The 126,583-nt window shown below is 55.7% G+C and overlaps 7 protein-coding genes across 10 annotated transcripts; 4 read left to right on the top strand and 3 right to left on the bottom strand.

Moving 5' to 3' along the window:
* The first annotated feature begins 7,416 nt into the window (after positions 1–7,416).
* Positions 7,417–35,583, top strand: WDTC1 (WD and tetratricopeptide repeats 1). 4 transcript variants are annotated; one of them, XM_075721810.1, is made up of 16 exons: positions 7,417–7,436; positions 15,144–15,291; positions 17,492–17,575; positions 18,527–18,573; positions 19,776–19,887; positions 20,305–20,492; positions 21,168–21,350; positions 21,660–21,754; positions 22,828–22,943; positions 24,085–24,160; positions 25,876–25,972; positions 27,166–27,339; positions 30,587–30,822; positions 31,202–31,370; positions 31,772–31,985; positions 32,133–35,583. In XM_075721810.1, the coding sequence occupies exons 2-16, from the start codon at positions 15,184–15,186 to the stop codon at positions 32,328–32,330; spliced, it is 2,097 nt and encodes a 698-aa protein (XP_075577925.1). In that variant the 5' UTR covers positions 7,417–7,436; positions 15,144–15,183; the 3' UTR covers positions 32,331–35,583. The 4 variants fall into 4 exon arrangements, with proteins under 4 accessions (XP_075577925.1, XP_075577926.1, XP_075577924.1 ...); XM_075721811.1 differs by lacking the exon at positions 7,417–7,436 and adding an exon at positions 7,762–7,809 and having other exon boundaries at positions 31,793–31,985; XM_075721809.1 differs by lacking the exon at positions 7,417–7,436 and adding an exon at positions 7,762–7,809.
* Positions 35,584–40,638: 5,055 nt separating this feature from the next.
* TMEM222 (transmembrane protein 222) lies at positions 40,639–47,835 on the top strand. Its single transcript, XM_075721911.1, has 6 exons — positions 40,639–40,751; positions 43,197–43,281; positions 44,053–44,084; positions 44,762–44,858; positions 45,023–45,153; positions 46,153–47,835. Exons 1-6 carry the CDS (start codon positions 40,639–40,641, stop codon positions 46,238–46,240), a joined length of 546 nt encoding a protein of 181 aa, XP_075578026.1. The 3' UTR covers positions 46,241–47,835.
* A 9,251-nt stretch (positions 47,836–57,086) lies between these two features.
* SYTL1 (synaptotagmin like 1) lies at positions 57,087–61,727 on the top strand. The gene is made up of 14 exons (XM_075722001.1): positions 57,087–57,316; positions 57,662–57,807; positions 57,882–57,990; positions 58,315–58,354; positions 58,670–58,775; positions 58,961–59,055; positions 59,993–60,115; positions 60,219–60,385; positions 60,483–60,585; positions 60,692–60,853; positions 60,934–61,012; positions 61,088–61,187; positions 61,276–61,481; positions 61,588–61,727. The coding sequence occupies exons 1-14, from the start codon at positions 57,087–57,089 to the stop codon at positions 61,725–61,727; spliced, it is 1,806 nt and encodes a 601-aa protein (XP_075578116.1).
* A 308-nt stretch (positions 61,728–62,035) lies between these two features.
* MAP3K6 (mitogen-activated protein kinase kinase kinase 6) lies at positions 62,036–71,275 on the bottom strand. Its single transcript, XM_075721878.1, has 28 exons — positions 70,996–71,275; positions 70,369–70,508; positions 69,659–69,682; positions 69,042–69,229; positions 68,766–68,934; positions 68,455–68,561; positions 68,169–68,339; positions 67,749–67,861; positions 67,437–67,596; positions 67,143–67,293; positions 66,846–66,953; positions 66,726–66,775; positions 66,503–66,597; positions 66,092–66,180; positions 65,874–66,007; positions 65,676–65,803; positions 65,436–65,572; positions 65,148–65,253; positions 64,825–64,982; positions 64,530–64,710; positions 64,284–64,446; positions 63,832–63,997; positions 63,544–63,729; positions 63,254–63,359; positions 62,760–63,006; positions 62,413–62,668; positions 62,223–62,299; positions 62,036–62,111 (listed from the first exon to the last, which is right to left on the bottom strand). Exons 1-28 carry the CDS (start codon positions 71,273–71,275, stop codon positions 62,036–62,038), a joined length of 3,966 nt encoding a protein of 1,321 aa, XP_075577993.1.
* Positions 71,276–76,890: 5,615 nt separating this feature from the next.
* Positions 76,891–80,839, bottom strand: CD164L2 (CD164 molecule like 2). The gene is made up of 5 exons (XM_075722079.1): positions 80,743–80,839; positions 78,872–78,976; positions 78,122–78,199; positions 77,854–77,922; positions 76,891–77,060 (listed from the first exon to the last, which is right to left on the bottom strand). The coding sequence occupies exons 1-5, from the start codon at positions 80,837–80,839 to the stop codon at positions 76,891–76,893; spliced, it is 519 nt and encodes a 172-aa protein (XP_075578194.1).
* Positions 80,840–83,919: 3,080 nt separating this feature from the next.
* Positions 83,920–84,906, top strand: GPR3 (G protein-coupled receptor 3). The gene has a single exon (XM_009492339.2). The coding sequence runs from the start codon at positions 83,920–83,922 to the stop codon at positions 84,904–84,906; it is 987 nt and encodes a 328-aa protein (XP_009490614.2).
* A 10,533-nt stretch (positions 84,907–95,439) lies between these two features.
* WASF2 (WASP family member 2) lies at positions 95,440–125,082 on the bottom strand. The gene is given in 10 exon segments (XM_075721860.1): positions 95,440–96,266; positions 96,759–96,999; positions 97,001–97,280; positions 99,060–99,215; positions 100,766–100,896; positions 102,051–102,168; positions 103,274–103,427; positions 103,954–104,088; positions 108,004–108,157; positions 125,057–125,082. Coding segments are annotated over 9 exon segments (1,500 nt in total). The 5' UTR covers positions 108,134–108,157; positions 125,057–125,082; the 3' UTR covers positions 95,440–96,111.
* Positions 125,083–126,583: the final 1,501 nt, after the last annotated feature.

Here is a 126,583-nt window from a genome sequence, read left to right as displayed (position 1 = left end):
CGAGCGGGAGAGGGGGTGCAGGGCAAAGGGGTGCGGTGCATGAGGGGTGCGGTGCGAAGGGGGAGCGCGGGAGTTGGGGTGCTAGTGGGAGAGGGGGTGCCCTGCAAAGGGGTGCATGCAGGAGGGGTGCGGTGCGAAGGGGGGGCGCGGGAGTTGGGGATGCTAGTGGGAGAGGGGGTGCCCTGCAAAGGGGTGCGTGCAGGAGGGGTGCGGTGCGAAGGGGGGGCGCGGGGCGGGGGTGCGAGCGGGAGAGGGGGTGCAGGGCAAAGGGGTGCGGTGCAGGAGGGGTGCGGTGCGAAGGGGGGGCGCGGGAGTTGGGGTGCGAGCGGGAGAGGGGGTGCCCTGCAAAGGGGTGCGGTGCAGGAGGGGTGTGGTGCGAAGGGGGAGCGCGGGAGTTGGGGGTGCTAGTGGGAGATGGGGTGCCCTGCAAAGGGGTGCGGTGCAGGAGGGGTGCAGTGCGAAGGAGGAGCACGGGAGTTGGGGTGCGAGCGGGAGAGGGGGTGCCCTGCAAAGGGGTGCGTGCAGGAGGGGTGCGGTGCGAAGGGGGGGCGCGGGAGTTGGGGGTGCTAGTGGGAGATGGGGTGCCCTGCAAGGTCGGGTGCTGCTGCGGAGCAGGGTGGGAGCAGGAAAGGGGGAGTGCAGGAGAGGGATGCAAGGCAAAGGGGGTGCGTGGGGGTAGAGGGGTGCGTGGAGGGAGGGGGTGCGGTGCAAGAGGGGTGCGGTGCGAAGGGGGGCGCGGGGCGGGGGTGCAAGCGGGAGAGGGGGTGCCAGTGGGAGACGGGGTGCCCTGCAAAGGGGTGCGGTGCAGGAGGGGTGCGGTGCGAAGGGGGGGCGCGGGAGTTGGGGTGCTAGTGGGAGATGGGGTGCCCTGCAAAGGGGTGCGGTGCAGGAGGGGTGTGGTGCGAAGGGGGGAGCGCGGGAGTTGGGGGTGCTAGTGGGAGATGGGGTGCCCTGCAAAGGGGTGCGGTGCAGGAGGGGTGCAGTGCGAAGGGGGAGCACGGGAGTTGGGGTGCGAGCGGGAGATGGGGTGCAGGGCAAAGGGGTGCGGTGCAGGAGGGGTGCGGTGCGAAGGGGGAGCGCGGGAGTTGGGGGTGCTAGTGGGAGATGGGGTGCCCTGCAAAACTGGGTGCTGCTGCGGAGCAGGGTGGGAGCAGGAAAGGGAGAGTGCAGGAGATGGGGTGCAGGGCAAAAGGGGTGCGCGGGGGTAGAGGGGTGCGTGGAGGAGGGGGTGCGGTGCAAGAGGGGTGCAGTGCAAAGGGGGAGCACGAGTGGAAGATGGGGCGCAGGGCAAAGGGGTACGGTGCAAGAGGGGTGCGGTGCGAAGGGGGAGCGCGGGAGCTGGGGTGCGAGTGGGAGATGGGGTGCCCTGCAAGGTCGGGTGCTGCTGCGGAGCAGGGTGGGAGCAGGAAAGGGGGAGCGTGGGAGCTGGGGTGCGAGTGGGAGATGGGGTGCAGGGCAAAGGGGTGCGGTGCAAAGGGGGAGCATGGGAGCAGGGGTGCGAGTGGAAGAGGGGGTGCCCTGTAAAACTGGGTGCTGCTGCGGAGCAGGGTGGAAGTAGGACAGGGATAGCTGGGTGTGCTGGTGGAAGAGGGGGTGCCCTGCAAAGCTGGGTGCTGCTGCGGAGATGGGTGCAGTGCAAAGGGGGGAGCACAGGAGCGGGGGTGTGAGTGGGAGAGGGGGTGCCCTGCAAAGGGGTGCAGTGCAAAGGGGGGAGTGCAGGAGCAGGGGTGCGAGTGGGAGAGGGGGTGCCCTGCAAAGGGGTGCAGTGCAAGAGGGGTGTGGTGCAAAGGGGGGAGGAAATGGGGAGCTGGGGGTGCTAGTGGAAGAGGGGTGCAGGGCAGAGGGGTGCATGGAGGAGGGGGTGCGGTGCAAGAGGGGTGCGGTGCAAAGCAGGGAGCACAGGAGCCAGGGGTGCTAGTGGAAGATGGGGTGCCTTGCAAAACTGGGTGCTGCTGCGGAGCAGGGTGGGAGCAGGAAAGGGGGAGTGCAGGAGCTGGGGTGCGAGTGGGAGATGGGGTACCCTGTAAAGCCGGGTGCATGGGGCGAGGGGGTGCGATGCAAGAGGAGTGTGGTGCAAGGAGGGGTGCGGTGCAAATGGGGAGCACGGGAGGGTGCTAGTGGAAGATGGGGTGCCCTGCAAAGCCGGGTGCTGCTGCAGAGAGAGGTGGGAGCAGGATAGGGGGAGCAGAGGAGCTGGGGATGTTAGTGGAAGATGGGGTGCCATGGGGTGCATGGCAAAGGGGTGCATGGGGTGAGGGGGTGCGATGCAAGGAGGCGCACAAGGAGTGGGGGAAGGCACAAGGCAAAGCGGGTGTTACTGCAAAGGGGGTGCCTGGAGGTGAGGAGGTGCCGGCACAAAGTGGGGTGCAGGGCAAAGCAGGGCGCAGAGAAGTGGGAAGGCGCTAAGGCAAGGTGGGATCCCACTGGAAAGGGGGTGCACAGAGGAGAGGCAAGCAAGGGGTGAGGGCGCAAGCCTCAGAGGGGGGTGCAATGCAAGGCGGGGTGCAAGGAGACAAGGGGGTGCAATGCAAAGAGGACGTGCATGGAGGCAGAGGGTGCTCATGCAAGGTTGGGCACAAAGAGGCATGGGGGAGGGAATGCAAGGAGGGGTGCACAGAGGCGAGGGGGGTGCAAGGAGTCAAAGGGGCCCTAATGCAAGGGCACGGGGGTGAAAAACAAAGGGAGCAGAATGGGATTTGCGGACCGGCCTGGCGGGTGCCCGCTGCTGGAGGGGTGCAGTGGGGTGACGCAGCACTGCCCCATGTCCAGCAGCATGGGGGTGGCAGGGAGACTGCGGGTGCTCGGCCCAGGCACCCGGCAGGGAGGCAGCCAGGGCTCGCAGGACCGGCAGAGCGCCCTGGGCCATCGGGAAGAGCGGAGCAGCCACTTGCCTCCTCGGGGTTTGCTGCTTGGAGAGGGACAGCCATGGTCTGCTCAGCCTCAGCACGGAGGCACCGCTCTGGGGAGAGCTCCGGGGCAGTGGGATTTGCAGAGCAATGATTTCCAGGGAGATGGGCCTGGGGGGTGTTAGCAGCTACTCGGGACCAACGCGGTGCTGTAACCCTGTCTGTGGTTGTTGGTACCACCGTGCCCTTCGTCCCAGTCACCAGCGTAGTCTGAGTCACCAGGAAATCTGATAAGGCTCCAGTAAAACCACTGGAGTAGCGTTGGGGGGGTTGCTTGGCACCGTGCGACTGGGCTCAGCCACCCTTATTTCTTGGCTCTGCTACTGACTTTCTGAGTGTCACGTGTGTGTGTGACCGGAGCTATCAAAACTGGTGGGAGTTTTCAACTGATTTATTAGCTAAACTTTAGGGGTAAATGAGCCTTTTGGTAAAGGTGCAGTCCCTAATCCTTGGGGGCACTCGGTGTGGGGAAGGCGCAGGCCCTTGACATGATGCGTGGCCTCTAAAACTCAAGCTTTGATGGTTACGCTTGCTGGTTGGCACCGGTTACGTTCTTGTTATAAGATGGCATCAGCTCCCAAAGCACTGGCAGTCGGACGCGCTTGAGGAAGGCTGCAGGAAATGCGCCCGTCACCTTCCCGGCAGACAGGACGGGAGCACTGCAGCCTTGGTGCAGCTCCTTGGTGGAAATCATCAACCACAAATGTGACCCGTCAATTAAAGTGAATCATCGGCCTGGGCAGGAACCAGCTAGGTGTGTCAATTCCTCTCTTCCGCTTGGTTATATCCTGGATAGTCAAATTAATCTGTTTTAGCAATTAAGCAAGGAATCCTGAGTGTTTCTCGTTTTGAAAGGGCTTAATCATATAAAATAAAATAAATAATCTGGGTGAGAAGCCTGATCCTAGATGGTACGCGTTTCGGTTGAAGCAGGACCGTGCGCTGGCAGCACGCAGGCTACTGGAGACTTGTTCAGCAGAAAACGCTGGGGCTGGTTATCTTTCAGAAACTGTTCCGAGAAGCTACAACTAGTACAATGTTCCTGTGAAATAACTGGGACAGATTTTTCCACCTCCTCGTGCCTGGATCAGTCGGCAGCCGTGGCGGGTAGGTCTGAACTCTCTAGTGCCTGGCTATCGTACATTTGTCAGTGGGGGATGCGGCATCAAATTAACTTCTTGCTGCTTTGGTAGCATATGTCCCCAACCTGCTTGGCTGAATGATACTGGCTGGACGAGGGTCTGCTGGACTCTGTGACGGATTTCAGTTGGTGCAAATTCTTGACAAAGTAGAAAGACATTCCAGCTTCCTCCAGATCAGGAGACGAAGACCTGGAGACATCCAATTAAATCTGTGTTCCTGAGTTAATCCATCAGCACTGCAGCGCTCTGACAGTGGCAAATATCCCCATCAGGGCCCTGGGGCTTGAGCTGCCTTGCGGCTTTTTTCAGTTATTTGTGTCTCCTGTGTTAGGAGAGTAGCGCAGTCGCCTCCAGCTTTTCGGGGCCCAGCCGAGATGCTTGCCATGATTCTTGGAACTTGCACCACCCTCACACCAGGAGGGAGTGTAATTAGGATTAAGCTGCTTAGCCGGAAAAGGGAGAGCAATACAACAAAGGGAGAGCATGAACGGGCAGATGGAGCTTTAAAAATGTCCCATCAAGCAAATTACGTAAGTTATAATACATCAGAGCTTATCCTGTTGTGTCCTGGAGAGCAAAATCAGACACGGTAGATATACCTAAGTTCGTAATTGTCTTCCTCGGCCCCTGGAAATACTTTCACACCTCCTGGCTTTGAGCAGCCGTGCAGCCGGGCACCTTCTCTGCCCCAGCCAGCGGCATTCCCCCTGCTCCTCCGGACCCTGCAAGCGCATGGAGCTTCGTAACCCAGCACACGCTAAGACAGCACCCAGCAACTGCCCGGAGTTGTGTTCACACGTAAATCATGCAGAATTCAGCCCTCGTATTGACAGACTCCTCCGCGAAGCTTTGCTATTCCATAATAGCTTTGATCAGAGGGTCTAAATATTTTCCAGCAAATGTTAATCATCAAAAGGTAAACATCGTTTACACTGCACAGGGAGGTAAACCCAGGTAGGCACCAAAAGGGAAGTGTTTTCTGAAGTCATGCAAGGAATCGGCAGCAGATTTGCTCAAAGAAACCAGGGGCACAGACCTTGCTGTACATACTGGCTGCAGCCCACACTGGCTACAACAAGGTTTCTATATGTTTATAGTCCATTTCTGTATCAGCCCAGCTCGCTCTTTCTCATCCCCTGTGCATTTATTTTGATAAAGATGAACTCGGCACCACTGCTTCTCTCTCTCTTTACACTTTGCCCCTGTTCCCCCATCCCCACTTGCAACTCGCAGTTGCCCGAGCAAAGTGGGCGCAGGTCAGGCTTTCTCTCTCAGTCAAATTATTTTCTTTTTCTCTGGTCTGCCCCAATAAACAGCACAGGAAAGTGAAAAGTAAAGGATGCATGACTCTCAATTTTATTTCAACTGCTCCAGTGCTCGCTGGCCGGGTGTCTGCAGGACAAACCATTCTCTCTCACAGATCTACGTCTATGAACCTGTGTCCATGTGTGCTGTGACTTCCTAACTATTGGCACGGGGTGTAAAATTTAACTTTTATGTGCATGTTGTGGGTTTTTTATGCTGAATTCTTTTTTTTTCTGTGCGTAGCATAGATTGAGGACAGAAGAGGAGACGGATATTTACTGAAAGCTTTAAAAAATGCCTTCTGTATGACTTAAATTGTTTTCCCGCAAACATTGTAAGAAGGGCAGGTCCAGCTCCCAGGCAGTTTTATGCCTCGCTCCCTGTACCTTTCTTTGGACCGAAAACTCCACAGCCCTGTTTCACGAGGATACTCTCCAAGGTGGTGTTTATCCTGCAGGAGCTCTGGTGCTGGCAGGAGAGCACCTTGTTTACATTCCCCAAGGTGCCTCCGGTTCCCTTTGAGACTGCAGCGGGAAACTTCAGCTCTGACAGAACCTGCGAGTACCCCCGGTCCTCCTTGGCTTCAGCCACTGTTACTTCTGTCTGTCTGTCTGTCTGTCACCAGCTCAGAAAAAAATCAGGCTCCTGTGCCCCAATTTTCTCTCCGCCAGCAAGTACGTGTCAAGGACATCTGAAGCCTGCCTGATTTCTGTGTAGAGCTTTAGATCCCCATGAGGACGGCATCTGAGAAAAGAAGATAAAACCCTGTTGTAAGGATGATAGTGATGGATCTCAATTATTATTTGTTTAATTAAAAGAGTCTGGACAGATACAGAGGCAACAATTAACAATTATCTTTTGTAAAGAACTTTGACAACAGCTGAATAAGTTAATGGGTTATGAGATGAAGACAAATCGTTACAGCTAATGGTTGGTCTGTTGTTTAGAAGTCTGAAGGTGTATGGGAGAGTCCCCACGCTTGCATGTAACGTCTGATTTAAGGCGCTTTTTGCTCCTTCTGTTAACACAGAATAGGCAAGTAGCAATTTTCTTCTGTTGTGCAGCTGGGATTATCTAGGAGCCGTGGAATTAAGTTCTAAATGAACATTTCAACTATTCATTACACTTTATTAATAGGCTTTGGAATGTTTAATTGTGGGAATAAGTTACAGAGAGAAGAATTCATAACTTTTGATTCATTTTACACCTCCCTGCCTTCGTTAAGATAATTAGGACTAGCAGAGCTCCCAGCCTTGCCTCCTCCCCACGGCCTGGCGGCAGCGTCCCGGGGCCAGCGCCCGGTGTGCGGGGCCGGGGCAGGACGAGGCGAAGGGCAGGTTCTTGCGAACAGTGCCACCCCCTGGCTCTTTCCACAGCGTTACTTTCCCCCCCCAAAAAAACTAACTTTGTGCTGTTTGGGGGAGCCGTGCGCCTCGCTTCTTCGAATCGCTGGTGCAAAACCCAAACGTCGGCGGGCAGGGATTAGTTTTTCCGCTGGGACGCGGCCACGACGCGCTGCCTGCGGGGAGTTCACGCCATGAGCTGCCTGCGGAGGCACCGGCCTGCGGCTGCCCCTGCGCCGGGGCGAGCCGTGCGGGATGGCTCCCGCCTGCACTGAGGGGAAGGCCGCAGGGCGGTGGAAAGCGGCGCCGTGAAGCACAAGCCCCCCCAGTCGAGGCCGCCTTTGAGGGCCGGTGCGGCGCAGCCCGGGCATCCTCTGGGGCGAGTGCCTGAGGCAGCTGGGGCCCAGGCCCCGCTGCGAGCTGAGGGGATGCAGGCCCGGCGAGGCCTGGCGTTAAGCAGCCCCCGGGTTTGGGGAAGGGGAAGGGAGGAAGGGGAGCCGCGGGAGGGGCAGGGGGATCCGGCCGGGCCCTCAGGCCCCAGCGCCGCGGCGGGGGGCCCGTGATGGCGGCCACCGCTCCCTGCGCCGACTACAACTCCCAGCAGCCCCTTCGCGGCGCCGCGCTCCCGCCCCCCCTCCGCGCCGATTGCCCGAGCCCGCACGAAGCGTTCTGCCCTTTCCCGTTGGCTAGGGCAGCTGTCAATCACAGGGTGGCGGCGGCCGGGAGGGCAGGCCGGGGAGGTATTCTGGAAAGCGGTTTACGCCGTTTGCGCGGGCTTGGGGATGCTGCGGCTGCGAGGGGGGTGGTGGCGCAGTTGGCGTGGCGCATGCGCAGAGCTGCGCGGGGAGAGCGGCGGCGGGGGGTGCTGCTGAGCCCCGGACAGCTGGAGGGGGTAAACAGGGGAGGGGGCGGGCGGGCACGGCCGGGGCCTAGGCCGGGCCGCGCCTGAGGGCCCTCCCCGCGCCCCGGGGACGGTGCCCGGCGCCTGCGGGGCCCCTCTGGCTCCCCCCCCCGCCTCCGCTCGGTCCTGCTCCCCCCCCCACCCCCCCCCCGCATGGATGGAGCCTCGCAACTTCCAGTACCCGCTGCGCCCGCACCCGGGAGGCCTGACAGGTAACGGGTCCCCGGGCCGCGCCCGCCCCCACAGCCCCTCCTCCCTGTCAGCTGCCCCCCTGCACCCCCTTTCCTGTCAGCTCCCCCCCCCGGCCCCCCTTTCCTGTCAGCTCCCCCTCGCCCCTTACCTCCCTTTCCTGACAGTTCCCCCCGCGCCCCCCCTGCTGTCCCCCTCTCTCAGTTACCCCCACCCCAGGCCCTGTCAGGTCCCCCCCCCTTATCTCCCTGCCAGGCATTGCCCCTCGCCTCTTTGCCAGGAGCCTGACCCCGTCCCTCTTAAAAAGCCCTCCTTTATCCAGCCCTTCTTCCCCCGTTTTCCCCATCCCTTCTGCCTGCCCTTCCCCCCTAACCAAGCACCTCTTTCCCCCCAGCCCCATCGATACCTGCATCCTCTGGCTGGTACCTGCCCCCCTGCCAGGTTCAGCTCCTGCTTTTTGACTTCTCTTTCCCCCTCCCACAGCTGGCACTGCCCTGTCCTCACTTTCTTCTCCCCTTTCCTAAGGGCTGACTCTGCCCTGCTCCCTCCCCTGCCCACCCTTCCCTTGCTAAAGCCTTCACGTGAAACTTTCCCCTGCCCTGGTGGGTGTCCTGCAGCCCCTTTGCTTGGAGAGATCAGCCTTTCCTCCTTTGCCAGCGTCTGCTGGCTAAACTCCTTCCTGGAGCTACTGGGCCATGTGGGTCTTGGCATCAGGCTGTTACTTGTGCTGGGCTGAGGTGTTGTCTTGCATCTTCCCTTTCTTCCTGCGGATGGCCGTGTCAGCTGGAGGATGAAGGCTAGAGGTAGGATGCCAGCTCAGAGGGCTGCTGCCTGAGCTACAGCCGCCGGGTGGGCCAGCGTCTTTGGGCAAATCAAAGTTTCCCTGCCGCTGCTGTCCCCTTGTGCTGGGTCTGTCAGGTCTCAGATCCTACCTCTTCTATCTGCCCCTGTTGTAGGCAGCTCCTTCCTCTGTTGTTGGCTGGCTCCGTGTTCTGAGCCATCTGTCCTGGGGAGCGACTGCTGCTCCTGGCAACTCCTTCGGCTGTAGCAAACCTTTCTTTTTACAAGGTGTAACCAGGTCATTTCCTCTTGTTTCTCTAGGTTTGTTAAAAAAATCTACCTATCTATATGTATATATTTTAATTTGATCTGTGACCTCTTGGAAAGCCAAGGTAAAGAGGATAGGGGAAATAAGTTGTGAGGCTAAAGAAGCCTGCTGAGTTGGGTCCCGGGTGGTATTTGGATGGGTGAAGTAATTTTCAGATGCTTAAGGGAAGGGTCATAGGAATCTTCCTTTGGGATGAGTCGCGTATCCGCAAGGCTCGTAGTGTGCAGAGTGCTGCTTTTTCCAATGACCTTGAGTTTGGACGCTGAGAAACTTAGGCGCATCCAAACAGTTAGGAACTGGATTGCTTGTTTAAGATTGCTAATTTGCGAATGAGTCCTGCTGCTTTGTGGAGTTTCTTAGTGATGATGGAGCTTTTCTGAAGGGCACTGGTCCCTAGGTTTGAACTTCGAAGCCCACATCTGCAGGGCACTTTGTGTCAGTGCGTTGCTATGTGCAGGTGAGGTCGGAGAGTGTCGGGGGGTGGTTCTGCGAGGGGAAAATACATTCAAGCAAAGGAACAAGCTCCCAAATCCTAGCTGCATTGGGACCGTTCAGTACTAAAATGACTAAATTGTTTGCGTTATCAATGTTGAGGCTTTGTTTCCAGACTTAGAGCAAGTGTTTCAGGAAAATTAGAAAAGCCAGCTGGGGAAAGCCAGAGAATTTTGTTATTCCCCTTCCTCCCCATATCCTGAAGCACCCTTTGAAAGCGTACTTTTCCAGGAGCTTAAGAGGCTCTTAAGTTACTGTCAGTGTAAATACAGCCTAGCAGATTTTGAGCCCACAGCCTGCAGAAATATGTGGCTTGTTAATTTTTGACTGCAGATTTAAAGGCCAAGTGTTGCGAAAGTTCTTTTTCTGCCTCTGGAGCTTTGCGTTGCAGAAGCAGAAGAGTCCAGCGAACGAGCTACAGCTAACTGCAGGTGGGGTGGTCCTCTTCACGCTTCAGGGTGGTGTTTGAGAAGAGGCTGTTGTTACGGATGAGGTGACAGCTTTCACTGGATCCCAGGTTTTTAGTCCTGTCTGGGGTATTCCAGGCAGGTTTGGAATGGTGAGGGACGAGGGAAGGTTGTCCTTGCTTGGAATTTGAGCACAGAGATGCTCTTGAAGGCTGATGGAGAAATGTGCTCCAGTGTCATCTAATAAATGACCAAAAAAGGTCATGATGATCTCATGTAGCCGAAGTGAAGCTGCTTGTGGGGTCATTACTGGTAGCAATAGTGCAGATTTATCCTAAATTCTTCCTTGTCACTGGGACTTAATCCTCTCATTTCATCGCGAGTTGGTTGTGCAGGTTTAGTTAAAAGCCCAGAGAACTGCGTGAATGGTTTAGGAAACAATATATCTAAAAGCGAACAGAATTTGTACGGTGGTTATGCTGAAAGAGGAACATCCTATACCAATTTACGTGCCTTTAGTGGTAACAAATGGACAGGCTCTTTGAAGGGGCTTCATGACTGGAAGCCTTTACGTGTCGGAGAAATCAGAGGTGCAGTTTATTCTTCTCTGATTATTTATATATACTTCCCCCCCCCCCCCCCCCCCCCCCCCGGAGGCCTACAAATCTTAGGTGATTTTATGCTTTATGCCAGTTTCTAGAGTAATTGGAGACTGTTGATCTACATGTACGATGGTGTGGTCAGTATAGTCTTTAGCGTTAAGAGCACTTAATGCTGCTTTTGTAGTAGGAGCTCTACGTGTATTAACTGCTAACACGAGGTAAGTGTCATATTCATAGTGAATGTGAGTCTGGGATTGTGACCGGTTGTGGCTAATGGACAAAGTTTGACCTGGAATGAGAATTTGGGACTTCTTAATTCTTTGTCTGTGACTCCACGATAACTTAAGGTTGCCAAAGCTTTGCAGCTGCGGTTTCTTACTGCTGATTACCTGTTGAACAACAAAAAAAAAATAGCATCATGAAAGCAGGGAAGGCTCTTAGAGTCATCATCTTGGCCAAGCGTATACGTATACTCTGGGAGGCCTTTAAGCATTTTACAACATTCAATTGCCAAACCAAGCCCTGTCTAGGCAAGAGAGACATCTTAGACCCATGCGTTCCTGTTTGACTTTTTTTTCCAAGCCTGTCCTGTTTTTTAATGGTCAAATCCTAAAAAGCATGCATCAGCGTCTCGGGTATACTAGACACTGAACAACTTGTTGGCATAGCCTTGGAAACTGGTATTAGTATGTTTAAAGTCAGTTTTGTGTCAGATGTTTTGTTTTAAAGTCTGGCTTATTCTGCTTTGTTAACCAAAGGGCCGATTTAATGGATGATTTTCTTGACCTGTATCTTTTTAAGAAAGTTAAGATGCGTTGATCTCTTGTTGAGACCTGCTGCACAACGATCTGTTGAGAACACCTCTGAGAGTTACCACAGTGACAATGACCTGTCCAGAGAGTTGGGAAGCTCCGCAACACATCTGTAATCTTAAAAACACTCGCAAAAATAGCAAGCTCCTGTGTATTGCTGCACTCCCCCGGCCAGTGTGCCTTCCAGAGTTCCAGAAGGTGTGAAATGCTGTGGCAGAGGAGACTTTGTTGAAAAGCAGAGGGATTTGAGTTTGTCTTAAGGAGTGGTAAGTTTTGGGGGGTTTGGATGTTCGTTTTCTCTGAACATCCTGTTTGTACAGTCAAAGAGTGGATTTTTAGTGTATTAGTGGTTTTGCAGTAACTTATTTAGCAGTAAACTGGCTTCTCGGTATGTGTTATTTATATCTGTAGAGTATGGGAGATCTGTATCTTTCCATGAACATGCAATTTTCCGTGTGTGTCCTTCAGGTCATTTGGTGCCGTTTCTTGCTAGATTGGAGTTGAATAAAAAGGAGCTGTTTAGAACTAATTAGCCATGACTAGAGGTAGGAAACCTGACAAAAATACTTCCAAGGGTCTTAAGAGAGCAGTGGGGCATTTGTCAGTCGGGAGGTGACTGCCTGCTTGGCTCTGGCATGGTATTAGGCCTCTTTGGGATCCTAAGCTCAAAAGAAAACTAAACTGTTCTTAAAGAGCAAGACAAGCAGTCCCTGCCTGGCAGGGGAGAAGAAGAGTTAGCCAGATGCCGCTTGGAGAGAGGGGGGACTGCGGACAGAGCCTGGGAACATTGTAGGGAAGCAGTAAGAAGAGTGGAAAGCTGCAGACAAGACTGAGATCTGCTGGAATATTGTCCCTTGTGTCTCTTGACGATGTACTTTGGCTTAATGGATCATTCACTTATCTGGAAAAAGTTGTTTAACTGTCATCAGTCGCTTTCCTGCAGAAAAGTGCTGTGTGAGGTCGGCTGGTGTGTTTAATAGAGCTACACGGAAAGGGAGGAGGAGGGGAGCCTTGGCGTATAATCTTAGATGTCAGAAGATCTTGGGTTTTGTACAGCAAGTACCGGGGTCCCTGGCCTGAGGGGTGAGCTGCTGAGGCGTTGCAGGACGATGGAGGCTCTCTCTGCCCTCTTGCAGCTATGGATGGAGAACACGCTTGCGTATCCTGGAGGGTTTGTTTAAGGAGGCCAGTCTGTGGGGATCCAGCCTAGGAGAAGGGCAGGTGGAGGCTTGTTAGCTGGAAAGGGTGTCTGGAGAAACTGGAGGAGAGAGATCACAGATACCATTCATCCCTGCACGTTTTGTCTATCCAAACTTGAAGCTGCCTTTCGAGTTAGCAGTCGTCTTCTCTCGCTTGCAGAACTTAGCAGAAAAGTGTGTTTGGAAACCACGTCCTCATGGCTGTCTCCAGCAATGTAGCTTATTTAGCCCAGCTGGCACGTTTATGGAGAGCTGGCCTTGGGCACAAGTAGCGATGGGTCTGTCCTGGTTTCCCGTGTTTACCTCTGAGCTGCAGAGTCAGCATGATCCACCTGCCCTTGTGCCAAGGCGCTTTGCTGCCGGTGCCTGCTTCCTCTCCCTCCCGTGCCTGTGAGCTGTTCATAAGGGCAGTCGTTGTCGTCCCTTATAGATGCTGTCTCCATAAACAGGCAAAACAATACCTACGCTAAGCTCACGTGGAAAGCCAGAGGATAGGTATCAAAATCTGATAGCTTAATCATCGTACAAGAATTAGTGTGAAATATTGATGATCAAATGCAGTCACAGTGCTGCCTCTTGCTATTAAGCCTGGGAGTGAAGCAACTATTACTTAACATGAGAGTGAGGGAGGCTAAAGATGCTTAAAACGTGAGGTTTCTTCCTGGGCACGCTAGCTAGCTTTTCTGGTGCTACTTCTGCAGTAAAAGGAATGTGGATTAAATATATACATGATGGACATTACATACATACTAGCTCAGTTGCAGGTTGGCCAATGGATTCTAGGGGAGCCCCAATTTATGCACTAAAACAGATGATGGGGTCCAAAAAATCTCAGCTGATTGCTCCAACATCAGGAGGTGTGAGTTGAGCTGCTTCTGCCATGGTGAACTCGAGCTGTGTGGCAGAGGACGTTGGCTGGGTACATCTGCTGCAGAAGCCAGATTTGGGCTGCGGTGAGTTTGGGCTGCTGTGTTTACATCTGGTCCTGGTGAAAGCACGGCCTCGTTAGAACCTCGCTGGGCACGGACCGGGAGCGGGCTTGCTGTGCAAAGTCCTCCCGTCGCCCTGGCTCGCCTTGCGTTCAAGGCCTGCGCTCTTGCTGTGGGAATTTTATCAAATTTGTTCTCATCCTACATAGAAAATAGGACTGGGATACAACCGTGAGGGCTGCTTGTCTTCTGCCGCCCGCAGTAGGGACGTTCGTCTTCAGAGACCTACAAACAGCTGTGCCTTTCCTCTGTGTATTGTACTGGAGAGATCCTATGGCAACCCTAAAAATCCTGCTTAGGAGCCCACTGCAAAAAAAATCCAATTATCAGTTTGTTTGTACGGCTTCTCTTGCTATCTGTAGGACTCATGGCATTTCTGTGTTCACCACAGAGCTGCGTGGAGGAGCCAGCTGTGTTAGGAAAGAGATCCGAACTTCCACTTTGGATGAACTCTGTTTTCTGTGAGGAAACACAAATTCTTGTTACTTCCTACCCATGGGGAAATGCCTCTGTCCGCATGCTAACAGTTTTTTGAAAGCAAATTGAAGCTGAAGCCCAGGGCCTTGGGGATCCTGGGGTGCAGGCGCCTCGTGGGTTTGCTGTGTGGTACGGCTGCATGGCCCTGAAGTTGGTAATGGTGGAAGACCTCACTTTGCAGCAACCTGACAGATGAACTGGTAGAGAATCAGGCAGGGTTTGTCAAAACTTCTGCCTGACCTCAGCGGAATTATTTGTTGCAGCGTTTCTCTGAAATGTTCTTGTCTCAATGAATCAGCATTTCCGCATTCAAAAGAGGATTCATTTGAAAATTTTGGCTTGTTCTTCTTGTGAATGCTTTTAAAGAGAATTTAAAGCTATTGGGTTACACAGGACAAAATGGGTGTTTAATTTTTAATTTTTTTTTTTTTTTTTTAAGAGAACTGTAGAAATATCAAAATGGGGCAGCGTAGGGCCTGTGGTATGTAAATGAGGTGAATTACATCATTTCTCAGAGACTGACTGGTCCTTTGCTAGGCAGCCTGTCTGGGGCAGGGTTGTGACAATCACTCTGCAATTTGAATGTTTTCTAGCAAGTGTAGCTAATTTTATGGCATTTAAATTATTTAGGTTAGTGCATTAAATATGGGACTCGATTAAGAGTGTGGAAAACTAATTTCTCCTGGAAATACAACTTTAAATGATCGCCCCTTTTCTATTGCTAGTGTAATTGGGTGTTCAGATGATAGTGTCACCTGATGGTTGGCTGTTGTGATTTCTAAGGAACGCTTCTGCTCTTCTGTTTTGGTTTTTTTTGGCTGATAATCAAATGTAGTAAATGAGAGAGAAGAGGTGGCCAAAAATATTGGTGCCTTGTTTATTCACAATGTAATAAGTCTTGTTGGTTGTAGAGTTTGGGAAAAGTGAAACTGGACGTGAGTGGACATGTAACGGTGGAGGCAAGCTGTGAAACAGGGTGCTACCCTGGCCTTGCAGGGTCTTTGCTGGCATAGAAACGTGGCCTTTCTAGGCTGATGTAGTCCTGGAGTTCTGCTTGTTGTGAATTTCTCTGCAAACTGGGGATGGCCTCTTACGTTAGGTGTTCTCCGTTGTTCCTTCCCATCCTTGAGTTTCTTCAAAGAGCCTTTATACAAAACTTTTCAGTTCTTAGTCACTGCTATTTTTAAGGGAAAAAATGACTTAATATTGTATATGAATGGCCTAATATGTTTGTATGCCTGCCTTTGTTCCCTCCCTGTTCTGTCCTGCAGGTAATTAAATGCCCCTAGTGTGGATCTTTGCTCTGTTGGCATGCTTGGATGCACAGCAGCTCTTCCGATAGCTTCTTTTCGTCTGCCCCATTGCAAGAAGATGGCAAAAGCAAACATTACCAGAGACATCATCCACAGACAGATCAAGGTATGTGTTAGCCAAGTGTTCGCTTGTGCTGGATGGAGAGCAGATGGAGAATCAGTGCTCACACTGGATTGTGAAACGCTCACGTTGTTGCCTTTACTTCTGAAAAGATCTCTGCTAGTTATGTATTGATAGGCTGTATAAGAAGCTTAAGAGAACAAACACATAGGACCTGTCACTGTCCTTAATGAAGCGCTAGGATGAAGTATGGCATAACAGGAATAGAGTTCTTCTCCCTGGCAGGAGCGCACCATGCTAGTTTGACATCAGCAAACCTTTTGAGTTCCTTTTGAGTACGACGTTGAAGAGAGAAATCTGGCTACTTGTGTTTGGGCACCATAAAGGACCCTTAGCTAGCTTCCCTCATGAGTTTTCTGTCTGCTTCTTTATGTGTTCTCTTCGTGTGATCTTGCCATCAAAGGTATTTTCTGACTGTAGTAAAGCTAATGATCTCTGTCTCAGTCTCTTTCTGTCTCTTTTTCTTTAAAGAGTGGTGTGTTGCTTCCTTTGTGTAGGGAAAAACTTCTACGGTGGTCGGATCAGTCATCTGACAGCTGCGTTTGTGAAATATCTCTTAACGTGAAAGGACTAGCTACAGCAGACACAATAGGCAATTATTGCTTGGACTCAGAGGCCTTAAATCGTTTGCAGCTTTGCTGGTAATCAGCATTCATGAAAATGGCCTGTTAGTGGCCAGAATAAGGAACTAGGAGCTCGAATGCTCACTTCACTTTGCAGTTTGGTACCAAACTTTGCATTATGAGCTTGTAATTTAATCCATGTGCAAAGATTTATTTTGCTGCTCTAACAAGGAAGGGCTGGTTCTGTGGTTAGAGCGTTCGCCTGGGACTTTTTCACAGTCTGCTCTGTTAGACTTTCATGTGTGACCTTGGGAAGGTTGCTAAGTCTGACAGTTTCTTGTAGGAAAAGCAATATCCTACTGCACAGACCTCACAAAGCCACTGAGGTTGCAATAGTAAGGCAATTATAACTGCAGCACCTTGCACTGGGCCTAGCAGCGTTTTGGGAATGCTGTCCATAAAAATATGTCAAGGGGTTTGAAGTTTGTAATGAAAGTTACCACAAAAAGCCTGTTTTGTTTTTGTTTTTCCTTCAGCCCCCTTATATATGTCTCCATTTTGTTTTCAAATAGCTTTTGTTGTCTGGAGTTCATTACTTAACATCAGTCTGCAGAGCTGTAACGTACACTAGTTCTTCGTGTCCGCTCTGTGACTACCAACATGTTCCTAGTACCATAAGTATAATTTTTGATATTAGTGTTCTCATCTATAAATAGTGATAACGAAAGGCTTAAGTTGTCTTCGCCTGACTGTAGTGTGGCATGGGATGTGACTGAGGCTGGATCAGGTCCTAGGAAGGAATCTCCTCGGATATTAGATGTTCCATCCAAAATATGACTTGCGTTCCCTTTTCTTCATGCCTGCCTCTGCAGTTGGCCTTCTTTCATCGAAGCCATCTGCTAATGCATCTGTGAACCCTGTGAGATCACAGGGGAAACAACTGTCCTGCTTTTCTTCACCTTCATTTGTACTGACGCAGTTCTGTGGCAGCTGTTCTCTTCCCTGTGGTACTGCAGCTACATGCTCCTACTCCATTTCTGATGAAATAAGCCATCTCTAAAGGATGCTGTCCAGTTATATTCCCAAATACTTTGCCCCTTGGTGGTGGTGCTTCAGGACAGATTCATAGAATCATACAATCGTTTAGGTTGGAAAAGACCTATAAGATCATCGAGTCCAACCGATTCTGTGTCATGGCAGACTTCTGAGTAGCTGTGGTCTGGTACTGCAGTCCTCAGGAGTGAGTTGCTTCTGAAATCCTTGCCAAGGGATAATGGCAGGCATTCCCAGGCTCTTCTGTATCTTCTGTTTCTGGCCCAAAGTAGGCAACTTATTCTGTCTTAGTGTGGGCCTCAAACTTTGTCTTGGCTACCCACCTGGAGCCTGGCAATTAGATAAACATCGTTTTAAACCAATTCAGGGGCAAGGATTACTAACTGCCTACCTGGAGATGAAGCAAACGATGTCTCCCTTCTCACAGGACAGGTACCTGATGGTATGGACACACCAATGCCTGGCAAGGTCCCTGTTTGATTTTTTTAAAGTTCTTGAATCTTCTCTTAAAGGGAGAAAGGAGTGTGTTGTTTGCTGTGCTCAGTGTGGCGCTTGTTTGCTTCATGCAGGAGAGGGGTGCGCTGGGCTTTGAACGACACTATCACGTCACCGATCCATTCATTCGACGCCTGGGCCTAGAAGCAGAATTGCAGGTAAATGGGCAGTGTTCAAAGAGCAAACTGAGCTGCTTGTTGTGCAACTTACTGCAGAAAGGACAGCCTGCAGCAGTGTATGGCATTCTCTCTCTGGTGCGGGTTAGATAGTGATTACTTAGTCCCCTAAACTGCATTAGAGCCAGGAATAGCTCAGTGAGATCTTGTGTGAGCTTTCTGCATTACCTAATGCACCTACAAGAGAGCCTTTAACGGGTATGCATCAGCTAATCCTAACAGTGGTGCCTGAAGAAGGCAACTGTCAACCATTCGAGATATTCAGCTCTAATGCTGAAGAGTGTAATGTGTTGCCTAAAAAATAGGTGGTAACTATATTGCAGTCTGACACAGCATAAAAGATCTTAAGATTGTCCTGGTTTGGGGGAGGAAAGGATTCTTTTGTCCCCCTTTTCAGTCGCATCTCCCATATCAAACGCTACTCGATGCTCTCTTAGTCTTTCCTGGTACAGTTGTTGGTTAATTTGGGTGAATATGTATGACAGAAGCACCTTGCTGCTGGGTGACTATAAAAGAGTTATCCAAAGTGCGTTTTCCCTGCGTTCCCAGAGAATCCGTACATGTAATTTGTCAGTGTAGCCAAGAGCTTTTCAAGCAAAGTCACCTTTCCATGTGCACGGCAGGATTTCAACTGTAGCCTCTGAGACTAAACTGCCATTTTATTCAATGCTACTTTTATTTTTTTTAAAATTTGTTTCATTTTGCCTTTTCTACCCAACTGCTATAGCATGCCTGTCTTTTCTAGAGGTGCTTATCTGCCATGTGGGTGGTTTTTTGCAGGGTTGGAATAAAAAAAAAAAAATGCTTGTATTGGAACAAGTTGTTATGTGTGGGGAGCTCACTGTGTCCTTGTCTCAGAACAGCTCTGTTTGATAAGTCTGAAGTTTGTGTAATACCGTCTTCCCTTTTTTTTTTTTTTTTTTTTTTCCTCAGGGTCACTCTGGGTGTGTCAACTGTCTAGAATGGAATGAAAAAGGAGAGTAAGTATGTGGCTTGATTCAAGGGATCAACAAAGTGATAACCCCAGGCTCTCCCAAGAGTAGGATGTAGGTCATCTTATCATAAGCAGCTGCTTCCCATTCCTAGTAAAGTGGAGCTCAAGCTCAAAGTTTTGAACTGTAGTAGAGCTCACGCTTCAAAAGAAGCTTTATTTTGTTAAATATATCTGGAAATTCTTAGAAATGCCCCTTTAGTGAGTTCAGAAGGGAAATGGTTGGACTAAGAAGTAGAGATTGAAGGCTGCTTCTCTTCTCTTAAGTGGTATTATGGATTATAATGGATCTTTAGGATTTGCCCAGCTGGTAGTGACGTTTCCCCACCCCCTTCACCATGCTGTTAAAAGCTTCTGCTGGGGGACAGATATATAAGGGAGGGAGGTAGAGCATTTACCCCTCTCTGCAATTTTAGAGGGAAACTAAACATAAGAGCATTTCTGTTAACCAAGTGGAATAAAGAGTATCTGCATGAGAAATGACTGGGTGGAAGGAAGAGTGTGTATTTCTTGACGTGCCTCTTGCAAGATCCAAAGTCTGCTGTCTGATACTCTTCAGAATTATTTACCAGTGAAAATTTCATGTATTTGAAAGAGATCTGGCTACAAGGAAATAAGTTTAAAACAGCAGATGGTTGCAGATGTCAAATTCTTTTGCTTCAAATGAAGATAGACAAGGCAAACAGCGCCTTGCAATACCGCTGCCACACCCTGCACTTAAAAAGCAGTCTGTGAATCACTAAATGAACCCTGGCTTGGGACTGCTTGGGCACATCCGAAGTCCAGGAACGAATGCCTTGGCTTGGGTTCGGGGATGATGTGGAGCAGTTAAGGCAGCCAGGCTAATAAGGAAAATGGAGGCCCTGCATTTTGTTGTTGACCAAATGCTGCTATTGTTTCCCCCTGTGCCATCTGAATCTGTGGTGAGCTGGTTCAATGAGTTAAACCAACGAAAAACACTCGCTTTATTTTGTATGGAGTTGATATTTGGCTGGTTTAGCTCCCTGAACTGGCTGAATGGATTGGCACATGGGGAGCAACAAGAACACATAGCTGAGAAAAGAGGGAGGAAGTGGGCTTCTTAGAGCTGAATTAATTTAATGGCTGTCTGTGGTCAAACCATTCTAAGAAATTGGTCACAGCTTAGAACAGACGAATACATGATGCATACTTCTCTTCTGTTTCTTTTAGCTTGTTGGCCTCTGGCTCTGATGACCAGCATACCATTGTCTGGGATCCTCTGCACCACAAGAAACTCCTTTCTATGCACACAGGACATACTGCAAACATCTTTTCTGTCAAGGTATGTGGTTGGAAGGAATAAACGGCTAACAAAATCAGCAACCTAAGCAGCAAGAGAATAGATTCTTGCTGGGAAACATTTCCCTGCAAGCAATTCCCCCCCTGCCCCAAGTACTATTTGTAATGTTAGGAAGAAATTGCATTAAATCTAATACCTGCACTTCTTAGTTTATGCAGCTCCCAGGCTTATCTCATTCTCTCTGTAAATTCAAAGGAAATGGTTGTAGCAAATCGGGATGTGTGATGAAGAGACTATTTTTGTGCTGCTGTAGCTGGTGACTCTTGAGTGTGCACACTGGCACATGTGTAATGGAGGTAGTAACATGGGTCATCCTGTGTTCCTAAAGCAAGCTGCTCTCTGACCTGCCAGGACAGCTCAGCGCTGCTCAGGTTTGAACGTCAAATCTGTCTCCCACAGTTCTTGCCACATTCAGGGGATCGCATCCTCATCACGGGAGCTGCAGATTCCAAGGTGCATGTCCATGACTTGACTGTCAAGGAGACCATCCACATGTTTGGAGATCACACCAACAGGGTTAAGCGGATTGCCACGGCTCCCATGTGGCCTAACACCTTCTGGAGTGCAGCAGAAGACGGGCTAATCAGGTACAGAACTCTAGTTGTTCTACCCCAAAATTAATCGGGTTGGGATCCGTTGCAGTATGTACTATGCACAGATCTGAAGAGAGACTGTCTCTATACTGAAGAGCTTTAGCTAATCTCTCCTTTTGCTTAAACTGGAAAGGATTCATCTTGAAACATAGACTCCCCTGATAAATGCTCTCCTCAGCTCCTCTGTTTTCCTCCACTGAAAAGGGAGGCCAAGAAAGCAATAGCCATTTCAAGTAGAAGGGAGATACAACACTGAGTAACATTTCCCTCCAGAGTCACTGAGACTCTTAAATGAGTAATGTTGCTACGAGAGTACGTTCCACTTTTCATACAAGCTACTGTTTGTGAGGTCATGACTTGGAGTTTAATTTGGAACTTGACTAATTCTGTGCACGTTACAGAGTTGGTTTTAATGGTTATCCTGATACTGAGGCCTAGATATTGAACCGCAATGCTTCCAGTAACCTGTGGCACAAATGACTGTTAATGTTGTTAGTGTCATCCCTTCATGCACAAGCCAGATAATTAAGTGTAGGTCACCACTGAGCAGTATAAATGTGCTGCTTTGAGTGGTCTTCGGTTTGGTCACCATGGAAAGCTAACCTCTCTCTTATTGCCGCTTCTGTTCTCTAGTGACACGGGTTGCCTGACTCTCTCTTCCCTTTGCAGACAGTACGATCTGCGAGAGAACAGCAAACGTTCAGAAGTCCTCATAGATCTGACAGAGTACTGCGGGCAGCTGGTGGAGGCCAAATGCCTGACGGTTAACCCCCAAGATAACAACTACTTAGCAGTAGGGGCAAGTGGACCCTTTGTGCGGCTCTACGACATACGCATGATCCACAACCACAGGTAATAGCAACTGGCTTTTCTGGGCAGACGTGAGTGGTACAGAAATCTGTTCAAGGCTCTGGTGGGAAGGGGAGTTGCAATGATTTGGCACTTGCCTGTCTCACCGTGCAGTTTTACCCAGTCTTTTCTGTCACCCACAGAGTCTTTTTGGTCTGTGTGAGTGCGTTGGGGTGCTGTGAGGCAGGCTTGTGACTGCACAGCATACAGGCATGAGGCCTTGCCCTTGTGTGTGAACAAGAAGTGTCAGCATAGATCAGGCTTCCAGCAGTTGAATGCTGTAGTTATAAGACTACTCTTCTTTCTGGCTAGGAAAAGCATGAAGCAGAGTCCTTCAGCTGGAGTGCACACGTTCTGCGACCGACAGAAACCCCTCCCGGACGGTGCGGCACAGTACTACGTGGCAGGTATTGGGACCTGTGCTGGGGGTGACTGACAGGACTTTAAGTTAATGCCTGAAGAAGTGGAGTTCTACCCATCACACAAGAAACCACTGCTTGGAAGAGCTCTCTTCTAATACAGGGATGTTCCATGGGATTGCAGATTATTTCACTTCTGTGCTGTGAATTCTTGCCTGTGTTACCTGCCCACTTTCCCTGATCTGGCAGTGGTGTGGGTTGGTGAGCTGGCCTTACTTCTTCTTGTCTAGCGTAAATGTCTTTTTGTCGCTTTTATTGGAAAACCAAGGATTGGATAACCTGAGCACTATAGGCTTTCTCCTGAAATTGGTCCCAGCAAGGCTGCTGTTCAAAATCTTTTTGGCACAGAAGTGGCTTGTCTTCATCCTGCAGATGAAGAATCAGCGATGCAGTATCTGGGCAATCTAGATGACATTCTTCTCCAGTGCTCATTATTTACTGTCTTTTTTTCCCCCCCCAAATGTTGGGGTTTTTTTTTAATGTATCCTAGACCAGCATGTTCAGCAGACCAGTTTTGACAGTCTTGCTTCTGATGAGTCCCGCTAGAGGATTTCTTAGGTCCCCTGAATTGGTCATGCAACACATCTGCTGTCTGAAGCAAAAGAATCTGTGTGTGAGCTGAATATTTAGGAGCCTTGGTTTGGTTGTGCTAAGGGCTTTACTGAGGAAACCTGATTAGAGGGTTGAAGATGGAGGTATTTGTTTGCAGATGGCCACAAATCACAGAAGCCAAATCCGTAGTGAATCCCTAAAACTCAGATTTGCTGGGTTCTGCAGACTGCATTGTTAGCAAGCTAGTTACAATCCAGTCTTCTCATACGGAGATGGCCTTGCAAAATTGATACCTAGAACTTGTGAAAAGGCAGCTATGCACATCTGTGTGTTTTGGTGGCTGATGGAAGGATTCAATAAACAGCAGTAGGAAATGGAAAAATCACTTAGGTACATGCGCTTCATGACGTTGCTTTCCTAACAGCCTCTGGTGAAAGGGAGCAGCTGGGGTAGGGCAAAGACAATGGTTACTAGTTACGCTAATGTGTACGGACCTGTTCTCTCTGCAGGGCACCTTCCAGTGAAGCTTCCGGACTACAACAACCGGCTGAGAGTTCTGGTGGCCACATACGTCACCTTCAGTCCTGATGGCACTGAGCTCTTAGTCAACATGGGAGGGGAGCAGGTAAGAAGACAGCTGAATTTGGCGGGAGGCTTCACATTCAGTTGTGTTTGGGTCACCGTACGTTGTTGTGCATTCTTGAAAACGAGTATGGCAACTTCTCTGTGGGTAATATGATTGATTTTAAACTGCCTTCTGATTCATTCAGACTAAATGCTTGGTATTAGGGATTTATTTGTTATGCTACCACTTGAATGGCATTCTGTTCTGGTTTTCCAATTCACATTTCACTCTCTGGAAGAGGAAAAAAGACAGAGTTCTGGAACTGACCTTTGCTGACCTAGAAAAGATTTCATAACTCATTCTTGAAACATCAAACTGCTTCTGTAATAGAATCTAGTGAATAAGGAACTTAAAGAAGCTAAGGCCTTCACCTGGAATATTGATTGCTTTAATTTTAAGCACTGGGTGATATTCATGGATCTTTTGTAAAGCCTATCAGTGAAATAAGAAAATCCTCCTGACAGCATTAATCAGCATGGATTAAGCAGGAATTTTGCTTGTGGGCAGGTTACTCTGTGGTTGTCCTCTACAGATCTGTCTCACACGGGCACTCATTCCCTTTAAGAGAAGGTGCTGAGTTAGATGAATTGTAGGTCTGATCTGAGCTGTCAATTCCTGTACCAGTACGATTTTAAATTAGGGTTTCGCAGGGCTGCTTTCAAAGTTTCTCAGGAAATCCTGGTTTCATGTTAGAGAGGCTTTTGCCTTGGTTTAGTGTACTGCCTCTTTTCTGTCAATAAATGTTTGATTTCTTCATGATGACTGTGTTAATTAAACAGTTCAAATATCTTACTGGAGTTGAAGCTTTTTTGAACAGGTTGGTTTGTGGTCAGGTCATCTTTTAAGTTCTGTAGGTGTGGAGAGGGCTTTCTTACCTCTTGAGTAAGACAAGGCTCCTATTTCTCAGCATTATTCTTTCTGAACCCAGTGCTGGAATGGAACATGCCACTGGTACTGCTGTCATCCTGTGTGTACATGTCTATAAACAAGATTCCCAGTTAGAAAATTGGAAATAGCAGAACACAAGTGTAGCACCATATACCCGCCTAGCCCTGTTTTATTTCTGTGACTTGACCATCTATGTTTCACTGAATTTTTTTTTTTTTTTTTTGTGGTCTCATTCTCTTTCTTCATTCCTTAGGTCTATTTGTTCGATTTAACATACAAACAGCGACCATACACTTTTCTCCTCCCAAAGAAGTGCCATACTTCAGGGGGTAAGTATGATGCTGTCACGAAAGTGAGTGGAAGGCAGAGTGAAATCACGTACTACACAACTCTTTTTCAGGGTGCGGCCCAATCTGGGCAGGAACGAGGAAAATGAAGTAGGCCATGGCTGTTGCTGGGCTGTTTCTGCAGTGCAGTTCATACCCTGAGTTTTAAAACCCTTCTACAGAGTGACAAAATGTGTGGCTTGAGGGGAGAAGTGAGCTGTTGAGCTTGTGTGAGCTAAGGAGAATGCTTAAAGCTGTACATAAAGGATAAAGCAGACTTTGTAGAGTGGTTGAGGTCCTGGTATCCTGCCTTCAACTAAGGGGGAAAACTTTGTGGACAGGGATGGAAACAGTATATTGTTTTTATTTTTTAAAATGTACTAATAAAATGTAGAATACATGTTATCCACTTATACACCCATTAGGAAGGAGACAGAACAATCTCTTCCCTAGTCTAAGAATCTGGTGTGTCACTAATATCCCTCCTGGTGAGATAGTTGAATCAAAAAGTCAGTTATTTGATGAATAAGTAAATCCAAAAGCCTTTTTGTTCCTGGCCCTGTTTCTTACAGGGCCCGTTTGCACACAGATACTGTAGGCAGCACGCAGTGAATGGCTACAGCGTTATTCCCCGAGCAGAGGCTGACTCTTATCAGGGAGTGTTCCCTGCTCAGCCCCTTCCCCGTTCTCAAAGCACTCTGGCAGAGTTCGATCTGTGTACTCAGCTCACCTTAGGCCTTAATCTAACACTCACATCCTGGTAGCAAATACATGCCCTGCCTGCCTTTCTCTTCTGTCTTGAATGCATGTGGGTGATCTGTGCTGTGGTATCTGGTGAGGTCATGCTTTAAACGGCAGGACAGCGTTTGCACAGGCTCGCAGTGGTGCGGTTGCAGCAAACGCTCCACCCTGTTGGGCACAGAAAGTTCAGGCAAAGGCTGTGAAAAGGCGGTATCAGTACAAAGGCTGAGCTTTATGCGCATGCATGTCTCTGCACACTGAAATCTCTGAGCAGTTCGGTAGACTGGTTGGGCAGTGTCCCCAGTTTCCCAACCTGTGAAATGGCCGCAGGAGCGCTCCCAGCTGCAACATAAATGCAGTTTGTAAAGCTTGAAGCTGAGTATTTTCTATAGAAATGGCAGATGATGTGGCTGCATGACCTTCAGAGGATTAGTTCAGCTTGTAACTGCTCCTCAAGCAGTAGGGTAAGAAAAGAAAGAAAGGAAAAAAGCATCTGGAATTCCTTTACTGGATTCCTCCAGTGGTTCCCCTCATCCTCCTTGTTCTGTAGTCTATGATTCTTTATCTGACTGAATCTGAAATACAAAGTTACTAATGTTACTAAATGCTTCTGCAGTTTTAAATGTCAGGCTTCTGGTGGTCAGTCAGGTCCTCTGATTATGGCCTAGAGTCGGTCTGAAGGCAGTTCAGTTCAAGCTGCCCTCTCTTTGTGTGTGTATACTTAATTCTAGGTGTGTCTAGTTTTCTGTTCTAGAGTTGTATTGTGAAGGATACTGCAGCGATTTTGTAGTAAATGTAAGAAGGCAAATCAAATCCAGGTGCCTGGAGGAATCACAGAAGTTTTATTTCTGCTCTGAATGGGGCTATGGCATAGGCTTGGCTCTGCTGTAAAATAAACCCCTGAAGCTTCAAATATTAGTTTGTGTAATCTAAATTGATACTTAGCATGGCTCTATTTTTTTTTTCCTAACCTTCAGAAGTGCAGAATGGAAAAACCTCTACCAATGGAGTGTCAAATGGCATCCATCTCCACAGCAATGGCTTCCGCTTGTCTGAAGGAAGAGCGCATGTGAGGTAAGGGAGCAGATCTACCTACATGAAAGCCCTACGGCTTTGTTCGTGTCCTCTTCCTCTTGCCAGGGTTAGGTGCTGCTAAACAAGGTGTGAAGTGCGAATCCACTTGGCGTGTTGACTTGATTGTCAAGTGGCCTCTGTCCTAGGAGCTGTATTTGCTTCTGATGCGTGGGCTACGAACAAGAGTCAGATCAGGCAAGAGTGTCTTGGGAGAAATGTTATCCATGAGGATTTTTCCCCTCTTACGATGAATTACTGCAGACAAAACTAAGAAATGACTTTTCAGGCCTGGAAGCCAGGTGTTCTTAGTTGTCCTGAGTGGTTGTTACTTCCTGGCCTTCACGAACTGTGTCTTGGTAAATGGGAGAGGCTGTCAGGTCGAAAGAGCCTTGCTTCTCTTTGTCATTTGGTTTTTTCTGCAAACTGAACTGAAGTGACCAAAATTGCTTTACAACAATGACGCTGGAGTTATTACTCCTGCCGTCTGCATGTGAGCTAGGAACGGATGGAGAGCCCTCTTCCATTGTTCCTGCTGCTCTCTTTCTTTAAGAGCAAAATGCAGTTGGGGCAAAGCAGAAGCAGACTTGAAGCACATCTTGCTGACTGTTTTTCCTCCAGCTGATGAGACATGGTTAGAAGTCAAGACACAGTTGCTTAATACCATATATGGGTAGTCTAGGTTCCACCAAAGTCACTTTGCTGAATGCTTTCAGCTTGTTACCTCTAGATGGCCCCTCCACCACGGCAGCAGAGATGTGGCTGGAGTTTTGGGTTGCTGAGCATGGGCCTTGTGCAGCCCAGTGAGCTCGGATGCTTGGTTTCCATCTGAATTTGCATTCTGTTACACATTGCTAAAAGAGGATTGGAAATGTTGTTTATGCAGTCAACGGAAAGATGTATTGGTGAAGTCTGAGGGATTAGATGCTTAAAATACACACTGTTCAATTTTGAGTGGATGCCTGTATATAAAGAAAAAAATGGAAATGGTCAAATGATAGTCAAAAAGAAACCTTCCTCTTAAATTCAGGTTATTTGGGTACAGGGTCTCTTCTGCCTTTTTCTGAAACTTTTGATATTAGCTAGTGCTTGCTGGGACTTGCTAAGCTAGAACAAAACACTGCAGACATTTAACTGGAGTTAACAGAGCACTAGCATGTGAGACTTACCTGTGCTCCTTCCTTCTTTCCCTTCAGTCCCCAAGTGGAGTTACCTCCATATCTGGAGAGAATCAAGCAGCAAGCCAACGAGGCCTTTGCTTGCCAGCTGTGGACTCAAGCCATCCAGCTATACAGCAAAGCAGTCCAGAAAGCCCCCAACAACGCCATGCTGTATGGAAACAGAGCTGCTGCCTACATGAAGCGCAAGTGGTAAGGAAGCAGAGAATATCAGAGTTTAATGTCACAGGCAGCGCTGGTGCCTGACTTCTGAGTACCATGGATGCCTTGTTGTCCACTGCGAAGCACCTGGCTTCCCTACCTGTGGAACAGGGTTGGGGTTGTTGGATCGTGCCATAAGTGGGTCACCTCTGGCACGGAACAAGGGGATCGCACAGCAGCATGTGTTGGAGAAATTACAGCCACAGATAACTGCACAGGCAAGCACAGCTGGTAGTAGCTCATCATTTTGCCTACTGGCATGCTGAGTAATGTTCTGTTCCTTTCCTGTTTAAAAAGAAACCAGAAATCCACTTCTGAGTAACAGCATTATGAGTGTCTCCAAGGGTGTTTGTGTTTCTTTGGATAGTTCTGATCTGCATTAGAGTATGGCTCTAAATCTGCTGCCAACAGATGAGGTAATGGTTACTATGCTTTATAACTTCCTATCTCATGATATAAGATTTGTTGTAGGACTGCCTGGAGTTGCTTTGGTTGCTGCTTTATCCAAGTAACTAGTACTGCAGCTAGTCAGACGTGACCTGGTGGTTCCTGTGCTACCCCAGCTAACCCCCACTCCCCTCCACTGGAAACAAACCTCTCTGAGGGATCTGGGGAGGTGGCCACTGGTGCCTCAGAGTCTGGGGGAGGTTCCGTCTTGATTGTTGCAAAACAGGCTGTAGCCTCTGCAGTAGGTAATGTCTTCTGTGACCAATAGCCAGAGCTGCATCTGCAAGATACAGCTGAGTTATTTTAGTATCTGTCCCCTTGAGCAGAGTAAGACTGAGTAGCATGACTTGCCATTAACATATTTAAAATAGCTGTGGTCCTGCATCTACATTTGCTTTGTGAGGATATCCTTCTCCTCTCCCTGCTGAAATCCCCAGTATGCATTCTCCCATCTTCTTGCCAAGATAAAGAGCAGCCAGCAGTTGTTGTGACTGTTGGTAACTGGCCTACTGGCTGTTTTGCAATAGGAGAGATTTGGGAGCTGCCTCAAAAAGACCTCAGTGTTCAGAGGGAGAAGAACAATAGGTTGGGATTAAGGAATGGAAGACAGAAGCTGAGTGCTGATCTCATGAATGACATTTTTCTTATAGGAATCGTTTTTCCCGAAGGATGTTGGCAGATCTGAACCTTTCTGTGTGTCAGCTAGTGCTTTGCTACAGTTTTCAGTAGCAGGAAGATGTGAAAAAATATATGCACAATGGGTTTCTGTGGCATGCAACGATTAGAATTTAAATAGTGCTTAGCTGATATCTTCTCAGGTGCAGAAAAGACGGGGCACTTTTCTGCTAGGAACAGCAACTGGTGTATGGCAGGAGGTGGCTGGGATGTCACTGAGGAGGAGGGTGAGGCACTTGGACAGTGACCCACGCTGACCCACCACGTGTCTCCTAAGGTGTCCTTCACATTCGGAGCAGGAACAGCTGTAGGCCACCCTGCAGCGTACTGCAGGTCTTGCTTTGGTCTCCTTCTCTGAATAACAGAGAGATCTAGAAGAAAGGAAGGCCTGTAATTTCCTAACCTCCCCTTGCTCATCTCCCTTAAGATGCTACTTGTAGTCTGCAGCGCTTCTAAGGCTGTCCTTTTAAAATTTGCTCATAAGAGCCAACTGCATCGCTCTCCAGATTGCTTTTAGCAGTCTGCGTTGATGGTACTTAGCTGATTTCTAGTTAGAGCATTTTTGCACAAGCTGAGTCAAACCTGTAACAATGAGAGGACTCGGTGCCTGCTTTACATCTTAACGTGTATGTTTTCACACCAGTCTGTTGGGCTGTCTGACACTGGTAGTTGAGGTTGAAGGATTTCTGAGGGTGGCAAAGCAGCTAATAGCCCAGTCAGCTCTGAAAATGTGAGACACCCGTCTGTCATCATAACAGGTAACTTGCATTCCCTCTTTCTTTGAACAAAAGTGGCCTGATGCTGTGCATCCAGCCTCCTGGATTAACACAGACGCAGTGCTGCAAACACAGCCCTCAAGAACCATGTTTCTTCTGCTCTGCTGCAGATCTCACGGACAAGGCACTCCACCTTCTGTGCTGTGCTAGCAAGCTGTAATATGTGGCCAATATCCACCTAGACGGGAGGGAGCAATAGGATGAAATGTTTTGCAGAACATGCTTGTGGCACTGCATAAGCATTGCTTAGCATGTAACCCAAAGATTTGGAGCTCCCTTTAACGAGTAGAGGCACAGGAGCACCTCTTCCCTGACAAAGGCTCCACGTCATCTAAAATTGTCACCCTGTGGGAGGTACAGGGCAGTTCACCCCCTTTCCCTTGGGACTCTTTCAGACTTCGGTAGGTGCAGTGCACATAGGTTACAGGTGTGAAACATTATTATTATTATTATTAGCCATCATGTGGAGACTTGGCGCTCTCTTAAGGCAGATTGTGGTGCCTCTGAACAGTTTAGGCTCGATGCTGGTACCCCAGGTGTGTCAGCCCTGGCTGACTTCTCAGCCTCTACCTGTCTGAACCGAATACCAGCACGCAAGGTTCGTCAAGTCTCTCCTGCTTCCAGAGCACAAGCAGAGGCATTCTTATTCCCGCAGCCATGGAGCTTAGGGAAATGAAGTGTAGTCTCCAGTAACTGTAAATAGGATATAAATATTTATTATGATACCAGTCTGCTATAACACTTATTTCTAAGACTTGAAGGTTTTTCCCTGTAAAGGTGGGAAGAGACTGCTGCTTTAGGCATGTGTCCATCAGGGCTATGAAGTGTGCTGGTTCTGTAGCTCCTTCCTGAGGGCTACAAGTGGCTGTGACTGTGGGCAGGGAAACATGCTGCCACGCTGTGCGTCCACAAAGGGGCACGCGTGAGCTGCCGTGCTCTGATGAGGCCCTGCTCGCCTTGCAGGAGAGGCCTTGTGTCTGCTTGGCCAGAGGGCTTGTGCATCCTCCATCTTCAAAGGACTTCCCTAAATGTGTTCTATCAGTGAGCTCTGCTCTGTCGGATTTAAAATGGCAGGTCAAGACTTGCTGGGCTTCCCTGTGTGGTCACATTACAGGGCTGCCTGTGTACATGTGGAGGTGCATTCAGGAAGCTGGGCTTGGTCAGATGGTGCCCCTGGGAAATAGCAAATGCTGTTAGTATGTGAGCTTGTGGGGTGTCTGCTTGCATAGAGAGAGCTGGAAACAACAAGCTTTGGAGTGAAACGAGGGCTGGGAAATGGCAGTGGAAAATGTATGCTGTTTCTGTTTGGGCTATCTAATCCACCGCTCCCTCTTCTTCAGGGATGGGGACCATTACGATGCTTTAAGAGACTGCTTGAAGGCCATATCCTTGAATCCGTGCCACCTGAAGGCCCATTTCCGTCTTGCCCGCTGTCTCTTTGAACTCAAGTACGTGGCAGAAGCACTGGAGTGTCTGGATGACTTTAAAGGGAAGTTCCCAGAACAAGCACATAGCAGTGCCTGCGATGCGCTAGACAGAGACATCAATGCAGCCCTCTTCTCCAAGAGCGATAACGGTGAGTGCCAGTGTCCAGAACTGGTTCTTCAAGGTTATACTAAAATCCAATGATTGGACAAGGAATTTTCTCCTTAAACGGCCCCTCTGAAGTAAAGCTCCAACTTCTGAGAGAGATTGCTTGTTACTGTGCACAAAAACTGGCCTGAGCCTGTTCTTTCCTTGCGCCTGGTCCTGGTTTGCTCTTGAGCGAGAGTATGATAAAGGGGGTCTAATGTACCCAGGAGATAATCTGGAAGGAAGCTTGTGCTCTAAGCCCTGCTCCCTGCTGGAATTGTCCTTAACTCTTCTCTAAAGCTGCGGGGGTCTCCCTAGAGTGCTGCTGGCTTAGAACATGTTCCTCCCCAAATTGTGACGAGGGAAATCTGTTGTCTTTCCAGCTGAAGACAAGAAAGGGGGTGGCCCCATCCGGCTGCGAGCCACAGGCCGCAAGGATTCCATCTCAGAGGATGAGATGGTGCTGAGGGAGCGCAGCTACGACTACAAATTCCGATATTGTGGCCACTGTAACACTACTACAGACATCAAAGAGGCCAATTTCTTTGGCAGGTATGTTGGCAGAGCATAATAGGGATGCAGGACAGGAGTGTGAGCAGCAGCAGAATGCTCTCTTCCATCGGATAAAGCCTCATGCGTAGCCCCATGTGACTGTTCATAAAATGACGCTGACACTGGTTTGCAGGGTTGAAAAAGATGACAGAAACCCTCCTCCTTGTGTGGCTGCATGAATAGCTGGTTCAGTAGCAGATCCACAGAGGACCCAGCTGGGCTAGCGTTTCAGAAAAGCCATTTGGGATTGAAAACATGAATCCTGGGGATGGAGGGAACCAACACAGAAAGCTTTATCTGGATCCATAAGCGTGAGGGGTGGCAGCCTGCTGATTATAGAAGCCAACTGAGATTCTCATGTCTGCTAGAGACTAGCTTTGGCTCTGAGCTGTGATCTCCAGTCTCTGCTCCTCTCACCCTAGCAATGCACAGTACATAGTCAGTGGGTCAGATGACGGCTCCTTCTTCATCTGGGAGAAAGAAACCACCAACCTTGTTAGAGTGCTGCAGGGAGACGAGTCGATTGTGAATTGTCTCCAGCCTCATCCCAGTTACTGCTTCCTGGCCACCAGCGGCATTGACCCAGTTGTACGACTGTGGAACCCCAGGCCAGAGGTAAGAGCTGCAGTAAAAGACTCTCGTCTTGTCATGAGATGTAACACGTACCGGTCTTTCCTATTGGGATCTCCTGATAGTTGCAGCAGCAGCCCCTCTTTGGTCCTAGCGCTGCCTTGCTGAGTTCTCTCCCTTCTTGCCTTGCAGAGTGAAACCCTTAATGGCCGTGTGGTAGTAGACATGGAAGGTGCTTCCCAAGCTAACCAGAGACGAATGAATGCAGACCCGCTGGAGGTGATGTTACTGAACATGGGGTACCGGATTACAGGACTGACCAGTGGTGGGGCTGGAGGCTCAGATGATGAAGACAGCTCAGAGGGGCAAGTCCAGTGCCGGCCCAGCTAAAACAGAACTGCCTCTCCTTCCTCTAATTGTTTGGCTGAAAGGGAACCTAGTTTCCTTGGTCCTGAACTTTCTCTGATGAATGACTGCACTGTTTCGCACTATGCACAGAGTAGGACAAGCTGGCAGGGGCAGGAGCGGCCGTCTCTTTAAACCATCGTCACCACCTCCTCCTTCTCCCGTCACGCTACTGAGCAGCATGGCAGTGCAGTTCGGGGTTTGCCTTTAGTGGAATTTAGTCCCAACAGGGGTCTTTGAGTTGTCTGTAAGCAGTGTAAGCTGGTGATTTTCTTTCCAGAGCTGCTGTATGATGTGGTACAGGGGGATGTTGCCTGCATTCATGCATTTGCAGAGGGGATGTTAAATTCCTGAATAAAATACAAATCTAGGGCAGGGGTTATGGAATGAATTTACTGCAGTGATCTTGGTCTTGAAAGCTTTTGTGCTTTTGTGCTACCAGCCTGTCTAGAGGCCCCTGGTTTAGGACTGTTGGCCATGAAATACCTGTTTTGTCCCATAACATCTTTCTTCTGGCTTCCATCTCTTAACACGTTGTCACCAGATGTAGCTGTGTTGTATTAAGGACTGGATATTGCCTGTCGTGTCCCTGGGCATCTGTCTTAGTTGATGAATCAGTGGAGGCACTGAGTATGTGCAGCTCAACAGGGCGGGATGTGCTTGCCCAGCTCTGATACTTTCTTCTGTGGTCTATGAACCCCTGGAGAAAGGTGACGGCAATGGGAGCAGGTTTGATCAGAGGCCTAGGACTCACGTAGCTAAAGCTACCAAGGCAAGGGGCTGGTAACAGCACCCTTCCAGAGCTGCTCTCTCCGTTGCCCAAAATGTATGTAGCTGTGTTCACCTTCTCCTCTCCATGCCGCCTGTGCTGGAGCTGAGAATGTTGCCACCGTGTATATGTTGCAACTAAAGTTTTGAGCTTTTAGACAGCAGCATTTTTGTGCAGCCAGCTGCTCTGCCTTGGCCAAGGTGGGCCTTCTCCACCTCGTTGTTGGTGTAACATCTGATGGATTAGTGGTCCTCTCAGGAACCCTCCTTCCTCTTCCCGCTCTCCACACGCTGACTCTGGCTGCAGAGCCAGGAGTACACCTAGAAATGCGGCACTGTACTTCCATTCCTCCCCCTCTCATGTAACATGCAGCTCCGCTTCCCCCTCTTGCAGTTGCCAAACACTAAATTTCAAGTAGATCTTACCCAGCTGTGCTACAACCGAATCTGAAGAGGTTGTTTTTTCTAGGACTATCAACTAAGACCAAAGAGCCCCTGGAGATCTTAACTGCTCTGCGCTGTCTCGTATCTCTTACTGCTGAAGGTCTGAACATGCTAGCCTTGGTCCCAGGGGTGTGAGATGTGTGTCTGGGAGTGTGTGCGCATGTGTGTGTGCTGCATTAGGGCTGTTCTTCCATGTGGTGCAATCCCTGGTCTTCCTGTTCCTGCTGTGGAAAGATGAGAGGCCTCCCTTTCCTTCTCTGGCTGCTTCTGGCTGCCAGGCATTGATGAGAGAGGCTGCGCAGTGCTGGCTGATCAAGGTAACTGGCTTCCTCTCCCTTCCAGAACAGTCTTTGAGACAAGTGAGCCTTGTGCAGGAGGGAGAGAGGTCAGAGAGGCTTGTAGCTGGCAGCATCTCTCCAAGGACACTGTTCCCTGCACAGAGGGATCCCCCGTGCCCCCCTTGTCATTGCAGTGGAGCTGTCTGGGATCTGATCTCTGCCCCTCAGACAAAGATGTCCATCTGCTCTTTCACGTGTGGGTGAAACCGAGCCTTAGCGAACCCCGGTCTTGTGGGAGCGTGCCCCTCACCACCCATAGACGACTGGCTGTCCTTGTGCTCTGCTGAGCTGAGATGGCAGACTCGCCCTCCGTCTTCTCCTGCTGAAGCAGAGCTCCCCTGGGACAGATTGTCACTTGGCTGCTGAGGGCACGTTTGCTTGTTTTCACGCAGTACCAGCGCGGTAGATGTGACTGCTTGCTCAGTTTACCTGTTTGGTTGTGTACAAGCTCCCCCACCCCAGGTGTACCCCGGCACTCAATGCTCTTCAAAACCCAGAGGCAACAGAAAATTCCTCTCACTTGGGTGGCTTTTTGACATGGTCTGGCCTTTTCTTGCTTCAGGCTTTCCTACTAGATGCATCCTCTTTTTTTCCCCCCTTCTCCTCCCACTCAAACTTTTTTTCTTCAGCTTTCAGTAGACAATGTCTGCAGACTTTGATTTTTTAAAAGATTTCTGAAAAGAACAGACCTCTCCCTCCCCATTCACCTTCTGCTGTGGCAGCTATTTTTTGTTGTTTTTACCCTTGTGAGACAGTGCAGCTCTTTTACCTGCCAGTTGCAGTGTGAAAGCTACAGGATTCCCTGCCTCTGCAGTGGATTGCTTTTTTTAATGGCTGCTTTGGTTTAAAAAAGATAAATAATAATAGGAGAGAAGGGGAGAGAAAAATCTTTCTGCTTCTAGCCCTTTTCCCCTTGTCGTGGGCAGATTACCTGCTTTGTCGCTTGTTAATGAGGAATTTGTATTTATTGGTGAGGGAAAAAACATGCTGGGGAAGTAGGGAGAAGATGTTGCTTTATTGACCTCTGCTGTTTACTTCAACCCCCTCTTTGGGAATGCTTCTTCCTGCTCTTTCTGGTTAACTCTTTCCAGCCTGGGATATGCAGGGATGCCTCCTTTATTTTTGTATTCTAGCAATGGGCTCTCCGTTAGGAGACTCTAGGATTCTCTTAGTGTTGCAATGACCATTGCTTCTCACTTTTTCAAGTACTAAAGATGATCATCTCGTAAACTTTGCCCCTGCAGTTGTAGAGGTAACACACAAGCCTTACTGCCCTCATTAGAAGGAGCAGAAAACTTGTTTCTCTGGTCCCTGGAAGAGAAAGGGTTAAGCAATTAAACAATTCTTTGTTCTAGTTCTTTCTTGGTGTCATTTTGTTTGGGGGATTGTTCTGGCTTTGTTCTACCTTTCTCCTCTATGGAGGTGGACAAGGGTGGGTGGAGGGTGGCCTGCTTGGGCATGATGTTGTCTGTTCAACAGTGCTGCTTCGTGGACGATAAACTTGAGTGGGAAGGGGGCTGGGGAGCCCAAAACGTGGCTTGTAAGCTGTGTGCTGAGTTAGCGCTGATGTTAGTTTATCCAGGTGTGGGAGCTCAGATCTGTCAGCGGAGCAAGGGCCGGGGCTCTGTTTGGGAGCAGAGTCCACCCCCGGCTTGGTTTAGAGCTGCAGCTGCAGACGTTGGGGTGAGGATGAGAACGGCTGCCTGGGGCTTGCTGGGGAAGAGAGAAGCGATGCACACCTCTGACAGAAAGATGAACCGTGCTGTGATGGAGTTAGTTTCTCTGAATCCTGTTTTGTCAGGGCGGGGGGTAAAATTGGTAAAAAACATCTTTGAGTCCCTGCTGAACCCAAGAGTTAGAGGTGAGTGGGTGGGCAGGGGGGCAAAAAGCTGAGTAGGGAAACCAGCCCATCCTTGCCTTTTAGCTCTTCTTAAATAGCTTCCAGCCCATCCTTGCCTTTTAGCTCTTAAATAGCCTCTTGCCCTGAGAAGCAGAGCCCTGGTGACTTAGGCTGTGGGGTAGACCCAAGGTCACCTGCCTGGGTCACCATGTTACTGACCGATCTTCTGAGATGTTTCCGGTGTCAGAAACCACACACTTATTGCCTTAAAGTGTCTTGCACTCAGCGTGGTGTGTAGGACGTCAACATTTAGACCCAGAGACGATCCCTTGCTAAAGGATATCACAAACTCACTTTCTCCTCTGGGCTCCTGCTGCAAAAACCTCCCAAATACTTTCCTGCCCTCCAAGCTGCAGAACACCAGGCCTTAAGTAAGAGTTAGAAAACCAGTCTGCTATTTTCAGAATCCATTTGAACTCTTCCCTTTAAAAATTCCCGTTGGACACCTTTCAGCTGAAGGCGTTTTGAGGCCTCGTCATTTCAAATCCCGTCTGATACAAATTATTGCTTTAAAAGGCAGCTCTGCTCTAACAAAGCAATGTGCATCCACAGCTGGAATTGGCAATCAACTAATTAGGTCAGATCTTGGACTGAATGGTTGGACAAAGAGGAAGCACGGAAGGGGAAGCTGAGTGGTTGAATCGTGGGTGGAAATGGCTAGAAGGACCCAGAAAATGAGTTTTATTTGGAATTTGGGTAAGGGAATTGGTTTGAGGAGGGAGAGGAGCGCTATGCTCTGGGATGTGGGGAGAGGAACAATCACAGCCCTACCGCTGAGTTCACTTTTCTCTGATGTGACTGTTCGCAGTGCCAGGAACAAGTCTGCAAAGGGCTCAAGATGGCTCCTGTCTCTGAGCAAAATGGGAGCGGGATGTCAGAAAACTGCCTGCTGTTGTTGCAGTGAGGAATTCGGTCCTCTGCCTGTTATGCTCCTTATAGCTTGTTCAGGCCTTGCTGCTGCAGGAGGTGAGACTGATTGGGAACCCCTCCGGGGCTGGCAAGGAGAGGAGGTGGGCCTTTTTGTGGATTTCATAGCCGAGACATCATCATGACCTGCACTTGGCTCTTTGAGCTCTTCCACCTTGTGCCCCTTGTCCCTGAGAAACCGGTGGCTTTCCCTTTAAACATAAAAGTTGCCCTGTAGATTGACTCTGTCAATTGGAGAGGGAGAGAGAAGGAAATGCAGCTTTCAAGTGACAGGGAAGCAGAAAAGACCTGAAGGTTAAAGCTGAGGGGCGAGATGGCTTAGGGGCATTGCTTTTTGGGGTGGGTGGCTGAGCCTGCGTATGTTCTTGTGCTTGTGAGTAGCACCATCATCAATACAGAGGAGAGTGACGTTTCTGGTTCACACTGAGCGATTAGAGGCTGTCAGATTGCAGCAGGCGCAGACCACAGGAAAGGAACAACAAAAACGCAAAGCGACCCACCCCAGCATCACCTCCAGGGCGGGGGAAGGACACCTTGGTGTCCTCCATCAGCCTGTGCCTCGGTGACATTTTAAATAGACTCCTGCACGCGGTGTTGCCTGCTGCCGCCTCGGTTGTCAATGTCAGAAGGGGGAGGGGATCTCTTCCTTGAGTGGTTTGGTTCTGGCAGCCCCTGTAATGTTTGAGCTGTCACAACAGGGAAGGTTCCCAAGGAAGCCGCTTACTGAACAAGAGCTGGCTGGGTGCCTGCTTCTTTCAGGCTCAGAGATGAGCCGGGGTAGAAAGGGGAGGTAACCGAATCCCTTCCAGGCTGAGCTCCAGCTATAGCCATGGTGGCGTGCGCTTGGACAAACCCAAACCGCTGTGCGGTCTGGGCTTGTTCGTTCCCGGAGCAGACAGGCTCTCCTCTCGGAAGGGCTCCGCGTCTCCGGGGCATGAGCCGATGCGCTGGCACCTGCAGTGAGCAAGCAAAGATCGTTGTCCTGAGGACGTTTTGGGCAGATGGGAGGTAGAGCTGCTTCCTTGCTGACAACGGGAGAGAGGAGCCATCGGTCGCAAGGCGCTGGCAGAAGAGGGAGTGAAACCTTTTGTTTCCCATCAAATGAGAGATTGCAGAAACAATGATGGCAGTATTCCTGCTCTGTACATCGATCCAGTATTGTAGTCAGGCAAAATAGCTGCAATAAAAAGCCCAGCCTTTAATTTTATGCATGGAGAACTTCTTACCTGCTCTCCCCCCCTCTCTGGTTCCCCCCCGCAGTTTCTTTTCCAACTGCAGCTATTTTTCCCTGCTGACTTCAGGTGTTTTGTATTCTGCTTAGATCAATAGCAGTAGAACAGCAGCAGCTTTCCAGTTGTCACTAGGAAGACCCTGCTGTCAGCCACAGCTCACCCGTTTTCTGCCAGTGCGGTACTGGGGACGGAGAGCCCTTCTGCTTGCCTGACAAACACAAAAGAAAGCTGTGCCGTACAGGAGTGCTGTATTGAAATTTTTTTTTTTTTTTAAATCCAGCCTGGGGAAAACGGTGTTCTTCCCGTGCCCCAGCAGCTGGGTTTGCCTTCCTGCACTTGACTTAAGAGGGGAATAAACTGGGCTGTCTGAAATGCCCCCTGCCCACGCAGGAGGGGAAGGCGTGAGGTGGCACCGCGGGGAGTCGCGTCCTGCTGAGGCTGTCGGCGTTGTCCTTGCTGCGTGGCTTTGCCAAGGGAGCTGGTCCCTGGTGATATGCTGCTTAGCAGCCTCCGAGACACAAGCAGGAAGAGCAAATCCATTGCCTAATCCGACAAACGCGCCAGGACCACATTAGCTGATGTGAACATTGGCCCCTATTCATGGATTTTAACAATCTCTGATACTTACGTTAGCCTGGAGCAAATCAATGCAAGTATTTTTCTTCGTCGAACAAAAAGTGTTCACTGAAACACATACAACCTTTGTGTCCATCTTCCATCCGAAGTGCCAAAATAGGAAGTGTCTGTTAGAAACCAAAGCACCGGGTATGGCTTTGCTCTCAAGGGTGTCTGTATTCCCTCGGCTTTCTCTCTTCCGGAACCGGACCATTTTGTGAAATCCCTCACCGTCTGATTCCGAGGAGCATGGTCTCAGGCTCTTGATCGACTCTGAGGCAGTGACAGGTCATGCTGAGACGATGCCCACGCCGCAGCTCGACGTGAGCGCCTCGGTGGGTGGCTCTGCTTCCACCCAGCTGCCTCTGAAGCAGCCCTGCCTCTTGGAGGGGCTGTCCTAAAACGTGGTCTAGACTAGGAAATAAGGTGGGATGTTAGATGATCTCTCGAGGGCTCAGTAGAGGCGAGGAGATGTAGTCTGCTGTGTGTTACTAAGCTAGTCGAGTTGAAGCCCGAGTACTCATATGACAAGTTAGCGTGTATCGAGGGTGGGTAGGCCACCTCTACGCTAGACTGTTAGCCAACGCTTTCTACTGCCATACCGGCAACTCCAAAGTGGTGTCCCCTCTGACGTGCCTCTGCTGTGGGTAGAGGTTACCGATCTCCTGGACTTTCAAGCTGGAAGCTTCACTAGTCTAAAATTCAATGAGTGTGGAAGTGCTGTTCTGTCCCCAGAAGGGAGAATACGTTGATAAATGTGGAAGGCTGGACTCGGCTTAATTATTGAGCACAGGTAATGGAAAGCGGAATGCGTAAAGTAGAGATAAGAAGAGTCTTTGATGAAGGAGAGAAATTTCAGTAAAAAGTGGGGCCGTTATGTGGAAGCTGTAAGTTTGTGAAGACATTGGGAACGTGGCTCTGGCAATTAACAGGGTTTGCTAATAACGAAAGCCAGCACCTCTGCTGTGCCTCTGCTCGGCATGCTGGAGCTACGAGGGAGGAGGAACCCAACCACGTGCAGGAAGGGGCCAAGACTGTTTTATTAGCAAAAGCCCTTGGCATTGTGCTGTGTGACACCACAAACTGTGCCGGAGAGCTGTGATAACTACGGGCCTTGAAGGGAAACGCAGCTCAAGGTCTCTGCCTGAGGAGGAAATGAGCGGCTTCCAAGGAAAGCATGGAAGGGCGTGAAGAGGAGCGCGGGGGCCGGACGCGGGGCAGCTCTCCTGCACCCGCGGGGCAGAACATCCCTGTCCCGGGTCTGCTGGGCTGGGGCAAGCGATGTCCTCCCTGTTCTTCCTACTAGTCCGTGAGTTGTCACTCTGTATTTTGCCGAGTGTGTTGTGGTGGGTGGAAATCTGGAATAAACGTTATTTCTTCTTCAGCTTTCTTGTGTAGTTTGAATTAAACTTCCTAATAAAGCAATTGTTATTTTTCTAATCCGATTCTCCATTTGTAAATGCTGTACCTTGACCACCTCCTCTCTCACGGGGAGGCTTGGTGCGATGCTTATTTCTGCTTTTACGCTTTCCTGAGGGGGTTTTCTACCCGGCAGCTCCCGGGGATGGAAGGAAGCTCCTTCCAGTTCCACTCTTTGGCAGGGCAACAGCGAGACCTTTGCTGCTGAGGCTGGCGCGGCGGATCTGCACCAGGTAGGTGCTGAGGGGTGAAGGTGCCTGCCTGGAGGAGCTTCCCCGGAGCAGAAGGCCCCAGCTGGGAAACAAACCCCGGCCCTTCCCGGCCACACGAAGCCGCCGCGGTCCTGGGGGGGGGAGGCGCGAAGCTCGGCTCCCGTGGGCGTGGAGAGCAGCGAGGCAACGGCGCCTGATCAGGGGGCAGCCGCGGGGCTGCGGGCTCCCCGCCCGGGCTGGCCTGCCGGCCGGGTGAGCCCCGGGGCCCGGGCCCCCTCCCCAACGCGGGGCGGGCCCAGAGGAGGGGGCGCTGGGCCCGGGGCCAGGCCGAGGGGCAGCCCGCGCTCCCGCTTCCTGGTTACCGGCCGTGCCCGGAAGCGGACGCGGTCTCCAGGAAGTGACGCAAAGGCGGCGGGGTTGGGGGGGCGGGCCCCGGTGATGGCGGAAGCGGAGGCCAAGATGAAGCAGTTCAATGGCGGCGGGGCCGGGCTGGACGCCGAGCGCGGCCGCTTCCCCTACTGCGTGGTGTGGACCCCCATCCCCGTCCTGACGTGAGTGCGGGCCCTGCGCTCCCGGCCGGCCCCGGGGGCGGGCGGCCCGCTGAGGCCTGGGCCTGCGCCCAGCTACCGGGAAGGGCCCGGCCCGGGGCCCCCCCTCGCCTCTCCCGGGGCCCCCCCTCGCCTCTCCCGGGGCCGGCTGCCCGTCCCGCTTCGGGGTGCCTGGGTGCTCAGCCTGCTGCGGAGCTGGCAGGGAGCCCGGCCCGGTACCTGGGTGCCGGCCCCGCTTTTGGGGCGGGCAGAGCGGGGTAACTGGCTGCCTGGCCTGCTCCGGGGCGGGCATGGCGCCCGGCCCGCTTTGGGGTGCTCGGCCGGCTTTGGCGTGACTGGGTGCCAGGCTGCTTCAGGGCCCGTGCAGGATTCCGGCTTTGGGGTCGGGCTCTCCTCTCCCCGCAGCAAGGGCGTGTGTGGGGAAAGCTTTGTGGTGAGCGGGCTTGTCTCTACAGGAGCGGGAGCAGAGGGGATCCGGTGAGATGTGGGAAGCCTTTCATGTTTTTGGAGCAAAGGTTTGGCTTCGGGGATCTTAGACCACCTCATGCCTTGAGGAGAGCCTCTACGCTTCACTTCTAACGAGTTAGAAGTCGATTTGCCTTCCCAGGCTTGTCAGCCAAGCGTAAGCAGGCTCCAGGGAGAACTTCTGAGTTTTTCTCTGGTCGTGGGAAAATGAAAAGCTGTAAAACGTGGCTTTGGGGGTAGTCTGGGAACACAAAGGCTTGTTTTTATGCCTTCCTCTTCCCCTCTGGTTCAAATCAGGTGATAATGTTTACTGAGCCAGAGCTGAAAGTCAGGTAGAAGACGTGGCGTGGTCCCTGCCAGGATTGGGAATGGCACCGTGACTCTCCTCGGCGAGGAGAAGCTGCAACGTTCCTGTTGCTGTCTCGCATACAGCTACAAACCAGCTTTGGCTTTTACCTCTTTCCTTATTTGATTGCTTACAATTTCCACCTTAGTATTTTCCTGGAGGATTTTTCCAAAGTTTTTAACCTTCTTATCTCCCGCTGGGACTGACGAAGAGAGCTGTCCTGCTGCCAAAGTCACTGGGCATCCGTATTTGTTTGTGGGTTCATTCCCCAATAAGCAGTGACATCTTGCTGTTGATTTGGTTTTGCGGCAGAAATTTCGGTGGTGTTATTTGGCAAAATCTCTCATTAGATTGCATAATAGCTCCATTTTCTCCCTCTGATGTTTCCTGTCACCCTTGGATTTGGAGGCTTGAAAGCTAGTCAGTACTGAGAGGAGAATTAAAAAAAGGAAGAAGTGTCTAGACCTTTGAAGGTGGCAACGCTGTGACCGCGTTATATTCAGCCGTACCTTCTGGCTGGTAAAACGTTGCACAGATAGGCAAGCTGTCTGGCTGCTTTGCGTTGCACCAGATAGGAACACGCAGAGGGTAAGTGATGCAAGCGCAGAACATCAAACTTCGCAGAGTCCTTTCTCTGCGTTGCAGGGTTACGTTACCAACAGGAGCTACGTGCTGCTTATAACCACAGCTGCGCTTAGCGGCGTGTGTGGCTTGTCTTTCCTCGTAACGGCCAACCGCCTCAGTCCCTTTTTATTTTGATAGCTTTAGGATCTCTAATTGAGCCGTGGCTTGTGAATCTGTTTCTGTTTAGCGTTGCTGTAATCTCTTCTGAAGTATTAGTCACTGTGTGCAGTCCCTCAGGGGGAGAGGAGTGAGAAATCGGAGGGAGGTCAGCAAACCTGAGAATGCCGGAGGATGTGGGGGAGAGCTGTAACTTGGCCTGAAGTATTTACTACTAAGTGATGATGATGATGGGAGGGAGTTGGGATATAGATCTGCTGCTCCCTGGGGCTGTACATATCCAGCAGGGAGGAGAAGGTCTTTGAAACAATGGGATCATTTAGGGAGGGAATGCTCTTCCTGGAGCCAGGAGCCCTGTTTTCTGTCTGAGGTGCTTAAATCTAGTTTGCTGTGAAAAGCTGCAGTGTGGAGGGAAGATGGGCAGGGTGACCTTATTTTCAGTTGTTGAAGTGGAAAGTCGGGTTTTATCTCAAGGCAGTTTCTCCTGGATCTAGCCTTTTGACTTGGAGACACAAATGGGTTTGTTCTGGGAGACTGGGCCAGGGACGTGCGTAGTGCAGGCCTTCGGAGTCTTGCGCTCTCCGTAACTGCAGCCACTCACGGTAAAATCCCGGCGCCTGACTGCCCCACAGACAAGCTGACTCTGGCTTTGGGTATTCCCTGCGTGTTTTTCTTTTGCTTGTACCTCTTCTGCATCTTTACCGCTCTCTGCCTGGCTGCGGCTCACCCGCTTTCATCTCTCGGCTGCGTATAACGCGTTAACTGTGCCTGTCCATCCCACGCTATGCAGTTGGTTTTACGGCTGCTCCAGCAGTCTCCTGGCAGCGCGTTGCATGTACTCGGCGTGATCGGGGGGCAAATATCTCAGCCTGACGGTTCGCTTCTTGCCTCGGTAGATGGCTCTTCCCGATCATTGGCCACATGGGTATCTGCACATCGACTGGAGTCATTCGGGACTTTGCGGGGCCGTACTTTGTCTCAGTAAGTAGACGATGGATCCGGGTGCTTAAGCAGAATCTGTGCTTGTTCTGCTTCTCACCTTCGTTGGTGACTTTTGAGCCATCCCCTGTCTCTTGCAGTTCAAAGTTTTGCAAGGTAATGGCTTAGATGTTTCTGAAGATTGTGGATCTTCGGTATTACTCTGTGGGCTGCTGTCCATTGGACTTCATTTGGGGGATACGATAGATAGTGGCTAGTTTGGTTTGGTGAGCAGAAGGGAAAAAAATATTGTAGTCCAGGCTCTTAATTGGGAATTTTGGACCTAAATCCTTTTAATTCTGAGTAACAGAAGCTGCCTTCCAACTTCCTCAGCATGCCTGTTACTGTCATGCTGCTTGGCATCAGGTATGTGCCAGTCTTCTAATCTGCTTTATAGTCTGGTGGATTTTGAAAGTAAGGGAGTTTTAAGTTGGGATAATTAATACTTTTAATAGATGGGAACACTTACGGCTTTGAGTGAACAGATATTAACAGTTAAAAAAAAAAGGCAGGGGGGACGACAAGGTACATATACTGTATAGCTAGATGATGTCACCGCGTATAGAGTATAAATATACTCATGCCCAGAACAGGAGTATGAAAACAATTGAAATCTAAATCCAGACACACAAATAAGACTGGTGTCTTGAGACTGCTGAGGCAATGTGACAGTTTTATCACTAAGCGATCGTGGGCTGTGAGGCCTTCCAGCAAGAGGCATGTCATGAATATTGCGCGGGGTTATCCTCTTGAGACGTTTTTCCTTTTTTGTAGGAAGACAACATGGCATTTGGGAAGCCAGTGAAGTAAGTGCTCTTGTTAGTTTTTATTAAACTAACCAACTGACCTGCAGATGTCCTTTAATTCACGGAGACAGACATGCTATAATATTGCTTTTCTTGTTGTTCAGATGCCCTAATTCAAGTAGATGGCTACTGTGTCTCTGCTTTTCAAGAAACCACGTTAAATTAAATCTTTTTAGAAGCGTGACAGCAATGTATAATAAGAGCTGTATGGAGCCTTTATTTAAAAAAAAAAAAAAAAGAAAAGGCTAAAACATTTTAAGATAATGTTAACAAGTGCTCCAAGTAAATACTGCCTGTGCTGTACTAATGAACTGTCATCACTCGCATCCTATTAGTGATTTTCTGGGGGGAGGAGGAGAGGTGCCTGCGTTTTGTGTATCTGTCAGATCAGGTTTATGTTTTGAATGGCCTGAAGGTTTCACATCATGGGACGGGAGAGCAGTTCAGAGTTTTGTCTGTGCCCCTGGGGTCTGCACTTTCTCTCTCTGGGGTGCTGAGGGTGCTGAGCATTATTTTTTGCTGCTCTCTGCCGCGTACGCTTGTCTTGGAGAGCTTGGCTCCGTGGACTCCAGAGGTAGTGGATTTCTCTAAGTCCTTTAAGCATCCTCCTGCTGGGAAGAGTAAGAAGCTGTAAAGGTGCGGCAGTAATGCCAAGGGATCTGTTCTCATCCTTCTAGGTATTGGAAACTGGATCCCAGCAAAGTATACTCCACTGGTCCCAATGCTTGGGACACGGCCGTGCACGATGCCTCGGAGGAGTACAAGCACCGAATGGTACGGCTCCGACGCTGGTGTCCTGTCTGTGTGGAGGAACATCTCCCCAGTGTTGGGGTGCTTGCTGCAGGAGTGGGACCTGTGGGTCTGCACCAGCACAGGGTGCAGAACTGGGGAGCCTCAAGGACAGGGTTTCTAATCCTGTGCCCCTTTTTCTGTTCCAGCACAACCTTTGCTGTGATAACTGCCATTCTCACGTGGCTCTGGCCTTAAACTTGATGAGATACGATAACAGCACCTCCTGGAACATGGTGAAACTCTGCTTCTTCTCACTCCTGTATGGGAAGTATGTAAGGTGAGCTGAGGAGAAGTCTAGATTCAGCAGGCAAAGGGGCTCCATTTCTTTAATTCTTCCTAGCCCTCCAAAGCTTCAGACTGTCCTGTGGAGAAGGGAGAAACATCTCTCCCCCACGACGTGTGGGTGTATGTTGCTGGTAGGTGGTACTGTCACTGCCTGCTGCCTCTTAGGAAAAGAACCAAGAGTGTTTGCTGGGTTGCACTGGATGCTGCTCCTGAAATACTAATTTAGGGTGCCTGGAATTTGGGAAATGCTAGCTGAAGCAAGTCTCACCCTGTGTTGTCTTATGGCTGGGTTAGGTCAGAACATAAGGTCACGGAATGGCTTGTCTCCAGGGACCGTAGTCCCTGGATTTCTCTTCCCTCTCCTGCATCTTGTTTATATAAAAACTAGTCAGATTTCCAACTGGCGTGGAGCTTCCAACTTGAGCGGAGAGGGAAACCCCAAGGTTTCCGTACTGGAAAGGGCACTTAATCTCCATTTCTCCTTGTGCCTGAAGAGGAGATTCTGTGAGGACTGCCCTGCAGAAAGCTTTTGAGTTGCTCCGCTTCTGTTGGGTCTTCTCTGTTCTGGAAAAGCTTCTCTACCAGCTTTTAGGCAAGTGTAGTCCCCACTGTCTTGGTTAAATACACCAGCCGTCTGAATAACAAGGCCTGCGGTAACAGGGTTTCATTTTTTTGTGGTCTCCTGTCACCGTTCCTGTCTGTGCAGATGTGAAACGTGCTAGTCTTTGACCTGAATTAAACTGGAAGGGGAGTCCAGCCCTGTTCATGATATAGTTATTTGTGGACCTGATTTAGTCTCAATTTTTAACATGGGACTGAATCTCCAGGACATGTTGTATGGCAGTGCTACCATAAGAAATAAGTGATAAGAAAGTCAGAAGGGCGTCTGTCTCCCTCCGATTTATCCAGTTTTTCTCACATCCTTCTCTTCCTCTTGTCTTTCTCTGCTGATTTCTTATGTTTAAACCTTCCCTCTTCTTCCATCTTGCAGCATAGGGGGATTTGTGAAGACCTGGCTTCCCTTTGTCCTCTTCTTGGGGGTGATCGTGACTGTTGTTCTGACGCTTCATTTGCGGTGATGGCAGCTGTGAACTCACCATTCCGTGGGCACACGAAGGAAGAAACTGTGACTGATCCAGCGAGGTGGAGGCATGGGACTCTGGGAGGCATTTTCTGGGGAAGGTGGCAACTCCACTCCATTGTAACAGCTCATCTTCGTTTCCTGGAACTGGCTTCTTTCCCTTCTGTTTTTGTTCTGTCGATGGCGTCTCCCAATGTCAGGGGTCCTGAAGCCTCCTGCTCGCTCCCCGAACGTGCTCCCTTTCTGCAGTTTGGTAGGTAGAAACGCAGTCAGGAAAGGAGAGGCGTGGGCACCTTTGCTTTCAGTGCCAAGTAAAAAGCCGCAAGGCAAACCCTGCCTCCTGGTTCGGGAGCACAAGCAGATACACCTTGTAAGGTTCTCTCTGATCACCTGGTTTCTTCCTCTTGGCAGGCTTCATCAGATGCTTCCTCAGATTTCCTCGGTCTCCAGGAAGGAGTTGTTGTTTCCCCGTTGCACGACTCTCCTGTAGCACACATTTCAAAGTGGAGGTGCGGGCTTGCTCCTGGGGATGTGGAGTGCTGCAGCACTCGCTGACGGTCTCCCCAGTAGCGACAGAAAGGTGTTGATGGCGGGACGCTTCTCTGAGGAGACGCGCAGAGGAACGCTCTGTGGCAGGGCAAATACGTCTGGTCCTGCTGGTGAGCCCGGAAAGGCAGGAAAGTCGATCAGCTGGCTTGAGTATGGCTCATGGCAGTCTGCACGCTGAAAGTAGCCTGTTGCAGAGTTGAGACTCTACTGCTAAGTCCCTTTTAGCTTGTGCCAGAGAAAATGTAGCTTCCCTGCTTCTCCTTGTGCTCTGAATATCTAAAATTGTCATCACACTTCTCGTGAGCCACTTTCTCGCGAGCCACTTACTTTCCTTTGATGCCTAGTACTTGGTGTGTCGCAGCGTACCTGAGCCTGCAGAGGCAGCAGCAGCAGCAGGTACGTGTTTCTGGGACGGAAGGCTTAGCGTGGGGTTTTGAAAGCATCTGTGAGAGCAGCACCTGAGACCTGAGCTTAGTGGAGCCGTTGGAGATTAAGAGGAAAAGGTGAAGGGACTGGAAAGCATCCGTGTTCTGGTTGGGCTTTGCAGCAGCAAACTGGGGCAGTGGCTTTCTCGTGGCTGGTTCCAGGGTGGTGAACAAGAAGGTCTGTTTAGTTCCTTGGCGTGCTTTGAAGAGCACACCTGGAGGAAAAGCAGGACTGACTTTGATGTGAGAAATGCCGGTCTGGCAGCGTTGGGGGCTGATGGCCCCTTTGAGCCCTGGATCGGGCAGGATGGGTGGTAGGGGGGTAGGTTGTTCCTGAGTGTTAGGCGGGAAGTGAATTTGGACATGACCCAGAGCCTCTGCCAGGGTGAGAGGTCCAGGTCTGCGTTTGCTGAGGCTCTGGCCTGCAGATGCTGCTTTCTGTGGGGCTCTGAGCCAAGTGGCTTTCTAGAAAAAGTGTGGCTGAAGGGCTATGTGCAGTTGAGCAGATCCCCTCTGACTGCAGAGGAAGGAGAATAGCTTTTCCACTCTCACCTTGAAAGGCCAGCTCTTTACTCCACTACCTGACAGATTTCAACTGCAAGGAGTGCTCGTGGCCAGCTCTCCACTGCCTGCTCTCCCCGTGGCTTCCTCCAACTGGGAAGCCAGTTCACCGTCACCCCCGCTGGCTCTCGGACCTGTCCCCGCGTGCCTTTCCATCCGCTTCCATCTCCCCAGCTCCTCTAGCCATAAGGGATGGCTGGGGACTCCTCTTGGGCTTCTCCATTTCTGCATTTCCTCCTTTTCCTTGGTCACTTTTAAACAGCCCCTTAAACCTCTCCCTTCTCCCTCGCATCCAGTTGTCTCTATACCCTCTGGTGCTGGCTTTTCTGGGGTGGGTGGAGGTGTGCAAACCTCGGCACCCTTCCCCGTCTACCTGGAACTGAAATAGTTGTCGGTGTCTGCTCTGTAGAGTCACTTCAAGCCTGCGTGGAGAGCGGGCTGGAGGGTGCCGGGCCTGGGGCTGATTAGAAAGCCAAGATCTTGATCAAAGAGAACCTTACAATGAAAGGATGGTGTCTTACCGAGCGACCCTGTATCGCTGCGGTTTCCACCCAGCGAGCCTGCTGGCTAACGTGCCCTAGGACGAGCCAGTTGAACAGGGGAGATTAGTCCTTTGCCTCTGTTTTTAATTTAAGTATGATTTCTCAGAGTGACCTGGCAAGGATGCACTCGGAGTCCCTGGCCCCGGGGCTGAAGCCAACCTGTTTTACGCAGTAGCAATAACCTAGAGACTCTTAGGCCTGTCTCGCACGTCGATTCAGTGTTTTATCGATAAGCTATACAAGCGTTGCCAAAGCTGAGACTTCCAGTTGTCAGGGGAGGCCGGGAGTGGGGCTGCTGGCCACAGTCCCCGCTCCTGGGACTTCTGAAAACCTGTTGAGTGCCATTCCCCCACCGTGAAAATCTTTGTCGTTTGCTCCTAAAGCTTTTTACCAGATCTGGGGTTTTGAATGGAGACTTAACGGAGCAGCAGCAACCTCGTGGTCGGTTGGAGTGCTGGCTGCGGGGAAGGCAGGCGATGCTTCGCCCCCGTCCTGGCTGAATGGCCGATCCGCCTCCACCGACAGAGACTGAGGATGGCTCCGGGCAGCCGAAGGAAACGCGGCTAACGGGAGAGCAAGGCCCAAAGCTGAGGTACCGCAGAGCCAGCCCGTGTGTCTGTGCTGGACGCGCAGAGCTGTCTGTACTCGCACAATGAAGGATGGTGCCTGTGGAGGTCTGATGCTGGGAGAGGCGGGCGAGCTGGTCGGGATTTACTGTTTTCCTGTGCTGTGGTAGCGTCAGCCCAGCACCACGGGAGCACAGAGAAGCCCCGGCGATGCTCGGCATGGCTTCCCAGCCGCGCTGCAGCCAGCGCCTGCGGTTGCGTGGGGAGTGGGCTGCTTCCTCTTGGCGTGGGAGGTGGCAGAAGGGGGCGGCGGGTAAGGAATGTCCTCTCCTCGCCGCTTCCTTCATCTCGCTGCCGGCTTCTTCGCGGTGCCCCCTTTGACTTGCCACATGAAAGGTTCACCCTTGTCCTTCGCCTTCCAGATGCCAGTTTTACGCTCCTCTCCTTTCCCCTTTGCACGTGCTTGTGCTGCAGAGCTCCGTGGCGTTGCCGTTGCTCTTCGGCGAAGGGCGAGCCCTCCGTACCCTCATCCTTTGTTCTCTTGATCTCTGCGGGGCGCTGGATTACTTTGTAAATATTTAAACTCTGCTTCTGTGGTTTCATAATCCTGACGGTAGGGGAAATAAACTTATTTCTGTGGATGTCTCCAAGTGCTGCATCTCTTATTGTCGAGACTCCTTTCCTCCTTCCAGCCATCAGCCAGGTGCGGGTTGGTATTCCCCCCCGCCCCGCTGAGCTCCGGCCCCTCTCCTGCCCCAAGGCAGCGCGGCTGGCTGCACGCAGGGGCCGGACCCCAAAGCTCCCACGCTTTTGACTTTATGAATTTGCCCTTTGCTCTGCTCCGGGGCAAAACTCATAGCCCTCTTTTCAGACCCGCTGTTGGGAACGGGGCTTTTGAGGGCAGGGGGACCCAAATGCAACAGCGCAGGAAGAATTTGCAGGCTTTAATGCCGGGTCTCGAAGCCTGCCGAGGGTCTTTGTTATGGTTGGGAGGAGAAGGAGCTCTGCCTGCTCTCACCCTTTGCTGATCCCTAAACCTCTGCCTGGTCAGCAGAGCCCTGCATGGCCCTGGGCAGGGGGGAGCCGAGCTCTGGGGAGGAGCATGCTTTTTTAGGAGACAAGCCCCCCTCTTGCAGGTTGAGCTGTTCCCTTTCCGTAGTCCTAAGTCGCTGGCATCTCTATTTTCTTGGAGGCTGGGCTCCTTTCCCCTGCCAGCGCAGAGCCCCCCATCTTCCATTTCCCTGCAAGCTGCTGGCGAGGGGCTGCATGTGTGGGGCCTGGGGCTGCCGGCAGCTACGGAGGAGCGGGGAGCAGAGCGGGATGCGGAGAGCCGGCCTCGTTTTCCCCCTCTCCCAGCAGGATACCCTCAACTGGGAGCGAGGGAAGCTGGGCCTCCGAGTGCTGTAACGATTGCTAATGCAGCAGCTGATTTTCCGTTACATCTGATATCCAGAGGCCAAAGCTGCACAGTGGGGGAAGTAGATCAGCCTTAAAATTAGGTTGTGTACGAGGCTCGGGGATTTAATGGCGCAGCCATCTTACAAAACACCACCTGGATCCTCTCCCGCTCAGCTCCTCAATCCAAACCACGCTGCTCCTGCGGCTGCGTTAACTCCAGCCCCAGCTTTGGCTCCGGGGCTGCGGAACGGCGGCGGGGGGGATGGCGGGCAGCCTCCGAGGGGTTGGTCCTGCGCACGGCTGTCGCTGGAGCACGAGGTGAGGATGCAAAACCCCCCAGGCCCGTGCTCTGCCCAGCGTGCACGGCTCTGTGCTGCTGTAACCGTCCCGCTGGCTCCCTGCTCGCCTCCCGAGCGTGGCAGGATTTTTCTAACCCGCTTCTGCCGCCCAGGGAGCTGCAGGGAATCTGGCTGGAGGTGTGTGGGAGCCGAGCCGCACGGTTCGGGTCACGGTATTTGGGGATTATATGGAAGCAGCCAGTCTGAATGTGCCAGGATAGTCACACTCGGGCACCCGGGGTGCTCGCAACCAAGGCAGGAGGCTGGACTGTGCAAGCCCTGCTCCTCTCATTTTTCTCTCCCACCTCTCAGCGTGGCCAGCCCAGCCCTGGGAGGGCCGGAGGTTGCTGGAAGCCGGGGAGGCTGCAAAGCGGAGCGGCAGGATCTGTCCCAACCTGCCAAACAGCCTGAACCGGATCATCAGGGCAACCTCGCTGCCTCCCACCCCTCTGTCCTGGCCCGGCATGGCCGAGCGCCACCGATCCACCCAGCAGCCGCGGCGCGGGGGCTTCTTCAGCATGGGGAGCGGGGCTGGGGGTCCCCGACCTCCCCGTGGGGACGGGGGAGCGGATGCCCCATCGCCGGCCGTGCCACCACCGCAGGGCTGGCGTGGAGCTGCCTTTGAAGGGGGGGGTGTTGCTTTGCTGCAGCGGGCTGGAGGGGATGGGACCCCCATTTCTCACCCCCTTAGTGGGGGACACACATCAAAGGGCTCCCTGAGGAGCAGTATCAAACTGCGCTTAAGCATTCGCATGGTGGAAGCTTTTGGAAACGCCAGCAGCGGTGGCTGGGCTGCCTGCGGCCCTGGTGCCTCCGGGCTTGGTGCTTCTGAGGCTGCAGCTCCCTCCTCATCCTCAGCCACCCCATCACCCGCCTTGTTTCCCGGGCAGGGGAGGGGAAGGGGGTGCAAGACCCCGCGCTGGGGCTCTTGATGCCCCCGTCTTCCCGGGCAGGCCTCGCGCATCATCCCCAGCCAGAGCCAAAGGTGGAAGCGCTGCGAGGTCCCTGCTCTCTTGTGGAGATTAAAAATTAAAAATGAAGAGTGGGCTGCAAGCGAACAGCCCCCCCGAGCCTGCGGGAGCTGGGCTCTGTCCCCACAGGAGCTGGGCTCCATCCCCGCACCCGGGGAGCGCTGGAGTGGAGCATCGAAGGCACCGGGCGGGCAGAGGGCACGGGGACCCCATCCCTGGGAGGGGGACGGGGCCAGATGACCCCATCGCTGCGGGGGGGACACACACGGCGGTGTAAAAGCGATGGCAGAAAGGGAAGGGGGGGTTTGGGGCTGGGGGAGGCTGCTGGGGGGGTGTTTGTGGGGCAGCTTTGGGGGGTGAAACCTTTCCCCCCACCCCGCCCTGGTTTGCAGAGCTGTTTGTGTCCCACAGCTGGTGGCTGGGGGGGTGGGATTTGGCATCTCCTGCATCTGCTGCCTGCGTGGGCTCCGTGCGTCGGGATGAAGTGCTGCCCTCCTCCAGCGCCCGCGGGGGAGGGACCCCCGTCCCCCCCAGCCTTCTCCCCACCACCACGCACCCCTCAGCACCTCCTGGCCGGGGGGACGTGGGCTGGGGTAGCTCCAGGGCCCCCATCCCTCCGGAGATGCTCTTGGCAGTGGGTGGCCGTGGAGCTCAGCTCCTGCAGGAACCTTAAAATCCTCCATTTCCCTCAAAGCCCCCCCGGCCCTGCAGCCCTGGGTGCCCTCAGCTGGTGGTCTCATGGGTGCTGATGCTGTGGGTGCTTCCCCACTCCCCCACCTGCAAACCAAGACGCTGCCGATGCTCCGGCCCGTGCTCCCTGCCTCAGTTTCCCCCAGGAAAGCCAGGCTTGCCCTGCGCCTCGCCGACCCAAAGAACGAGTCTGGTGGGGGGGAGCAGAGCTGGCGAGCGGGACGCGGGACGGGACTTGCTCCCCAGCCCCGCTCCCTCCCCGCTGCCCGACCGCCCGGCGCAGCAATGAGGCACAACCCGTTCTGCGCACCCACGGGGGTGCACCCAGCACCCAGCGGACAGAAGCAGGGCGGGGGGGTTTGCGCCCTGGGATGCTGCTTCGGGATGTGGCTGGAGCGGGGCTGCAAGCCGTTGCGGCTCCTTGGCTCGCTCCGGGGTCTCTGCAAGAAGAACTGTCCCCGAGGGCTGACCCAGCGCCTTGCTCGCCTCGTGCTGGTGGCCAGGGCGTTCCTGGGTGTCACCGGGCTGACGCAGCCGCCGGCCACGGCCGCCCCGGGCGAAGGAGGGCACGGAGGGAGGCTCCGCTCCGCGGGCGCTGCGCTGGGACAGCGGCTGTGGCTGAGACCCAGCAAACTCAGTACCCCGGGGGTCACCGGGGACGTGACCCGCTGCTCCCCCACGCCTCCGGCCACGGGGTTTGGCTCCGGTTGTGTCGTGCGCAAGGTTGCCCCGAGCCGCCTGCCCGTGGCCCCGAGGAGAGGCACTGCCCCAGTGAGCAAGCCCATCGCCGAGGGGTCAGGTCCCATCCGTCCGTCTGTCCATCCACCTCCAGAGATCCAGGAGCAGGGGACGGATCCTGCCACCTACTTTCGACAAACATCCCTCACTCTGGGCGTTGTAGGGATGAAGGGTCCCGGGCCAGGATGCCCAGGAAGGGCTCGGTGCCCACCCTGGTGACCTGGAGCAGAGCCACCAGCCCCCGTGGGGACACGGCGGTCCCCGAGCCGTCACCCCCCGCAGAGACCTGGCCACACTCGCTGCATTCCAGAGCATCCGTAGCAGGGACCTCGTCCGTCTGGGGCCTCTCCCCATCGGAGCTGAGCAGCAAGCACCCTGCGAGGGGAGGAAGGGGAGGGCGGCCGACAGACAGACAGACAGAGCGGTTGCTAAAGTCTCATTTCCTTAGAAACCACGCTAAAAATAATCCCCTTTTCTTGCGGTCCTGCGCTCGGCGTGCGCTGCCAGGCTGCTGCCGCTGCACCCCGCTGCAATGCCTCGCCCGACGGCGCTGCCATCGCCCCATAAAGCTGCCTGGGTGACGGCCGGAGCCTGGCGAGGGGCCTGACCCCCCCCCAGCCAGCCGCCCTCCCCCTGTGATCGAGGGAAACTGAGGCACAGTCCCCGCTGTGCCGGGGAAGGATGCTCCCGCCCTGGGTGCTGGGGTTTACCGCTGCCAGGCATTGCTGGCCTGATCCTGCGTGGGGCTGAGCACCCAGGTTTGTCCTGAGTGGTCAGGAACCCCCTGCCCTTCGGAGCAAGATGAGGTTGTGCCGGGCAGGATGGGACCTGTACCCATGGGGTAGGGGATGTGGGGCTGGGGGTACCCATGGGATGAGGCTGGGGGGCTGGGGCTGCCCCATGGAGGGGGCTGGGGCTGTCCCGTGGGATGGGAGCTGTGGGGCTGGGGACACCCTGTGGGATGGGGGCCCTGCAAAGCCCCAGGGACCCCCACCCTGGGGTTTTGGGGCTGCAGGGTGCTGTGGGGAGGGCAGATTTGCTGCCCCCCCGCCATGCCCAGCAGAGACCAGTCCACCCAGTGCCCCCAGTACAGCCTGGGAGCTGTCCCAGAGCTGCTCCGGATAAGGCACCCTGAGGCCGCATCCTGCCCCATGTGCTCCCCAAAAACCCCCAGGTGAGGACGGGGCTGGGAGGGGGGGGGGGTCTCCCACCCCATCCCCATGCCCACCCCCTTGGCTTCGAGCCTCCACCGGGTTTGGGGGGGTCAGCCTCCCCCAGGGCGCTTCCCCTCCGCACCACCCCTTCCCAGGCTCCCTGCTGCCTCCCAGTTCAGCCCAGTTCAGCCCAGTTCAGTCCCGTCCGGCGGGTGCTGCTGGCTCCAGTCCCTGCTTTCGTGCCGCCGGGGCGAGGAGGCGCTTGCTCGCCTGCGGTTGACTCAGCTCAGGGCCGCCAGCACCCTGCCAGGGTGGGGACCGGGGGCCACCCACCACCACGAGGGTCCCCGTGGGGTGCTGGGGGGGGTGGCGAGCCACCGTGACCCCCACGCACCATCCTGGGCAGGTAAGGGCGGCCGTGGGGGGCTGACCCCACTGCTTGCCCCATGGCGGGGCTGCACCGGCACCCTGGGGTGGGGGGGATTTGGGGGGGGTCTGGCTCCTCTCGCCCTGCTTGGGGGGGGGGCCGCAGCCTCCCCCTCCCTAAGTCTGCTCCCCACAGAGGAGGGATGGGCTGGGGGCTCCTGGCCCTAAATTTCTGCCGTGCCTTTTATCCTCCCCACCCTGTGCCGGAGGCCTGGCCGGTGGGGCTGGACAGGGTCTGAGGCCACGGGGATGGGCTGCAGGGTCCCTGGTGCAGGGAGGCGGGGGGTGGGTGCTGGGGGGGCGCAGCCCTGGGCTTGGGAGGGGGGAGGCTGGGGCCTGCCAGTCCCCAGGGGGCTGGGGGGGGCACTGGGGGGCTGAGCCTGAGTGCATTTGGGGGGGGGGGGGGGTGTTTTGTACCATCCATCGCCCCCCTCCATCGCAGCGGGCTGCTTGCAAAGACAAAAAGGGAGGTGCGCACCCCCCAGTTGCGGCTTACTGGGGAGGTTTAACTGGTTTGACTGGTCTCCCGTGCAGGGTGGGGGGGGCCGGGTGCCCAGCACCCCTCTGCACGCCAGCGGGACGTGGGTGCTTGTTTACGCCCCGGCTGCACCCGCACGCGGGGGTCCCCGCGGGGGCCAGGGAACTGCGACAGCGCCTGGGCTGGACCTGGGTGACTTTTTTGGGTGCCGGGCTCTGTTCCGGTGTGGGGGGACACCCCCGTGCACCGCCGGTAAACAGGATACGAGCGGGCTGCGGCGGGGAGGCAGCAGCAGCATCGTCCCAGCCCCGGTGACAACTGGTACGTGTCCCCCGAGACCCCCACCCAGCCCTGGTGCAGCCCGGCTGGGTGCAGGGTGCTGGTGGGTGTCGCAGCCTCCCCCTGCATAGTGCGGGGTGCTGGGGGGGGGGGGTCCAGGTGGTGTAGGGGGTCCCCGCTGCGTGATGTGTGTGTGTGGGGGGTCCCTGGTGCTGGTTTGGGGGTGGGGTTGGCACCCAGCCTGCCCACCGGCACCAGTGCGCTCAGATCCGGCGCTGGGTGCTGGGCTGTGGGGATGTCTGGGACCCCTCCCCGGGGCTGGGACAGGGGCACCCGTGGGGCTGGGGATGGGGACAGGGCCACCCGTGGGGCAGGGACAGGGCGACCCACAGGGCTGGGATAAGAGCACCCGTGGGGCTGGGGACAGGACCCCCTGTGGGGTGGGGGACAGGGCCACCTGTGGGGCAGGGACAGAGTCAACTTCAGGGCTGGGGACAAGGCCACGGGTGTCTGAGTCCCGTGGCGGAGGTGGGAGCCCCACAGCCATGCCGGGCTGCAGCCGTGCCAGGGTGCAGCCATACTGAGGTGCAGCCGTGCCGGGGTGCAGCTGTGCTGGGGTGCAGCCCTGCTGGGGTGCAGCCATACTGGGGTGCAGCTGTGCTGGGGTGCAGCCGTGCCAGGGTGCAGCCATACTGAGGTGCAGCCGTGCCGGAGTGCAGCTGTGCTGGGGTGCAGCCCTGCTGGGGTGCAGCCATACTGGGGTGCAGCTGTGCTGGGGTGCAGCCATACGGGGGTGCAGCTGTGCCGGGGTGCAGCCATACTGAGGTGCAGCCGTGCCGGGGTGCAGCTGTGCTGGGGTGCAGCCGTGCTGGGGTGCAGCCATACTGGGGTGCAGCTGTGCTGGGGTGCAGCCGTGCTGGGGTGCAGCCATACTGGGGTGCAGCTGTGCCGGGGTGCAGCCATACTGAGGTGCAGCCGTGCTGGGGTGCAGCTGTGCCGGGGTGCAGCCGTGCTGGGGTGCAGCCCTGCCAGGGTGCAGCCGTGCCGGGGTGCGGCCGTGCCCATGCTCACATCCCAGCAGGGCCCCCTGGGGTGGGTGGGGGGCTGGGGGGGCGGCAGGACTGATCCTGCCCCATTGCTGTTGTAATTTCCTGCCCTCGGCATCCCATGCCGGGCAGCGCTTTCCCAATGCCGGAGCCAGGAAGAGCAGCGGTGAGGCAACGCCAGGCAGTGGAGCAAGAGCCCCTGCCGCACCCACCATCCTGGCACCTGTGATGAGCTGAGTACAGTCTCAGCCTGCTTCGGTCTCAGCCCATTGCCGGGGGCAGCCGAGTCCCCTTTTGCCACCCATTTGGGTGCCGTGGCACCCGACGAAACCTGTGGGACAGCAGGCAGGGGCAGAGCCGGCCCTGAGCAAACACCCTTTGCAAACACGGGCTGCGGGCAGGATCCCGGCAGCGGGCAGGGCTGGCCTTGGCACGGGGCCGGCAGCGGGGCCTGGCAGCAGGAGGAGCGGCAGGGCTTCCCTGAGCCTGCCCGCGGGATTGCCCGTGCTCCTTCCCTTGGCATCCTCGGCGTCATCGCACCCTTTGGTTTGTCCCCGTTGGGGGTCCCGTGGGCATTTTGGGGTGCAACATGAGGGGTGTGCGCACGCTGAGCTTCCGCTCCATCTCTTTGCAGAGAATCAGGATGATTCCCACCCCACAGCGGCCCTGCGGTCCCTCTCCAGATGCTGGCATCACTGGTGTATGCCCGGCACGCTGAGCCCCCCCCGCCGCAGTGCCCCGCTTCTCGGCACCCACCTCGGCCAGCGCCCCGGGGTGCCCCCGCCATGGCGCTGGAGGTGGGGGCCGAGGCGCTGCTGGACCTGAGCTTCCTGACGGAGGAGGAGCGGCACGCCATCGCCGAGGTGCTGCGCCGCGACTGGCAGCTCCGCCGGCGCGAGGAGGGGCGCATCAGGTGAGGCTGGGGACCCCCTGCTCAGCGGCACCCCTGGGGACAACAGCCCCCCCCCCCAAGAGCAGCCAGCCTGGGGTCCATCCCCTTGGGGACAGAGCAGCCAGGCTGGGGGTCCCCTTTCCCCTGGGCAGAGGGGCACCCACTGCGCCCAGCCAGGGTGAAGCCCCGCGGTGGGTGACACCTGCATCGGGGGTCCCAAACCCCCGGGGAGACGGTGGCTGGTGTCCCCAGGGCCAATCATGGTGGCTCCATCAGCCGCTTGGGAAGGGCGGTGGGGACGGTGGCGCAGGGGTCGATGGCAGCAGCGGGGCGAGTTGGGAGCCAAGGCCACCCTCCTGCCTCCAGCAAGCTCCGCAAGTCGGTGTCGGACCCGGCGCGGCTGAGGACCCTCACCGGGGACTGGTTCTGCGACGCCCGCGCCCAGCGCCACCGGCACCACCTGGGCTCCGACCTCGTCCGTGCCTCCATCCGCCGCAGGAGGCGGCCCCGGGGTAGGCGAGGGCCGGGGACGCGGCGGGGGGCCGGGGGCTGGGGCTCAGCCCGCTGAGGTCCCCGATGTCCCCAGGAGCGGGGGACCCGGAGCGTGGCCCCAGCCTGGGCGAGCTGGAGGCCATCAGCGAGCCGCTGGCGGAGGAGAAGGAGGATGAGGATGGTGTGGCGGCGCTGGAGGAGAGGTGAGGGCGGGGGTGACGGCAGGGGCTGTCGCCCCATGGGCACCCCAGGGCTGGTGGCATCTCTTATGGGTACCCGCTGAGGGTGGCACGGCCCCGGGATGCCCGGGGGGAAGCGGGAGCAGAGCCAGAGCTGCGCCATCCCAGCGTCTGTCCGCGTCCCGGTGTCTGCCTGCCTGTCTGTCTGTCTGCCACCCAGGGGGGTTTCTGCGGCCCTGCTGGACCCCAGCTCTATAAATAGCTGCAGGGATGCGGGTGGGGGGGGGAGAATGCGCTCGTTAGCCTGATGCCTTGTAGAGAGAAACTAATTATCATCTCTTCTCGCAGCCCCCCTAAGGAGGAGGCGCAGGCAGCCGCGGAGCCCCAGGTTGGTGCCTGGTAGGGGGTTTGAGCCGGCACAGCAGAGCCTGCAGCCGGTACCCGATGCCCGGGTGATGGGCTTGGTCCATCGCTGTGGCCCCGGAGGCGGGGAGCTGCGGTGTCACCCCAAGCGCTGTCGGTGCCGGCCTCGTGCATGCTCTTGCAAAGTGTGGTGCTGACCCCCATGGCGTGGGGAGCGATGGGGGACGTCCCCCGGGCCATCCCCAGGGACCCAGAGGGGCTGGACTGAGGGGAGCAGGCAGGGACAGGAGGGTGCCCGGGGCGCCCATTTTCACCCGGTCCCATATGTGCCACCTCGCAGCCCAGCCCCATGGCTCCGGCTCTGGAGCGGACCCAGGTGTCACAGCCCCCGCAGCAAGGTGACAGCCCGGCAAGGGAGCGGGACATCCCGGCCCGGCCAGGTAACCGTGATGGGGGGGTCGGCGCTGTCGAGATTTGGGAGGCTGGAACCTTACCAGCCTCCTCCCAGCCCCCACCATGGCCCCCCATCCCTCGCTTGCCTGCTGGCTCCTTTTGCTGAAAAAGGGGGGCCCCCCCAGCTCCTATCCATCCCTGCTGCATCGGGACCCCCGCCCACACCGCGCCCTTGCAGGTGACACGGGAGGGAGGAACCCCTTCGGCACGGCCAGCGCGGAGGAAGATGAGGAGGAGCCCGACTCCGCACACAGTGGCCCCCACGCTGGGCAGGTGGGATGGTGGGGCTGGGGGGGCTCTATGGGGCTGGGAGGGGCTGGGGGGGGGGGCTGGAGGGGGCTATCTAGGGCTGTATGGGGCTGGGGGGGGCTGGAGGGGGCTCTATAGGGCTGTATGGGGCTGGGGGGGGGCTGGAGGGGGCTATCTAGGGCTGTATGGGGCTGGGGGGGCTGGAGGGGGCTATCTAGGGCTGTACGGGGCTGGGAGGGGCTCTATGGGGCTGGGAGGGGCTGGAGAGGGCTCTATGGGGCTGTATGGTGTTGGGGGGGGCTGTTGGGGCTGTACAGGACTGTATGGGGTTGGGGAGGCTGGAGGGGCTCTATGGGGCTGGGGGTGGGCTGGAGGGGCTCTATAGGGCTGTATGGGCTGGAGGGGGCTCTATAGGGCTGTATGGGGCTGGGGGGGCTGGAGGGGCTCTATGGGGCTGAGGGGGGCTGGAGGGGCTCTATAGGGCTGTATGGGGCTGCGGGGGGCTGGAGGGGCTCTATAGGGCTGTATGGGGCTGGGAGGGCTGGAGGGGGCTCTATAGGGCTGTATGGCATTGAGGGGGGCTGGAGGGGCTCTATAGGGCTGTATGGGGCTGGGGGGGGCTGGAGGGGCTCTATAGGGCTGTATGGGGCTGGGGGGGGCTGGAGGGCCTCTGTAGGGCTGTATGGGGCTGGGGGGACTGGAGGAGCTCTATAGGGCTGTATGGGGCTGGGGGGGGCTGGAGGGGGCTCTATAGGGCTGTATGGGGCTGGGGGGGGACTGGAGGGGCCTCTATAGGGCTATATGGGGCTGGGGGAGGCTGTCTGGGGTGTGCAAAGCCAGCACGGCATGGGCTGCGCCCAAACACAGGGCACTTGCTGGCAGCTGGGTGCCCTCAGGCGCCCGCCCTGGGGATGGGGGTCTGGGTGGGGGGCGCTGACCCCGTTTTGCTTTGCGTTGCCAGGGGCTGGGGACCCACCCGCCAGAACAGGGACCCCCGGGCCGGGCGTCCCCGCAGAACGGCCACGCGCCCGCGAGCAGCCTGCTGACCACCAGCTCCTCCGTGTCCAGCCTCAGCTCCTCCACGGTACGGGGCTGGGGGCTGTTGGGGCAGGGAGGGGGTCTCCCCTCTCCAATCCCCCCCCCCCCCCCAGTCTCCGGGGGTCTGACCCTGTCCCGCCGCCCCGCAGCTGAGCGGCAGCCTGATGAGCCTGTACAGCGAGGGCGAGCTGGGCAGCGTGGCTGTGCGGGGCTGCGTCCAGTTCTCCCTCCGCTACGACCCGGCCAAGAAGGAGCTGCAGGTCCACGTGCTGCGGTGCCGCGAGCTGGCCGAGGCCAAGAAGCAGCGCTCAGACCCGTGAGTGCCCCGGCCCCGAGCGGCGATGCCCGGGAGATGCCCACGGCAGTACCCATTGCATCCACCTCATTTTTTTTTTTTTTTTTTTTGGCTCCAGGTACATCAAGACGTACCTGCTGCCGGATAAATCCAACCGTAGCAAGCGCAAGACCACAGTGCGGAAGAGGAGCTTGGATCCCATCTTCAATGAGACCCTCAAGGTTTCTAACTCTGCTTTGGGGTGGTTTTGGGGGGTCCCCCTGGTTCAAGGCGAGGGAATGGATGGGTGGGGGTGGAGAACCTCACCCTGTGTCCCCTCCCCACCAGTACAAGCTGGAGAAGAGGGACCTGCAGGGCCGGACCCTGAACCTCTCGGTGTGGCACCACGACAGCCTGGGCAGGAACCTCTTCCTGGGGGAGGTGGAGATCGCGCTGGGCTCCTGGGACTGGGCCAACACGCGCCCCGAGTGGTTCAGCCTCCAGCCCCGGGTGAGTCTGCAGCCCACCCCCCACCAGCCCACCCCCCCCCGCAATCCACAGCCCCCCATAACCCCCCCCATCCTCCCCAGATGCCCATCTCCTCAGATGACCTCGCCAGCCGGGGCAACCTCAACTTGGCATTGAAGTTCATCCCCGCCGGCTCAGAAGGTAAGAGGTGCCTGCGGGTGCTGGGTGTGGGGGGGTCCGGCCTGGCAGGGTGCCCCTAACCCCTCTCGCTTGCAGGCGGGGGGCTGCCGCCCACGGGCGAGCTGCACATCTGGGTGAAGGATGCTCAGAGCCTCATCCCGCTGCAGAGTGGCACCGTGGATGCCTTTGTGCAGTGGTAAGGTGGGGGGGTGGCACCCCGGGGGGCACCCAGAGGGGTTGGGGGGGTTGTGTGCGCTCCCCCCTCACCCTGCTGTCACCCCCAGCTACGTGCTGCCAGACGACAGCAAGGCGAGCCGGCAGAAGACGCGGGTGGTGAAGCGGAACCTCAACCCCCTCTTTAACCACACCATGGTGTACGACGGCTTCCAGGCCAAGGACCTGGCCGAGGCGTGTGCCGAGTTCACCCTCTGGCACCACGAAGCCTTTGCCAAACGCCAGCTGGGCGGCATCCGCCTCAGCCTGGGCACAGGTGAGGTTTGGGGGGGAGCCCCGGGCACCCCCCGCGGCTTGCAGGGGCGAGGGGTGGTGGCAGCGGCATGGCCGGGGGGGGGGTGACGCCGGTGGTCTCTCCGCAGGGAGCAGCTACGGGCTGCCGGTGGGCTGGATGGACTCGACGGCGGAGGAGCGGGAGGTGTGGGGACGCCTGCTCCGGCAGCCCGGGCAGTGGGTGGAAGCGCTGCTGCCTCTTCGGACCAACCTGGTCCCCCGGGCATAGCCCCCGGCCCCCCATGGACCACCACGATGCCAGCGGGACCCGGCGGGGGGCACAGAGCTGCACCCGGAGCATCACTGTACGGGGCTGGGGTCCGTGCCCCCCCGCCTCTTTCGGCGGCAATGAAGCGGCACCGGAGGGCATGTTTGGCGGCTGTTTATTGCTGTGGGCACCGTAGCCCAACTTCTCCCTGCGGTGCGGGGCTAAAGCCGCTGCGTCACCCGCGCCTGGCAGGGGCTGTCCCCTCTGTCACCACCGGCGCTGCGGTGGCTGGGTCCCGCGGGGATTTGTCACAGCGCTGGGGCCGGGACTCACTCCCCTTCCTGCTGGGCGAGGGTCCGGCGATGCTGCAGGATGGCTGCCCAGAGGCGGCACGCCGGCCCGTGCCTGCGGGGACACGGGGGGGTATCGGAGGGAGGGGGTCAAGCCGTGTGCCCCCACCCGCTGCTGCCACCCCGCTCTCCCCGCTCCAGGAGGAGCGACGCGGGCTGGGGGTACCTGATGCCCACGTAGAAGAGGTCGTCGCGGGTGGCGCAGCCCAGCAGGTCCCGCAGGGTGAAGCCGTGGGAGAGGAGCTGCGGGAGGTGGTTGGGGGGGGGTTGTTGGGGGGCAATGCCGGGGGTGGGGGGCACCCAGCCTGACCCCCAGCCCGTGCACAGCTCCGTGTGCCAGCAGCCACGGGCCTCACCGTGGCCGTGGTGGCCGGGTCTGTGCCGTGCCGCTGCAGCCACTCGAGGAGGAGGGGGTCAGCCTGTCCCTGGGGGGGCTGGGGGCTCGGGGGCGAGCGATGCTGCCCCAGGGCAAAGCCCCCCGGGGGGGCCTCCCCATGCTCCCCGCTGCACTGGGGCCGGCTGGGGACCGCGGTGTCATCGTCCCCGGAGCGAAGCACCCGCTGCACCAGCTGCTGCCACTCCTGCTCCTTCTCAGCCAGCTCCTGGAGCAGCCTGGGGGAGAGCAGGGCACAGACTGGCACCCGGGGGGGCATGGACTGGCACCCGGGGGGGCACGGAGGCACAAGGACCAGCGAAGCCCTACCTGCCCGTCTCCGTGCGGAGCTGGCAGAGCTGTGCCACCAGCGCCGAGGGTGTCCGCAGGGAGGGCAGGGGGTCCGCCTGGGTGCTGGGGCCAGTGCTGAGCCCTGAATTGGTGCTGAGCCCCGAATTGGTGCTGTCCCCCTGGGGCTGGCTCCTGGGGATGGGCAGCCTCTGCGGCATGGGGTCGTCCTCGTCACTCGTGTCCTTGGTGCCGTCCCCCGCGAGGCAGCCGGCCTTTGGTCCCAGGTCTGTGGGGGCAGAGGTGGTGGTGGGCACAAAGAGGTGCCCGATGGCCTCCGACCCCCGAGCATGGGCGACAAAACAGGGAGCTGGACCCTGCCAAGGCTGCCCCAGTGCTGGCTCCCCCCTCATATCCCTTTCCCAGCACCCCAAAGCCCCCCAGAGCACCCTAGGCCAGTCGTCCTCTTCCTCCACCACCCAGCCACGGTGGTGGGAGCCGGCCCCATGTCCTGGCCGGCCCCCAGTGCCACCCACCTCTCACCAGCATGGTGAAAGCCGCCTGCACCGCCTGGCTCACGGCGTCGTCCAGCGCAAACATCCAGTGGGGTTTGATGTGACGCCGGGGCAGCACCCGTCTCACCTGGAAGGGGCAGAGCCGTGCCAGGGCATCGCCGTGCCGGGGCATTGCTGTGCCAGGGCATCGCTGGCACCAGGGCATCGCCGTGCCGGGGCATCACTGGCACCAGGGCATCACCATGCCAGGGCATCACCAGCACCAGGGCATCGCCCACTCGGCACCCTACCACTCCACCCCGGGCACCCACCGCTGCCTGGAAGCCGAAGAGGGGAGCCTGGAGGTGGGGGAGGCTCAGCCCCTCCGCCCGCAGCCGGGTGTGCAGTGCCAAGAGGTCCTGGCGCAGCCGGTGCTGGCTGGGGCACTGGATGTAGCTCCGCAGGCAGCTCAGCAGCTGGGCGAGATGCTCCGAGCCCAACCTTGCACCCGCCGGGCTCTGGGTAGGCAGAGGAGATGCTCAGGGGCTGCCACCATGCCCACCCTCTGCCCAACTGCTGTGCAGACCCCCCCCACCCCACCCCGGGCACCCAGCACCCACTTGGCTCTCCTCCAAGGCGGCGATGATGCCCAGCGCCTCGGCAGTGAGGACGTGGTGCAGCATGGCCCGGCGCTTGCTGTCCTTCCGCAGGAGGAACCCGTCCCCGCTCTCCTCGGGGGAGGACGAACGCGGGCTGTGGTCGGAGCCGGCCGAATCCTGACCAGTGCTGGTGGGAGGTGGGGAGGGTTGGCATTGCTCCCCCCCGCCAGCCTCGGGCATTTTAGGAGTGTGGCCCCTGGGTGGGCACGGCCGTCGGGCTTGGTAGAGCGCATGGGGGACCTCCCGCAAGCCCCCCAAATCTGTAACGGGGAGGGATGTGATGCCCTGGCACAACGAGGGGGCATCGCGGGGTGCAGTGCTGGGAGGTGGCAGGGGCAGCGGGTGTCATGGGAGGCAGAAAACCAACCCCCCCCGGGGTCCTTCCATCACCCCCCTGTCCAGGTTTGCCCTACCTCAAGTAGCTGCTGCTGGATGTTGCCTCGCCAGGGTGGCACAGGAGCTGGGGGCTGCCCGCTGTGCCCCTCACCGGGGTGTCCTGCCTGGCTGAGGAACATCCCCTGGCCCCGTCGCTGCCCTCCACATCCCCATCCCGCTGCTCGAAGTGGCAGGGATCAGCTGCCAGGGAGATGATGGAGATGGAGATGGTCATTTAGCAGCCCACACCAGGCTCCCACCATCCTGCCCCCCCCCAGACTCACCCCCCGCCGGGGGCACGGGCCGGCTCCGGGCCCTCCTGGCACGGGCGAGGAAGGGGTCCCGCAGCAGCGCAGCGGCCGTCGCCCGCTCGGCCGGATCAGCCTGGAAGCAGCGCAGGATGAACGTCTTGGCTTTGTCCGACATGGACTCGGGCACCTCTGGGTGCATCTTGAACATGCCCACCTGGAGGGGAGGCACTCGTGGGGGCTGCGAAGGGACCGGCCACCCCCAGGGGAGGGGGGGGGCAATTTTAGGGCTGCGGAACCCTCCCCATCCCCTGCCCAACCCCATGGGTACCTTGAACATGGCAGCCTGGGGGCTGCCCAGCTCGTAGAAGGGGGGCTTGCCCGTGGCCATCTCGATGATGGTGCAGCCCAAGGACCAGATATCCGCTGGCTTCCCATAGCCCCATGGCCCCTGGTCAATGATTTCTGGGGCCATGTACTGCAGGGTGCCTGGGGAGAGGATGAGGAGGGGGGAGAGGAGCCCATATCCACCACCCAAACTCCCCCCACCCTGGGGTGGGTCCTCCTTCTCCCCATGCCGGCTGCAAAGGATGCAGACCCCAGCATCGCCTGGTCCTCCGCATCCCACCGCCCCCCACCCCGGGCTGCCCTTACCCGTGAAGGTCTCGGCGCTGGGGCTGATGCCCGCCAGCCGTTTGGAGGTACTGAAATCAGAGATCTTCAGCACCCCGCTGTACGTGTTGATGAGGATGTTGTCTCCCTGGTGTGAGAAGGGCACCCCAAAATAAAACCAAGCCACAAAAAAGCTCAAGCGGAGCCATCGGACATCACCCCAGGGGTTTTGGGCATGGAGGGGGCAGCTCCTGGCTGCCTGGTGCCCCCCGAGATGAGGGGGTCAGGCCTCGTGCCCCCAGGATGGGTGGTGCCCCCTCATCCCCTCACCTTGATGTCGCGGTGCACGATGTGGTTATCGTGGAGGTAGCTGAGCCCGTCGAGGATCTGGCGGGTGTAAAAGACGATGGTGGGTTCATTGTCCTTCAGGGGTCCCCACTTGGAGCGCAGCAGGGATGAGAGGCTCCCTGGAGAGGGGGCACGGGGGGAGGGGCAGCAACCCCATTTAGAACCCACATACGGCCACATGTCCCCCTTGGACCCCCAAATCCTGTCCCCAGCACTGCCCACCTCCCGGCACCTCCTCCATGAAGATCTTGATGAAGCCATCCTGGCTGACGGAGCCCAGGTACTGCACGATGTTCCTGTGCCGCAGGTGCTTGTGCAAGGCGATCTCCTCGTGCAAGGGCTGTGAGTACCTGCGCGGCGCGACGCTGGGGTGAGGGGCTGCCCAGGGGCCCCCCCGGGACCCCCCAGCATGGCACCCACCGGCTGTCCCGCTCCGGGATCTCCTTGATAGCGATGCGCACTTGGTTGCTGAGGCAGCGCCCGGCGTAGACGACCCCGTACGTCCCCCTGCCCAGGACCACCCGCTCGCCCGCCTCCGAGTACTCATAGCTGTACTGCGGGCAGAGATGTGGGGTGGCAACCTGTGGCACCCCATGTCACCCCGTGGCACCCCATGTCACCCCGTGTCCCCGCCTCACCTCCAGGATGGGCTGTGTGGGGCTGGGCACCTCCTCGCCGCCCGCCGCCTGCTTGGCCAGGAGGGACTGGATCTGGTCGCAGAACCTGCCGGCGGGAGGACGACGGTCCTGAGCCCCGGTCAGGATGCTGGGGACCCGGCCACCGACCCCCAGGCACAGAGGGGCTCCTGCTCCCCCTCCCAGTCTGTCCCCCACCAGTGGCACGGGGCGGGGGGTCCTGTGCCACCCTGCTTTGCGGGACCCAGCTGCAGGGGTCGGGTCCCTAGGGCACCCCTTCCCCCCCCAAATTAAGGCAGGGAAGAAATAGCATGCCCCCATCCCTCTCTGCACCCCAGGACAGTGATTGGGGGTCCTCCATGCCCCCACCACCAATGTGGGGGGGTCCCTGTGCCCCCCAACCCTCTGCTCACCACTGGCAGTGCTGCTGAGAGGGGAAGTAGAGCTGGAAATCTTCCTCTGCGTGCATCACGTAGAGGAAGCAGCCCCGTTCGTCGCATTTGCAGATGCTGGAGGGAGAGGAACCCCCGCCCTGTCAGCAGTGGGGCTGGTGCTGCCCACGGGGCGGGCAGAGGGGCTGTGGGCACAGCGGGGGCATCCTCGGTCGTGCTGGCAAGGGGACGGCGGACACGCTCACCTGACACCCCGGATGGCCGTGGCCGCAAAGGTCCAGCTCGATGTTGCTTTCTGCAGAAGGGGCAGGTGAGGAGGGGGGTCGGTGGGGACACCCCACAGCCCCCCTCAGCCCCATCCCTACCTCCTCCGTGGGGCAGACGAGGGCAAGCGTCAGGGCGGGCTCCTCTGTGCCATCGTGCAGTGCCAGCCGGGCCGGCCGCAGGACCTTGCTGAGCTCCAGGACCAGGACCTGTGGCAGCGGGGGGCTGCGGGGTGAGCCCCCCCACCACCCGCTGGCTCCCCAGCCCGCATCCCTGCACCCCCGTCCTCCCACCCGGATTGGCACCGGTGGGCTGCTCGGTGCCTCCCCAAGCCCCTGGTGAGCCCAGACCACTGTGTGCTCCCCAGGGACAACCGCGGGCTCTGTGGGTGCCCTCACCGGGCAGCGCGGCGCGGTGACAAAGGGCTGGCACGCCTCGAGGAGGAAGCCCAGCCAAAAATCAGCCAGTTCCTGCCGGGCGGAGGGGACCTGCGGGCTCTTCTGGAAGTGTTTGTAGAGCAGGAAGGTCTCCATGACCGAGACCAGGTACCTGCGGGGATGTGGGGGGCAAGAGAGGAGAGAGAGATGTCCCCAGCACCCCCTAAAAGCCCCTAAACCCCCTCCTGGGGCACAGCCACCGGGGATGGGACACCCAGTCTCGCCCGGGTGGGCACACGCCGTGCCATGCCATACCAGCCCGGCGCGTTAAGCTTATAGAGCTTCTCAGAGGCTCGGATGACTTTGCTGAGGTCGTTGGCCAAGATGCCGGTTCCGAGGCAAAATCCCACGTCCCAGTAGTAGCGCAGCTCCTCCAAGCTGCCCTTGCGACCCTGCAGGCAGCTCAGCTTCACCCCTGGATGTGGGAGCCGGAGCCCATCACCCCTTTGCCGGCAACCCCGCGCCCGGGCACCGCCGCTCCGGGGGTGCCCTGATGCCAACGGGCCCCAGCGCCTGGTCCCCCATCCCCGGTGGGTCCTTGTCCCCGACCTGCGGGTGGGCACCCACCGATTTGCTGCAGCTGCACGGAGGTTTCGAACTGGTGCCCAGCGGCCATGAGGAGGACGGCGGCATTGATGCCTGCGTGGAGGCTCGGCTCCACCTCGAAGGCTTTGTTGTACCTGGGCAGAGGTGCCGGGTGGTGGGCACGGCCACCGCCACCCCCCTGCCAGCCAAAACGCGGCTGCCTTGGGGTCCTGGAGCTGCCCCCAGTGATGGGGAAGCACTCCCAAATCAGAACCGCCCCAAAAAAAAGAAGTAAAAAAAATAAAAGCTCAGCAGGAATTAGCATCACCTGCCTCTGCGGTGCTGCGGGGGGGTTTGAACGTGGGGCTGCGCTACACAGAAGCCCCCAGAGCCCCTGCAAACCCCCCGGACGGGGGCATGGGCGGCTCCCAGCGCTGTCCCCAGCCCTGTCCCCAACCTCACCAGTACAACGCCCGGTCCCTCGTCTCGGTGTCGGCGAGGCCGGAGCCCATGAACATGTCCTTGTAGATGCGGCCGCACAAGCAGAGGAGGTCAGGCGCAGCCCCCTCCTCGCGCTCCACCACGGGCAGCAGCACCGACAAGGCCTTCTCCCGGTCCCCGGCGCGGTTACGCCTGCGCGCACACGACCGGCGTTCGGCAAACGGCACTGCCGGTGCTGCCCCTCGGTCCCCCCGACCCCGTGGCACCGGGACGCCCAGGGTGCGTGTCCGTGCATCCCGCTGCTCACCGGCTGAGAGCAAAGGCGTAGTGGAAGCGGACGTTGTGCTGCTCGGCCACGGCGCAGGTGGGCAGTGCCTGGAGGGTCTCCACCAGCGAGATGATGGCATCGTAATCCTGCGGGGACGGCGGCGGGGCTGAGCCGGTGGCCCCGGTGCTGCCCACCCCCAGCTCCGCAGGTCGGTGCTCTCCCCGGACCAGCCAAAACCTGAGGATTGCAAGCTCCACCGAGCAAGGGCAGGCTGCGGAGCAACCCCCCCCACACTCCGCGATGCCGACGGGGTCCCCGGAAACCTCCCCGGGATGTTTAAATCCCCTCACCTGCACGTCGCGGTAGGAGAGGAGGAGGTTCACCACGATGTCCAGGCTGAGCAGCTCCATGCTGTCCAGGCGCTGCTGGATGCGGGCCAGCTCCCGGCTCAGCTGCTCCCCGCGGTACATCTCCCGTGCCCTCCGGATATCCCGCCGGATGATCTCCCGAAAATACCCGCTGGAGATGGAGGCGGGGGGGAGAGGTATAGGGCTTTTGGGGCGGTGGCAATTCTCCGCCAAGCCCTGCCAGCCCACGTGGGCACCGGGGTTTGCCCGCAGCGGTACCAGGAGTTGGTGGGGATCCCCTCCAGCAGCTGGACGAGCCGGGCTGCCAGCGGGGTGAAGAAGGTCTGTGTCTCGAAGCCGGGCTGGAAAAGCCCCGTCACGCACTTCATGGCCCCGGCGTCACAGCAGACGACCTTGTTCTGGGGGGTCACCGCATAGGCGATGAAGGTGTAGCTGCCGCAGAGGTCCTGAGGGAGGGGAGAAGGGGTGAGCAGCTGTGCCAGCCGAGCTGAGAACCCCTCTGCTCGTGCCATGGAGCAGCCCCCTCTCCCCAAGCCTGCCCACGCTACCCGGACCATACAGGCCACGCTAACACAACCATCTTCCATAAGTCATTAGCAGGGAAAGACAAACCAGCTTTCTCTCTGCCTGCCATCATTACGCTCCAGAGTGAACACTCCTGGTTCTTTTCAAAACCCGGTATCCCTCTCCATGCTGCTGTTCTCAGCGCTTGCTCTGAGTGAGTGACACCCCCCCCCCAGCCCAGATTTGGGGAGAAGTCTCGCTCCCTGTCTGCAATGTCCACCCTCCGAGGCTGGGGAGAGGCAGCTCAGGGGGAAGCGAGATGCTCAAACCCCCCGGCACCGCGGCAGCGAGCACGGGGACAAGAGACACACCGAGTTCTTCTGGCAGATGTCCTCCTGGGGAGAGAGGGAAGGAGGAGGGCTTTAATGAGTGTCCCTGGAAAAAGAAATCAGCTGATTTCAGGCTCAGGGATGGGAGTCACCTGGAAAAGAGCCAGGGACAGCGAGGCATGCAGGGGCCAAGCCGCGAGGGCGACCGGTTGCCCCCGTGCCACGAGTGTTGCGTGTGGACCCCCCCTCCCTGGGCAGGGCTGCAAACGCAGCCGGCTTCTCACCCAAACCTGGCACCGGGAAGGGGTCTCCGAATGGGTGCTCCCCCAAGTCAGGGTGACGTTTGGGGACAATTTGGACGTGCTCCCATCTGCATTCTTTTTCCCTGAGTGGCGAGAATCCCTCCCATCGGCCCCTTCTGTGCGGAGAGCTTTGCTTCCCAGGAATTTGCTTTTCTCAGGGAAAACCATCTGTTCCCAAATTCCCAGCTGGTTGGAGCCAGGGGAGCGCCCAGCACCCTGCACTCAGCTCTGGGACTCACCAGGGTCCCCAGCCACCCCCTCCTCATCCCATCCAGGCGCAGGGAAATCTCTGCCAGAGCAGAATGCGACCGTGGAAACTCGGCCGGGCTCGGGGGAGGGATGGAGATCCCCCTCCCACCGGCACGGACGCTCCAGGCGCTCGGGGCTATTCCCACCCTGGAGAAGCAGCAGCCGGGGGGCTGGGGTGTCCCTGTCCCCGTCCCCGCTGACCTGCAGGGCCTGGAGCGGGGGCAGGTCGGCCTGGCAGCACAGCAGGATGTTGTGGGACATGTTGAAGCTCTCGCGGATGCCCAGGTGGTAGAAGAGGGAGGGCTGGCAGACGGAGTCACTCAGCTCCACCACGGCCACGTCTGCGGGCGGGACGGCGGGGATGCTGACGGGACCGACGCCAGACCCCCAATTCGTGGGGCAGGGGATCCAGCCACCCCCCGGGTTTGGGGGATCCGCATCCCCTAAGAGAGGGGATGGCCCCCTGCCATCACAGCACCTGAGGCCACAGTGAGGGGCACCCCTTGCCCCCCCCCGCACAGGGTTGAACCCTGAGCAAACCCTCCGCAAAAACCACCCCTTCTGAAATCACAGATGCGTGTTTAACGCCAGGGAGGAAGACATCGCGGCAAACATCCAGCCACCCGGGAGAGCAAACAGGAGGAAGGCAGAAAAGCAAACAGCGAACCAGCGGCGCACGCAGCTGGCGGAGCTGCCCAGGGAATAGGGAAAGTCTTGTCCCAGATATTCCCGGACGGCTGGGATAAGCAAGCAGAATAACAGGAAAAAGGAGGGCGATAAGAAACCTCACGCCGGGGATGACGCCGGCGGAGCAGGTCGCATCCTCACCTGCGTTGTAGAAGCGGTCGAGGGTGGCGGTGTCGCCCAGCGCCAGGGTGCCGAAGGGCAGGGTGTGCAGGCGTGCCCGCAGGCCGTGGCAGGCGTCGCGCAGGCTGCGCAGCGCGGGGCAGGCGGCTGGCTCCCGGCCCAGCACGCAGACGACGCTCAGCGCCCGCCGCCCGCCCGCCCGCCCCCGCGTCCCGCACACGGGCCTGCCCGTCGTGCCCGCCACCGCCAGCGGGTCCTGCCAGCAGCTCCCGGCGACCGGGTGGGTCCCCGGCACCTCCATGGCCGGGGCGGCCAGACCCACCGGCAGGGCTCGCACCGAGCGCCGGGAGAGCCCGTACCCTGCACCGAGCTGTCCTGGTCCTTACCGGGAGAGCCTGCACCCTGTACTGGGCTGTCCTGGTCCTTACCGGGAGAGCCTGCACCCTGCACCGAGCTGTCCTGGTCCTTACCGGGAGAGCCTGCACCCTGCACCGAGCTGTCCTGGTCCTTACCGGGAGAGCCTGCACCCTGTACTGGGCTGTCCTGGTCCTTACCGGGAGAGCCCGTACCCTGCACCGAGCTGCCCCGTTCCTTACCGGGAGAGCCCGTACCCTGCACCGAGCTGCCCCGTTCCTTACCGGGAGAGCCCTTACCTTGCACCAGGCTGCCCCGTTCCTTACCGGGAGAGCCCTTACCTTGCACCGGGCTGCCCCGTTCCTTACCGGGAGAGCCCGTACCCTGCACCGGGCTGTCCTGCACCGGGCTGCCCTAATTCTCCCCCGGGAGGGCCTGGACCCTGTACCGGGCTGTCCCACACCGGCCTGCCCCGTTCCTTACCGGGAGAGCCCCTACCCCACACCGGGCTGCCCCGTTCCTTACCGGGAGAGCCCACACCCTGCACCGGGCTGCCCCGTTCCCCGCACCGGGCTGCCCCGTTCCTTACCGGGAGAGCTCACACCCTGCACCGAGCTGCCCCGTTCCTTACCGGAGGAGCCTGATCCCTGCACTGGGCTGCCCCGTTCCTTACCGGGAGAGCCTGGCCCCTGTACCGGGCTGTCCCGCACCAGCCTGCCCCGTTCCTTACCGGAGGAGCCCAGACCCTGCACCGGGCTGCCCTGCTCCTTACCGGGAGAGCCCGTACCCCGCACCGGGCTGCCCTAATTCCCCCCACGGGAGAGCGTGGACCTTGTACTGGGCTGTCCTGCAGCGGGCTGCCCCGTTTCTTACCGGGAGAGTCCTTTACCTTGCACCGGGCTGTCCTGCACCGAGCTGCCCTATTCCCCACCGGGAGGGCCCGTACCCCGCACCGGGCTGCCCTATTCCCCCCCGGGAGAGCCTGGACCCTGTACCGGGCTGTCCCGCACCGGCCTGCCCCGTTCCTTACCGGGAGAGCCCCGACCCCGCACCCGGCTGCCCCATTCCTTACCGGAGGAGCCCGCTCCCCGCTCCGGGCTGCCCCGTTCCCCCCGGGCCAGCTCCCTACCGGGCCGCTGGCACCGGGAGGGTCCGCCCCGCTCGCCGAGCTCCTTCCCGGGCTGCCCCGCACCGGAGCTGCCCCGCACCGGGCTCCGCTCCGCCCCGCTCCGCCCCGGGCACCGGGCGCCGCTTCCGCCTGTCCCGGCCCCGAACCAAGGGCGGGCCCCGCCCGCACCCCCCCGCACCCCCCCGCCCCCGCCGGGAACGGGCCGGACCCCCCGGCCGGACCCTGCCCCGCGCCGGGCACCGGTTGCAAAGGGCCGGTTGCGAAACGGGAACGAAGGGAAGGGGAAGTGGGAGCGGGGCGCGGGGGGGCCGGGTCCCCCTCCCCGCACGTCTCGCAGCCGAAACAACGGCCCCGAAGTCGCCTGGAGCGGCGGCGAAGCGAAGCCGGGGTTCTCTGGGGGGCGAAGGGGCAGGCGGGCCCCCCCCCCCCCGTATCCCCATCGCACCCCCTGGCCGGGGCGAGGGGCCGGGGAGGGTCCCCGGGGCATGGAGGTGGGGTGGGAATGGCTGGGGGGCCCGGCCGGGAGCGGGGAGCCCTGCGGGCAGAGCTGCGGGAGGATGGGACGGGCTGGCACAGCACCCTGGCCTGGGCTGCCATCCAGGCGGACAACCACGGTACAGGCAGACATGCACAGTACAGGCAGACAAGTCACTGTGCAGGCAGACAAGCCACGGTACAGGCAGACATTCCACAGTACAGGCAGACAAGGCACCACACAGGCAGACAAGCCACGGTACAGGCAGACATGCCACCATGCAGGCAGACAAGCCATGGTACAGGCAGACAAGGCACTATGCAGGCAGACATGCACAGTACAGGCAGACAAGTCACTGTGCAGGCAGACAAGCCACGGTACAGGCAGACATTCCACAGTACAGGCAGACAAGGCACCACACAGGCAGACAAGCCACGGTACAGGCAGACATGCCACCATGCAGGCAGACAAGCCATGGTACAGGCAGACAAGCCATGGTACAGGCAGACAAGGCACTATGCAGGCAGACAAGGCACTGTGCAGGCAGACAAGCCATGGTACAGGCAGACATGCCACCACACAGGCAGACAAGTCACTATGCAGGCAGACAAGCCATGGTTACAGGCAGACATGCCACCATGCAGGCAGACAAGCCACTGCACAGGCAGACAAGTCACTGTGCAGGCAGACAAGCCATGGTACAAGCAGACAAGCCACCGTTACAGGCAGACAAGCTGCAGTACAGGCAGACAAGCCATGGTTACAGGCAGTCAAGCCACGGTTACAGGCAGACATGCCACCATGCAGGCAGACAAGCCACTATGCAGGCAGACAAGCCATGGTACAGGCAGACAAGGCACTATGCAGGCAGGCAAGCCATGGTTACAGGCAGACAAGCCGCAGTACAGGCAGACAAGCCATGGTTACAGGCAGACAAGCCACTGCACAGGCAGACATGCCACCACACAGGCAGACAAGTCACTATGCAGGCAGACAAGCCACAGTTACAGGCAGACAAGCCGCAGTACAGGCAGACAAGCCATGGTACAGGCAGACAAGGCACTATGCAGGCAGACAAGCCGCAGTACAGGCAGACAAGCCATGGTACAGGCAGAGAAGCCATCCCAGCCTTGCTCCCACGGCAGGGCCGGGCCAGCCCGGGGCAGGAGGAGCGGGTGCCCGGGACGGCGGGACACGGAGTGCTGCCTGCTGCTCAGCCCCAGCGCCGAGCCGGGGAAGGCAGAGCCGGGGTGCAGTGGCTGCGGCACACACTGTGCCCGGCCTCCTCCCCGCCGCCGCGGGACGGAACGCGTCCCTCCTCCCCATCGCCATCCCTGGGGTGCCCAGTGTTAGTGGGGCTGGGTGCAGCTCCAAAGTTGTGTCCCCACCCCGAGCCCTGGCCCACGCTCATCCGGAGCCGGGGAGCCCAGCCCAGTGATTCCCCCAATTCCCCCAGTCTCGGCCCGCAGCCCCCCTGCCTGCTGCAGCCCCCCGGGGCCAGGCGAGGGGATGCACCCCACGGAGAGGACACCACAGGCTGAGATCCCCGGGACGGAAAACATCCTGTTCCTCCATCCTCCATCCCCCAATCCCATACTGGTTCCCCTCCCCTAGTCACTGGGAGGACTGGAGTCACTCAGGACCGCCCCCCCCAACACCAACCCATGGGCAGGACGCAGCCACATCCCTAAATGCGGGTACGGGGTTTGCAACCAAAATCTCCCGGGGCAGCACCCATCGCTCGGGCTCTGGGGGTGACGGGTGATGATGACACGGACACCAGAAATAGGAGGAAAAATCCTTTATTGGGTCTCTGTCCCCCCCGCGCCGGCTCAGGCTCTGCCCGGCGTGGGGCTGCGGGCTTGGCCAGCAAAGGGCCACCCTGCTGCCGTGCCCTCTGAGCCCCCGGGGTGCCCTGGACCCCCGGGCTCCTGGCAAGCACGGGGCAGGGTGGGGGGGAGCCCAAGGCTGGGATTCAGGGCTGGGCGGGACCCCCGTGCCTGGCTGCACCCCTCCACCCTGCCCTGCCCGCCCCGGGGAGCGGCCGGAGGGCGCAACCGTGGCCACGCTGGGTGCAACCCCCCCGGAGCATCCCCAGCCGTGTTGGGGACAGGCCTGGGTGCCGTGTCCCACCCTGGTCCCCCCCACCCCGGGGCAGAGCCAGCTTTGCATAGTTGTGGTGCGGGCAGGGGCCCTGCGGCTGCCGGGGGGGGGTCCGGCAGCGGGTAGGGACGCCGGCAGCGGGCAGGGACGCCGGCAGCGCTGGCCTCTTCTCTGTCTGCCCGGGGGGGGGCCGAGGGCAGCATCTCCCCAGCCTGGGGCACACGGTGGCCTCAGATCCTGGTGCAGCGGACAGAGAAGAGCGCGTAGCAGAAAGGGCCCGGGCAGCTTCGCCCTGGGGGGGATCCAAGCCCCCTCCCTGCAGCCCCCAGGGTGTGGGGTGCAGGGAGGGGTGCCCCAGTGCCCACCCCGCTGCACCCATGCGGGTGGCAATGCCATGGGAATTGGGAGGGCCCGCACCCGGGAATTGGGGTGCATGGGTGGGAGCTACCGCAGGGGAGGGATGGGGGGCACAGGCTTTCGGCAGCCACGGCCCCCCCCGCACCCTCACCCCAGCTACACAACCCCCCCCCCCGGACACGAGACAGACAACGACCTCGCAGAGTTTAATTGGGGCAGCCCAAGCTACAAGTGTCACCCCACGGCACACAGCACGCACCCCCCTTCCCCAAAACACCACACGGGGGGGGGGGGGGGGTTGGGGACCCCCCCCACACCCCCACAGCAACACAGAGGCACAGCAAAAGCACACAGCAAGGCCCTGGCTCTGCTCCTCCGGCGGGCACGGAGGAGCTGGGGGGGCCGGGGTGGGCAGCGGCTTGGGGGGGGGTGGTCAGAGCAGGGGGCTGGGTGCTCCAGCCAAAACGCTGAGGGAAAAAGCACCCAAAAGCCCACTGGGGAAAGAGGGGACCCCAAGCTCCCCCCCTGCAAGCCCCAAGGCTGTGGGGAGGCAATGGGGCAGGGGGTGCAGCAGAGGGGGGGCTCAGGGGGTGCCCAGGGTGGGGAGGGGGGGCTGCTGGGTGCTCTCTAACTGGGGCCAAACTGGGCCCTGCAGCTCCCGTCCTGCCAAGGGTGCTCGCAGCAGCGGGGGGCTGCACCCTGCAGCCGCAGGGCCGGGGGGGGCCGGGGACACCTCGCCCGGGTGGCAGAAGGGGCACGGATGTGCCAAGCAGCCCTGCCTCGGCTGCATCCTGCCAGGGGCTCCGTGCATGGGAGGGGGGCGAGGGGGGACGCCCCCTTCCCTTCCACCCCTAACGACTCCCGGGAAAAGAGCAAACCAGCCGGGAAACCCCCTTCATGCAAACCAGGAGAGAGCGACCGCGCCATGGCCTCCCTGGGGAGGGGCGAGGGAAGGGTCAAGCTCTGGGGGTGCGGAGGGGCAGCCCCCTCCCCATCACCGCCGGCACCCAGCACCTACTGGTTGTCCTCTCTGGCAGCGTGCAAGGAAAGAGAGACGGGGCACAGCCCCACAGGTTAGACACGGCGAGCCCCGTGGCACCAGGCGAGGCGGAGGGGAGAAGAGCAACAGGTCCCCGCTTGGCTCAACTCAGGGGGGTGGATTTCTGGGGACCCCGCGCTCCTCACAGGGCTCGGAGCCAGGATCCGGCCAGGCAGCAACGGGCAGAGGAGGTGGCAGGACAGCCGGACACCGGCGAGGGGACAGGCAGGGGAGGACGAGCCCCTCCGTCTCCCAAATCCTCCCCTTGCCGGGCGAGGATGGACCGGCACAAACAGCCACGGAAGACAACACTCAGCTGCGAGACAGGACACGGCCAGACGGGCCACAGAGCCCCCCGCGCTGGGGCTGACCCCCATTTTTGGCTTCAAGGGTGGGCTTGGCCCAGACATGAGCCGGCACGGGTCCCCCCCATCCATCCCGGCCGGCGGCGCGGGAGCCTTACAGTGTTTGGTAGGTGCTGTCCTTCGACTTGATGAACTTGATGATGAAGAAGACCACGGCCTGGACGCTCAGCACCAGCACGATGCCGCCGATGAAGCTGGCAGTGTCAAAGCCGGGCGGGTGAAATTCGGGGCTGCCCGTCAACGGGGCGCTGGTTGTGGTGGTCCCTAATGGCAGGGGAAAATGGGGTGTGGGGGGGTTTACAGGTGCTGTTGGCATCCCTGGGGTACTGATGCCCCCACCACGGAGAGGGGATTTGGGGTCTGCACGGACCCCAGCATCTGCATGGGGCTGGGATGTCCCCATCGACACGCGGGGGCTCGGCCCCTTCCCGTGCCAGGGCAGCCAGCACCGCAAGGGCGAGTAGCAAGCGGTGAAAGGATCCCAGCGGGATCAATAATTCAGAGGGCTCCGGGCTCCGGTTACCCGCTGTAAATAGCCCAGTGCTCTCCAGTTCCAGCTTCCTGGAAGAGGCTCCTTCTCCGCTCCCAGCTCCTGCTCCAGCCCAGCCGGAGATGGCAATTCCCAGCAAGGATGGCAGCAGGGCTGGTTCCTGGGGGGGCTGCAGGCTGTTATGACCCCCCCAGCTCCAGCCTGGCATCGCTGCGGCCCACAGCAGCACTGCTTGGGGCAGAAAGGGGGGACAGGGACCGAGCTGTGACCCCGGGGATGGGGCTCGCACCTCCTGGGGCACAGCCAAGGTTGAATCGTTCAGGTTGGAAAAGACCTTTAAGACCATCAAGTCCGAGCTCCATGGATGCAGCCCCAAGGGCGGCTCTGCTCAGCCCTCCCAACGGGATGCGAAACACGGAGGGAAGTGGCTCATCCCATCCCATCCCATCCCATCCCATCCCATCCCATCCCATCCCATCCCATCCCATCCCATCCCATCCCACTGTCCCCGGGGGCACCCGGACCCCCCACCCCATCCCACCACCTTCCCCCCCCAGATGCGCTCACGTGGGGAGTGCGTCGCCGGCTCCTTGCTATGGGACCGTGGAGGCTCTTCGGTGGGGGACTTCAGCGCTGCTGGAGCAGTGACAGAGGGAAGGGGGAAAAAAGGGTTGTCAGGGGACATCGACGTGTACCCCCTGCCCCATGTCCCTGTCCCAGGGGTGGGATTTCATCCCCACAGCCCCGGCCCCTGCGCCAGCACCTCTGTCCCGAAGGGTCCGGGGGTGCCGCTGGGGTCCGGGGGGACCCGCTCTTGCGGCGGGAGCGGGGTTACCTCGACACAGGGTGCTGGTGTTGTAGAGCGCACAGGTCTCCCGCGCTGCTGCCCCTCTCTGCATGCAGCTCCCTGTCTCTGCGGGAAGAGGGAGCAGCGTTTTCCCAAGGGACCCCCCCCAGCAAACCAGCCCGTGGGGGCACCCAGTGTGGCCGATGGCATCTGGGCCCAGGGCTGCCCTGGGCACCCGGGGGTTTGGGATGGTGGGGACTCGCTCCCAGGGGTGGGCATCCATCCCAGGGGCTGCAAGCTGGGGCTCGCATCCGCACCCCCCCGCAGGGAAGAGCCCCAGATAAGGGCTTTATAAACGGCCAGCTTCCTCCCACCTCCATCGCTGGGTGCTGCTCCATCCGCGCCTCCGTGGAGGGGGAGGTGGAGGGTTCCCAGCGTCACCCCAAGCCCAGCACGGCTGCGAGCAGCGCCCACCGAAATCATAGAATGGGTTAGGTTGGAAAAGACCTTGAAGATCATCAAGTCCAACCATTAGCCGAACACAAAATCCCGCACCCCTGCCCGCTGGGCTGGCACGGATCCCCTGCCTCCCCCGGGATCGGGTGAGACGGACCCTGAGCATGGAAAGCAGCCAGGACCCGGCACCCAAGGGTGCTGAGCTGCCGGCACCATCCCGGCATGGCCCCAGCCCAGCAGCAGGGGCTGGGGAAGGCTGGTGGCAGGGGGGAGGCCCGGAGCAAGCTCTGGCTGGGGGAGCCCCTTGCTGTGTCCCCCCCCTCCATGGCTGAGCCCCCTCACCTGGCTCCTCGGGGGTCCCGCAGCCCACCCAGACGCAGCCGGTGGCGTTGTGCGAGGCGGTGCCAGCCGTGCACGTCTCGCAGGACCTCAGCTCGCCGCACTCTCCTGCTAAAGTCGGGGGAAAGGGGTGAGGGCAGGGCCAGCACCCGTCCCCCCGTCAGCTGGGGTCGGGGCTGGACCCTCTGCTCCACGCAGGAGGATTTCTCACGATGGGAGGGATGAAGGCACCTCTCGCAGCACCAAACCCACTAACAGACCCGTCCCGGCTGGCTGCAGGTGTGTTTGTACCATCACCAGCTCTCCGGAGACGAGACATCCCGCACCCCACAGCTCCCAGCACCCACAGGGCTCACCCCACCGCCGTGGCACGCCACGGCGCAGGGCAAGCCCACCCCAGCCCCGCACCTTTTGGTGGAGGTTTAAAAGCGACAAGGCAGCCGCGCCAGCCCAGCTGCTCCCAGCAGCTCGGTCGGGGTTATTTAAGCAGCGTCACCCCTCTGCCCCCCCCAAAACCATCCCGCAGGACCCTCCGCTCCCCATCACCCCAGCCACGGCAGTGAGTCACTCGGGCGTTCGCAGAGCTGCTCTGCTGTGAGCTCTTCCCCCCACACACGCACGCTCATCACTAATTTACAGCGATGACTGTCAGCGCGGGAGGCTGCGACGGGGAGCTGGGGCTGGGCCCTGCCTGCACCTCCCTGCGTCCCACGCCCGCGTTTGCACCATCCCGGGAAGAAACCGGGAGTTGTTCCCCACCCTGGATGTGTTTCCAGGCTCTCAGGGGACAAACGACCCCGCTCCGGGCTCGCAGGAGCGGGCTGGGGGCTGGCACCCCCTTGGGCCGGCTCCCCGGGGGTCTCGGCCACGCAGGGACCCACCCGGCCTCGTGCTCGGCTTTCCCACGCCAGCTGCCCCCCGTCCCCGCCGGCAGCGCTTTGCGGAGGGGCTGCCCACCACACCACCGCCCGCTGGGGTGGGCAGCTCCAGCCCCCCGGCTTTTAGGGTCCTCCTGGCTGGTAGAAGAGGCCCTTTCCTTCTCCCAGTGCCCCCCCCCCCAGTAAAAGCAAAGGGGGCAACTGGTGGCATAAAGCGCGCAGTGGGATGCTGCGGACCCATTGCCATGGCTACGGCGTGGTGGGCACGCCGCCGGGCCCCCCCTTCCAGCATTTAGAGACCTGCCGGGAACCAATGGGAAAGTAGGACTTTGTTCGCAAGGGTTTCAGGCAGGTTTGTAATTTAAGTTATTTTTATCGCGGCAGGCACAGGAACAGACGTTTGAGCCCGGCGTTGTCAACTCCCGCTCCTGCCGTCAGGTGTGGGGAGGGAGAGGAAAATAAAAGGGGGGCAGCGGGGCCGGCCAAGGGCAGCCCCATCCCGATGGGTGCTCCGGGAAGACGCGTGGGTGCCGGTGGGACACGGCAGGGTGGCAATGTGTCCCGTGAGCAGCGGGGGGATGGCAGAAGGGCAGCAGAAGCCAGCCTGGGGTTTGCATAATTAATGCCTGGAGTTGCAGGCACCCGGGGCAGGAGGGTGACGGCTCCGCTCCCCGCTGCCCCACGGAAGCCGCCACGAAGCACAAGATCCCCCCGCTCTTCGGAGAGGAGCCCGGACCCTGCACCCCGCTTGTCCCGCAGGGCACCCGGGGGTCCCAGCCCCACGGGGGGCAGCAGGAGCAGGGGCCGCGCTCCCCCCAAAGCGGGGCCAGCCGAGCGAACGGGGCTCCCCCGGTCCCATCACGAGTGGAGGGGGTCCCGTGGGGCCCGGCGGCGAAGGGACACCCCCCCCCCAAAATAAAGTCCGTCTGCCCCAACCCTGCAAACTGCCCTGGGCCCGCCGCGGCCCCGGGTGCCCCCCGCGCTGCGCGGCCCTACCTGCGCGGGTGGGAGCGGGCCCCTGCGCGCAGAGCAGCGCCCGCAGCAGCGCCCACAGCAGCGCCCAGCGCAGGGCCCCGGCGCACGGCGGGGCCATGGCCCGGCCCGGTCCCAGCGGCAGCTGCCGGCCGCGGCGCCGCCGAGCTCCCGGGAGAGCGGAGCCCAGCCCCGGGCACATGCGCGCCCGCGGGGGGCGGCCCCGGCGGCGGCGGGGGGCGGGCAGGGGCGGCCCCGCCTCGTCCGGCCCCGCCCCGGGGGGCCCGGCCCGTGGGGGGGGGCCCGCTCCCGAGGTGCCCCCCCCCCCCCCGGCCCAGCCCCCCCCCGGCGCCCTGCAGGGGCCCCGGGAACGGGGGCGGCCCCGCCGCGGGGATCGGGGACCGGGACCGGGGATCGGGGATCGGGCGCGGAGAGAGCGCGCGGCGGGGCGAGCACTGCCGTCACTGCACGCACTGCCATCACTGCTCGCACTGCACACGCTGCTCACACTGCCTGCGCACTGCACACCCTGCGCCCTGCTCACACTGCACTCACTGCGCTCACCGCGTACATTGCCTGCAGACCGCACACCCTGCACACTGCTCACACTGCGCTCACTGCACTCACTGCGCTCGCTGCCTGCACACTGCACACCCTGCACACTGCTCACACTGCGTACACTGCCGCTCACTGCACACATTGCGCTAACTGCACTCACTGCCTGCGGACTGCACACCCTGCACACTGCTCACACTGCACTCACTGCGCTCACTGCGTACATTGCCTGCAGACCGCACACCCTGCACACTGCTCACACTGCGCTCACTGCACTCACTGCGCTCACTGCAAACACTGCCTGCGCACTGCACACCCTGCACACTGCTCACACTGCGCTCACTGCGCTCACTGTCTGCACACTGCTCACACTGCTTACACTGCGCTCACTGCACACATTGCGCTAACTGCACTCACTGCCTGCGGACTGCACACCCTGCACACTGCTCACACTGCACACTCTGCACACTGCCCACACTGCGCTCACTGCACTCACTGCACTCACTGCACACACTGCCTGCGCGCTGCTCACCCTGCACACTGCTCACACTGCACACACTGCACACAACTCACAGTGCACTCACTGCACACACTGCATGCACTGTGCACACTGCGCTCACTGCACACTGCTCCAGCTGCACTCACTGCACACACTGCCCGCTGCCTCTGCTCTGCACGCCCTGAGTACTGCGTGTACACGGCTCACCCTGCGCCCACTGCTCGCCCTGCGCTCACCGCTCGCCCTGCGCACTCTGCCCGCTCGCCCCGCAGTCCCGGCGCCCACCGCCCATGCTCGGCCCAGCCGCTCCGCCCCCCGCCCCGTGCCCGGGGCACCGCCACCCTCCCCGGGGCTGCGGAGGCCCCTCCGCCGGTCCCCCCCCTCCCCCCCCCGGGACGCGGCCGCAGCCGCGGGAGATGCGGGGGGGCCCCGCCGGGGCCGCGCCGTCGCGGCGGGGTTCAGCACCGCGAACAGCTCCCGCCGAACCGAGCCGAACCGAGCCGCACGGAGCCGAACCGAGCCGAGCCCTCCCCGGCCCCTGGTCGGGCCAGCAGCACCGGGGACCCCCGACCCCCGCGGGGTCCCGGCAGCGCCGCAGCCCGCCCCGGGCACCCCGGGACTGGCCAAAGCCGCCCCCCCCCCGGCGGGGGAGGCCTGGGGTGCACCGGGCTGCCCGCGACCGGCGCGGGGGGAGCCCCGGCAGGGCCCCGGGGGTGCGCACGCCTCCTCCTCCTCCTCCTCCTCCTCCTCCTGCTCCTGCTCCGCCCCCGGGAGCGGGGCTCCCCGCCAGCCGCCCTTCCCGCACCCCCGGGCCAGGCCTTCCCGGTTCTCCGGCCGATGAATTATTCAGGCCCGGCCGGGAAAGCCGGGCGGCGGGGACCCGCGGGGGAAGCGGAGCGGGGGCTGCGCCCCCCCGGCTGTGCGGGGGCGGGTCCCGCTTCGCCCCCCCCTAATTTCCCCCCCCGGGCCGCCCCCTCCACACCCCACGCCCGGCGTGGGAAGCGGAGCCCCCAAACCTCCGCAATGGGGGGGACGAGCCCCCCCCCCCCCCAAGGGCTTTGCAAGGGCGTGGCGGGGGCAGCGGGGCCGGGGGGGGGGTCCTGGGGGCGGCGTGGGGCTGGGGAAGGGGCGGGGGGCGGGGGGGGGGGGGGCTGTTTTTATGAATGAGCCGCTCCATCCCCAGCGCGGTTACTATGCGGCGCGCGCGCGCCCGCGCTGCCTGGCGGGGCGCTGATTGGCTCCGGCGCGCCATTGACGTCACAGAGGGGAGAACGGGGCTGGGGGGGGGGGCGCGGGGGTGAGTCACCCCCCCATACACCCCCAGCCCCCCCCCCCCCCGGGGCTCGGTCACTATAACGCGGCGGCGCCCATGGCAGCGGGCCCCGGCCGGGGAGCCCAGCGCAGCCCGGGCCCGGCGCCCCGGCAGGTGAGAGGCGGGGGGCACCGGGAGGGGGCCGAGCCCGCCTGGGCAAAGCGCAGCGCTGCGGGAGGGCGGGCGAGGGACAGCCGAGGGACCCCCACCCCACCCCACCCCCCCCGGGGCTGCGCTGCCCGCCCGGGTGCCCCGCAGACCCCCAAGGCAAGCGGGGATCCTCCCCCCCCCGGTTGGGGGGCGGATGGCGGGGCCGGGAGGGCTCCTTCTCCCCCCCCGCCGGGGCCCCGGGGACGGGTTGGGGGGGCTCCCCCTTCCCCGGCTGCTTGGGGGTCCCTAAGTGCGGCCCCGAAGCCCGGGGGGGGGGATGAGCTGGGGCCGGCCCCGCTCCCCTTTATTTATCCACCAAAATCAGCCCGGGCACAAACCCCAGCAGCTACCGCAGGCAGGAGCGGGCTGAGCAGGGGTCCATCCATGTGCCCCCCCCCCCCCCCCCCTTTATTCACCTCTTTATTTTTCTTTCCTGCGATAAAGAATTAAAACCCAACCACCTTGTCCAGAAAAAAAAAATCCCCTCGGGGCAACCAGCGAGCAGCCCCTTCAGCACGTGCCGCTCTGCCCCCCTCCCGGAGCCAACTTTTTTTTTGGGGGGGGGAGGCAGGACTGTCCCTGGCTGGGTGGCACAGGGACAGCTGGGGTGGGTCCCCGCTTGCGGGCAGCGGGTGCTGAGGGGGCTGCTCTTGTTTTCGGCTGCGGCAGGTCGGCTTCCGGCAGCATGATGGAGGAAGGGCCCCCCAACGCCAGCCAAGGCCAGCAAGGCCAGTTCACGGCCAGGAACAGCAGCAGCAGCTCCTTGGACCTGGAGTCCGTGGTGCAACCCCTCTCCTTGAACCCGTGGGACGTCGTCCTCTGCGTCTCCGGGACCATTATCTCCTGCGAGAACGCCATTGTGGTGGTGGTCATCTTCTACACCCTGGCTTTCCGGGCTCCTATGTTCCTCCTCATCGGCAGCTTGGCCACAGCCGACCTCCTGGCCGGGTTGGGGTTGATCCTGCGTTTTGCCTTCGTCTACTTCACCCCGTCGGAGGCGGTCAGCCTGCTCACGGTGGGGCTCCTGGTCACCTCCTTCACGGCCAGCGTCAGCAGCTTGCTGACCATCACCATCGACCGCTACCTGTCCCTCTACAACGCCCTGACCTACTACTCGGAGAGGACGGTCACCAGGACTTACATCATGTTGATCCTCACCTGGGGAGCCTCCATCTGCTACGGGCTCCTGCCCATCATGGGCTGGAACTGCCTGAAGGAGCCCTCCGCCTGCAGCGTCGTCAAGCCCCTGACGAAGAATCACCTCATCATCCTCTCCCTCTCCTTCTTCATGGTCTTTGCGGCGATGCTCCAGCTCTACGTGCAGATCTGTAAGATCGTCTGCCGGCACGCCCACCAGATCGCCGTCCAGAGACATTTCCTGGCCGGTTCCCACTACGTCACCACCCGAAAAGGCATCGCCACCTTGGCCGTCATCCTGGGCACCTTCGCTTCGTGCTGGCTGCCCTTCGCCGTTTACTGTCTCCTGGGGGACTACAGCTACCCGGCCCTCTACACCTACCTCACCCTCCTCCCCGCCACCTACAACTCCATGATCAACCCCGTCATTTACGCCTTCAGGAACCAGGAGATCCAGAAAGTGCTGTGGACCGTGTGCTGCGGGTGCCTCTCCTCCGCCATGCCTTTCCGGTCCCGCTCCCCCAGTGACGTCTGACACGTCCTCCCCCCCAGCCTCTCGGCACCTTTCACTTACCGATCGCGGTTGGGGGATCTTCTTTTTTTTTTTTTCCCCCTTTTCATTCCAAGAGACGCATCACAGGAGCTCTCCACGCAGCTCTTCCCAGCCCCGTCCTTTTGGGCACAACCCCTTCTCTTCCTCTATTTTTCCACTTTTTGAATTTACAGGAGAGAAAAACATATTTTTTATCCATAATATAATCTATATTTATGCGTGCACGCGTGAGAGAGAGGGGGGAGATCCTCATATTTTCTTTAAAACTATTTATGATGCTTTATTTTTTTAAGGGGGGGATACCAGGAATGTTCGCTCCCCTCTTTGCTTTTTTTACAGCCTCGTTATTTACCTCAGAGAGTTAAAATATATTTTGTACGTTTGGGGAAGGAGGGGGAGACTCGCTTGCCGGAGGAGGAGGGACTCAAACCCACCCCCTTCTCCCAGCTGTCCATCTATTTATTTATTATTTTTTAATTATTATTTTTAAATTATTATTTAATATGATTTTAACGCTGTCCTCCTGCCGGGCGGGCGCTGGGGCTTGCTGCCCTCTAGTGCTCACTGCCTTCGGGCAGAGGCTGCTGCCGGAGGCTCCGCACTCCCAAACCCAGCAGCTTTGGGGTCCCATGGGTGCTCCCCCCTCCATGGCACCCAGCACTGCCCCCCCCCACCCCAGCCAAAGCCTTTCTTTGCGCTTGGTCTGGATTTGCACATTTTGGGGGGTGGGGGGGTGGGTGCAGCGAGGCGCCTTGGCTTGGGACCCCTCGGTGGGGTGCTGCAAAGCGGGGGTTAGCGGGGTGGTGGTGGGGGGCCGCTTCTTGTTTACAACCATGGGTGGGGGGAATAAAAGGAATTTGTGATACAAGGTGCGGCTGCTTGGTGCTGGGGAGGGGTTGGGCTGGCGTCTCCCCCAGCCGGGGGGTTACAGCAGGTTGAGGTCCCCGTGCTGTCGCCCCGAGTCCGGGCAGGGCCGTCCCCCCGCTCCGTTTCCCTGTGCCCGGTTAAGAAATCCCAAGCGACAGCACTTCCCCCACCCATCACATCATGTTAGTGGGAGCCGGCCCCGGGGGAACAGCACCGAGGGCCCTGGCCATCCTCATCCTCGCAGTGGTCCAGCGGAAGGGCTGCACCCAGCCGCGCGCCGCTATTGCCACCCCGATCAGGGCAAGATCGCAGGCAGCTGCCTGCGCCCCGGCCCCTCTCCTGGCGAGGGCGGCACGGGAGGGCTCAGGACCCCGCGCACCGAGGTGCCCGTGCTGCAGGAGCCGCCGCTCAAATGGGATCTGGGATGCCCATCGTCGCTGCCCGCGCTGTTTGCATGCAGCGCTCGTCCCAGGGAAGGCAGGGTTAACGATGGCGAAGCTAATTAGGGCAGCTCGTCCCCTGCGGTAGCAGGGCTCTGCGCCCCAAGAGCCCCCCGTGCCCTTGCCCACCCCGGTCAGGGAGCAGCAGGTTTCCTAGGGGCATTTGTGCATCCGCAGACACGCCGGGATGTGGCAGAGCCCCGGGGCTGAAGAGCAGCGGGAGCCCGGCTGGGTGCTGCGGCGTGGGCGGTGCAGGATGGGTGCCGGCCCCCCCTGCGGCGGCGCATCACCTTGGGCTGGGGGAGCTGGTGGCAGCCCGGAGGGTTGGTGCTGTTTATTGCAAAGGAAAGAGAAGATTTCCTTCCGCTTCTCGGCGGAGCTGAGCGCTGGAGAGGGGCGATGGCGGCGAGCGGTGAGGGGAGATGGGGCTGGGGAAAGGCCGAAGGACCCGCAGCCCAGCGGCTCCTGCTCTCCAGGGACGGGGCTCAGCGCTGGGGATGGGGAATTTGGGGCTCCCCTTGTCCCCACTGAGGTTAAGCCAGGGGGAAAGGAGCAAAGCTCAGGGGTTGGAGACGTCGGTCGTGGCCCGGGGCTGGGCTGAGCACCCTCCATCCCTCAGGCAGGGGATCATTCCTGAGCCCACCTCCCCTGCAGTGAAAATTCCTGTAATTCCCACCCTGCTTTACTCACGGGCCGTTTACACCTGGCTGTTCTTACGCCAACACGGTCCAGCAGCTCAAACAGCTTTCCTCTCCCTCGTGCTTCCCCTGCTGATGTCTTCAGAGGGAGCAGCCGCAGCCCCTTTGCTTCGCCACGTTGCCAAGCCCGGCCGGTCCCTCCTGCTCGCCGGGGTCCCCGTCACCTCCCCCGGGGACAGGGTGACCCGCCGGCGTTTGCTGCAGGGCGCGCGAGCACGAGGCGTAAAGGCAGCCCCACGCGGGTCTGCGGGGACCCCCCCTCCCGGGGCTCCCGCCCACCGTGGCCGGCGGTGGGGTGGGCACAGGGCTGCAGCCCCCGGCTCCTGGCAGGGCTGCGCTGGAGCCGATGGGCTTCCCAAATCCATCTGGGGGGGATTCACAGGGCTCAGCAGCTGAGCCCGCAGCGGCAGCCCGGCATCAAAAGCCACCACGACCCAGCGCGTCGCACCACGTGAGGCCAAGGGGCTGCCTGTGCCTGGCTCCCCCCGTGCCCGGCAATTCGGGAGCCCTCGGAGCTGGAGGCCGCCCCGAGCCCTCGTACCCAGCACCATGGGACCCCCAAGAACGTCAGCCCTCGCAGCCCCGGCCCCTGCTGCCATCCGCCACCACGGCGGCCATCGCCCAGCGCGTGGCTGCCCTGCGTGCCGCTTCCCGGCTGGGAAACGCACCCTGCGGCTCCTACCTGGGTCTGGTTCCCTCCTGCCGGGATGGATGAGGAAAGCCGAGGCCGAACGCGGGGCTGGAGGAAGCCGGGATGCCGACCCTGCTGCGGTGCCGGTTGCTCTCCCGGCACGCCAGCCAGCGAGTCCGGAGATGTTCCCGGCTGCTCCAGGCCTTTGGGGGACGGAGCAGGCAGCACTGAGCGGGGAGATAAACAGCCCGCAGCAGGGCCCAGCCTGCTCCCTTTTTTGGCGGAGAAAGATGCAGAAAGCGGAGGTATAAAAAGTAGTCAAATCCATCCAAGAAGGCTCCCGAGTGCCGAGCAGCCACCCCCACGCCGCCAATGTGCAGGAGAGGCTCGGGGAGGACCGACAGCCCAGCTTTGGGGTTAAAATACGAGCTCAGTAGGCTGCGAGCGGGATAAAGGCGTGGGCACGCCATCACCCCAGCTGTGCGCGCACATCTGGCGGGCCCAGCCCTCCCCAGGCACCCCCTGCCCAGCACCACGGCTCCCAGCAGATGCTGTAAGCCACAGGCAGCCTCTTGCCTCCAAACCCTGCCCGTGCCGCAGCGCGGGCACGGGGCTGCGGGCAGGTTCTGCTTCCCTTCCCTGCCGCGGGCAGTCCCTGCCCCGTTGGCAGCAGCGGAACTCGGCTGCGGCTCCGAGCGCCTGCCCTTTGCACCTCGCCGGGAGCAGGGACGCTGGGCAAGGGCGCTGGCAGGAGCCACGGCAAAGCCGGAGCCAGTTCCTGCCAGGCAACAGCCCTCCCTCCCCTCACCCTGGTGCCACAACCAGGGGGGCTTTGCCAGCTTGGAGGAGGTCAATGCTACCCCAAAAACCTCCCACCAGCGCCCTGAACCCCAACTGACCTGCCTGGGGCAGAGCCGAGAGCTGCCCGGCGCCCACACCGCATCCCGGGGACGGGTCTGTGCTCCCAGCGATGTCCTGGGGCGCGTCCCGGCGGGGAGCACGAGCCCTCATGTCCCCCCCTGCACCACCGCGGGCAGCCGGGCTGGGAACGCCGGGACACGGGGAGGGCAGAGCAGCTCTGGTTATTGGCCTGGGTTACATTTAAATGAGAAACCTCAGCCCTGGCTTGGGGGATTTTGTTTCCTTGGAAGCGGGAGCAGGCAGGAAATGAAGAAAACGCGGCCCTGCTCGTAAGCGTTTTACCAAATGCCGAAGGCAGCGGGAGGCATTTCCCGGCGCAGCTCGGGCTGCGCAGCATCGTCCCCAGCCACCGCCGGAGCCATGGCTCTGGGAGCCATGGGCAGCGCATCCCAGGGAAGAGAGCCTGGCCGAGAGCGCTGCTTGGGGTGGGAGTGAGCAAACGGCAGGGAGGAAGGCAGGTCTCTCCCTAGCCCCCAGCAGCCTCCCATTGCATTCCTGCAGCAACATCCGATGCAGAAGGTGGCTCGGTGCCGCGAGCCCTTGGCTGCCCGGCCCCGGGGGCAGCAGCACCCTCTGCTCCCCAGCAGCAGCTCACAGAGGAGCGGGCTCCCGCGCTGGCTCGGGGCTGGGGCTTTGTCTAAATGGCCCTGGCCCGGAGATGGCGGTGGGGAGCGTAATTTGGCCCTGACCGCAGCCCCAGCTCCGCGCCGGCTGCCTTAAGCCCTCCACATGCAGGCGCTGGCCTTTGCGGGAGCGGATGAGCCCAGCGCAGAGCTGCTGCCCTGCCAGACTGCAGAAACTTGAGCTCCAAATACATAATTCCTCTGGCACCCCGTGGTTATTTGTGAGCTGCTGTGAGCAGATGGAAGAGTTACAGATAAAGCCATCCACAGCACGGGAGCCGATTGCCTTCCCCACACAACCGCGTAGGCAACAGCAAAGGCAGGGAGGAGGGGGGAAAAAAAAAAAAAAAAAAGGCAGAAAGAGAGCGAGAGAGAAGGAGTCAGCCATTTCTACAGGGGCTGAGCTGCCATCTCGGCACACCTACGTGCAAGAAATGGGGACTCTCTGCTGGCAGCGGGCCCTTCCCGGGGAGTTGGAAGAGGGTAGTGCTCTCCCACCACCCATGGCTGCTTGGCTAAGGCAGGCAGCGCGAGTCGGGGGTGACATTGGCACGGCGGAGCGCTGCCACACACTGGGAGAGCAGGCTGTTAACGCTGATCAGAGCTGGCAGCGCCTGCACTCGCTTTGGTCCCAGAGGGGGAATTAAGGGAGAGAAGCTGACGTCAGTCGTGGAAAGGACACGCAGCCCACTCATCCAAGGCAGCCGGCAGCATCTTCTGGGTGTTGCTAACACCACCTTGAAGGAGAAAATTAAATAGGTCTTTGGAGAGAGGGACTCCTGCAAAGGCAGAGCCCGGCCAGCTGTGATCCGGTGCCGAGCCCCGTGGAAGAGACAGACAGGCGAACACATCAAAGCCGGGGCCAAGGCCAGAGTGCCAAGGCACAGCAGAGCCCGAGAGACTCTCCCCCAGCTGCAAGCAGCTCCTCCGTAAGAAACTGCTGCTCACAGAAAGGGCTGGGGCTCCGGCAGCACCAGCGCACGACTAATCTTGCTGCTGGGCTGCTCCTCCCTGCACGGAGCCAAGCCCCGAGCTGGGGAGCAGCAGCGGAGGGGAGGCTCGCCAGTGGCAGGAGCTCTGCCCGGCTCCGTGGGTCGCTTGCAGAGGTGCAGGGCAAAATGCAGGGCCCCGTGATCTCGCCAGGCTACCTAGGAAGGTGGATCTGGCACTGACATCTCCTGTCTTTCAGTGGGATAAACCAGCACAACGCTCACTGATACACACCCCACCGCAATTCCCGAAGATGACTTTCAAGGGCTGGTAGCCCAAAAATGCAGGGCCGTGTGCTAGCACGTACCCCAGATTTTTTGGCACCAAGTTAGCCCTGGCCACAGCTGCACCCATCCAGACAAGGCAGCCAGGAGCGCCGGCTGCTCCTGCCGGATTTGAGATGGAGCAGAGAGCCAGGACATGCAGCACCAGGGAGCGTGGAAGCCCAAGAGATCCCTCCTTCCCCTGCCCTCCGTGCCCCAGCACGACTAAAGGGCTCGCTTGTTCAGAAGCTGGCAAGGCCAATTAATCTAATGAGGTTTTGCAGCCAGGGACTATTGTCAGCCAAGAAAGGCACAGCGCTGCAGAGCGAGCGCACGGGTGTCTCCTAGAAGCCAAGGGAATTTGGCAGAGCAAAGCTCACGGTAAAAGCAGGGACGAGGAGCAGCAGGGACGGCTCCTTTTGTTGCTCTCCACCAACCGGCAAGAAAATAACACCCGCACAACAGGCTCACGTACCAAGCCCAGACGAGGCACCTGAAAACAGGGCCAGGAGCCATCGCCGCCGCGGCTGGGGCCAGGCAGATTAACTGCAGAAGGGACCTTGAGCAGCTGAAATGGAGGCAAAAAAAAAAAAAAAAAAAGCAGAAGCAGCCCCCTCCCACCCCAGCTGCAGCGGCTCCGCTCTTGCAAGATGGAGCACGGGCTCATTTCGTATGGCAGGGAGCACACACGGGAGGCTGGTAGCTCCTCCTGGATAGCGCTTCCTTGGCGCCGTTACCCACCGCAGGCAGCACTAACTACCACCATCGATAATCCTCAACCCACCTCGGCGCGGCTGCGTTTTGGGTACTGGAAGAGGCTTCTGCTGCGCGGATGGCGTTTGCAAGACAGCTTGGGACCCGCTGGCTTCCTTCACCCCTCCGGCCAAGCACCTGCGGACAGGACGCGGCCCGGGCGCCCTCGATGGAATGCCGAAGGTGGCCAGGTTCCCCAAATTACACCCCAGCAGCCCTGCGAGATGCACCAGAGGACACAAGCTGTACAGGCACGAGCCGCTCAACGTGGCCCGGCACCTCCTCGTGCTCCTGGGCAGGAGAAGTCACCCCCAGATAAGTGGCAGCAGCCCCTCTGCCTGCGACCTGCCGCTTTCCGCGTCCGAAGGACTGCACCGCAGCTCCCCGACACGTGCCCGGAGTAACACACGCAGGAAGCGATTGGATAGAAAGGTTTTATCAAGTTTACAGTTTTAAAAAAGGATCAAAAAAAAAAAAATTTTTTTTTTGTTTTTACATGTACATTACAAAAACATTTGCAATTGGGATCTTCATCCAGGGGTTACTGAGCTGATTATTATTTTAAAAAAAAAAAAAAAAAAAAAGCAGCAGGAAAACACTGGCTTACGCAGCAACCGCCAGGGAAAAGCGCAGACAGATGTCACACGGGAAAACAGAAGGCAGCGAGTCTGCGCCGGGATGCGCAGGTACGGACACGGACCGGGCTCCGCTCCCCCAGCAGCAGCAGCTTTACGCCCGCCGCGTCCCTGTGCACGGGCGGCAGCCTGGCCATCAGTGTTTATTTTGCAGGGGTAAGAAAACCAAACGAGTCTACAGTATTTTGCTCATGAGGTTGGGGATTTTTTTTTTTCCTTTTTCTGTTTTCTAAGCAGAGTTTCACTGCTGAAACTCCTTTGGTCTGAAGTGAGTAACCCCCCTGCACCCTGAGAGTATCCGTCAAACATCGCCCTTTCCGACCGCCGGCCTGGCTGGGTCCTTCGAGGGCACTTCCCATCTCTCCTCCCACCGTATGTGCTGCTCAGCAATAAACCCCTAAGATCCAAGTGGAATAATTACTCTTATAAATATATTTATATCGTGTAGGAAAATAAGGCACTTCAGGAGGGTTACAGCTCGTCTAATTCTATGACATTCTAATCAGGAAGAAAAATGGGTTAGTTTCTGAAATGAATTAAAATGAATGTTAATACAGTAATAAAAACATCGGATCCACTTCCCACTTCAAGGCTTTTTTTTTTTTTCTTAAAAAAAAAAAAAAAAAAGAAAAAAAGAAAAAGAGAAGCAAGCACCCCCCGATATCCAAGAGCAATGAAACCTGAGCCGGGGCAGCTGCATCTGCCCCACGCGAGGCCCTGCCAGCCAGCTCCTCGCCGGAGCCCGTCAAGGGCAGGTACTTTCAAAAGAGGCACGTTAAATAAGTTCATGGACAGGGGGGAAAAAAAAAAAAAAAAACCAAAAAACCAAAACAAAATTCCTTTCCCTGAAACGACACTCTGCACAGTTTCTCGGCCATCTGGGACCTCCAGGAGCCCCTTCCCTGGATCTGGTCTGGTGCTCCGGGTCTGATAAGGAGAGGAGAAAGCAGTGAAGGTCACCGACTGCGGATGAGCTCCAGGCTGAGCCCAGGGAGCCGGGACCAGGCTTTCCCCGCGAGCGCGGGAAGGGGGGCGGCGGGGGAAAAGGCTGCCGGGAGCAGCAGCCAAGCACTGCGGGCGAGGACACCGGGAGAATGTTTAACCAGGAGCGTGGCGCCGGGAAGGGGAAGGCAGCAGCGGCCTGCCCAAACTCGCCGTGTGCAGGGAGGGAGCGAGCACGCCCCGAGCCAACGGCTCCCAGGACGGGTGAAATGGCTGCTCCGGCTCTGCGTCTCCATATGGACACGGGTCGGGCTGAAATGGAAAGACGGGGAGGACTCCGGCTGCCAGCTCTCGCTTTTGGCTTTGTGAAATGCTTGAGGTTCGCCCGCCACGCCGTTCAACCCAGCCTTACGCGGAAAAAAAGGGAGGAAGGAGTAAGTTAACACGGAATGACAAAGATGGCAGGGGAGTCCGGCACAGGCCCTCGGTCTACATGGGGCAGCAGCCCTGCAGTTACAGCACAGCTGCTCTGTCTTGCAAAGGTTGTTTTTGGCACCTCTCCTCTTCCCCTACTGGTTTAAGAAATATTAAGCTTACTTGGTGGCCCAGTGCTCTGCGATTTTGCAACGATGCTCAAAGACGGTCACTTTACACCAGTTGTTTCTCAGGGATCTCCACGCTAGGCTCATACCACTTCTTTTTGCAATCAAAGAAGGTTTAAAAAAAAAAAAAAAAACCACACACACACAAAAAAAACCCCAAAAAACCCAACCAACCTTCCCTACCTGTCCACAACCCTTCTGTTTAGGATCCAGCAGTTTTGATTCTCACCTTGGGATGCGAGTTTGAAAGCGGAGGGTGGTTACAGCAGGCTTGCACGGACAAAGCAGCGTCCCTCCCGCTGCCAGGAGGGCCTCGCAAGCCGGCGAGGCAGGCGGAGGAGCCGACTCCACCCGCGGCCATGCCAGATCACCCACGCAGCATCCTTGTGCAACAGGCAGCGCGTGGGGCAATCGCGTTCCTAACGCCCCGAGGCACGGCCCTGCCTGACAGACCATCCATCTGGGTCACAGAGAATACGGCACTTTTCTGTATTTCACACGACAGGAATACTCGCTCCCCTTTCCCAACAGGGGCCAAGTCTAGTTAAGGCAATTTAAAATTAACCCAGGTTTGGCATTTGCAAGCTCCTCGCTTCCCTGTGTGATAATGCTGTCAGCCCGGGTTAGCTTAAAGGTCCGTTTTCCCCAGGAACCTGTCTCCGAGAGAAGCCAGAGGAGGATGCTTACAGAAAGAGGAGAAAAACAAGAGGCAGAGATTCTCCTCTAGCTCCCCTTACCCAGCTTGCAGCAATAATCAGTTTGCATTTCCAAGTCCCTCCGCTGCACGATGGCTCGCTGGCACTCGAGGGGTTTGTTCCCTCTTCCAGAACCTGGAACTAGCACTGCTCAGATGTTCCCAGCCCATCGGGATGCCTCACCGTCTACGCCCTTTGCATCCTGCCTAGCAGCTGATTTGCAGACAAAAATCTGATGGTGTAGCAGCCCAGTAAATCTCTCCTGATTGCGCTCAGGGTCACGCTGGATCTCAGCTTGACCCGCACCCCAGAAAAGCCCATCCTCCAGGCCCTTATCTGCTCTTGCAAAGATTAAAAATGCACACGCACACACACAAGAAATCAGGAAGAACTCAATGGCACAAACCAAAGCCATCAATCAAACTCCAAGAAGGATTTTCAGCAACGCGGCCGCCTCGGGCTGGGCCTGGCGTTCCAGGTATCAGCAACATCATTAAACGAGGCAAGCCAGAGAAGAAAGAACAGGCACAGGCTGGCAAAATACTTTACAACGGGAAAGGCAAAGAGGTTGGAGAGTTGCTCTTAATGGGACATGCAGCTGGTCCCACCCCACAACAGCTGGGCCCACGATCTCCAAAAGGCTTTGGAATCGCTTTCTGGTGTGACCCAGACCGAGAGAGTCACGTCCAAATTAAAGTACGTATCTGTAGCATCGGGGGTCTTTGCTTCTAGATTTCCACGATATGCTTATATTCTATGTAAGGCAAAATAAAACAGCAATAAAACCTAGGTCAGCTAGTTCAAGTTCACCATATTCTCCCCCTGCCAGTACTATATCTGTACTGAGCAGCCTGGGAATTCATAGGGTTAGTGAGGAGAAAAACCCATTTTTTAAAAACTAACTAATGAATTATCAGAACAAAATTATGGGAAAAGACGTAGTTTAGGTCTGATGTAACCGATGGGCAACCCAGTTCACACATAAGATGTTTTTAGGCACACAAACTCCCCTCCTTAGGTGGAAGGGAGGAGGAAGCAAAGGTAATACCAGCATTTTTTGCTACTCAAGTCCCTGTGTAAAAAAAGTATGGTCACCCCGCTGGAAAAAGCACCTCTTCAAACTGACTGCAGCATTGCCCTGAACAGGCCAAAGAAGATCAAAGTGCCTGGTGTTCAGAGAACCCCTCCCCACACCATCTCCCTGCTCTAGGCACTTTTTTTTTTTTTTTTTTTCTCTTTTTTAAACACACTCTCAGCATGAATTGAAGAAATCAGCAAAGCAGAGTTTCGCCACCACTCAGTGCTGACCACACAGATGTGTCTCAGTGGGGCAGCGGCTGTGCTCTCCCAGAAGCGAGCAACCGTTCTGCCCTGGCTTTGCACCCCTTTGTGCAAGTCTCCTTTGGCAGACTTGGCGAAGCAGTCCAGGAGATTTGAGGAAGGTAAAGGCAGCTTTTTAAAATAAAAAAAGCCCCTCCTCGCATTGCACCCAATGCACTCCACAGCCCTAGAGCCAGGAAGCGCACCCCACGCAGGGTAGTCTGGAAATAATACTAGGGGGTCAGAGGGGAAAGAATTGTGCACTATTGCCAAAACCTGATTATTTGACAGTGGGATGCAGCAGAGAACTGACATTTAAAGCCCATTTTCTTGCAGCACTACCAGTATTCACTGGAAAGGAAGAGCCATCAGATCAACTGTCTGCTGTTGCAATGAGAAAACTAGCTGAAAATGTCCTTCATCTGAAAGGCCACGCGGCCGCAACAGGATCATCCATCTTTACTTGAAAAATCCCTCAGGATGGAGGGTTTATATGTGCTCTGCCTGGTGGCATCGAGAATCTGGAGGTTTAGCTCTCTCTTAAATAAGCAACCGTTACACCCCCTCCAGCTAAATCCCAACACCGCATCCTCAGTGTCCGTGAGGAGACTTTTTGGAAAGGCAGAGCACAAAGTCCTGCCAAAGCCGGAGGGGGAGGGAGCGGGGAGATATGCTGCTGGTTGTCTGAAAACCCTTGGCACATCTTTGGTTACGGATGAAAAAGCAAGTGGTGGAAGGTTTGGCCACCTGATTCTTTAAGAAGATGTTAACCCAGGAGAGAAGGGGAAGAAGGGGATGGGACCACGGCTAATCCGACCATTCGTCCTCGAACTCCGAAGAGTCGTCCTCAGAGTCGCTGTACTCCACAGCGATGCGGCGCGACAGGATCGTTGCCACATCATTGCCCACAACGTCCCGCTTCTCCTGTTCCCGCTGCTCCTCCACCTTACGGAGCTGGAAGCCTGTTGGGAAGAAGGCAATGGAGGGGATCATGCAAAGGCTTTGGTCACACTGAAATCTCCAAAGCAGCCATCCCTTTGACACAATCCTCTGAGCAAGGCAGCCTGTCCTCTGCCAGTGAGTATCGGACATGCTGTGGGAGAACACTGATGGTGAATGACAGCCAAGACAGGCTGGATGGGCAGGTGGAATGGGAAGCGAATCGTTTCCGTGCTCCTCTGAGGGGTTAACGCCACTGCTGTGCAATCCACTCGCAAACTTGGATCACACCAATTCCAGCACTCCCGTCTCCAAAGGTGCGGGCGGAGGCATTAAAACCTTGTGAGGTTGTCATCGGGGTGGGCAGACAAGGAGGGACCACGAGAGACTGCCTCAAGCAGCGAGGCAGCCACACCACTAGTGGCTCACAAGACAGCTCCCAAGTGCTCGCACTTGGATACCGTGGGGTTCTTCCAGAGGCAAAGGAGAAAGTTGGTATCGAAACAAAACCTTACCTTGACGGATAGCTGAAAGTAGATCACTCCTGGCATCGCTAACTGCAGGCAAGGATGACTTGGGCTTGGAGGCGGAGGTGTCTGAGGGTGGAGGAGGCGGGGGGGGGCCATCCAGGCCACTGGAAGACAGAGGCGGTGGGCCAGGAGGAGGGGGTGGTGGAGGGGGAGGCGGCGCACTCCCACCGCCCGGCTGCGGCAGCGGAGGTGGGAGCACGCTGGCATATTCGACTGCTGGAGGGGGGCGGCGGTGGCGGCGGGGCAGCAAACTCGGGGTGAGGAGGAAAAGAAGGGGGAGAGGGTGGTGGTGGGGTTCCCGGGGACGGGAAGCCCATGGGAGGTGGTGGAGGGGGGCTGCTTCCCATCAGTGGCGGCGGTGGAGGCGGCGCCGGAGGGGGAGCAAAGCCCGGCCTGGCTGCCGAGGGGGATCCGATCGGAGGAGCTGGTGGTGGGTGACTCGGGCTAACCAGGCTGGATCGTTTGGTCCCTCCAGAGCCAGAGCCTCTTTGGTTGTCTACAGGATAGCTGTTGCAACAGAAGGAGAGAGAGAAATAAGGCTGTTAGCTGTGAGGCCAGATTAGACTGTACGATCTCAGTGTTAATGCAAATCATGTGTGTTTGTTGCAGTCCAGACAAAAAAAAAAGAAAATTTCGAAGTTCCAGCTTTAACTGGTGTTTCCATGAGACCTCACTCCTCAGTCTTAGTTCCCTTGCTGTGTTTCTTTTGGCCTACGCCACCAGAACAAAGGAAAGCTTCTCGGGGACTGGCAGAAATGCTATCATCCATCCCATCTCCCAGGCTGACAAGATCATGAGCCATCTCACCTCTCTGCCAGAGGCCAGGCGTCACATCTGAGCTCAGAGCAGCCTCCTGGCTTAAGCGCTCCTGCAGCGATGCAAGCCACTACCCCTCCGTGCTGAGGTCAGACTTACGACGCAGCAAGCAGGGATGTCTACCGTGATAAATCGCACAAGGACCGGTGGGTGTGCCAGGAAAGCATATGCTCTGAACACCTGCTAGGAACAGATCTCTTCACTGGATTCCATGGCTCAGAGCTGGAGTGCAGCAGCCATGTCTCATGGCTCGCCATGGGGAGTGAAGAGGAAGACATGGAAACCCGACGTACTTTTAAGGAAAATACCAGTTCTTGAGTGACTGAATCTCCCATTTATGGAAGCTGTGTTATACCAGAAAACACTACTGCCCATAAGATACTGTAATATCCTATGTATGTGTAAAGGAAGCCCTAAATTGACATCTCCTTCCACGGTAAAACAGAAAAATAAGGTACATTTGCCATAAAAACGTCACGGTTTTTAACAGCGCACAGTGCTGATCCAAGACAGACTCCTGGAGATCAAACCTAGCTCCCAGGGTTCTTTAAAAACAACCACCAAAACAAAACCAGAGAGGGGAGATCTCTGTGGCTTGGCAGAGATCTAAGCAACTGCAGAAGGCAGCGTAAGCTTCATCTGAAAGCTCGTTTCTGCTCTGCCCCGGAGGAACATGCTGCAGAGTGGAGTGCTTGGTCTCTCTGACACATCAGAAGAGTCTTTTCTGCAGCATTGCTGCCTTTGGATAACATGGAGACAAGCCAACGCAGTCCTGTCTATCAGACATACTTCCTCCTATTACTCTTGACTCTGTTTTACTGCCTTTAAAAAAAAAAAGCTACTCTCTTGTTTCACCCTTTGTGTCTTGAGCCACTGCTGGACCAAGACTCTCATCTCTAGAGGTGACTGGCAGTCACCATTTCATCCAAGACAAAGCAGCTGCCCTGAACTTGCACTGGAGTCTCTGGGAAGAACACACAGATGGTGTGCTCAAGTACTTTAAATTTAACTGCATCTGCATCTTCAGCACCCACGTCGTGCATTTGTCGAGGATCACAGGGCAAACGGTAACAAGAAACAGAGGCGAAAGAAGACGTTCTTTGCACAGCTCTATCGAGAACCTAAGTCTACATGCTCTGGAACAACTGCACTGGAAAACTCACACAATGGAGCCAGAGCGTTAACTGGGACCCCACTCTTCCAGAAAGTGAAGCAAGTCTGCTCTAATTCTCACCCAAGCCCATTCTCCCCTTCTGTACGGGAACGATGACGGCGGCTGGGATTCACGGAGAGCTGTGCTGCCTGCGCCTCTGTCCCTGCCTGCAGTTGCACTTCCCCTCCAGACAGGAGCATTCTGGTTCCCATACAACACCCGTTAGGAAGTTATGCTGAACTGTCTCAGCCTGTCTCATGTCATCCTTTTACACCACCTACTACTCCTTGGTGACAGAAGGGATCCCGTAGGCTTACCTAAATTCCACCGGGGGTGGAGGCAGGCTGTCATCTGGGAATGAAGGAGGTGGTGGCACAATAGAGTCAGTCTGCGGCGGTGGCGGGTAGCAGTTCACGTCCATGCTTTCGTTTGAACCGATGCTGCCGTTCTGATACACCATGTTAGAGGGGTACCTGAGCGAAAGCAAAAGAAGCAATTTATGTAAAGAGTTCAAGGCAATGTCTAAAGCTCATTTTTCCCCTCACTCACAAGAGCTTTGCCTCCTGGAAGGGTTACAACAAACAACTGTGCGGCAGTTCAACCACCGAACAGCAGTGATATCAACCATGTGGATAGATCAACCTGAAAGATTCAGAAATGAGGTTTTCCAGCAGGAATGGCTTTTCCCAGCACAGTGGGACCTGCCTTTAGGTGGGACCTTATCAATCACCACAACAGGACACAAAAAAAACCCCTTAAAGCAACATTTAAAAAAAAGTCTCAAATTTCTCAAAGCATCCTATATGAAGAACCACATACAGCCGTATTAGTTTGCTCTGCATAATTCTTTGGCTAGAATTTGCCCAGATGCTCTCATGTTTGTTTATTGCTACCACACACCAGAACAGCATGATTATATATTTTACTGAACAAGAAAACACCAAAATAATAAAAAACTATTTTTCTTAATATTTGATTATAGAGAAAAAACACTTCTAAGAGTGTTTTGACCACCTTGGACTTGAAGGACTCCCAGTTACAGTGGGTATCGTCAGCGACAAGAAAAGAAGAGGTACTCAAAGATGCCAAAAAACAAGCTTAAGAACAGAATATCAAAAAGAACCCAAGAAACAGCGATGCCATTAAAAGCAAGTATCCAAAGCTGAAATAGCGCTGAAGGAAGAGACCACTCTCACACTCAACTTTCAATAAGCTCATTTCACTGGGGGGCAGTGGAACCACCCCATTCTTGGGGGCTCTGGACCTCAAGTGAATTCAAATGCATGAACACGCTCAGACGAGAAGAGAGAGGAGCAAGAAAATGGTGCTGTTGTGCTGCTCGATTCCTCTGCTAGAAACCAAACCTGTTCTCCTATTAAGCTAAAAGCAAGTTTTATTTTTAGCTGGAGAGTGTGATTTAAAGAAAGATTTTTCTTATATGAAAGGAAGCTGCAAGGAGTGAGCAAGCGAGAAGTGCATTGTGGGGAATTCAGTCTGCTTCCAGCCTTGCTGGTGTCAAAAGTTAAATGAATTCCCAAGCCAGAAGCGCTAAAGAGAGATCTGCAGCTTGAAATACTTGGATGGGGACAGCCCCCGCTTCAACTTTAGGGTGTGAAGAGCCATTTGTGAAATGTAACAAAGCAATCGCACAATACCACCGAGATGCCACCCCGCTCCTCAGCGTAAGGCCCAGAGGCTAGGTGTGATGGGAAGGGCATCGCGATGGGGTAGGGAGCCAAAGCTCTCAACACTTCCGTGCCCACAAGACAGGCAGCCGAGAGCAGACTTGCTGCCGAAGCTGTTCCTGCCACCTCGTTCAAACCATGTAGCTCCCTGATTTATTTAGCAAATTTTAAGTCAGCAGACGGATTTACTTTGGAGAATCTGATTAGTGGCAGTATCGATCTGCACTGTGCAGCAGATCTGGAGAAGCTGCAGAGCAGGGTGAACTGCATTACAATCAACAACGCCCGCCCGCTCCCCCTCGCTGGGGAGCTGAACAGAGAGCCCCAGACTTGCTTACCCGGCAGGACCGTGTTTGTCCTTTGACTCAACAAACTCTTGTCCCATTTTCAGCTTCTCCCACTCTTCTTTCCGGGTTTTGATTTTCCGCGGATTCACATTTCCTCGGTTTGGATTCTCCTTTTTCTCTTTCTAAGGGAGAAGGAATCAAACAGAAGCCTTACTTTGCTTTAAACTCACTGGGAATAGGGAGGGATAGGACAGACCTGTAGCATTTTCAAGAAGATACAGTCTCAAAAAGGGCCAGGATTTTTAATTTACTTTCCTGATTGCTGCAAGCTCCAAAGATCTCCCATACAAGGAAGGTGGAGCACAGATAGCATAAAAAAAAAAAGAGGACAGCATCAGATTTCCCCAGTGCAGCCCAGACATGATGCCATCGTTACTCCCTGGCATGACCACCTTGAGGGCAGAGCGAAAGCCCAGCTTCCCACACCAATTCAGCTTTTGGCCTCTGTCTCGAGACTGCCAAATCTCACCATCACCTCGCTGGCGTTACGTGCTTTGGGGTGCAATACGGACACTTGCCCACAAAGAACTCGGCTTTAGCTAGCTTCACTCTCTGTATTCTAACATTCCCTAAATCTCTCCTTCGTTATTTTGATTGAAAAGAAATCATGATCTGTTTTGGTATTTAGTACTCCAGTTGCTCAAAAGCTAAAGAAAGTACGCTCAAACTCAATCTTTTATGGTGTAAGTTTCAGCGTTGGTAAACATGGGTCCAAATCCCCAGGCAACCAAACCAGGAACTCTACCTGGCACTTTCAGCTTAAATGGTTTTGTTAAGCCTCCTGCTTGCCCCTGATTTAACATTAGGGCCTGGTTTTGCACTCCTGAAGGGACATTTTCTCCTTCCTTTATCCTTCCACAGTAGAATTTATTACACCACTCAACACACTGTGGTGCTGAGGCAGTGGGATTTGCACTGCTTCAACACTGAACAGACCCCTATGCAACACCAGAAGTGCAGAAAAGACTCCGACACAACTTTCTCCCCTGCTGACTGCACCAGCGCTATGTTTGAGGACTACAAATTAAGCCATTATAACCCTACAAAGACAGTGGCATTTGGAAAAACAGATTAAGGGTATCTTTGTTTTCTTTTTTTTAATTAACAAGGATGAGAGTAAACCAGATAAAAACTTCACTGAATTGATCCCTAAAGAGTTTAAGAGAGCAAACCTGAATTTTGGATAGCAACTTTGGAGTCCAAGATTCATTAACACTTCCCACCTCCTATTCTTCCCTGGCATGCCTCTGTTGGCAGAGATCTCCCATTTCCTCACCCTGTGTTTCCGCTTCTCTTTCATAATATCCTTGGTGTCCTGAAGCATTTTCTCTTTCCAAAGGTCAAAGAAATATGAAGGATCTGTGTAGAATTTAAGCGCCTCTTTGCCATCATCCCTAGAACAGGGAGGGGGGAAAAAGCACAAAAACAAGGACCAAGTCACGCATCTGTTTGAAGCCCAAAGAAAACACAAGGCACAACCCCGGATGCCAGTTTAAAAGTCTGCAGTGAGAAGGTCAAACATGCTGCTCTCGCCTCTGTCCTCCATTTCAGAACAGGCAGCAGACCCAGTCTCACTTGTCCCAGCTCTCCCACTTGCCATCGCTTTTGCCCTCACACAAACTCTCCGTTACTCAGCACCTGAAGAGCTCAACTGCTCTGAACAATCACCAAGAGAGCAGCAGGTCTCTCACTTCAACTCCCACTTGTTTGTGTTGTATTTTTGGTGTGGAAAAACCCCCTTCTCCAGCCCAGGAACCCTAAATCAGACCAGCAGCATCCTTGAAACTCACGAGCGAGCACACGCACACACACTCTCTCCTCCTACTTTGCAGTGCAGCTGCGTCTGGCAGAAGACAGCTGCCTCCAGCTATCTGTAATTACTTTTTACCTGTTCAAAAGATATTTATGGATGTGGGATAAGTCTCTGTATTCTGACCCCCTTTACTTCTACTACCTACAAGATGAAATCAGAGCAGGACTGCTCAGGAGAACTGGTTACACAGCCAGTGTAGGTCACATCAGATGTCTCAGACCAGGCACGGAAGGCCACAGAAAGCATCTCCAGATCTACATGAGCCTGCTGCACCCACCTGGGTGAGAGCTATTTACAGATGTACGCTCTGCAGTTTGCACTGCGGCTTTCTGGAAAGGAGCCACAGGGCTACAGAGAAGCACAAGAAAAATGCATCATCTGCACAACACCTAGCATGTTTATGCAGTGCCAGCCAAGCCTTGCCCCAAGGCAGTCACAAAAGTGACAGCAGGTAACCAAATATACAATTTTCTAGCTACGCTCATTTGTACAGCCCCAAAAGCAAAGTTCCACATAATCCAGAGGATGGAGGTTTCCTGGTGGATATCAGTTTAGCAACTTGATTTCCCATTGGAAACGGCTACTTCAATACAGCACGGGATGGGAAATTACCTCCTTGGCAGGTTGGGAGGGAGAGGTACTCCTCTGCAAGGGAACAAGGGGCCAAGAAGGTGTTGTAGCCATACCTGTAAGGTGAGAGAATGTTGAGAGGTGGAGGAGTATTGCAGGTCCTATAGGTCTCAAGGACAGGCACGGGGAGAGAATCTCTGTCGAAGAGCTTTTGGTCCTGAGTAGTGGAGCTTTTGAAGGCCTTCCTGCTGTTAATGCCTTGCAGGGAGACTGTAAGAAAGAGGAGAGAGCAAGTGAAGAACAGCTTGACCCAGGCCAATGACACTGAAGATCAAGTAGCGAACATCTGATTTCGGTTGGAGTTCTTGGCATGCTTAGCACTTCTTAAGGTCAGGTTCCTTTTCCCACAGATCTCTTGGGAAACCCAGCAAGTCTCAGATCACACCGTGCCAAGATCCACTGCTGTATAGACACGGCTGTCTCGAGAGTTGCCTATGTTGTTTCAAACCCCTGCGACCAAGACTCAGGAAGTGCACCGCTATCGAACTGCTGAAAAGCTAGTTTCCGCATGGAGACTTGCTAACGAGCAAATCTAGGCTTGGTCAGAAAGGCTATCCTCATGAGCAGCACGGTGCTTTTTCAGGAGGGGAGGAAATGGTCCCTCTTAGTCCAAGAGAAGACATTCCAACACCCATCGCAGCGTCATACTCATTTTAGGGCTGCGAACCAACCATGCTGACTCAATAAGAATCTTTTACCACGCTTGGTCTGCAAGGACTGCGCTCCACTCCATTACCTTCTTCCTCTTTGGGATCCAGCTGAGTGACTTTGACTTGCAAGCGGTCAACTCTCTCGACTAGAACGCTCACCCGAGAGGCAAAGGTGTTGGCTTGAGTAAACAACTCTCCAAATATGTCTTCTGCAAATTTACCTGGAATATTAAAGTGTCCACATTACCCTCGGGAGCCACATCAGACCATATTCAGCCTCCCAGCTTGTTTTCTTGAAGAAAGAAGAAAGAACGAACGAACGAACCATGCTTCTTTTCAAGTTTGTCAGGGTTGAGTTTAACATCCAGGAAGAAAACGCTCTGTTCCACCAAAACCTGACATTTCCAAGGAATCTTCAAGCAATAAAGAAACAATCGAGACATACTTTCAAGTCATTATTAAAGTAACGAAATAAAGAGGGCTGACAACACTATACTGGTCTGAATCCGGATGGGTCTGTAGGTCCTTTAAGATTCTCTGCTGTTCTGTTTATTAGACGAGCAAATACAGTTAGATTTTTATTGCTCTGGAGAATCTCAAAGGCTCCCAGTCTCCAGCAGGCCTGCCTCCAGGGTAACTGGCACATATTTACAAGCTCAAAGTACTCTGAAACTAGAGAGCAGACCCAGTCCTTGATCCTAAAGCCTGAGCTATAACCACAGACGAAAGCACTGACCCTTTTGTTCCTTCAGGTGGCAGTGTCTGAAAAATTGATGCATTCACGTTTATTCTAAATCAAAACCAAAGGGGAATTTCTCACAGAGGGATGTTCTCTCTGTAACAGCCTGGATTGCCCAGTGGGCTGCTATGACAAACATCATCCATCGTTTGGACTGCGAGAGTGCCTAGGGGCTTGGATCAGGAGCTTGCTGCACCACTTACAAGGTAACAAAAAGACGTCCCCTGTCCTTAAGAGTTTAAAATCTACACATACAAGAAGAGATGACCACAGGTAGACAGAAATGGGAGAACTGGAAGAAAACCAAGAACTTGCAGTAAGTATTGTCTTTGTTCTGCTCTCAGGCACAACCCGAGACAGAGAGCCCTAACCACGCCGAGGACAACGCTGATCAGAACAGACTTGGCACTGACAGCAGACACAGGCCCGTGGAGTTCCCACTGATGGGAAACATTTCCAGCCACGGCTGTTGAGTACAAGGCTGCTCCCAATAAGCAGTCTGGTTTTGAAGTGCATCGTCATATGGTCAACAGTTTGTTCTGGAATCTGTTACTCCTGAAGATCCTCTCCGACATTCAGGAAAAGCTAACCAGTTGGAAGGCTAACTTTAACAGCAATTTTGGAAAATCTGGTTGTCTGCAACGAGTCACATCAGAAACGCAAGCGCCCCTTCCACCAGGCAATGCGAGGGCATCCCCCAAAGCCCAGCTGCACAAATACTTCCAGCTATCTCGACTGACGTATCAGCTACTTGTTCACACTCCCATGCAGTTCTCCTTACACTGCCAAGCACGGGGAACCAGCCAGGTTAAAAATCAACCTCCTCCACCCCTTTTGGTGGCAATGCCAGCTTGAAGTGTTTATAGAAAGCAAATGCTGGACGTTAACTTCAACTGACCTCCTCCTTCCAGTCTCCTAGACAATAGTCTCCACATACACTCCATTAACAAGCCCAACCAGCTTTCCTCAAACTCACGAGAGGGATTTTATTTCTGGAGACCTAAGAGCCAGGCAGCTCTTGCTATAGCCAGGCTTCACGAACCACTCTCCGTGTTCAACATCAGCACAAGACCAGCTCTCCTATTTGACAAAAGAGGGTGAATGTTTTATCTATGGGATAATCTGAACCTCCCAGCAACAGTTCAAAAAAAAGAAAAGTTGTAATTTGGTTTCTACTCTAATGAGAACTGAAAATAATTTCTGAATTTCACAAGGAACTGCAACAAGCACTAGGGAAAAAAAATAAAGTCTTTGCTTTGCAATGCTGAGTAGTGTGTTTCAAGCACGAAATAACATATAAGCAGCATCCTATATACCTGGCAGGAGAAGAAGGGATGGTCCATACTCTCTTGCCTGTGTAAGTGCACCTGTCAGAGTTATCATCCAGCATCTCACATACCATTCTCTGTTTCATGTACACTTTTAGATGAGGTAAGGCAGAGATTAATTTTTTGGTTTAGTTACTTTGACTGCAAAAGTGCAGCTTACAATCAGAATTATCTTTGTCATGCACTGGCAGGAAGACAGACGGCATGATTTAATAGGTCTTTCCATCTTTAGCTTGTGGATTCTATAAAATCACACAGAAACGCACAGTCGACTTATACAAAGCGCTACCAGCTGTGATAGTAACGAAGGGTAAACTCACTGGAATATGAAAGTTTGACAAGATTTATGTTTGCATCTTTGTAAAGAGACTGTGGTGCACTAGGCATGGCTGATTATTCACTTGACAGGGCTGTCACAGCCTACTGAACCTGCTTTACGTTCCTGTAATATCCAACATACGAGGAAGGAGCGGATTTATTTTTCAGAAGTAAGAAGAGAAAAGGGGGGGGGGGGGGCAGGAGTTTGGTCATTTGGGTGCAAGCATTCTGTAGCAGTTAGTCTAAATATCGCTTCATTTAAAATACTGCTGACCCTAGGGAAGTGGGTAAGAGAGAGTGCTCAGCATTTCCTCCCCACCTGCCTCGCTCCCCTCTTACAGACAAGCACGCAAGTGTCAGCAAGAGCCATCTCTCCTGAGTTTTCCCTCCAGCGCTCTCCTCGAGGTATCCGTGATTGGTCCAGCAGCGCGCACCTCCCTCCCAGGGTACCTTCCCGATAAAGAAACCGGGCGGCAATCTGGCTTCCAGCGCTTCACCCTCTCTGATGAGGTAGCAGCAGAGAAGCTTTGAATATCTGAGCTGCGCAAAGAAGGTCTAAACCTGAAGGATCTCACCACGGCTCTGTCACACTAACCCACTGCGTGCCTTTGGACTGGGATTAGCTTTCTCTGCAGCTGAGATTTGCACAGCTTTACCGCTTTCTTCCTCATCATTTCACATGCACGAGATGGATTTTACTCACACTCCACAACCATCTTGGCTACAAGACCTAACAAATGAACAACGAGGGCCAGTTGAACGCGAGCAGAGACTGGTCTTGCCTGTGCAGTGACATTTCTACAACCCAACAGAATGCGATACCGGCTGGCAGCAAACACAGGCCCAGATTTTAGCAACAGCCACGGTTTTCACTGCTGGAAAGAGACTGCACCCAAACTTTCCCTGCCACATTCACGCTACGGCGGAAGACAAGGGGCTTGCTTTGCAGAGCAAGCAGAAGTGCTTGCAGACACCATGGAGAAGCTAAACGATGTATTAATTTGATCATCAAAGTCTTGCTTCAAGGACAGAGGTGGCTAATCAGAATCCAGAGCATTTCAACAGACTAAGGAGTCACCCCGGAGAGACCACAATTAACTCTTCGTTTCTCCTACGGCACGTAGGCCCACGTTTTCCCTCCAGCCTTTACAAGGCTATCGGTCAGCCCACTGGAGAGCTGAGCGAGGCATCGCTACAGCTCGTGCTGCTGTTTGAGTGAGCAGCCCCAAACCCCCAATACTCCAGAGGCAACGCTTGGCTCAGACCAGGGACTTTGGGTCTTCCAGTGCAACAAACAGCAGGGGCAAACAGGCAGCTTCTGCGTGTGCGCTTTAATTATCTTTCATTAAAAATAAGACTACTGACACACTGTAGATTCAACACAGTCAAGCTCCATTTAGTAGCGCGTGCAATTACAGGCGCATTCTCTGACACAAGATCCTGGCTGCTCGGAGAGCCTCCCATTTTACAAGCCTGAGTTGTGCTCCATCCTTCCATCTGCAGTTTCGCTGCAGCCTCTCACACATGCACGCACACACACATACACACTCCCCCCCCCCAATTTTCTCTTAGATGGGAAGGCAGTGGGACCAGGGATATGAAATTAGCATCAGATTTCTTTAGGAAAACATTTTAGCATTACCCAGGGAAGGCAGATGGGGGAGAAATAGGAACACGAGAGTAGAAAAGGAGCTAAATAAAGAGCACTAGCGACTCCTGAGGGCAACGTGCAGGCTCGCCATGGTACTCACTCAGGCTGCCCAGCTGTCGAATGACATTTGCCAGGGTGATGTTGGTCATGCATTCCAGCTCGCTTCGAACGCTAGGCAACGTCTGACGGCACAGGTGCCTTGGCTCAATGTTCCTCGTTACTAACGGCATGGTGGACCTGCTTCAGGCACTGTTCTGAAAGATGAAAAACAACCCAAAAAAGAAACAGGAAAGGATTACTCAACCGCAAATTCCAGGCACACCAGAGCCATGGTGTTCGTTTTTCCTGCTCTCAAATGGCTTTATTTATAAGCCTTCTTTCCCCCCTCCCCACCCTTATAAAACTGGTTCATCAGAAATAAAGATCCTGCTGTTCTATGACTTGCAGTGACAGCAAAGCCCCACCAGCTCAGGTACAGAGGCAGAGATGGAAAACTACACATCTTCGCCTACACGCAAGGTGCTGCTGGCATTACCGCAGCCGTTGTTGCCTTCCTACCCATCCGCCGCCTCTGAGCAGCCTCCTTCCTCCCGCGCTCCCACACAGCGTCTTTGGCGAGTCTTACAAGCTCTTCTTCAGAAATATTTTAAAGTTGCAATCAATAGGTTTAGCTTAAACCAAGAGGATGAAGATGGGAAATGTGAAAAAAAAAAAAACCAAAAAACCACCAAACCAAACAAACCACCAAACCCAAACCAGCTTCTTCCAGCACACCAAAGCATGCGTGGTGCCTCTCTCCTGGAGCAGCAGAGACAGGGCTCTCCTGAAACAACAGGAAGCGCTTGCAGCTGACCAGGAAACTTTCTGGTGACTGTTCCTTATCCTGCAGGCTGCATCCCTCTTCCCTTGGGAAATCCCCCGGGGCCAAGGTTTACACTGGACCATTGTTTTCATGCTACAGCAGTTTAAGGATGAGGGAGCTCTAATCAGGATGCAGGGCTAGAGTGTGCTCAGAAAGAAGTCAAGATTGATTGTACAACAGTCAGGACAAACTTCCAGTTCTTTCTTTTAAAAAAATATTTAAAAAGAAGAAAGAAGAAAATTTAAGTGTCCGGAAGCTACGCTTTAGACAGAAAATGCTTTCATGTGCAGGTCAGTGTCCTGAACTAACAAAAATCTCCTTTGCTAACAGGCCGAAACGTTGAAGCAACAAACAGCTCCCTCTCAGATCATCTGCCTCCAAGAGAGAGAAGGAAACTTGGGTAAACAGAGCTCAGAGTAAGGAGCATGATACATGCCTGAAAGCTTTAAGACTAAGTGAAAGCAAATACATCCCAACTTCTTGATTAATTTAGAAGGGGAAAGAATCACTTTTCTAGGTCAGCTGAGGAACAACCCAAGAGAAAGAAGCAGCCAGCTCCCATGTGATGGGCATGCTGATCTGCTCGGGCTGGGTGTAAAAATAAAACAGGAAGCTAACAGCTTGGGGAACATGGCTTCCTGTCACCAACAGCAAAAACCCAAGAACCATAAAAAATCAGCTGTTTGCTCTTGACTTTGAGCCACCCTTTGATAGTCTCTGTGGCAGCTGGCAGCTTATCTTTGAGGTCCAGGAGTCCTTCCTGGATGCTTTTCTATCAGGGTGTTAAGAGGAAGAAGTGGGCATTATCCCTCCTAATTACCTCACAAGCCAGATTTTGAATTGCTAAATTTGACCCATTAAGGCAGAGGAGTTCAAGAGCCACAGCACACCGGGCGCACGGATATCTCCCAGACAAGCAGATGTAGGTTGCCATTTTGCAACGCCTCTACGCAAGGAATTTCGCGTGCTTGTCCCCGCGCAAGGAACGGGTCCCCATAACCGTACACCTTATAGAAGAGGGGAGCGAGATCTGCATCCAACTAAATAAAAGCAGAGACTGTCTGAGGACTGAAGCCCCTGTTGTTCTTCACTGTGTCCAAGCACTGCAGCAGCCATCAGTAACTGCTGGGATATTTAAAGAACAGGGTGAACTAAGGAAGAGGACTCTGACCTTCACTTCTAAATACCCCATGTTTTATCGATTACAGCCCAAGCCCTACAATCCTTTGTCAGCTTTAGCGCTTTATGCCAGGCAAACTTTCCCAGCTCCCCCCAGACTGCAGTCTGCACCAACAAGCAGCTCTCATAAACAAGGCAGCATTTACAGGCTGCCTGCATCGAGCTTCTCCCCCGTGCTTCCCCAGGGCTTGGCCAGGGAGCACACGCGGTGGGATCTGCAGAGCCAGAGCGGAGAGCCCATCCACCAAACCCAGCTGGAAACCTTCCAAGGCGCAGGACAGACAGAAGGAAAACAGCAAGAGGAAAAATAAGCCTGTAAGGAGGAAGAGATGTGAGCATGCATGGATAAAAAGAGACAAAACCCCCCAAAGATGATAGGTATGGTGGGTCAGATAGACGCAGGTAGCACTAGTCTCTGCAAGTATGGGGAGAACAGGGCAGAAAATGGAGTAGTGCCCCAAATACCCACAAATAAACAAAGGCTCAGAATCTGTTGTCTATATACAGCCCTCCTGAGAGCGTTTGCCTTCAAGCAGGTTTTGAAACTAAATGCAAGGAGTAGTGGCGAAAGTTGCCTTTTTTTTTTTTTTTTTTAAAAAAGCACAATGGTACAGCACATGTACATTATGAATTTGCACTGGTGCAAGACAGCAGAGATAAGGGCTAAGAAAAACACTCCCTTTATAGCCTGGCTCATCCTGCCAGCCACCCCCACCCTCCCAGCACAGCCTGCCACACTCCACTGCAGAATCAAGAGTTTCACCCTCGTGATCGCTACGACAGCCCTCCTCGCAGAGTACGGCAGCATCGCTTCTTCCCAAGGCGACGGCTCGGCTGCCCCGCTGCTGCTCCTAACACCAGTCAGGATCCAGCAAGCAGCAGTCAAACTAAAAGAAGAGATTAACCCCGTGGAGCACCGGAGATGAGCAAGGCAGGGAGGACAGGATGGGCTGTGGACAACCAGCCTTCTGCTCTCGCTGCAGCCGGCAGCCTCTGGGATAAGAGGCATTTTAAAGCAAAATTTCCTCTCGTCTGAGCGGAAGGACAAGGAGCTCTAAGGTTTCAGATGTTTTTGTAGGGTGGAGGCAGGCAGATAGGAAATCTGGGACCTACAACCAGAGCTTGGTGCCAACATTAGCGAAAAGAGCAGTCGATGCCCCCACAAGAAGGCACTTCACTGTTAGACCTCGGTTTTCCCCATGAGTCTTTGGAGGGTAGGTATAGAAATAACAGCTAATGGACTCCTGTAAAACCTTCATGCCTCGTGAGTAGGTGGGACAAAGATTAATAGTCTAGATTGGAAAATAAGTGGTGTATTTCGAAAGCAGCCATCAGGAGGGGCAGAAAATCAAGTGTGGAGAAGGGACAAGGTATGAGAGCAGAGGGAGAAGGAGGAAGCAAAACACAGGAGACAGCACAAGGCATACAGCTGGGGGCAGGGAAGACACACAGTAAATGAAACAAGGAAGGGACAGACCTAAAAAAGCTTTCCAGGAGGCTCTTGCTTTTATTCTTTAAGAGAGTCATTAAGAAGCCGATTGACAGCGTGCTACCAGCAAGGGCCATCCAGAACCGCTTTACTTTCAGTGGTCAGGGCATGACAGCACAGCAGTTTTCCACCCCAGCTAGCCAGACCGGTCATCAGGCATTAGTCACTGTCACGTAACTACCGCAGACCATATATTATAACTAAATCCTACCATTCAGAAGCAAGTTAAATGAATTGCGAGGCCAAAAATCCTTATCTTTCAGGCAAAGATAAGCATTTCCACTTGCTTATTAATGTTGAAGACTGGGTTTGTTTCAGTACTAGAGTTTGGGGTGCACACGCTGCTTTTAAGAAGCTGCACGAATGGCACGCCATGGGCACGGAGGACCTGCCCCGTCTCCTGTAATGGGAGAGGAGATCAAGTACGTCAAAAGTAAAAGCAAACTGCCTCTAAGAAACACAAAACTGTCTGCAACAGATTTCTAATGAATATGGAGGGGGGAAAAAAAAAGAAAAGAAAGGCATCAAATTGAAACACAGCGCTAGCTATGTGAGAAGTGAAGTGATCTTTGCTGGTTGCAGAGCACCGCTGGTTGGGAGAGCTGTAAGGAGATGGGCCGACGGCGAAGCCACTCGTGCCAAATCCACAAACACTGCTGCATCAATCGACGTTCAAAATACTCATCCTCCCAACAGCCGTGCTTCACGCCTTCTTAAAAACAAGAAGTAAGGCCTTTTCTTACAGTAACAAATGATTTTTCTCTCCCGCTTGAATCAGAACCTTCCTACCTGCCCACGGCAAGCATTTCCTCTGAAGTCTCCAAGTCACGGCTTGAATCAAAGAAGGCTCCAAGCCTTGTTATGACGGCAGTGACTAAAAGCCAAACCATCCGAAAAGCCCAGCTTCGCCCCGTAGCTCTTTTCCCCTCGCCTCCCCGCAGCTGTACACTGCCCCACCTCCAGCCGGGCATTGCCAGAATTCCTCATAATTTCCCCTCTCCCAAAATGCTTACACACGCGTTGCCGAGCCCCGGCCCGCTCCACAGCCCCGCGCCGGCCCAGAAAAAGTTTGCTGAGCATGACAAAAGCCCTGGAAGCTGAGCTCACCGCTCCTACATTCCTACCGATCTTCCAGCCACAACCAGCACCTCGTTTCCAGGATTCACCGGGCTTTTGCTCCGCATCACCCTTCCTATCAACTCATCTGCTTTCTCACTGCGCACACGGTGGTCTCGGACACCTCATATTTCTCCAAGAAAGCAGGATCCATGCCTAGCACTTCTTCACATGGCTGCCGATTTGACACCCCACTCCCTCCACAATAAGCTCTCACCTTGAATGCCTTGCTCACCAGTTTTTCAGTGGATTCTGACTTTGGCAATTATTTCTGTAAATACTCTTGGGGTGCTGGGGAACAAGCGTAGCACAACACAGGCCCATAAAGGGGAGGGGGAAAAAAAAAAGAAAACAACACGGCTTGCAATTTTTGCCTTTCCAAATCCAGCACTTTGAGCAAAGCACGAGGTAAATTCAAGATGAGCGTGCTGCTCTAAGATTTCTTATCAGCAAGTCATCGACCGCTCTCCCCATGAGCTCTGCTGTAGCGGATCACTCAGGAATCCCAGTTCTGGATTAGAATCAAGTACAATTGGTTTGTTTCAAACAAGAACTGCCAGTCTATAAACCCCTTGCACAAAGCTGCGTCTTATTGACTATTTTTAATAAATAGGGCTGGCACAGTAAAATTGGACAATTGTTACGAACAATAAAGGAGACAGACTTTGATTACAAGTATTGAGAAGCAATACAGGGGCATTTTAGGGTTGAGTATTTGCTTTCCAACGCGAGTTCGAGTTCTGTCAACTGAAAACAGCAACTCGGAGCAAATACTCCTTAACAAGCAGTTTGGAGCAGAGCAGAAAACAGCACTGCACAGCAAGAGAGGAACCAGCCTTTTTTTTTTTGTTGTTGTTGTACAGCAGGCAGATAGCACAGTCAACACCGCGGTGCAGAGGAGAAGGCAGGCAGGACTACAAGGTGATGTGTGTATGCAACGCACACAAAGAGCTGTAAATAACAGCCGAGTTGGAGGGAGAGATCTGGCAAGGTGGTGGTTCTCACTGGTATTTGACCAGCTAGCATAGCATTACTGGGAGTCACCTGGGTAATTCCCCACTCAATGTGACACACAACCTCTTAGATCAGGGACCATCTGCAAATAAATCTGGACCCCAGCAGTGATATCATCTGTCATAGTGTCTGGTGTAGCACAAAACACCCAAGGAGGACAGAGCTCATTTTTGGGGAAGAGGAGGGAAATTAGGCTTGATTTTCGAGTACGTCAGGGTGCCCAACCACCCCGCCCTCAGCGGGGCTTATCAAATCCTCTGCCTGGACACAAACAAGCAGCACAGTCAAGGAGACCAAGCCTTCAGCTAAGCGCCTTGGAGAGCGGAGTACCCATTGGGGGATCAGACACACCAGCAGGTTTGGGAATGAGGGAGGAAGGAGATAATCAGATCTGAAATTCCCATCAGTATGAAATGAGACTTAACTCAGTAGCTTGCCAACGCAGACTGACTGTTCTTTCTAATGTCTGTGACAACTCCGCTTCAAATTTCAAGCTTTTCTCAGCAGTAACTACTCCCCCATGTAGCTGTAATGGCCAGAAAGAGACTGGCTTTTATGTAACCCCAAAAGACTAGCAGAAAGGGAAGCAGCAGCCACACACACACACACACAGAGGGAGAACTGGGGGGGGGGGGGGGGGGGGGGGGAAATCAGCAGAAGGCTCTGCTGAGTGCTCAGGGCTATATCCAAGCTCACAATGCAGCCACAGAGAAGTGGGATGCAGCAATCAGAAATGCTACAGTTCCACACTCGGAGAGAGACCTAGCAATCAGTGCTGCATCCGAGCAATAGGGAGTGAAATTACAGAGCAAACTGCCATGTGATGCCACAAACTACTCCATCCCGCCAGCTGTAACAAGTATTCATTCCCAAAAACGCGTCACAGGCTCATCTGTCATTAACAGCCCAGCCTGCCAGCAGCTGAGCAGGAGTCAGCAGCGAAGGGCAGCTGCAGGGCTGCTTCCTTTCACAGTGCTCTATTCTCCCCAAAAGCCACGGGGGAGACGCATGGGTAAAACCCCCCCAGGCGCCGGGGAAAAAACACTGCCCACCATCTCTTACCAGCCGCTAAGACGGAAAGCGCAGGCTGTGTTTTCACCACGATCGCACAAAAGCTTTCCTGAAGCATGGGTACTGAAAACATGGGGCCTTCAGGAGAACACAGTTAGCTGATCGCAAAAAAACCCCCGTACATAACCCCTCTGTATATTAATAATCCACTTCAATCGCCAACTCGAGAACTTTGCAGATACGACCTGCCGGCATTACAAAAGAGGTGTTTCGGCAATAGCGTGGGGCAAGAGCAGCGCTGCACATTTCCACAGCGATGTTCTGACACTAGGAAATGCCAGCCCTGATCTTGCAGAATAACGAAGCATTGTACAGTGCACTGTGGAGTCCTTGAGACAACAAACATCCAGCCCGCCCAGTTCCCAGAGTAAAAATACTCTCCCCCCCCCCCCCTTTTTCTCCCCCCCCCCCCCCCCCCCCCCTCCAGTCTGCTGGCTCTGAAAAATGCAAAAGAGGCTCAGAAAGCCATTTTCTGTGTTTTTTTGTCTGGCTCACGCATTATCGTCATCATTTACTGCCCTCGAGGGGATTGCACAGGTGTGACTGAAAATTTGGCTCTTCCTTTTAAACTTTTGTTATCAGCTTTACTGAAGATGATCTTGCTGGAATAAATGCCAGCCTGCTCTCCAGGAGAGGGACTCGCTCGAAGCTGCTGGCAGAAATCAAGCCGGGGGTGGAAGGACGGGGGTGTCACTAATGGGGAACATACAGATCCTCCTAGCTTCTGTTGGAGTGCAAATACAGCCAGCAGTTTGACCTAGACTTTTTTTTTTAATTCCTAAAAACCACATCATTGCCCTAATTAATGTTTCCATTCATTTAGCTGAAAAACAAGTTAAACAAAGAGGGTCACCTGGTGTTCCTATCAATGCCTGACTAGGATACAGGCAGAACAAATGCATTTAAATAAAACTCTAGAAGAGATGTGACAAGAGAAAGGCAGTTTAGCTCAATTAAAGAAAGCTGTCACAGGGATTTGATTCTCAGAATACAGAATTATTGATTAAACAGGAATTAAAGCTCTGAAACAGAAAGGTTTCAAGGTCTTTGCTGTGAGGATATACATCAGGAGAGAGGCAGGGCTCCTTCAGCGCCAGAAGAGCTCTGGCTTTGTTGCTTCCTAGGAAACAGGAGCAGCAAAGGGAGCAGAATGCTTTCTGTTAACCCTATGAATAATTTTGGCAAGGATACAAGGTCAGCGACAATACAGAGTAGTATCACAAGCTTCAATCAACAGGTAGCTTTGGCGAACTCGGGTACAGAAAACTCACTGTAGGTTCTCAAATATTTGAGGAGGATGTGGGGAGAGGCCTGGTCAGCGGGCAGGTTTCGCTCCACGGGCAGGAGGTCTCTAATGACACCCAGTCTGAGCCCGAACCACTGCCCAAAGTCAGAGACTATCCAAGGAATCAGGCTCAACCTGTCCCAGGAGATGAGTCCCTTGAGCCTGGGTTAGCCGCCACAGCAAGCCGAGAGAGACGCGTCTGCTAAAACAGGATTGCCACTCTGCCCCAAAAGCCAGTCCTTAAAGGTCCAGGGCGAGGAGCTTTCATTGGCAAAGTCATCCCTTTGTTTCTGTCCCAATCCAGGCGAAATGAGCTCTGGATAAAAATCACAAGATTTCATTTTCCAAGCCTCAAAGTCTGTCACAGCACTGAATTCACTTCAAAAGGTCTTGACTAGAAGAGATGCAATTTAGGTGGCAACACAAGCAGCATCGTTCCCACCAGTTTCATTTGGAGGTACCGCAGGGACCCGAGCCTCGCGCCGTCGCTGCGGGGATGCCTGCGCAGAACCACAGGCCAACTTCTGCAAACGGTGCGCGGCTGCTAAAGCAAACACCGCTGAATCGCTCATTCCCAGGCTGAATTACTGCTAATGAGGATAGCATGTTTTCTTCCTCTCCTTCACACCAGCCTCCTCCAGCAAGAGGAAAGGCTTGTGCCTGTTAGCGCTAACAAAGCGCTTGGTGCAAAGCACAACTCTCACAATACATCAGCACATTTTCATTCTAGGGCAGTGCTCGGTAATTAATATGGAAAGAGAGGGTGTGGTTTTGTTTTTTTTTTTTTTTCTAAATGACTTATTCCTGAAGTCTGAACATACTTTAACCTTCCTTTTGAGCAGATAAACTCTGTCTCATTTGCAGCTAAGCTCAGCCTCCCCAGCTTTAACACACACTAAACTATTTTGATTAATGAAAGAGTAGGAACAAACCAGTTCCAAGTGTTTTCTACACAGCTCAACTGCTCTTTCAGTTTCAACTCACGCCTAGATAATTATATCACAGCTCTGAGTGCCCCCACCCTTCTGCTGCACTTGGGGAATACTGGAAAGATAAGTCTTTTCTTAATTATTAAATGTAAATAGCTCATTAAATATAATCCAATTACTTTAATTGTAAGAAAAAGGAAGTAATTACAATATGTACATGTATTCTTGCCTGAACAGTTTTAATATCTTAAATGAATCTTTGCAGCATTAATATTTTAAGTTAACCTTTGACACGATGAAAAAAAGAGACAGTGACTCCCTGATATCTTCCAGAAGTGTTATATCTGCTGGGATTTCTGTCACAAAAAAACAAGAGAACAGCCTTGAGCATCTAAATCAAAATGGTTTATGAACAGCATCTTTATATGAAGTCAAAATAACACATGGGTTTTCTATTGGGGGGGGGGGGAGATACACAAGATGCCACATTAAGACCTTGAATATGCTTTTTGGATCTCAGGAGTCAAGTGCGATGGGTACTACTATGAACTCGGGAGAACAGGCAGGCCCCCACCAGTACCAAATGCCACCACGTATCTGGGGTTTTCCAGGCAGTTCTCCTTCCCCACACCTACGGTTTGTCCCGTCCAAGGGTGGGAAGCGGAACCAGGGCTGGGGGAGAAGGGGCCTGCCCCATGTCTGGGATTACCCAGTTCTTCCATCGAGGTGCCCAGCGAGGCGACCCCCCCAGAAACACCAAATCTGTTTTTTGTGCGTGCACAAGCCATCTGTGCAACGGACGGGCACGGCGCATGATCCCGGGCTGCCATTTGGGATTTGCAGGCAGAGCTGCAGGAAGCTGCGAGTAGCAGTCTTCTGGTTTTGCTCAACAGCATGACAATCCTTGGACTCACTCTCTCCATCCGTGCAGCCAGCGGGACCGAACAACCTTCCAGGCAGACTCCAGCAAGGCCCCACTGTTTCAATCAGCCCCCCTGGTCAGACAGAGCAGGGTCAAATTTCAGCTTGGACGTGGTGACAGATGCCTGTGTAATCTCCTTGGGACAGTCAGAAAAAAATATTCTTTTTAAGCTGTAGTTGTTTCCATTTTGTATGTTCTGAGCCCAGCAGTGATCTCACCTTATGTAATCTGCAGCGCAAACTCCAGGCTCTGGACCATCCAAAACTATTTCAGAGTGTTTGAAACCATCACTTTATTGAACCGATCTTTTTTGGGAGAGGAGAGATTAGACCGTATTAGGGATGCTAAAGATGCAAGCCTTTCTATCAAAGCTCACCACAAGGTCTATAATAAGCTGCTTTATGGAAACCTCTCATGTGAAGCCAGACCCTCGATGTAACCTCCTTGATACAATATTGAATTCTCAATAGCAACCAAAAGGCTATTTTGTATAAGTTAATTACACGCGTTTTTAATTTAGCCTCCAAAAGGGAAGCGGCCAGTTATTTCATGCTGCCCTAGACAGAAGGTAAAGGTTTTACACAAGCTGTGTTTATAGCTATATGCCTTCCTCCAGCAAAGGATCAGCTCAGCAGCTGTTGGTATTGAAAGAACAGGATCTGGGTGTGTGCACGGTTCTCTCTTGCTTTTTTTTTTTTTTTTTTCGCAGCTGCAAGGCCAAAACCATAAGAGTGTGTGCTTTTTCTTACGGTGCACAAAAGCAGGGTGCCTGAAAGGGAACTCGCTTCCGCTCTGGCAAGCACTCAACGAACTATTTGCTGGGCTAAGGGGTGGTCGGGGAACTTTCACCCATCCATTCAGCCAGGGCCACTATTCCCCCTCCCTCCCAATTAAATCCCATTTTTTGCACTCCATGCATGAACCGCAGCTACACCAATACATCAGATATTGTGGCTGATAGCCTTCTCTGAATGCCACTTAAAGCCCTCCAGTGCAGAGCTGCCTGAAAGCAAAGCATCATTCATTCTTTGAGCAACAGAAAAAGACTTTTGCTATACAGAGACTTGAAGTAAGACTCTAAGAAGTAGGAAAAGGACATCCAGTGAAAGAGGAAATGAGAAATTAAAACCACATTCAATCTTATTAGCAGTAATACAATAGGTCAACAAAGTACTTCGCAAAACTCCACAGCATGTGAACAATCTATGCAGAACTCGCTCCTACGCGATCGGTGACACCGGCCCCTTTGGCCATTATGGAAAAAAGCAAAGATTGTCAGCGGCTATTTGAAATAGCCCAGGTAGGAGGGGAGATGGCTGGAGATATTACCTCCATGCCTAGCAGGAAAGTACACTTACAAGATGAGAATGGGAGGAATATTCCCCCTCCTCCTTTTCCATCTGAAACATTTTCTCTCTCTAGGGATTTCCAGCATCTTATAAGCGAAGCCTCTTTGAAGTACCGCAAAGTGGCATTGCTCATCATTTCAGTAATGATAGTAAATAAGCTCCAGTATTTTGTTGATCCTTTTCCTTTTCCTTTACAAACAAAAGGTCAGAGTCATTAGCCCAGTTTTATGAGCGGAGAGAAATGAAGGCTTGGAAGAGGCAGGTTGCTCTGTAACATCATCAGAAACATCAACGAACAAACCAGACAAGAAACCCTAAGCCACAGGACTTAAGAATAGCCATGCTAGGTCATCCAGCCTCCAGATAAACCAGCATCCTCCGTCCATCGGTGGTCAGATCTCAGATGCATAAAGAAAAGAGCATGAGAACAAGGCAAGCACGGAGCAACAGTTCTCCCTGCCGTCCTTTCCCACGTTGCAGCTTCCCACCGCACCTTAAGACCGCGCGGAAACAAACGCTATCGTTCAATTGTCCTTTATGGACTTCACTTCCATGAACTGGTCTCATCAGCTTCTGAACTCATCCAAACAGTCAGCATCCATGAAATCCCAGGGCAGCAAGTCCCACATTTATCACATGCTAGGTGAAAATGCGCTTCCTTTTATGTCCTTCACTTTACAATTAGGAGATTTTAACCTCAAATCTATGTGTGTCTTTGCTTCATAAAGGAGTTGTTCAAATAAATGCATCACCATTCATATTAAGCAAGCGCCTTTGGAGAAGAAGGCTACCTGGCTGCATCAGACAACACACGAGAAACTCTCAATTCTAACTGAGCACTTTCAGCAGAAACCAAAATAATAATGGTTTAGGTTTGATTTACGGCAGCAGTAAGAACAAATTATTTTTAGCGGACAGCTCTTTGCGTGTTGTCCGTCCCATTCTCGACTGCGCGCCACTTCCGACACTAAGGCAGGAGAATCAAAACCTCCAAGACAACAGGTCACCAGTGATCTCCGAGCAGCTCCCCTAAAGCGGTGGCACAGCAACAGCCTCCCATGCAGAAATTTAAGCTCTCGAGAACAAATGCTAACTGCTGCTGCTTCATAGGCAGCTCCCTTCTTCCTCTCTTGGCATCGCAGCATCCTTTAAACCACCACTTCTCCCCAAAACAGGCCTGGGATACTGCTCTGTAAGAGGAGAAGACACGGCAGGCGTTGAAGGAAGAGAGCAGGTCACCACTGACCCCATTTGTAGGAGACCAGTTGAGATTCCTGGTCCTTTAAATTTTCTTCATCAAAGCCCCTGGCAGATGCATACTTGAGATATGTCTGTGCTCCACCACTTCTCCAGCAGCAACATAATACCGGAAAGCTTTACTGCGATTTCAAGAATTAGGGTAGGATCTAGAGGAACTATTTCCCAGGCCCATTACTGCAGCAGAGGCGAGCTCGGGATGGAGAATGTGATTAACGCTTTGCACTGCCACCGCGCTGCTTGCTCAACAAAATAACGTGGAAGTTCATGTTTCAGTTCTTCTGGGAGGGGACCTCCCCCCTACTGCCTCCCAGGCAGGGGGAGAAAAAAAAAAAAAAAAAAAAAAAAAGAATAAAAAATCCTGCAGACCTTCAGATGGAAAACCAAATCTTATATAAATCAGAATGAGGCCTGCATCTGATAACCTGCTGTAAAAGCTCCTGTTAGCAAGCAGGCCCTTTGCAGCAAAGCCGGATCAGCAGCACCAGTAGCCTCCCCTCCTCAAAAAGAAAACACACAGTCTTTTTATTACACAGAGTTGCAAAAATACAAAGGAAGTAAATGTCACCGGGGTGGTTCTGTTCTGAGCAGCCATTTGCTTATTACCCAGAAGCCATTTCCACATGCCTTTTTTTAAAACCCAGTGCTTATAAATACCTAAAATATTTAAATAAATGTTAATCTATGGTAACCAAGGGCCCGATCTCACAAATATTTATCCTTGCACAGTGAGAATAAATACTCAAATACAATTTCTTACTACAGAACCCATTAGAAGCAAGAGTGCTGCTGAAAACAGTAACACACCAGAAGCCAGGCTAGGAAAATAGCTGCATTTTGCTTTCCTAGATTTCCGCACAGTGAAAGTGTCACTTTTGGTTTGTCTCCCGTGCATTGCGTGCAGCATTACTTTAGAAAATATATGTAAAGGAGCAAGCCCGGTGCTGAGCCATCAGACAGTGGCCTGTTCTGGCCATTTTAACCCTCAGAAGAAGCTTTTGGCAGCGCGTGTTTCTGCCGGGTGCTGGTGTCCCGTTCTGTATGGGGACAGCGGGAACTTTATACACAACATGCAAACACAATTGCTGTTCAGTCCTTTTCCTGCTTCGCGACCGACTCGTGCGGCACACGCAGCAATGCATTTTGCTCAGCTGAATGACCAAGGGCTAAGTATTATCACCAAACCTAGCAGAGACAAAGCAGAAACCTTACATTTAAAGTTATTAAACATTTGAGTCCAGAAAGCCCACAGAGAGAAACTATCTACAAGGATTAAAGCCGAGTCTTACACTTGTTGAAATCTTCCTTATTACAGTCTGTCAAAGAAAACTAACCTGATTTTGTGGAAACATTAATCCTAACAATCTTCTTTGTTCTTCTATCACCACAAAAAATAAGAAAAAAAAAAAAAACCCAGGAGATGGATTTGCAGCTGTAACTATATGCATATGAGGCAATCACTGAAGTTTTAACCCCTCCACCCACACTACGCGATTATCTAAGCTTTGTGAATGAAATCAACTTTTCCTAGACCAGCCCTGAAGAATGAGATATATTCAAAGCATGCTGAGAAACTGGGTTGGTAGTTATCATAAAGGTTGTATTCTTTTTAGTGAATCACTGTTCACAAATACCTTCTGAGCTGTAACTTAAAAATACCCCATTTCTGTTCGGTGTGTCACATTATTCATAGGGAAACCAGTTTTATAGTCTGCTTAAAAGAACTTTTCTATTAACTCATTACTTCAAACCCCAGCAGTGACCTCTCTAAAGTCATGAGGGCTGCAGTTCCAGCCTCTACCCTTCTTCAGTAAGATGCTCACTTCACAACACCACATTTCAAATAAGTCTTGTACAAAATAACGTAGCCAGAAACACACTGTATTTCTTTCCCCCCCCGCCTCCTCGTAGCCTTAACTTGCATCCTCCTCCCACCCCTCCAGCACAGTTTTGTAAAACCAGAGCTTGAAAGATTTGTTAGGAATGCAGACTGGACAGAAGCTGAAGTGAGGAACAGGGGTGAGCCCGCAGCCAGGGATCAGCACCACTGTTTTTTTGTGGGGCCGGGGCCAAGGGCGTGGGAATGGTGAAGTGAAGCAGGGGTCCTGCTAACATCACTGGGCAGCAGCTTGGGAAAACCTGATCAGCAGCAGACAGCTTGGAAAGGCTTTATCTTCACAGCTGTGAAGAGGAAGGAGTCCGACAGGCTTGAGCCATCAGAAGGGGTTTTTTATTTTTTTAAATAAAAAAAAAGTGGAATTTGGGGCACTTACTTTTTGAACTTGTTACCAGACAGATAAAAAATACCACATTTCTTTTTAAAAACAGTGAAAATACACAGTTTAGGGAAAAGTTTACATTCAGTTCGTCCCTGGAAATTTATCCTCTTACAGCCCATACTTACTCAGTACAGCAAGGCTTCACCCTGTTTCAACCGGGCTACACAGGGAGCTGGTAAACCTGCTCCTCACCCCAAACAGAACGAGGCTTTTAACCAAGCAGAAATCGATGCCTTGGAAGTTAGATGTCCTGGGTTTGATCCCCACCAACCCACCCAGGCACAATACTGACAACTGTAGCTTGACCAAAGATCAGCATTAGATGGGCCTCTAAAGCTTGGCTCAAGCTCTCTCATTCAAACTTTATGTCTTCAAGCACAATCCTTAAAAAAAAAAAAAAAAAAAAAAAAAAAAAAGGGAAAAAAAAAAAAGCACAGAACTGAAGTGCCTGGCCGGCTCCACCCGACTTCCTGGCATAAAGCTTGTCCTTGGCTGTGAATTCAAGTGGATTTTCAAAGTCACTTTATCAACATGCTGCCTGTGTTTTCAGTGGGTAGATGTTAGCTTTGGTTTGTTTTTAACTAAGTTTTGGATTAAACTCTGTATCGGTTTCTATGACAAAAACCCACTCAAGGTCAATAAGGGGCACATCAGAATGAAAAGTGTCGCAACGCAGCATTTTAAATTCCTGCAGCACTTACCAGCAACCGATTCTGCAGATGTTTAAAACTGATGGAAAACATAACTATACCCCTTCCTCATGTGACCAAGCACCCAGACTTTAGTACTTCCCATAAAGTCACACTTTGCATCAGCTTTGTCACAGGGAAGCACACACACTGCTGGCTTCTCACATCTTTTACTTTCAACTTTTCCATCTCACAAGGCTTTGGGAAGGACACGCAAGTGTGAGGGTCACGGAGCACTCCATCAGTTATGACCCTGTCTGCAGCAGGTGTACTTAATAGAAGGGTTTTTTAGCATTATTAGTATCATTTCATGTCCACTAACATCTGCAGCGCTGAAAGACTTAGACTTCCAGTATTTTCTAGTGTCTGATCAAACAGGCCTAACTCCTGGCATTAACACATCACGCAGTCCCACCAGCGGTCTGATCTATGTAGAGGTGCCCAATTCTGCTACTGCTACTAATGAAAGTAAAACAGCAATGCCGAATGTGAAACTTTTTGCAGGAAAAAAAATATATCCTGCCATGGGAAGGTCCTTGAGGTTAAATAATAGCTAACAGGGATGAGCTGCAATCTCTCACCTTTCTCCAAAGGACATATGCTATTTGTATCCCAAAGCAGTAACCCCAACACAAATCTAAATGCTGGTGAGGTACAACCCCAAGAACATTCCCTAACAATTTACTTCTCTGGAAGAAATATGGTCTGAGGTCACCGGCAGGTCAGCGTGTTTGACCAAACTACCCAACCATACCCCGTTACACCCTTCAAAGCTTCCTTTCAGAGCACACCGAGGGATTTAATATTGGGGAAAACGTTTTCCAAAGGGTGCTACAGCACCCACACGGTCTCACCCCAAGCAGTTCTACGTTTTGTCTGCCCACAGTTAACAGTCAAGGGGCTTACACGCATCCTTAAAGCGTAGCCAGACATACTGATGGGTGCACCCGCTTCTGGGGCAGGAAGAGAGCCAGGAGGGAGAAGTTGCTTTCACAGCAACACTGCATGAGTGCAATCACCAGAACTTGCACCAACAAGGGCAGCCACCTCACACCCAGACTTTGTACACAGACACGGACGCGTTTGCACAAGCACTGATGTCAAACCCAGAAAGCAAAGACTGCAACCAGGCTGGAAAGGGAGGGACCCCCTCCGCCAGCACAGCACCGCTGCCTCTCCCTCGGAGGGGACCCCGCAGCACCCCCCCTTCTCCCCAGCTCCCCCAGGCCATTCCCCACGAAGCCAGACCTCTGTAACGGCCCCAGCACAGCAGACGCTGGCGAGGCCGCGGGAGAGCCCAGCAGACCGGCGTTTCCTTAACCCAGCACAGGCCCCTGACCCCCCCGGGCAGGCCAGCCCTCCCCTACACCCCAGCCCCTCCGGGCAGCCCGGCCACGGCCCAGGGCACACACCCTGCTCTGAGCCATGGCCCCTGGGAGGGGCTGGGCAAGTGTCAGCCCAGGGATGAAGCCATTTCCCTCTCCCCGTCCCCAGGCCGGGGCCAGGCTCGCCCCAAACCCCCCAGCCCGGGGGTACCAGGGCCCACAGCAGCCGGCGCTCACTATGTGGCAGGAAACAGTGCCCGGCTCAGCCCCATAGCTCACTATTTGGCAGGGGCCTAGCGGCCCACCCCAGCGCCTCCGCCTCCCTCCCCCGGGAAGAGGCGACCTGGGAGGCCCCCAGGAGTCGCCGCTCGCCCCTCTCGTACTCACCCCTCTCCACAACTGTCCCCTCCGGCCCCCTCAGCTCGCTACCACCAGGGCGGGCCAGCCCGGCCGTCCGCCATTCCACAGCTCCCCCTCCCTGCCCTGACTGAGCCTCGCCCCGCCTCCTCCTGGCCACCGGTCCGCTGCGCCATTGGCTCGCCGGCCAAGAATACTGACAGGCTATTGGCTGCATCTGGATGTCTATCAAAGCCGTCCTACGCCACTCGCGTACGGAACTGGAGCAGCAGAAGAACCCCACCCAAGCCGGCCGCGCAAAGAGCGTAAGCAGGAAGGAACGTACCATCGCGGGGAGTAGGCGGGGGGATCTGCGCGAGGCTTTGGGACAGATTCCAGGGGCAGAGAGGAGAATCGCGACACCACGCACAGCCACGACATTCCTAAAATATGTCTCTGGGTCTGTGAGTGCCTGAGCTCCATATTCTTCCAGGTGGCTTTGGAGGAAAGGGGAGTCTGTCTCTTCCGCCCCCCCCTCCCCTCCGGAGAGCTCCCCTTTGGTGTTGCCTCTCGCCTCTATGGTCTCCCGCCCTGCGAGGAAAGTTCCACCTGGGGGAGCGGGGGTGTCACTCCAGGGCGGGGCGGGGCGGGGGGCGTCAGGGGACAGGGCTGGGAGGGGGCAAATAGGCTCGGAGGGGTGGGGGGGCTTTGGGGAGAGGTGGGGGGGGCAGGGGGTGCAGGTGACAGGGACAGCGCTGGGCTGGCGAGCGGGACCGGAGCCTGGCAGCTGCCCGTCGGCCTGCGGCCAGCCCAGAGGGGCCCCGTCCGCCTCCGGCCCCGAACCAGGGCGGGGGTCCCCAGCCTCCAAACCAGGGCGGGGGTCCCCACCCCCAATCCGCCTCCAGCCCCGAACCAGGGCGGGGGTCCCCAGCCCCCCGTCCGCCTCCGGCCCCGAACCAGGGCGGGGGTCCCCAGCCTCCAAACCAGGGCGGGGGTCCCCACCCCCAATCCGCCTCCAGCCCCGAACCAGGGCGGGGGTCCCCAGCCCCCCGTCCGCCTCCAGGCCCCGAACCAGGGCGGGGGTCCCCAGCCCCCCGTCCGCCTCCAGGCCCCGAACCAGGGCGGGGGTCCCCAGCCCCCCGTCCGCCTCCGGCCCCGAACCAGGGCGGGGGTCCCCAGCCCCCCGTCCGCCTCCAGCCCCAAACCAGGGCAGGGGGTCCCCACCCCCAATCCGCCTCCAGCCCCAAACCAGGGCGGGGGTCCCCAGCCCCCCATCCGCCTCCAGCCACGAAACAGGGCGGGGGTCCCCAGCCTCCAAATCAGGGCAGGGGGTCCCAAGCCCCTCATCCACCTCCAGACCCCGAACCAGGGCAGGGGTCCCCAGCCTCCAAACCAGGGCAGGGGGTCCCAAGCCCCTCATCTGCCTCCAGCCCCCAAATCAGGGCAGGGGGTCCCCAGCCCCTCATCCACCTCCAGCCCCAAAACAGGGCAGGGAGTCCCCAGCCCCCCATCCACCTCCAGCCCCAAAACAGGGTGGGGTGTCCCCAGCACGGGGGGTACCTGGAGCTGGGGGGCATG

This window comes from Pelecanus crispus, chromosome 16 (assembly GCF_030463565.1).
Source record: "Pelecanus crispus isolate bPelCri1 chromosome 16, bPelCri1.pri, whole genome shotgun sequence".
NCBI classification, from domain to species: Eukaryota; Metazoa; Chordata; class Aves; order Pelecaniformes; family Pelecanidae; genus Pelecanus; species Pelecanus crispus.
Note: the sequence above shows the minus strand (reverse complement) of the source record. Positions and strands in the feature narration are given on the sequence as shown.

What these genes read in the sequence shown, in the direction of transcription:
- CD164L2 (XM_075722079.1), bottom strand. Translation starts at nt 80,839, where the DNA reads ATGGCCCCGCCGTGCGCCGGGGCCCTGCGCTGGGCGCTGCTGTGGGCG. An exon ending in CACCAGCACCCTGTGTCGAG is followed by an intron (nt 77,923 to 78,121) that starts GTAACCCCGCTC and finishes TCACTGCTCCAG; the next exon opens with CAGCGCTGAAGTCCCCCACC. An exon ending in GCCGGCGACGCACTCCCCAC is followed by an intron (nt 77,061 to 77,853) that starts GTGAGCGCATCT and finishes CCCTGCCATTAG; the next exon opens with GGACCACCACAACCAGCGCC.
- MAP3K6 (XM_075721878.1), bottom strand. Translation starts at nt 71,275, where the DNA reads ATGGAGGTGCCGGGGACCCACCCGGTCGCCGGGAGCTGCTGGCAGGAC. An exon ending in CGTGCAGCTGCAGCAAATCG is followed by an intron (nt 67,597 to 67,748) that starts GTGGGTGCCCAC and finishes TCCCACATCCAG; the next exon opens with GGGTGAAGCTGAGCTGCCTG. An exon ending in TCTTCGGCTTCCAGGCAGCG is followed by an intron (nt 63,360 to 63,543) that starts GTGGGTGCCCGG and finishes TGCCCCTTCCAG; the next exon opens with GTGAGACGGGTGCTGCCCCG.
- WDTC1 (XM_075721810.1), top strand. Translation starts at nt 15,184, where the DNA reads ATGCTTGGATGCACAGCAGCTCTTCCGATAGCTTCTTTTCGTCTGCCC. An exon ending in TCATCCACAGACAGATCAAG is followed by an intron (nt 15,292 to 17,491) that starts GTATGTGTTAGC and finishes TGCTTCATGCAG; the next exon opens with GAGAGGGGTGCGCTGGGCTT. An exon ending in CGCATGATCCACAACCACAG is followed by an intron (nt 21,351 to 21,659) that starts GTAATAGCAACT and finishes CTTTCTGGCTAG; the next exon opens with GAAAAGCATGAAGCAGAGTC.
- TMEM222 (XM_075721911.1), top strand. Translation starts at nt 40,639, where the DNA reads ATGGCGGAAGCGGAGGCCAAGATGAAGCAGTTCAATGGCGGCGGGGCC. An exon ending in CGGGGCCGTACTTTGTCTCA is followed by an intron (nt 43,282 to 44,052) that starts GTAAGTAGACGA and finishes CCTTTTTTGTAG; the next exon opens with GAAGACAACATGGCATTTGG. An exon ending in GCATTTGGGAAGCCAGTGAA is followed by an intron (nt 44,085 to 44,761) that starts GTAAGTGCTCTT and finishes TCATCCTTCTAG; the next exon opens with GTATTGGAAACTGGATCCCA.
- SYTL1 (XM_075722001.1), top strand. Translation starts at nt 57,087, where the DNA reads ATGCTGGCATCACTGGTGTATGCCCGGCACGCTGAGCCCCCCCCGCCG. An exon ending in AAGAAGCAGCGCTCAGACCC is followed by an intron (nt 60,386 to 60,482) that starts GTGAGTGCCCCG and finishes TTTTGGCTCCAG; the next exon opens with GTACATCAAGACGTACCTGC. An exon ending in CATCCCCGCCGGCTCAGAAG is followed by an intron (nt 61,013 to 61,087) that starts GTAAGAGGTGCC and finishes TCTCGCTTGCAG; the next exon opens with GCGGGGGGCTGCCGCCCACG.
- GPR3 (XM_009492339.2), top strand. Translation starts at nt 83,920, where the DNA reads ATGATGGAGGAAGGGCCCCCCAACGCCAGCCAAGGCCAGCAAGGCCAG.